We start from the raw sequence: 144179 nt of genomic DNA on the forward strand, positions 1-144179 counted from the left end.
TATATTCTTGGTAGACAACCACACAAAGTCATTCACATTCAGGTCCGGACCTGGCAAGCGTTTTCTGTCAGCCATACGTTTATACCTGTCACCCATTGTCTTCAAATTACACAGAACACCCTGCCACAGCGAGGACAGCGATAAAGCAAACCGTTCCTCTTCAGGAAATCCTAAAGCTCCTCCCCCAAACTGTGGATGATAACCGTATGCACCGAAAAACGGTGACCGGCCAGTGGATATTTGACGATTATTATTGATGGAAAATTCTGCCATCGGTAAGTAGGATGCCCAATCTTGCTGATTTTCGGAGACGAAACACCTGAGGTATCTCTGCAAGTTCTGATCGACCCCCTCGGTCTGACCGTTCGACTGAGAGTGGAAGGCAAAAGAAAAGGACAGCTGCACCCCCAGTCGAGAACAGAATGCCTTCCAGAACTTGGAAACAAACTGGGTCCCTCGATCAGACACCACATCGGAGGGAACCCCGTGAAGCTTCACAATCTCATTTATGAACACCTGAGCAAGTGTCTTAGCATTGGGAAGTGCAGGTAAAGCGACGAAGTGAACCATTTTACTGAACCTATCTACTACTACCAAAACCACCTTTTTGCCTGCAGAAACCGGTAGGTCAGTAATAAAATCCATGGACAAGTGTGTCCATGGCCTGCTAGGGATAGGTAGCGGAAGAAGAGTATCAGACAGACGGGTGTGTGAAACCTTAGAATGCGTGCAAATACTACAAGCAGCTATGTGTTCAATTACATCCCGATGCAACACCGGCCACCAAAAACGACGAGAGAGGAGGTCCGCGGTTGTCTTACCACCTGAATGCCCAGCAAGCACAGAGTTATGATGTTCCTTGATTACTTTACAGCACAGATCAGGTGGTACAAATAACTTTCCTGAAGGGCAGGAGGCAGGGGCGCCCCCCTGAGCCTCCAGCACCTCACCCTCCAGTTCAGGAAAAAGAGACAAAATAACTAACCCTTTCTGTAATATCGGGGCAGGGTTCTCATGGTCACCACCACCAGGGAAGCTCCGGGACAAAGCATCAGCCTTGACGTTTTTGACCCCTGGACGAAAAGTGCCAACAAAATTGAACTTAGTAAAAAACAGGGACCATCTGGCTTGCCTAGGGTTGAGACGTTTAGCTGACTGAAGTTATGACAGGTTCTTATGGTCAGTAATAACAGTAATAGGATGGACTGCTCCCTCCAACCAATGTCGCCATTCCTCGAACGCCAATTTGATCGCCAAAAGTTCCCTATTACCCACGTCATAATTTCTCTCAGCCGGAGACAATTTTTTAGAAAAGAAGGCGCATGGACGCCATTTACCAGGGGACGAACCCTGAGACAACACAGCCCCAACCCCGACATCCGAAGCATCGACCTCCACAATAAAGGGTTGAGAAACATCAGGTTGACTGAGAATGGGTGCAGTGGCAAAATGATTCTTTAAGGAAGAAAAAGCCTGGAGGTAAGCCTCCGACCAGTAGGAAAAATCAGACCCCTTCTTAGTCATGTCAGTAAGGGGTTTCACTACCACCGAGTAATTTTGGATGAATTTCCTGTAAAAATTAGTAAAGACTAGAAAACGTTGTAGGGTCTTCAGGTTCTCGGGACGTTCCCAGTCAAGGACTGCAGGGATCTTCTCCAGATCCATCCAAAAAACTGAAGATGACAACAAGTACCCCAAATACTGCACCTGTTGAACAGCAAAAACACATTTTTCTAGTTTGGCATAAAGTTTGTTATCCCTTAATATCTGGAGTACCTGCTTAACATGCCCCCGATGGGTCTCAAAATCAGGTGAATAAACCAAAATATCGTCCAGATAGACCATCACAAACCCCCCCACCAAATGATGAAAAATATAATTTATGAAATGCTGGAATACCGCAGGTGCATTGGTCAAATGAAAAGGCACAACCAGACTCTGGAAATGACCTTCCGGGGTATTGAACGCTGTCTTCCATTCGCCCCCCTCTCTGATTCTAACCAGATTATAGGCTCCCCTTAAATCCAACTTGGAGAATACCTTAGCTCCCACAACCTGGCTGAACAAATCATGAATCAGAAGAAGAGGGTATGGATCACGGATGGTAATTTGATTTAATTCCCGGAAATCTAAACAGGGACGTAGAACGCCATCTTTTTTCTTCACAAAGATGAACCCTGCCGCCACGGGCGAAGATGAGGGTGTGATATGTCCCTTCTCCAGACTTTCCGCAAATGAAAACCTTCATGGCTTGTCTCTCAGGGCCAGAAAGATTATATAGTCTGGACTTTGGTAGTTTAGTAGCTCCGGGGGTCAGGTTAATAGGACAGTCATAAGCACGATGAGGAGGCAAATCCTGACACCCCTTTTCAGAAAAAACGTTCTCAAAATCAGACAAAAAAACAGGCAGTATCCCCGTAGAGATAGTAGCAATAGAAACATTTAGACAGTTCTCATGGCAGTAATCTCCCCATTCAGTAATCTCCCCGGCTTTCCAATCCACCAACGGATTATGTTTAACAAGCCAGGGGATACCTAAAACAATCGGAGTAGAGAGATTTTCCAAAACATAGCAAGGGATGATTTCACAATGAACTGACCCCACCCTCAGTTTTACATTATGTACAATCTGAGTAAATGCTTTCTGTGCAAGTGGCGCCGAGTCAATGGCAAAGATGGGAATAGGTTCAGCTAAAGCACAGCAAGCAAGACCATGAGTTTTCACAAACTCAGCATCAACCATGCTGACCCCGGCTCCACTGTCAACAAACACAGAAATTTTTTCGGTTTTGCTCTCTAGCACCACCTCTGCTGTCAAGACAAAGTGGGAACGGTAGTTTGGCCACAAGTGCACCCCTTGTTTATCCAACTCCAGACTACCGAGAGTTAAACGAGTCTCCTTTTGTTTAGAAATTGAAGGACAGGTCCCAACAAAGTATCCTTTTTTCCCACAAAAAAAACATACGCCTCTTTTCTTGTGAATCTCCGGGGAGATGTATGATGTAGACACCCCTTAACTGCATAGGTTCCTCCACCTCTCCCAGTACTGGTTCACCCCCAGACCGCTCCCTTGGCAAAGGTACACAACCCCGACAAGAAGGTCCAGGAGAAGAAGGTTGTACCCGTCTATCCCGAAGGCACCTATCCAGACGTATGGCCAAAGACATGGCAGCCTCCAAGGACTGAGGGGTATCATATACAGCCAAGGCATCATTCAACCTTTCAGTAAGCCAGTCACAAAATTAACTTTTAAGGGCTGAGTCATTCCATTTGGAATCCGTTTCCCATCTACGGAATTCCGAACTGTACGTTTCTACTGACCGAATCCCCTGCTGAAGGTGACTCGGTCAGGGTCATCATAGATGAGGGCAAGAGCTCCAAAAAACCCCTCCACAGACTGAAGACAAACTGAGTCCTGCGGTAACGAAAACGCCCATGACTGAGGATCGCCCTGCAGTAGAGAGATCACAATACCAACCCATTGCTCCTCATTACCAGAGGAGTGGGGACGAAGTTTGAAGTACAATTAGCATGCCTCCTTAAACACAAAAAACGTGTCACTACCTCCTGAAAACCTGTCCGGGAGGGCAACCTTGGGTTCAGACTGGACAAGTCTACCAGCAGCGACCCCTACATTGGCGGCCTGTAACCAGTGATACTGCTGCTGAACCTCACAACGGAGGTCATTCACCTCCAGAGACACACAGCAGAACAGCTCTGCGAGCTCTGCAACTGATCCCATACTAAAGGGAGTAAGGAAAAAAAGGTGCATGCCCAAAAACACACAAAGAAAAAAAAAAAAAAGATGTCAATCTAGTGTCATTTTTTTTTCTCCTTTTTTCCAAAACGTGCTCGGCCGGTTATAATGTCACGCCAGGTGTGAGTGCAACACAGAGAGTCACGCCAGGTGTGAGTGCAACACAGAGGGGAAAGGGAGCCCAGACACTAGGGAAAGGGGAAAGAGGTGACCTCCTAATCTGGACTAGTGTCACCCTGTCTCCCCCTAACATCCCTATACAGCCTCCGCAGCTGTCGCCGATCAAGTGCCTCGCCTTACTATCCCTGGTTTAAGTCTATAGCTGGGGGTGGAAAGATATGAGCACTAGTCAACCTCCGCTAGCACTCTAAAGACAAAAAGGGGAAGACAACACAGGGGAACAACAACTCAGCTTTAGAAGAACTCCAACAGGGCACACGGCCACAAGACTCCAGAGAGGACGTGATGTTGCTTCAGCCAAGTTCCAAGTAGGAATGAATATAACCGGCGACGCCCACCTAGACACACCAGGTATATATACACCCAGACTAAAGGGAGGTAGTCGATGGGTCCTAAACACAGCCTCCTATTTAGGCAGCTGTCTGCATTGTCAAACGTGGAAATCGCCTGCAAACCATTGCAGGGCGACTGTCTGTCACCTCTGACTCACCCGTGACAGATGTTGCTTCAGTATTGCCACATAATCTTCTTTTCTCATGATGCCATTTATTTTGTGAAGTGCACCAGTCCTGGCTGCAGCAAAACAACCCCACAACATGATGCTGCCACCCCCGTGTTTCACAGTTGGGATGTTGTTTTTAGGCTTCCAAGATTCTCCCTTTTTCCTCCACATGTAGCAATGGTCGTTATGCCCAAAAAGTTCAATTTTAGTTTCATCAGACCACAGGACATGTCTCCAAAAATTAAGGTCTTTGTTCCTGTGTGCATTTGCAAACATTAATCTGGCTTTTTTATGTTTGTTTTGGAGTAATGGCTTCTTCCTGACAGAGTGGCCTTTCTGCCCATGTTGATATAGTACTTGTTTCACTGTGGTTATTGACACAATCTTACCAGCTTCCGCCATCATCTTCACAAGGTCTTTTACTTTTGTCCTTAGGTTGATAAGCACATGTTGGACCAAAGCACGTTCATCTCAGGAACACAGAAACCGTCTCCTTCCTGAGCGGTATGATGGCTGGACATTCCCATTTTGTTTGTGCTTGCATATAATTGTTTGTACAGATGAACAAGGCATCTTCAGGTATCTTGAAATTGTACCCAAGGATGAGCCATACTTGTGCAAGTCCACAATTTTCTTCCTGATATCTTGGCTGATTTCTTTACACTTTCCCATGATGCTACACAAAGAAGCAGTGTTTTTTATTTGTGCCTTAAAATACATCACAAGTGTGTCTCTAATTAACTCAGATGTTGCCAAAAGCTTCCAAACACATGACATCATCATATGGGCAGTCTGGATTTGTTTAAAGCCATAGTAATCTTAGTGTATTTAAACTTTTGATTTTGCAGTAAATAATAAAAATGCCTTAAAACATTCTCTCTCTCTCTCTCATTATTCTGGCATTTGGCAAATATTAAAAATGATGGCAATCCTAATTGACCTGAAACGGGAAAGGTTTATTCTGATTTCATGTCAGATATTGAGAAAAACATGCATATGTGTCTTTTTATATAGAGTATGTAAACTTCTGGTTTCAACTGTATTTCATGGCACAGGTGTAATCTTTTCTGTATAGTTTATCACAATCCTGTTTGAAGTTAGTTGGTTTTAAAAGAAATTGAAAACTCAGGATAAAGGGAAACTCTGTTGTTATTGTACAGAAATTCACACTTGGCCCTCACTGCACATTTAATGCTGTCGATAATAAAAGTAAAGTTTGGCCAGAAAGACTGGACCTGGTCTTGTAGGGACCATATGAGGACATTCAGCAGCACAGAAGGGAGAGAAGGTAGATTCATCCAATAAGATATCAGGGAACTAGGAAGCCAACAGCATCATTACCCTCCGCTTTCTCTTGCAGGCCCATCATAATATTTTACTGTGAGTGATTTTCTAACTTGTCAGCACATTCTACGTACGCTGTCATTTGGCTTTGTGGTTTACAGATCAGGGCAGGTAACGGTCAGCATCTCCTAATCCCAGGGGCTAGGTGGATCCTCCAGGTTGTAAGTTCTATAGAAAAGGGCTTTCATAATTTCTCAAAGTAATTTGAACATTTTCGGACGGAGGAGAATGTTGTCGTCTAGCGGCAAAATGGTGATCACACAATTGTGATACGGCCAGACTACACCACCGATAAAGCAGCCACAGCCGGTGACTGAGAAGAATCTGTGACTTCTCTGCATTTAGTGGTCACTACTCACCTGGGTAGTCATATGTAGGAATCTCCTCTTTACACCGCTCATCACCCCTCACATATGTCTCTGTAGTATTAATATGGGTCAGATCTTCACCCTGAAACAAATATTGTAAAAGTCACAAACAGATGAGAAGTCACATCTATGATCAGCTCTAATCCTGCCATCTCCACCGTTCTCATTACACAAGTATAAAACATATAATACTGGTGGATAAAACAAAACTGAACACAAGACCGTCACAGACATCTACACATCATAGGGGAGATCTCATGATACCTTCTCTCCATCTACCTGATGATCCTGAGGAACATTGGGGTCTTCTTGTTTACAGTCCTGTGGAAGAAGAGGACGGGGACATCTCTCTGGTGTTGTCCTCTTACTGGATAGATCTAGAGGAAACACATACAGGGACTGAATTCATTCTTTACATACAGATAATTATAGGCCGTGTGTCTAGTCCTGTCTATTACCTGGTGATGTGAGGGGCTGGGGAACCTCCATCATTATGTCTTTGTACATATCTTTGTGTCCTTTTAAATACTCCCACTCCTCCATGGAGAAATAGACAGCGACATCCTGACACCTTATAGGAACCTGACACATACAATGATACCATCACCACTCGATCCCTTCATAGCGTTACTGTATAATGTCCCAGCATTCCCAGCAGTGTCACCTCTCCAGTCAGCAGCTCAATCATCTTGTAGGTGAGTTCTAGTATCTTCTGGTCATTGATGTCCTCATGTATCAGGGGGCGAGATGGAGGCCCTGTGATTGGGCTCAGGAGTCTTTCCCATCCCTCAGACTCAGGGACCTGACAGCGCTCACTAGAGGTCTTCTTCACTACTGTGTAATCCTGGTTATGGAGAGACACATTAATAAATCTCACTCCAGACATTTCCAGAGTCCTCACCTCTCCAGTTCTGTCCATCTGTTATTCCCATAGATAAGAATGGTGTAATGTGACGTCATCAGAATCTCTCATCTCTCCAGTAAGTCGGAAGAGGATCTCTAGGGTGAGGTGTAATATCCTCTCTGCCATCTTGTCTCTGTCCATATCCATCTTTGATGGGTCAATAAGGAAAATTTTCTTAAATTGAAGATCTTCACTGAGAGGATCTGATTTTGTAGGCACTTGAATGAGAAGATGATGAGCTTATTTAGCATCATAAAAACATGTGTAAAAATACAATTGCTAGAGATAATAAGGAGAAATATATGAGGAGATTTATTATTTTACAGTAGTTTTCTGCTTTACATCTAATAATAAAACCTATATATTTTAGACCACAGACAACAAGCAGTTTCTTCCTTGGAGTCTGCAGCTGAACACGTTTCTCATAGACTCATCTTCCATAACGTTAATTCTCGTCTCATTTACTGACACTGGAATCAGCATTAGTAATACTGCAGGAGATATCCATTACATGTGACATGAGAAATAACTACTTCATGAATAGGACGACATCTTCATCTTCTACTACGGCTCTAGAAACATATTTGGCTAGAGTGCTTCACTGACTACATCACCACCGGCCGTCTATATGAAGGTTTCCCGTCTTTACCGAACTGTAATCTTCTATCACTTAAGATCTCATGTCTGATTCACATACAGGTTTTGACACATGGTAAGGTTTTTAATATTAGACAGAGTAGAAATATCCCGCATGGGTTCACCTTGTCATGGTGGAATAGCTTTCATGCTATTTTTGATCAAAAACAGTGTTGCTAAGAACCCTATTTTATTTAAATGCACTTTTGCTTTTTATTTATTCATTTACAGCTGTCACGCACAGAGTAGGAAAGACAAAGTGCGACAAGAAGGGATGAGGGGAAAGGAGCCCAGACACTAGGGAAATTGGGAAGTGGAGAAATCCTAGGCAGATCTGCAATCACCCTGTCTACCCCTATCGTCCCTATATTGGTTCCTCGCAAATCGCTGCGCAGGAACCTATCCCTGTATTTCCTTATCGCTTCACCCTAGATAGGGAAGGGGAATAAGCGCTAGTTAATCCCCACTGATAACTAAAGACAGCAAGTGGAAACAGACACGGGGGAAGTAGCTTAGCTTGAGTCGACTTCAGAGAGATGGCACACACGTCCTCTTAGCATCAGAGAGGAAGTAAAAACTGCACTTGCTCCAAGCCTTCACAAGGGGTCATGTGAATATCACCGCCACCTCCCTCTAGCAACAGCCAGTATTTAAACACCCAGCCTGGGTGTCAATTAGCAGGAGGGAGGTAGCCGCTGGGTCCTAGAATGAGACAGCTAAGATGGTGTCTGTAATGCCAGACGAAGAGATCTTCTGCAACCAACTGCAGGGCGACTGTCTATCACTTCTGACACACCTATGATAACAGCAGGGTTTATGATCAATTTTTCTTCTTGTAGATTTTTTCTGATTTATGGCCATTGTAAACATGCGTTTATGTGCTGCATGGATACCAACTTACACCAAACTCAAATACTATGTTTTTTACGGGCACCATAGTGGCCATGTGGGCTGCCACTATGGATGATACGCCGCTAACTATCCAACTATCGTGGTAAAAATCTCATAGATCCTAGATTCATTAGTGTATGCACCAAAAATGGGGCTAAGTGAGTGTTTATTAAAGGGAATCCACTCCACCGACTACCCCACAGCTGATTAACCCCTTTATCCCCGAGGGTGGTTTGCACGTTAATGACCAGGCCAATTTTTACAATTCTGACCACTGTCACTTTATGAGGTAATAACTCTGGAACACTTCAACGGATTCCCCAGATTCTGAGACTGTTTTTTCATGACATATTGTACTTCACTATAGTGGTAAAATTTATTTGATATCATTTATGTTCATTAGTAAAAAAATCAGAAATTTGGCAAAAATTTTGAAAATTTTGCAATTTTCAAAATTTGAATTTTCGTGCCCTTAAATCAGAGAGATATGTCACACAAAATAGTTAATAAATAACATTTCCCACATGTCTACTTTACATCAGCACAATTTTGGAACCAAATGTTTTTTTTAGTTATAAGGGCTAACCAGCGATTTCTCATTTTTCCAACAAAATTTACAAAATCCATTTTAGGGACCACATCACATTTGAAGTGACTTTGAGGGGCCTTTATGACAGAAAATCCCCAAAAGTGATAACATTTTAAAAACTGCACCCCTCAAGGTGCTCAAAACCACATTCAAGAAGTTTATTAACCCTTCAGGTACTTCACAGGAATTTTTGGAATGTGGAAGAAAAAAATGAACGTTTAACTTTTTGCACAAAAATGTTACTTTAGACCCCAATCTTTTTCTTTTCGCAAGGAAAAAATGGACCTCAATTTTTTTGTGCAATTCCTCCTGAACATGTCGATGCCCCATATGTGGGGGAAAACTACTGTTTGGGCACAAGGCAGGGTTCGGAAGGGAAAGAGTACCATTTGACTGTTTGAATTTAAAATTTGCTTTAGGCTTTGTGCCCACTATGCGTTTTTTAAGCGTTTCCGCAACGGCAATTCCGCAGCAGAAACGCTTAAAAAACGCTTGGTAGAAGGTCTGCCATGTTCCCCAATGATAATCCGCATGTGCTGCAGCACTACCAATTATTTTGCGGAAGCGCGGCGTTTTCGTCGCCATTGACTTGCATTGGAATGCATGAAATCCGCATCACTGCATCTGCAGATGCGGATTCCATGCATTTCAATGTGCGGATGGTACTCGGGTTTGGAGAAAAGGAGACTCTCCTCCGGACCCGGGTACCATAGTACCTGTAAAAAAAAGAATAAAATAAAAAATAAATATTATACTTACCTTCTGATGGCCCCCGGTGACCTTGTCTCAGCTTGCCGGCAGCTCGCGGTAGACTAAGGACCTGCGGTGACGTCATTTAGTCACGGGTCACGCGACCACTGACGTCGGCAGGTCCTTTAGTCTACCGCGAGCTGCCGGCAAGCCAAGACAAGGAAACCGGGAGCCATCAGAAGGTAAGTATAATATTTATTTTTTTACCATTCTTTCAGTCACAATATATAAATCCATGCCGGTTGCATGGATTTATATAGTGTGACGAAATTGTCATGTACTTTCCAAGTGATGCTAAAATCGCTTGGAAAGCGCTTGACAACCCCCATGCGGAAATGCATGTGAAGAACGCTTCACATCCGCTTGTCCCTGGCAGGAAAAACGCATGTACAATCCGCATGCGTTTTTTCTGCCAGGGAGATGCAGAAACGCTCAGGAAAAAATCCGGAGTATTTCTGCATCGTGGGAACATAGCCTAAATGCGTTTGGGGATCCTCTGATGTGCCTAAACAGAGGAAACCCCCCCACAAGTGAACCATTTTGGAAACTAGACCCCTCAGGGAACTTAGCAAAGAAAACACCCAAAGAAAATATTGAACTTATTACATGTACACATATATGGGTAGTACACTGCTCAAGAAACAAAGGGAACACTTAAACAACAGAATACAACTCCAAGTGAATCAAACTTCTGTGAAATCAAACTGTCCACTTAGGAAGCAACACTGATTGACAATCAATTTTACATGCTGTTGTGCAAATGGAATAGACAATAGATGGAAATTATTGGCAATTATCAAGACACCCTCAATAAAGGTGGGGACCCCAGACCACATCTCAGTACCAATGCTTTCTGGCTGATGTTTTGGTCACTTTTGAATGTTGGTTGTGCTTTCACACTCGTGGTAGCATGAGACGGACTCTACAACCCACAGAAGTTGCTCAGGTAGTGCAGCTCATCCATCATGGCACATCAATGCGAACTGTGGCAAAAGGTTTGCTGTGTCTGTCAGCGTAGTGTCCAAAGGCTGGAGGCTCTACCAGGAGACAGGCCAGTACACCAGGAGACGAGGAGGGGGCTGTAGGAGGGCAACAACCCAGCAGCAGGACCACTACCTCCGCCTTTGTGCAAGGAGGAACAGGAGGAGCACTGACAGAGCCCTACAAAATGACCTCCAGCAGGCCACAAATGTGCATGTGTCTGCACAAACGGTTAGAAACCGACTCCATGAGGGTGGTATGAGGGCCCGACGTCCACAGATGGGGGTTGTGCTCACAGTCCAACACCATGTAGGACGCTTGACATTTGCCACAGAACAACAGGATTGGCAAAGTCACCACTGGCGCCCTGTGCTCTTCACAGATGAAAGCAGGTTCACACTGAGCACATGTGACAGACGTGAAAGAGTCTGGAGACGCTGCCTGCAACATCCTTCAGCATGACCGGCTTGGCAGTGGGTCAGTAAAGGTGTGGGGTGGCATTTCTTTGGAGGGCCGCACAGCCCTCCATGTGCTCGCCAGAGGTAGTCTGACTGCCATTAGGTACCGAGATGAGATCCTCAGACCCCTTGTGAGACCATATGTTGGTGCGGTTGGCCCTGGGTTCCTCCTAATGCAGGACAATGCCAGACCTCATGTGGCTGGAGTGTATCAGCAGTTCCTGCAAGATGAAGGCATTGAAGGTATGGACTGGCTCTCCCGTTCCCCAGACCTGAATCCGATTGAGCACATCTGGGACATCATGTCTCGCTCCATATGTGTACTTTTATTGTTTTTGTTAGTTTTTTTCATAATATATCATAATATATATTTATTTATGGGTACAATATATTTTTATTTTTTTATTATTATTATTTTGTTTTTTTTGTTTATGAATTGTCATAGGATATAAAGAATGGAGTCTTTCTACAATAATGTACTGCGCCTGTGCTACTTCTCATGCGCTAGAGATCCAATAATGTCCATCCTCTAGTGTGCATGTTCAGATAAACTAATTGCCACCGCCCCACTGGTACCCGTGACTGCGCATTCCCATAGTTATGCATTCCACACTGGAACATTGTCTGCGATTGCGCATGCTCGAATGTCTGCGCTCCACGCCGGAGCGCATATGGTATTGGAGTGCATTCCATCATCAGAAAAATCCTCTCTCTGAGATCATCATCATGGGAGACTAAAAACAAGTAATGCACATCCTCCCATCATGCAATAGGCATGTAGATCTACTTTATCACTACATAAAATATGGGATGATGGCCCACAGTATATTCCTAAATGGCCAAATTTGACCCCTATTGCATAATTAGAGATACACAAGGATCACCACACTTCTTAGTACTAGATAGCATATTTGCTCATTGAGTCCCTAGGGGCTCGTGAATCCAGTCTGGAAATCTATTGTGATCACCTCCTCTCACATTAGGTTTAAATTCCTCAATGATACAAAAGGAGAGGTCTCCGGTTTCACTTCAATGTACACTGTTCATGTGCCTCGCTAATGGGGTGTCCCGACCATGGTGTATATCGCCCAAATGCCCCCCCCACCTTCATCCTAGACTGCCTCTTGGTCGTGCATACCTAATCTAGGGGACAGGTGCATGTGCCATATATACAAGTCCCGAGGTGTTACAGTTGGAATAATCCCTCTGGAAAAAGGTTTTACCTACAGAGGAACTCGAGGAAGATTTACATGGTTTCATCCAATTATGTGTACAACATTCTCCACATCTAAAGAAACCACAGATTCTTCTATCTAGCCATGTCCCCTTGAGTGCAGGTTTTTATAGAAACTATGCACTAAACGGTCCCTAATTGACCGACCCTTTCTGAAAGTTATTGTTGGCGTAGATCACAAAGCACCCTCAGGTCCGGGTCAGCCACAAGTACATCCTAGTGTTTTCTGAGGATATTAAAGATAAGGTCACTCTGATTGTCGTCAGTTCCTATTACTTGTGTTATCCCATCTTTTTCTTGGTCTCTTGGTTAGGTATGGAGGAGTGTCTGTCTCTCCCATTTTTCTGCAAACAATCATGCGGAATCCAAAATGTACTGTGGTACCTTTTTCCCTGAATCTGGTGTTCATGCCTATTGCCTATATATTAAAATCTGTGACATTAGAACAGTTCTTTCTCGACCTTAAAAATTGGCCCTTGGGTATTCCTTTGTTTAGGGGGATGGGATGGTGGCTATTCCACTTCAATAGTTTATTAGTGCTTGTAGGTTTATGGTAGATGAGTGTTCCTAGGGTCCCATCCAGTTCTTTCTTGCCCATCCAGTTCTTTCTTGATTAGTACATCCAGGAAAGGCAACTGGTTATAACCAAACTCCGATGAAAGTCGAAGGCCATCGCTACTGATATTGAGTTCTCTGACAAATTCAAGAAATTGTTCACTCGTCTCTGACCAGATGATAACAATGTTGTCAATATATCTATACCATACCCCAATATATGGATGCCACCACTTATGATCATCCCTGAATATTGTGGATTCCTCCCACCAGCCCAGGAATAGGTTAGAATATGAGGGGGCACAGGGGTTCCCCATCGCCGTACCCCTGAGCTGGTGGAAGTACTTCCTGTCAAAAGAAAGTAGTTATGAGTAAGAGTGAATTTTAGAAGATCCTCCATGAAGTCATTATGTCTGCTACACTCTATTGATCTTGATTTCAAGAAATGTCTTACTCCTCTGATACCATCCTCATGTGGTATATTACTGTACAAAGCCTCGATTTCTGGTAATGACTGCTCCCCTACATGCCTGTATACATGCTCGAGGGTTATACATGTAGAGGAGCAGGCAGAGGGATTATTCCAACTTCAGGAAGTCAGGCAGTACTGGGGGAACATTATACTGTGTGGAAACATCATATATGCTGCATAAGGGGCATAATGGGGGCATTACACTGTGTGGGGCATAATACATAGTACATAAGGGGCATAATGAGGGCATTACACTGTGTGGGGGCATCATACATACTGCATAAGGGGCATAATGGGGGCATTACACTGTGGGGGCATCATACATCCTGCATAATGGGCATAATGGGAGCATTACACTGTGTGGGGGCATCATACTGCATAAGGGGCATAATGGGGGCATTACACTGTGTGCGGGCATTACACTGTGTGGGGTATTATACATACTGCATAAGGGGCATAATGGGGGCATTACACTGTGTCGGGGCATCATACATCCTGCATAAGGGGCATAATGGGGGCATTACACTGTGGGGGCCATCATACATACTGCATAAGGGGCATAATGGGGGCATTACACTGTGGGGCCAGTAAAGGGGTCCTGTACTATGAGAACAATACGTTTCCTCCCTTCCTGTCTCCATAGTTGGGTTGTATGTATCTATTACAGGAAACAGAACAAAAACCTTATGATTCTTATAAAGGGGCAACACAAAGAGTCTCTGTGCTGAAGGGGTTAATGCCCCCTGCACCCAGTAATGGGGGGTCTCCACATACCTCCACCTGCAGAGCCGCCACCACATATATGGCTGCTCTGTGCGCACAGGAGCTGTGATGAGGTCACAGGAGGGGAGGAGTCAGGGGTCACATGATCAGGGGCCTCAGTGGATGCAGGACTCTGCTGCGCTGGTTGTCATGGTGCTGGATGAGCTGAAGTTTATGTGTGGGGTCAGGAGGGGTTTACAGTGTGGATGTAGCAGAGCCGCGCGTGTACGAGGTGTACGGAGCGGAGCCGCGTGTGTACGAGGTGTACGGAGCGGAGCCGCGTGTGTACGAGGTGTACGGAGCGGAGCCGCGTGTGTACGAGGTGTACGGAGCGGAGCCGCGTGTGTACGAGGTGTACGGAGCAGAGCCGCGTGTGTACGAGGTGTACAGAGCAGAGCCGCGTGTGTACGAGGTGTACGGAGCGGAGCCGCGTGTGTACGAGGTGTACGGAGCAGAGCCGCGTGTGTACGAGGTGTACGGAGCGGAGCCGCGTGTGTACGAGGTGTACGGAGCGGAGCCGCGTGTGTACGAGGTGTACGGAGCGGAGCCGCGTATGTACGAGGTGTACGGAGCGGAGCCGCGTGTGTACGAGGTGTACGGAGCGGAGCCGCGTGTGTACGAGGTGTACGGAGCGGAGCCGCGTGTGTACGAGGTGTACGGAGCGGAGCCGCGTGTGTACGAGGTGTACGGAGCGGAGCCGCGTGTGTACGGAGCGGAGCCGCGTGTGTACGAGGTGTACGGAGCCGTATGTGTACAAAGTGTACGGAGCGGAGACGCCGTTTCCCTCACCGCTACTGTCCCGGTCCGGCGTCCTCCAGCTCCCCTGCACCTGCTGTTGCGTGCACCGCGCGCAGCTTCCCATGCACTGTGCTTAGGCCGCTCGCGCCGTCCTAAAGAGTCCCTTGGCCGGAGGACCACTCCTATATAAAGCACCTCCTCCAAAATGGAGGTGCCTGTGCAAGGTTGTTGTTTGTGTGCTAACACTCTCCTCAGCCCTCAGGTTCCAGTGCCTGCCAGCCTGTCAGCCGTGCCCGCCAGCCTGTCTGTCAGCAGTGCCCGCCAGCCTGTCTACCCAGATCACCTGTCAGGCCAACTGCTGTGTCCGCCTGCTTGCCACCCCGGAACACCCATCTGGCTACCTGCCGTGCCAGCCTGCTTGCCAACCCGGATCATCCGTCAGGTTACCTGCCGTGCTCTCCCGCTGTACCTGTCAGCTTCAGCCTATGACCCATGGTAGTCGCCTGCTCTCACACAAGGTCGGTCCCAGTGTGGCACCTGGTCCACCTGCCCGGTCCCTCCTTGGTTCACGGAGTCGACTAAGCCGCCGTGCGACCAGGGTCGGTCCGAGTAGGCACTTAGTTACGCCCCTCTGGTCCCTCCTTGCATCCCAGCACAGAGGTTCCACCACCCGGATCCATAATAATGTCATGTGTTTGGAAGCTTCTCAGACACGCCTGTGGATGTATTTTAATGCACACCTGAAACACACTGCTTCTTTGTTCAGCATCATGGGAAAGTCTACAGAAATCAGCCAAGATACCAGAAAGAGAATTGTGGACTTGCACTTGTCTGGCTCATCCTTGGGTACAATTTCAAGATACCTGAAGGTGCCTCGTTCATCTGTACAAACAATTATACGCAAGTACAAACAAGATGGGAATGTCCAGCCATCATACCGCTCAGAAAGGAGATGGGTTCTGTGTCCCAGAGATGAACGTGCTTTGGTCCGACATGTACATATCAACCCAAGGACCAAAGCCAAAGACCTTGTGAAGATGATGGCGGAAGCTGGTAAGATTGTGTCAATATCCACAGTGAAACGAGTACTATATCAACATGGGCTGAAAGGCCACTCTGTCAGGAAGAGGCCATTGCTACAAAAGAAACATAAAAAAGCCAGATTAAGGTTTGCAAATGCACACAGGAACAAAGACCTTAATTTTTGGAGAATACCTGTGGTCTGATGAAACTAAAATTCATCTTTTTGGGCATAATGACTATTGTTACGTTGGGAGGAAAAAGGGAGAAGCTTAGAAGCCTAAGAACACCATCCCAACTGTGAAACATAGGGGGGCAGCATCATGTTGTGGGGTTGTTTTGCTGCAGGAGGGACTGGTGCATTTCACAAAATAGATGGCTTCATTAGCAAACAAGATTATGTGGCAATACTGAAGCAACATCTCAAAACATCAGCCAAGAAGTTAAAGCTTGGGTGGAAATGGGTCTTCCAAATAGACAATGACCCGAAGCATACTGCCAAAATGGTAACAAAGTGGCTTAAGGATAACAAAGTCGATGTTTTGGAGTGGTCATCAATCCTATTGAAAATTTATGGGCAAAGCTGAAAAGGCAGGTGCGAGCAAGGCGACATACAAACCTGGATCAGTTACATCAGTTTTGTCCGGAGGAATGGGCCCAAATTCCAACCAACTATTGTGAGAAGCTTGTGGAAGGATATCCCAAACCTTTGACCCAAGTCATTCAGTTTAAGGTCTGTGGTACCAAATACTAATGAAATGTATGTAAACTTTTGACTTTGCAGTAAGTTATAAAAATGCCTTAAACATTCTCTCTCTCTCATTATTCTGGCATTTGGCAAATATAAAAAATAATCCTAATTGACCTAAAACGGGAAAGGTTTATTCTGATTTCATGTCAGATATTGAGAAAAACATGCATATGTGTCTTTTTATATAGTGTATGTAAACTTCTGATTTCAACTGTATATATTGTATCATGTGCCCCCAAAAATCTGCACTTTTATTCCTCATTGGTTTTGAGTTAGTTACTCAAATCTATACCCCTGATGTCAATACAATGCAGTTTTTTATTCTAAGGCCCCGGTCCCACTATCAGTATTCAGGCAGTATTTTTTATCAGGAATGGGGGATAAATGCAGAATTGGTGCACTTGTTTCTATTATACCTTTTCTCTGATTGTTCCTCACCTGGTTTTGGCTCCCACTCCTGAGAAAAAATACTGACCGAATACTGACCAAATACTGATAGTGTGACCGTGGCCTAAGATCGCTAGTGTTGCTTTATTATTTAACTTTCATTGCAGGGACATTGGCTTCAGCTGGAATGGGCATTATGGTAAGTAGGGTTTAATTTAGAACAATAAAAGGTCTCTGTGTTTATTTCAAATAAAATATTTTATTCATGGTGTTGTTGTAGTTATTTCACATTTCACTTTCACTATGGGGTTAGTAATGGGGGCGTCTTATAGACGCCTCTCCATTGCTAACCTGGGCTTGATGTCAGCTGGCCTTATAAGCTGACATCAACCCCAACCCTATTACCCCACTGCCACCGCTACAGGGCAGTGGGCAGAGCGGAGGCTTAGTGCCAGAATTGGTGCATCCTATGGATGTGCCACTTCTGGGGCGGCTGAGGGCTGCTGTTTCTAGCCTCGGAGGGGGCCATTATTTATGGCCCTTTTCTAGGCTATTAATATCAGTCCCCAACTGTCTACATAGCCTTTGCTAGCTGTTAAAAGAGGAGGACCGAACGTCATTATTTGGGGGGTGCCCCATTTTAATAGCCTGTAAAGGCTAAGTATTCAGCTGGGGGGCTGATATTAGTAGCCTGGGAAGCTCTGTGGGTATTACCCCCTTCCCAGGCTTCAAACATCTGCCCCAGCTGTCTGCTTAACCTCTGCTAGACTATAAAATTACGGGGGACCCCACACCAATTTTTAAGAAATCATTTAATTTAACAATAAATGATAACTACAGTAACCAACAGTCACTGTACTAATTATATACATGACTGACACCTTTCTATCTATCTATTCTATGTGTATAGCTATTCTTTCTATTCTAAATTGTTGGGCACCGATGTATTGTAACTGTATGCGGCTGATGAATTGCTGGCTTTTAAAGAGACGGGTGAGTGAAAATCGGACGCCACTCGCATGGTCCAAGTGATGTGCGTGCGATTTTTTTCACCTACCCGTTGACTTGCACTGGCGAGTCTCGTCCGAGATACGTGGCAAATCGCAGCATGCTGTGAATTTTTTCTCAGCCCGATTTCAGCTGAGAAAAAAAAAAAATCGCAAATGAGATGTCACTCATTCATTAACATTGGTCCGAGTGAAATTCAGTTTTTTATTGCTCTTCCTCAACTAAAGCAGAGAGGGAAAGCGCGTGGTGGATGCTGGGCTGTGATGTGTGATGAAACCCCGACCACAGCCCATCAATCAAGCGGGAGGGCGTCACTTGCTCGCGTCCGACTGCAGCCGGAACTTGACGTGACATCAGTGGATGTCGGAGTCGGCTGCAGCCGGGGTCACGTGATGCCTGGTGAGCGGCCAGCAATAGCGCCGCTCACAGGCAATAAAGAACAAGCAAGGTATTTACAAAAATACTTGTTGGCACAATTTAAATCCATGGGGGCATTGTTAATAGTAGTGGACAACCTCTTTAAGGCCTGGAGGGAGGTCGAAATGTATCTTTTGGTAGATAATGACTGGGCGAAAAGAGTTGCTAACCGCAGACTTAGGAAGGCTCCTGTCTTTAGGGTGGGGGATTTTGTGTGGTTGTCCTAAAAAAATCTGTGCTTAAAGATCACATCTAGAAAGTTTGCACCTAAATTTGTAGGTCCTTATAAAATTATTAAAATTTTAAATCCTGTGACAGTTTAGTTGCAACTTCCTATTGCCTGGAAAATCAATAATCATTTCCATTCTTCTCTTTTAAAAAAATTTGAGGGGACCTCAAGACATAATTAAGGTGGATTTGGAAGGGTATCGGGTGTATGAAGTAAGGCGAATTCTTGGTTCCAGGTGGGTCAGGTACTGTTTGCATTATCTCATCAAGTGGAAAGATTATGGTCCTTAAGATAATTCCTAATATAGTTTAGGGTGTTATGGATAAATATATAGAATCATAGAATCATAGAATGGTAGAGTTGGAAGGGACCTCCTGGGTCATCTGGTCCAACCCCCTGCTCAAAGCAGGATTCACTAGATCATCTCAGACAGATGTCTGTCCAGCCTCTGTTTGAAGACGTCCATTGAAGGGGAACTCACCACCTCTCGTGGCAGCCTGTTCCACTCATTAATCACCCTAACTGTCAAAAAGTTTTTTCTAATATCTAATCTGTGTCTCCTCCCATTTAGTTTCATCCCATTGCTTCTAGTCTTTCCTTGTGCAAATGAGAATAAAGATGATCCTTCTACAATGTGACAGCCCTTGACATATTTGTAGACAGCTATTAAGTCTCCTCTCAGTCTTCTTTTTTGCAAGCTAAACATTCCCAAATCCTGCAACCGTTCCTCATAGGACATGGTTTGCAGACCAGTCACCATTCTGGTCGCTCTTCTCTGAACTTGCTCCAGTTTGTCTATGTCTTTTTTAAAATGTGGTGCCCAAAACTGTACACAGTATTCCAGATGAGGTCTGACCAAAGAGGAGTAAAGACCGATAATGACTTCACGTGATCTAGACTGTATGCTTCTGTTAATACATCCCAGAATTGTATTTGCCTTTTTTGCTGCTGCATCACACTGTTGACTCATGTTCAGTCTATGATCTATTAGTATACCTAAGTCTTTTTCACATGTACTGTTGCTTAGCTCTATTCCTCCCATTCTGTATATGCTTTTTTCATTTTTATTGCCCAGATGTAGTACTTTGCATTTTTCCCTGTTAAAAACCATTCTGTTGGTTGCTGCCCACTGCTCCAGTTTATTTAGGTCTTTTTGAATCCTCTCTCTCTCTTCTCTAGTATTAGCTATCCCTCCTAGCTTTGTGTCATCAGCAAATTTAATCAGTTTACCCTCAATTCCTTCATCTAAATCATTGATAAAGATGTTGAACAATACAGGTCCCAGGACGGAGCCCTGTGGTACCCCACTTGAGACATTCATCCAGCTGGATGTGAAGCCATTTACAACCACCCTTTGAGTCCGATCACTAAGCCAGTTATGAATCCACCTAACAGTTGCCTGGTCCATTGCATACTTGGTCATTTTTTCAATAAGGATGGTGTGAGATACTTTGTCAAATGCTTTGCTGAAGTCAAGATATACTATATCTACAGCATTTCCCTGATCCACCCAGTCAGTGATTCTGTCATAGAAGGAAATTAAGTTAGTCTGACATGACTTGTTAGTTACAAACCCATGCTGACTCTGGTTAATCACTTCATTCTTATCCATGTACTTACATACATGTTTAATAATTTGTTCAAAGATCTTTCCTGGTATAGAAGTCAGACTCACCGGCCTATAGTTCCCTGGGTCCACCTTCTTCCCCTTTTTGAAGATAGGAACAACATTTGCTCTTCTCCAGTCTTCTGGGACTTCTCCTGTTCTCCAAGAATTTTCAAAGATTATGGAGAGTGGTTCTAAAATTTCTTCTACGATCTCCTTCAGTACTCTGGGGTGTAATTCATCTGGACCTGGAGACTTGAACTCATTTATGTTAGCTAAATATTCCCTCACAATCTTTCTGTTTACAGATAACCTGGATTCCTCTATTCCTTTAAAAGGACAGTGAAGATCAGTTGATGTTACATTTTCTTTCTGAGAGAAAACAGATGCAAAATAGGAATTAAAAAGTTCGGCCTTCTCAACATCCTCTCTTACCATTTCTCCATTTTCATCCTGTAAAAATCCTATAGCATCTTTGACTTTTCTTTTACTTTTGACATACCCCCAAAATCCTTTTTTATTGCTTTTGACATCTCTTGCAAGCCTTAATTCATTGTCAGCTTTAGCTAACCTGATACGTGCCCTGCAGGATCTGCAGACTGCATTATAATCTTCTTTAGATATGCCTCCCTCTTTCCATTTAATAAACATTTCTTTCTTTCTTTTTAGCACGTGTTTAAGTTCTGTGTTCATCCATCCTGGTTTCCTTAAATGCTTCCCATTCTTCCTACTTTTCGGGATTGTTAACGATTGTGCTTTGAGAATCTCATTTTTAAAAATTTCCCATCCTTCCTGGACATTTTTGTCCTTAAGGACATCCAGCCATTGGATCCCTCCTATTCTCTTTCTGAGTCTCTTAAAATCTGCCTTTCTAAAATCTAACCTTGAAGTCTGAGTCTTCACATGTCTTCCTCCTCTAGTTATCCAAAATTCTATAATAGCATGATCGCTGCCTCCTAGGGTCCCAGCCACCTTTACCTCCTCAACCATTTCCTCCCTGTTTATAAGGATTAGATCCAAAGTAGCAGATCCCCTTGTTTTCTCCCCTACCTTTTGGAAGATAAAGTTGTCAGCAAGAGAGGATAAGAATTTGCTTGACCTGTCAGTTTTACTTGAGAGAGATTCCCAACAAATGTCTGGATAGTTGAAATCTCCCATGACCACTACGTCATATTTTTTGGAGAACTTGGTCATTTGATACATAAAGAGTTCATCCATATCTTCAGCTTGCCCAGGTGGCCTGTAGTAAATGCCTACAATGGTGTCCTTTCCGTTGTTCTCTCCTTGTATTCTTACCCAAACAGTTTCCACAGAACTCCCAGTCTCTGAAGCTTCAATCACTGTGCAGATATACGCTTTTCTAACATACAATGCAACACCTCCTCCTCGTTTATCAAGTCTGTTTCTTGCAAATAAGTTGTATCCTTTTAGCCTTTTATTCCAATCATGTGTATCGTCCCACCAAGTTTCGGTGATTCCAATGACATCATATTCCTTTTCCTGCATTAGTAGTTCCAATTCTCCTTGTTTGTTGCCCATGCTTTGTGCATTTGTATAAAAACATTTTAGTTTGTGATTGGTTTCTCTTCCTCCCATATTTTTATTATTTAAATTGTTTGTCTTTGTTCTTCCTTTCCACTTCCAGTAGCAGAGATCTCAATAGTATTTGTCAGCTGTATGGCTTTTTCTGGCCTTTTGCTTCCCTTCCCACATTGTTCTAATTTAAAGCTCTTCTGATGAGTGTAGCAAGGCGACTTCCAAATACATGTTTTCCAGTCTTCGTAAGGTGCACCCCATCTCTAGCAAGTAGTCTATCGTATAGGTAATTCATTCCGTGATCCAGAAATCCAAATCCTTGTTGACGGCACCATCGACGTAGCCAGTTGTTCACCTGTAGAATCTTATTCCACCTCATTGTTCCATGGCCATCCACTGGGAGGATGGATGAGAAGACCACCTGCGCTCCCAATTCTTTCACTTTCTTGCCTAAGTCTTCAAAGTCACTGCAGATGGTTTCCAGGTCCTTTCTTGCGGTGTCATTTGTCCCCACATGTATTAGCAGGAATGGGTAGTGATCTGTAGGTCTGAAGAGTCTTGATATCCTGTCAGACACATCTTTAATTTTTGCTCCTGGAAGACAGCACATTTCTCTTGAGGTTATGTCTGGTCTGCAGATAGCGGCCTCTGTTCCTCTTAACAGGGAATCCCCCATGACCACCACTCTCCGTTTTTTCTTCACAACATTCTTCTTTCTCCATCCAGGAGGATTCTGAGGGCTTACAAGGTTATTCATTGCTGGCAAAGTCTTATTTTGCTGTATTTCTTCATGGTTCTCCTGCGTGAGAGCCTGGTACTGGTTCCTGAGCAGTATGGGTGCTGACTGCCTCTCGATCTTCCTGCTTCTGTGGGTCACATGCTTCCATTCCTCTGCTTCGTCAGGTGCAGTTCGAATTTCTTCTCTTTCTGAATCATGAAGAGATAATTCTGCTCTGTCTAAGAACTCTTCACCTTCCTTAATGATTTTCAAGGTAGTTAACCTCTCTTCTAGATTTCGCAACTTTTCCTCCAACAGGGACACAAGCTTGCATTTCTGGCATGTGAAGTTTGGCTTTTCCACTGGCAAGTCTGTGAACATGTAGCAGGATATGCAGCTCACCAAATGGCTCCTGGACTCTTCCATGTTCTTATTGTTAATGTTCTGAAAACAGTGAAAAAAGCTTAAGAAAAAAGCTTCAAAATGCGCGCGCCGGTAGGCGCGCGGTTTACCGATGTCCTCTTTTCAGCTCCAACAGCCAAAATCCAGTGTTCTTTGAGCTCGCGGAGACTCTTCACTTACCCCAAAATGCAGTGGGAATATGCAAATTATCTCCTCAGGACTCCTACATATGTATGATTATGGAAGTTATATGAAAATAGTATGTATTAAGAATTGTAGACAATACAAAATTCCCTCCTCCTGCCCGAACCACATTGTACCAATAACCTCATATTGATCAAAGATCCACATACTACGTGGAACATAGTATGACAGAATTACTGACTGGGTGGATCAGGGAAATGCTGTAGATATAGTATATCTTGACTTCAGCAAAGCATTTGACAAAGTATCTCACACCATCCTTATTGAAAAAATGACCAAGTATGGAATGGACAAGGCAACTGTTAGGTGGGTTCATAACTGGCTTAGTGATCAGACTCAAAGAGTGGTCGTAAATGGCTTCACATCCAGCTGGATGAATGTCTCAAGTGGGGTACCACAGGGCTCTGTCCTGGGACCTGTATTGTCTAACATCTTTATCAATGATTTAGATGAAGGAATTGAGGGTAAACTGATTAAATTTGCTGATGACACAAAGCTAGGAGGGATAGCTAATACTAGAGAAGAGAGAGAGGATTCAAAAAGACCTAAATAAACTGGAGCAGTGGGCAGCAACTAACAGAATGGTTTTTAACAGGGAAAAATGCAAAGTACTACATCTGGGCAATAAAAATGAAAAAAGCATATATAAAATGGGAGGAATAGAGCTAAGCAACAGTACATGTGAAAAAGACTTAGGTATACTAATAGATCATAGACTAGTCAACAGTGTGATGCAGCAGCAAAAAAGGCAAATACAATTCTGGGATGTATTAACAGAAGCATACAGTCTAGATCACGTGAAGTCATTATCGCACTTTACTCCTCTTTGGTCAGACCTCATTTGGAATACTGTGTCCAGTTTTGGGCACCACATTTTAAAAAAGACATCGACAAACTGGAGCAAGTTCAGAGAAGAGCGACCGGAATGGTGATCGGTCTGCAAACCATGTCCTATGAGGAACGGTTACAGGATTTGGGAATGTTTAGCTTGCAAAAAAGAAGACTGAGAGGAGACTTAATAGCTCTCTACAAATACCTCAAGGGCTGTCACATTGTAGAAGGATCATCTTTATTCTCATTTGCACAAGGAAAGACTAGAAGCAATGGGATGAAACTGAATGGGAGGAGACACAAATTAGATATTAGAAAAAACTTTTTGACAGTTAGGGTGATCAATGAGTGGAACAGGCTGCCACGAGAGGTGGTGAGTTCCCCTTCAATGGACGTCTTCAAACAGAGGCTGGACAGATGTCTGTCTGAGATGATTTAGTGAATCCTGCTTTGAGCAGGGGATTGGACCATATGACCCAGGAGGTCCCTTCCAACTCTACCATTCTATGAATCTATAACATGGAATTATGGAAATTCCCTAATGATTATTGACTAACATATTAATCTGATAATAAGAGCTTGCTAATGATCTCTATTACTTTTAGGGAAATTACAGAATAATAAAAGATAAGTGATTATACTGATTGGCCTTTGAACCTTACGTGCAAGACGGACTTAACTGAGAGTCAGCTTGACTTAATTGTTTACATATTAAAATAATGACTCATTAGCGACAGATGTCAGCCATAATTCTGAGATAAGGCAATGAGGTAATGTGTGGAAAGGTTCCTGATTTTTCCTACAAAAAGCCTATTTGAGACACTACTCAGTGTTAATTTGTGATTTCTCTGACCGTATAGATCCTATATACAATTTGGTGGCAGACAACTAAGACAAGAACACACACATTTTGTGTGCCCCTAACAGGGGGATCTTCATGCGATCAGATAGACAGATTATTGGGTGCGGCTGGGGAAAACCCAGCAGTCATGGTACACGTTGGTACCAATGACAAAGTTAGAGAGAGGTGAAAGGTCTTTAAAAATGATTACAGGGAATTAGGAGAGAAGCTGAAGTACAGGTGGTGTCTTCAGAAATACTGCTGATTCCACTACGTCACTAGAAAGTCAGCAGTAACTTAAGGAGATAATTGTCAGGAAGAAAGGGTTTAGGTTCATGGAGAACTGCGCTGACTTCTCTGTCGGCTACAGGCTTTACGATAGGGACAGGCTGCACCTCAATGGGGAGAATGCAGATGTGCTGGGGGAAAAAATGGTCAGATGGATGGAGGAGCTTTCAAACTAGGATCTGGGGAGAGGGAGGGTAGAGTAGACAGAGAGAGTGAGACATTCAAGGAAAGTAAGGAGGCGAGTAGCCGTAATAAATGTGCTAATAGTATTAAATGTCTGCAGGCAAATGCAAGAAGTCTTGAAAACAAAATGAATGAATCAGAGACTCTTAAGTCAGCCACAGATTATGATGTGGTGGGCATTACAGAAACCTGGATGGATGAAAGCCATGACTGGGTGACAAACACAGAGGGTTACACTACATTGAAACGGATAGGAAAGAAAAATAGGTAAAGGGGTGGGAAGTTTCGTAAAAAACAATTTAAGACCTCAAGCTCAATGACGACATGGGGGCAGGTTCGACAATGTACTGCACACATGTCCAACTTTTGATTATATTTGACCCACGACACCAGAACCACCACACTTATGTGAGGCCATTATTCTGCATGGAGGACTTTGTGGGGCCCATTATACTGGATGGAAAGCTATGTGGGGCCCATTATACTGGATGGAAAGCTATGTGGGGCCCATTATACTGGATGGAAAGTTATGCGGGGCCAATCATACTGTATGGAGGACTATGTGGGGCCCATTATACTGTATGGAGGACTATGTGGGGCCCATTATACTGTATACTGGTTGGTCCATGACTTTGTCCAGGTTTTTCATTTTGGCCCTTTGCATGTTTTGAGCTTTACATCCCTGATGTACAATCTGTATGGGTAATGTACATGGAAATGGCAATAATGGAAAGCTGCTAATTGGACTTTGCTACAAGCCTCCTAATATAGCTGAACATGAAGAGGATGATATGCTGCAACAAATTAAAAAGGCAACAAAAACAAGTCATGGTCAAAAGTGTTGGCTCCCTTGAAATTGTTCCAGAAAATTAAGTAATTCTCCCAGAAAATTATTGCCATTACACGTTTTGTTATACACGTTTATTTCCTTTGCATGCATTGGAACAACACAAGAAAACAGAGAAAAAAAGGCAAATTGAACATAATTTCACACAAAATAGGTCGGACAAAATAGTTGACACCATGCCAAAATTGTGAGTAAACAACTTTGTTTCAAGCAAGTGAAGCTTGTTCAAATGCAATTGTGGCAAGTAACAGGTGTGGGCAATATGAAAATCACAACTAAAACCAGATAAAGGGAGAAGTTGATTCAATCTTTGCATGAGTCTGAGGACTTGAAAACCAAAATTGTTGAAAAATATCAATAATTTCAAGGCTATAAGTCCATCTTTAGAGATCCGGATGTTCTTCTGTCCAAGGTGCGCAACATAATCAATAAATTTACAACACACACAGTCAAATATGGTGGAACTTCAAAAATGTTTTGGGGTTGTTTTGCTGCCTCTGGTCAGGTACCTTAACTGTGTGCAAGGCATCATGAAATCTGAAGATTAGCAAAGGATTTTGGAGCACAATAGAGTGCCTAGTGTCAGAAAGCTGGGTTTGCTTGCTAGGTCATGGATCTTCCAGCATGACAATGACCCCAAACATATTTCAAGAAGCACCCAGAAAATGGATGGAAACAAAGTCCTGGACAGTTCTGACCAGCAATGAATCCGGACCTAAATCCCATTGAACACCTGTGGAGAGATCTTAAAATTGCTGTTTGGAGAAAAATATAAAAATCTGAAAGTCCTCAGTGGTTGATACAATCTTTTCAGTTAGCCATTAGTCAGCAAGCTTTCGAGACTACTCAGGTCTCTTTATCAGACATAGTATAACACAAAACAAAAAAACAAGCAATGTGAACATTACTTGTTTTTTTGTCTTGTTTGCATTCTGTGCAAATTAGGGGTGTGGCATCCGCCTTGTTGAGCTGGTCAGTATATATGTAGCTTACCACGGGCTTAGGTGGTCTGATATTGGGACCCGGTTCTATTTGTCTACCCTTTAATATGCATCACTTCAACTTTGATATACAGTAAGGTTTTTAATATAGACAGTGTAGGACCGTCCCAATTAGGGTCATCTTGTCGCTGGTGGGACGGCTTGTATACTTTTTTTGATCAAAAATAGTTCACTAAGTACACTATATTTCATATGCAACTTTGCATTACATTTATGTATAATGATGGTAGGGTATGTGATATATTTTTTGTCTTTTGTAGGTTTTGTATAGTATAACACAAAATCTGAATAGTCACATATTAATACACAACAGGGCACAGGAATAATGCAATAGATAAGACAAGTGACGTGAAGCAGAACTATCATCATGGGAGAGGGAGAAGCAGTTGTGGCCGTAAAAAGGTTTGGCCACAAGTAGATCTATTCTTTATTTTTTTATTGTGTGGTGATGAGAATTCATCCTTGTTCTAAGTTTTTGCCCTGTCTCCCCTACATACATGTCCCAGTTGGACATTTGGTACATATAATTAAGTACACTACATTAGTTGTGATTCAGCTGAAAGTACCTGGGATCTTGTGGTCCTGATGTGAGTTGGGAAACTTTATCTTGTCCGTGGTCATTATAAATGGACGGGTTTTCAATTTACAGTTGGTGAGAATGAATTTTATAAGTTTCACCACAAAGATGAAACTATCCTCCCGGTCATGTAGATTGGGAGGAAGAAGGCGCTATGGTGGCTGCGAATTTGTAGACAGGGAACCGATGCCTGTCCGTATGGATGTATGTATTGTAGATTTAGAGTTTTTTTAAAATTGCGCCAGCGATAGTGGAATGGATTAGGGAGACGGGGTAATTAGTTAAAATTCCTTTATTGGGTTACAATTATTAAAATTGGAATAGAATAGGATATAAGATAGTCCGTAAGAAGTACACTAGGTCCGGGTGTGTACAGTAAATTTTCAATAAATAAAATAAAATAAAATAGAGTTCATAGATTTCAATACATGAATATCAGTTGAATAGGCCAGTAGGTAGTTCAATGGAAATGGGTCAGTACTGGCATATGATCCCGGTTTTCCTTGATGGAGGTATTGGTGCGAAGACCTGGTCAGACGTGGTGATCGTACCTCAGCGTAGTGGGGTTTTTTGCTTCTTTTTGGATTTAGCTAGGGAGGGGGGGGGGGGGTGAGAGAAAATATAATGGGAGTAAGATGATTCTTTTAGTATAGAGTTGTGCATACAGTTTGGTGATCAGGGGCGTGATCACGTACCTTCTGCCGGATGTGATTGGCCCACTTTTTTTTCGTTGATCCTGTCTGTGGGGCCTGTAGACTTCACAGTGTATTAGTCATATTCAACCGCTGTGTCAGATTCGAACATGGCCAATGTCCTGAGAAGGAAGAAGCAGGGTGAGCTGGGTCCTGCCTGGGGACCCTGTTTAAGTGGGGTCCGACCTTGGCCCCCTTGACCTTGTATCCTCCCGGTCAGTTTGCTTTCCCTCCCAGTACCTTTTTATTCCAACAATGTTAGGTTTCTGGGAGATTATACTTGTTCCCTTTATTTTTGGTTCTCCTTAGCTTGCCTTCTTTGCCCTATATGAATGTGTTTTTGTTTCTCACTCAGAGTTTTCGTATTTTCCTTCATACTTTCCTTTCCCCTGGTTGACAGTGTGTTGCCGCCTCCCCTCTGGTTCCTCAGGAGGTATGAGAAACTCCTCAACGGCTTATTAGTTAGTTGGGTGTGTGGTGGAGTTTTTAGTTGTGCAGCTAGGGCTGTTCTAGTCTGTACAGAGACTAGTTGGGTGTAGTTGCGGCATTCTCCCCTGTGTGGATTCTCCGGTGGTTATCAAGATGCGCTTTCTGGTTAAAACATTTCCCACATTCTGGACATGAAAAAGGCTTCTCCCCTGTGTGAGTTCTCTGATGTTTATAAAGATATGATTTGTTTCCAAAACATTTTCCACAATCTGAGCATGAAAAAGGCTTCTCCCCTGTGTGAGTTCTCTGATGTTTATAAAGATATGATTTGTGTCCAAAACATTTTCCACAATCTGAGCATGAAAAAGGCTTCTCCCCTGTGTGAGTTCTCTGATGTTTGATAACATTTGATTTCTTTGCAAAAGATTTCCCACATTCTGAACATGAAAATGGCTTCTCCCCTGTGTGAGTTCTATGATGTCTGATAAGATTTGATTTCTCTGTAAAACATTTCCCACATTCTGAACAGGAAAATGGCTTCTCCCCTGTGTGAGTTCTCTGATGTTTGCTAAGAGTTGATTTCACTGTAAAACATTTCCCACATTCTGAACAGGAAAAAGGCTTCTCTCCTGTGTGAGTTCTCTCATGTGCGATAAGATATGATTTCTCTGTAAAACGTTTCCCACATTCTGAACAGGAAAATGGCTTCTCTCCTGTGTGAGTTCTCTGGTGCCTAACAAGATCTGATTTCTGATTAAAACACCTCCCACACTTTGAACAAGAAAATCTATTCTTCGCTGTGTGAATTTTTTGAGGTTTAAGAAAAGACTGTTTGGGAGGAAAACTATTTCTATATTCTGAATGTGAAAATAGCTTCTTAGCATGAGGAGCAGTTCGTTTTTTAATGCTTGTTTTGTGACTTTGATTTTCCTTAGTAGTCGGTAATGAATCAGAAGACAGGACCTGTTTCAAAGGATCAGATGACAGATCATTGCAGTGAAGGGATGATGGTAAATCTGGAGAAATGTCATTCATTTCAATTGTATCCTGTTGGATCAGAAAATTATCTGATTTGAAAATTGAAGATGTCAGCTGTCCCTCTGATCTCCTGGTACAGACATCTACCCAGAATAAAACCGAATATTATTTTTTAATAAAAAAATCCTTGAATTTTATATTTTTGAACATTTCTACTTAAACTGTCCATAAAAAAGGCAAGTTATATAAAAAAAAAATCACTTATTCACCAGGACAATGACTGTCTGATAGAAAACCTCATAGAAAGGAGCAGTAGAGCGTGGTGTTCAATTGTTTGTTCATTCTGCCTCCCAAATATGGAATAAAAAGACACCAAATGATGTTATGTAGGTGAAATAATACCAATAAAAACTTCTACTTATCTCACAAAAAACAAGCCCCCACTCAGGTCCATCATCTGTCAATGGAATAACAGAGGTTTCCACATTATTAGTGGCTCAAAGGCTCTTGAAAAGCAACATGGCTTCCATAAACCAATCCAGCAATATCCGCTCTCCCAAAGTCAGATCTCCCCCTCACTTCTGAGCCTTGCAGTGCGCCCAAACCACATTCAGCATCCATGTATTTGGCATTACTATAGTGAGAAGAACCCACTTAATTTACGGTGTGTGTCTCCTGGAGCACAATCTGGGCACTATGTGTTGGGTAATAAAATAGCATATTTGCAATTTTCACTCTCCAACATCCACTGCGTGCTAATTTCTGGAAAGTGACTGTGGAGTCAAAATAGTCACTACTCCTATAGATTAATTCACTGAGGGTTATAATTTCCAAAATGGAGTCACTTTATGGGGATTTCTACTGATCTGGTCTTCTACCATTTTGTTATATTAGGGCTTCTGCAAAAGGTGTGTCCCATCTCGTCTGGGACGTCTACTTCTCCTCCTGCTTCGACTTGTGTGACGTCTGCTTCTGTCACCAGGAGAAGCCTTATTCATTCTGCAGGTGGCGCTGGTGATGGAAGAGACGTCAGAACCAGAAGCTCTGGGCGGCGCAGGCTCTGTCCAGCCACTAAGATTAGGGTTGCTGGTACCTGTAGTACCATCCAGTCTGGCAGTATGGGTGTGTGTGCTGTCCAGCTGGAGTAATCTGCTCCCGGCTTCAGCCAACTGGAGAGCACCGCACCCTACTAAAGCTGGAAGCATATCGCCGGAAGCTGCCAGATACAGCCTTGTTCTCCTCTGGTTCAGTCCTCTGTGCTCAGCTCCCGGCTTGTGTATTTGTTTCTGTTGTGACCTCGGCCCGTTTACTGACTACTCTTGTGTCTCCTGATTTTGTATTTTCTCTGCCCTCCTGGTTCTGACCCGGCTACCTGACTATTCTTCTTCCCATCTCACTCCACAGAACAGCAGGTAACACCGTGGCCCAAGCCTAGGGGTCTCTGTGTAAGTCCAGATCCATGTAGAAGGGATAAATGGTGATGGGCAAAGTAATTTGTGAAATCTGTAAATGGGGTAGATAGTGCCAAGCCTAATCGTGGTAGCCATCTTTTGAGCTTCCAAATGACCATAAACAGTGCCCCCAATACATTGTCTCTGGGAACTATTCCAGCAAAATCTGCATTCCTAATAGCTAAATGGCGCTCCTTCCCTTCTTAACCTGCCATGTGCCCAGACAGTAGTGTACAACCGTATACAGGGTATTGTCAGATTCAAAAGAAGTTGGAAAATAATTTGTAAGGTCCATTTGTTTTCTTATCCTTTGTGAAGAATTCCAAAGTTATCACCACATAAAGTGACACACGTCAGATTTGAAAAATGGCCCTGATTAGGAACAGAAAACTGACTGCAGGAAGGGGTTAAAGCAGAGGATTACTGAAGTCAAAAACTGTGACTATAGACAATAAAACATCAACTGAAATGATCAAACTCAACAGTCTCCATCAGAGAAAAATGAGTAACTAGTGGTGAAACCTCTCTGGGGTAATTGGAGTATGGGGCACGGTGGCTCTTGGCAATCTAAACTATCGTAAGGAACAATATTTTCTGTCAGATGAGTGTCAAGAAGAAATATTAGACATTTAAAGTGAACTTTTTTACAATACTGCAGAGCTGAGGTGTCTTAAATTTAGATCTCGGGCATTTGGAAGAGGAAATGGAGATCTTTCTGAAAGACGACCAGGGAGTTACAGACTCACATAAGTGAGGCCGGCCGATCCCACCACAATGAAACTACGAGGGTCAGTCAATAAGTAATGCCTCCTATTTTTTTTCTCCTTAAATAAGGTAGTTATGTTAAATATTTGAATTTGGCACAATTCCTCAAACCTTCTTCTCCAATCCACAGCAATTGCAACTTCCTGCACCAACAGGTGGCAGGACTGTATCCGTTTGCAAAATGGCTGACATCGATGTTCGTATTAGACAACGTTCTGTGATTGAATTCTTGCATGCAGAAGGTGAAACGCCCATTTGAATTCATGAGAGACTGAAAAATGTGTACGGTGATGCAACAGTGGATGTCAGTACTGGTAGACGATGGGTTCGTCGCTGTAACACAGCTGAAGGGCCATCACCGTTGGCTGACAAAATGCGGAGTGGCAGGCCAGTAACCGCAGTGAATCCAAGCAGCATTCAGCGAGTCGATGACATCATTCGTGGTGACCGCCGGGTGACTGCAGATGAATTGTGTGCCATTATCTGCCTCAGTAAAGGCAGTGTGATGAAAATTATTGGACAACTGGGATACAGAAAAGTTTGTGCACGGTGGGTCCCAAGAATGCTTTTTACCATGCTGGAATACATGCCCTTGTTAAACGGTGGACCAAGACTGTGGAAATGGATGGAGATTATATTGAAAAATGACAAATTAATTGTTAATGTTGTGGTTTTCAACCTATGTAATTGCATTTGAATTTCTTGCCAATTAAAAGGAGAAAAAAAATAGGAGGCATTACTTATTGACTGACCCTCGTATCATACAGAATGAACTTGTAAAAAAAAAAAGAAAGAATATGAAAACATGTAACATCCCCAACAACAATGTACGTATGAAGGGAGAAATCCAACACTAACCTGGAGTTACACTCATTTATGGTGGACTATTGAAGCTACTATGAGTCCTGACCAGAAGAGTAGAGAAAGTATTAGCACCCCCATTTCAGGAGAGATTGTGCAGTAATCTGAATTCCTTAGGATGAAAACATAATGTAATTTATGACGTGGAGTGAATCCATGAAACCAGGGCTGGAGCCAACACATCTCCTGCAGGCGTGAATAAATGTATATTACAGCCATCAGCCACGCACAGCTTAGAGATATATCATGGCACAGGTGTAATGTTTTTTGTGTAGTTTATCACAATCCTGTTTGAAGTTAGTCGGTTTTAAAAGAAATTGAAGTCAGGATAAAGGGAAACTCTGCTGTTATTGTACAGAAATTCACACTTGTCCCTCACTGCACATTTAATGTCGATCATAAAAGTGAAGCTTGGCCAGAAAGACTGGACCTGGTCTTGTAGGGACCATATGAGCACATTCAGCCGCACAGAAGGGAGAGAAGGTAGATTCATCCAATAAGATATCAGGGATCTAGGAAGCCAACACCATCATTACCCTCCACTTTCTCTTACAGGCCCATCATAATATTTTTCTTCAAGTAATTTTCTGGCTTTGTGGTTTACAGATCTGGGCAGGTAACGTCTCCTAAATCACAGGGTGTAGGTGGATCCTCCAGGTTGTAAGTTCTATAGAAAAGGGCTTTCACAATTTCCCAAAGTAATTTGAACATTTTCGGACGGAAGAGAATGTTTTGGTCTAGTGGCAAAATGGTGATCACACGATTGTGATACGGCCGGACTACATCACCGATAAAGCAGCCACAGTCGGTGACTGAGAAGAATCTGTGACTTCTCTGTATTTAGTGGTTACTACTCACCTGGGTAGTCATATGTAGGAATCTCCTCTTTACACCGCTCATCATCCCTCACATATGTCTCTGTAGTATTAATATGGGTCAGATCTTCACCCTGAAACAAATATTGTAAAAGTCACAGACAGATGGAGAAGTCACATCTATGATCAGCTCTAATCCTGCCATCTCCACCGTTCTCATTACACAAATATAAAACATATAATACTGGTGGATAAAACAGAACTGAGCACAAGACCTTCACAGCAGTCTACACATCATAGGGGAGATCTCATGACACCTTCTCTCCATCTACCTGATGATCCTGAGGAACATTGGGATCTTCTTGTTTACAGTTCTGTGGAAGAAGAGGACGGGGACATCTGTCTGGTGTTGTCCTCTTACTGAATAGATCTGGAGGAAACACATACAGGGACTGAATTCATTCTTTCCATACAGATAATTATAGGCCGTGTGTATTTAGTCCTCTCTATTACCTGGTGATGTGAGGGGCTGGGTAAGCTCCATCATGATGTCCTTGTACAGATCTTTGTGTCCTTCTAAATACTCCCACTCCTCCATGGAGAAATAGACGACGAAATCCTGACACCTTATAGGAACCTGACAAATACAATGATACCGTCATCCCCCCGATCCCTTCATAGCGTTACTGTATAATGTCCCAGCATTCCCAGCAGTGTCACCTCTCCAGTCAGCAACTCAATCATCTTGTAGGTGAGTTCTAGGATCTTCTGGTCATTGATGTCCTCATGTATCAGGGGGTGAGGTGGAGGCCCCGTGATTAATCTCTGGTTATGGAGAGACACATTAATAAATCTCCCTCCAGACATTTCCAGGGTCCTCACCTCTCCAGTTCTGTCCATCTGTTATTCCCATAGATAAGAATGATGTAATGTGACGTCATCAGAATCTCTCACCTCTCCAGTAAGCCGGAAAAGGATCTCCAGGGTGAGGTGTAATATCCTCTCCGCCATCTTGTCTCTGTCCATATCCATCTTTGATGGATAAATCAGGAAAATTTTCTTATGTAGAAGATCTTCACTGAGAGGATCTAATATTGTAGGGACCTGAATGAGAAGAAGATGAGCCGATGTAACATCATAAAAATCCTGTGTAATAATACAGCTATTGGAGATAATGAGGGGAAACATATAAGGAGATTTATTATTTTACAGTATTTAGTTTTTTCTTTACATCTATTAATAAAACCTATATATTTTAGGCCACAGACAACAAGCAGTTTCTTCCCCGGAGTCTGCAGCTGAATACGTTTCTCATAGACTCATCTTCTATAAAGCTAATTCTCGTCTAATTTTCTGACACTGGAATTGACATTGAGAATAACCTCGGCACTCAATGGTTCTTATAGAAAAATTTTTTTTTAATGCAGTCCAAAAACAAAAGTAAACGTTTCGGTCGATCTGACCTTAATCAAGAACTATTGGAAATTGCACAAAGAACAAAACAATAAATAAAAGAATAATAATAAGTAATAAAATAAAAAAGCATATGCAAATGGATCATAGCGCAATAACATGATAATATCTCTTGTTTAACCTGAACAATAAACATGCTGTCAAATAGTGCATAATATTTCATCAAACCCCATTAATGCAGATACATCATAGTATAGAGCAAGTATATATACAAATTGATGAGAGGCGACACCTACTAGATTGCTGGATGGTGTTCAAATGTAGGGATTCAAAAGTGTGGAGATATGGTGACACTGGCTGCTTGGGTCTGCAGAAAAGAGCAGAGAGTGGCAGACTCAGAGTTATCAGCTGAGAGGGACTGTGGAGGCAGAGATAGACCGATTAGAGCTGGACGTAGCATACCTGTGACCCAGAGTTCCTGGTTATAAGGTGGTGCTGCACGTAGTGGCTTAGAGGATCGCGGTGTCCACCGCTAGTTCCTGGTGCTGTGCGCGTTGTCCTGCAAAAAGCAAACATGGCATCTAAGAAGGTGTGACAGAGTTCGGCTGAATGCCCTTCCTCCCCAAGTACTCGATTGTATGGGGCTGCCTAGTTCCTACAATACTGAAATGCCTAATAATGGTGTCTGGGCCTGCAATGTACGAAAGTCTATTAGGCCGGGCCAGAGGCAGCGTCCAATAAGTTACCTTTTAACGCCCCATAAACATTAGACTAAAGTTGCATGGAAGCACTGATTTTAGGGGTTTTGGTTGACTATATAATGTATTTGGGGGCCTCCCGACAGTACCAGTCAGTCATACAAACCACAGGAAAGCTGGAATATTTGTGTGTATGGAGGAGTCTGGAGAGATAGCCGTCTACCAAATGACCGATCAGTCAACACTTATCTCATGTGTATGGGGCCGTTACTATTGCACTGACAGGCAGTGATAATACACGACACTACAGTAGTACAGTGCATCACTGAGCAATCAGAGGCTTGTATGTTGTGTGATCGCACTAATGAGAGTGGTTTAAAAAAGTTTATAAAAAAAGGTTTAAAAAAAGTTTTAAAGTGAAAATATCACAGTTTTAGCAAAAATAAATATCCATCACTATAGGGAAAACATGGATATAATGGGAAAATGGAGAGGGAGGTCAGCTCACTGTTTATTCAATGCACCTTGTCTGAAGATCACCGCATGGAGCCGCCCTGGTCAGGGACATTTCAAGGTTCAAGTAGAGCAAGGAGGAGAGATGGATTCTCCAGCATTGTCTATATTGTTAAAACCTCACATTTATTGTGAGTTCATAAAAACTGTTGTGATGGCATACCACCAAGTGCCGACCAAACCAATGCTTATTCCTGATTTACAACATGCGAGTCTCTGTGATACTTTTATATCCTTCCCTTTCCTGGGTGTCCATTAATTACTGAGTACTTCTCAGACAATTTAACCCTGTATTGTATGGAAGTAAAAGAGAATACACAAATACAACTCATGCATGAGACATTCAATAAAATCACTGGAAATCAAAGACAAATACAATTAATTGCACTGTAATATTAATCCGGTCTGATGTTCATTCCCTGTGGGGCTCAAGTTTGTAATTTTAATATCCAATATGACTTTCTATTTAAGATTTTTCTTTTCATATCTCCACCTCTTAATGGTTTATAAGCCTTTTCTATTCCTAATATCTGAAGGATCTGATATCCCCTTTATGTTTTTGTGAAAAGCGTCTTGAAACCACAGACAGGTTTAATGCTGTGGGATTGATTGCGTCAGATAAATGTCTTCTAATACATGTTTTTAGTGGACCTGACGTCCATCCCACGTATTGTAGTTTACTCTCTATACACTCTATTAAATAGATGACCCCTATAGTGTTACAACTGATGAAATTGTGTATTGCAAATTGTTGTCCCGTTAGGTTTTCTTCAAATGTGTAGGTTTTATTAACATAGTTGCACGCTTTACAGGGTGTATGTCCACATGTAAAAAAAAAGCCCTTATAGGATAACCAAGTCACCAAATACCGGCCCATTAAGACATACTTTGTCACTCTTGTATTCCCTACTGATTGAATCCCTGGACTAGCCTAAAACACACTTCCAATCTCAATGGGAGAGAGATCTGGGTTGCACCTTAACGAGAGATCAGTGGAAGTGAATCTTCACCTTGACACACATCATCAATCAGCTCGCGATTTCAGGAGGCCAGCTATAAACTGCTTTCTCGGTGGTACAGGGTCCCAACTCGCCTACACTCTATATTCCCAGATGCTAGTCCCATGTGTTGGAGATGTGAGGAGGAGGAGGAGGGTGACCTACTACATATTTTCTGGACCTGTAAACTCCTTTTGTTAGAACTCTCCTGTTAGGTTTTTTCTATTATGCTGGTCACATGACCGTTTTTGCCTATTTAATCCTGCTCCGCCCTTCTGGCCTTGCTGGACTTCATTGTGATTTCTACTCTTAAGCTAGCCAGGTGCTTTGTTACCTTTCTCAGTCAGTTTAGCTAGGTCTTTTGACCTCTATGTTCTATGTTGTTTGTTTGTCTTTTTACTGCTACAATTTCTGCTAGGAGGTGTCCATCTTTCTCCCAGTCCCTAGTTCTTGTAGGGATCCCTCCCTCACATCTATAGGTCTTCGTTCAGACTAGCTGAGGACTTTAGCGGGTCTGATCGCAGGATCAGGTTCCCCGTTACATTGTAGGGATCTAGCGTAGTTCTATTGTAGGGACAGATCTCCTGTCTTTCCTTAGTGCTTGTAGCAGATCATAACACCTTTCTCCTTTCTGGGGAAAAGTTCTACTAGTGATTAGTAAATTCACTGATCTTATTTCAGACCTTGACCCAGCTTTCGTCCTTCTCCATCACAGCAACATCCCTTTAAAAACATATAAAAACTCGATACTGAGACACTTGATCACGTCTGCTAGAGCAGGGTTCCCCAACTCCAGTCCTCAAGGCCCACCAACAGGTCATGTTTTCAGGATTTCCTTAGTATTGCACAGGTGATGGAATTATTGCCTGTGCAGGTGATGGAATTATTGCCTGTGCAGGTGATGCAATTATCACCTGTGTAATACTAAGGAAATCCTGAAAACATGACCTGTTGGTGGGCCTTGAGGACTGGAGTTGGGGAACCCTGTGCTAGAGCATGTATTCCCTTGCTATGGAAAAGTAACACTATGGTTCTCCAAAATAAATGAGATTATGCTAACGGACGAACTCCCCTCCATGATCAATAACTCCCATAATAAATTTTATAAAACATGGTTCTACTAGAGTTTAAATCTTCCGCTGATTACCTTGACCTAATAGGGGAAAGCTAAGTCTATACTTCAGGAGCCTATTTGACGTTACCCTAACCCTCTTACCCATACATCCATTCCCCCACTTCCCTTTGTCTTTGTGTGTATTTGTGTTTTTAGTTTTAACTACTCTTTCTTTCTTTTAGAACCCTTATTTGTTAATCCAAATGAATATGTAATGACTTAATGTTTAAGTCTGAGTCACCACGCTGATATATCCTAAAACACATTGAACCAATGTTCTACCAGCGACTCTACTTTGGATTGTGTTTACTTATTTCATTTTCAAATGTTTTGGAAATACTGGTTATTGTTATGGTTATGTGGTCATGTTTGACCTACTACTTGTTACACAACTAGTACCCGGTGTTTGCATTTGTATTTCCTTTTCAAAACTTAATAAAGATAAATTTGTAAAAGGATAATCAAGTCACATTGCGTTTGATATTTTTTTATTGAAAAAAAACTAGGTGAAAGTTTTCCGCCAAGTGTAGAAGTCTTTTTGGATACAAAACTCAAACAAAATATGCAAAAGAATTTACAAAGTCTGGAGGATGGATCTCAGACATCAAAAAACTAAGTTTGAAAGAGATATCAAAGACTACGAGTCAAATTCAATTTACACATGGAAATGAAACAAACCAAGAGCTACTGTTCTGAAATACAGGTCACACAATAAATTCTAAGCAAATAGAGGAGAGCGGAGGTCAGCTTCACAAATCCTAATGTGTCCATGGGTTCCTCTAATTATAATTCTCCGAGGACTAATCTGATGTATCAGTGGGATCAACTAAAGACAGATGAAGCAAAAATAAATTCTCAAGTATTCCCCACAATTCAGCACAAAACAACGGGCGGGCAGAAAGCTCAAACGTGCCCGGACATGTGCGTTCCATGCCGGAGTGCATCACGGTCTCCTATCTGTGAATGCGCATGTCCGGAAGCATGCGTTCCACGCATATGATATTGGATTGCATACCACCAACATAGAAAAATCCTATCTCTGAGATCAGCGTCATGGGAGACTAAAAACAAGTATTGCACATCCTCCCATCACACAATAGGCGTGTAGATCTACTTTATCACTACATAAAATATGGGATGATGGCCCACAGTATATTCCTAAATGGTCAAATTTGACCCTTATTGCATAGAGATACACAAGGATCACCACACTTGTTAGTTACTAAATAGTAGATGTGGGATATAACTGATAAGAAATAATTCTGATATAGAAGCTCAGATCTCTTGATGAAGTACAACAATATGTGAACCTCATTCACAGGGAACTGAGTAGCAATGGGTAGAGTATAAAATCCAAAAATGTAATCCAGAATGGGGCTGCATTCATACAAAACAGGCATAGGAAATTTGCTCATTCAGTCCCTTAGGGGCTTGTGGATCCAATCTGGAAATCCACTCACTCTCCTTTTTGAGGAAACATCTATTGCGATCACCTCCTCTCACATTGGGTTTAACCACCTCAATGATACAAAAGATGTCTCTGGTTTCACCTCGATGTACGAGTGTTCATGTGTCTCACTAATGGGGTGTCCCGACCATGACATATATCACCCAAATGCTCCCCCTCCCTCCTCACAAACTCCCTCTTGGTCTTGCCTACAAAAACTAGGGGGCAGATGCATGTGGCCATATATACAAGTTCTGAGGTTTTACAGTTGGAATAATCCCTCGGAAAAAAGTTTTCACTCATGGAGGAACTTGAGAAAGATTTACATGGTCTCATCCAATTACATGTACAACTTTCTCCAGATCTAAAGAAACCACAGACTCTTCTATCTAGCCAAGTCCCCTTGGGTGCAGGTTTTTTGTAGAAACTATGCACTAAATGGTCCCTAATTGACCGAACCTTTCTGAAAGTTATTGTGGGAGTAGATCACACAGCACCCTCAGGTCCGCGTCAGCCACAAGTATATCCCAGTGTTTTCTGAGGATATTAAAGATACGGTCACTCTGATTGTCGTAAGTTTTTCTTACTTGTGTTATCCCATCTTTTTTCTTGGTCTCTTGGTTAGGTATGGAGGAGTGTCTGTCTCTCCCATTTTTCTGCAAACAATGATGCGGAATCCAAAATGTACCAGGAGTACCCTTTTTGCCTGAATCTGGTGTTCAGGTCTATTGCCTGTATATTAAAATCTGTGACATTATGGCAGTACCTTTTCAACCATAAAAATTAGCTCTTGGGTATTCCTCTTTTTATGGGGATGAGGTGTTGGCTATCCCACTTCAATAGTTTATTAGTGCTTGAAGGTTTATGGTAGATGAGTGTCCCTAGGATCCCAGCCTGATCTTTCTTGATTAGTACATCCAGGAAAGGCAACTGGTGATAATTAAACTCAGATGTAAATCTCAGGCCCACTCTATTGATGAGTTCCCTGACAAATTCAAAAGATTGTTCATTCGTTCCTGACCAGATGATTAAAATGTAGTCAATATATCTATACCACACCTCAATATATGGATGCCACCACTTATGATCATCCCTGAATATTGTGGTTTCCTCCCACCAGCCCAGGAATAGGTTAGCATATGAGAGAGCCCAGGGGCTCCCCATCGTAGTACCCCTGAGCTGGTGGAAGTACTTCCTGTCAAAAAGAAAGAAGTTATGAAAAAGACAAGAGTGAATTGTAGAAGATCCTCCATGAAGTCATTATGTCTGCTACACTCTATTGGCCTCAATTTAAAAAAATGTCTTACTCCTCTGATACCATCCTCATGCGGTATATTACTGTACAAAGCCTCAATATCTAGTAAGGCCTGCTCCCCTACATGCATGTATACATGCTCGAGGGTCTACATGTAGGGGAGCAGCCAAAGGGAAAACCAACTCCAGAGGGATTATTCCAACTACAGGACCTCAGGCGCTACTGGGGGAACATTATATTGTGGGGGTCATCATACATCCTGCATAAGGGGCATAATGTGGGCATTACACTGAGGGGGGGGCATCATACATGCTGCATAAGGGGCATAATGGGGGCATTACACTGTGTGGGGCATCATACATCCTGCATAAGGGGCATAATGGGGGCATTACACTGTGTGGGGGCATCATACATACTGCATAAGGGGTATAATGGGGGCATTACACTGTGTGGGGGGCATCATACATCCTGCATAAGGGGCATAATGGGGGCATTATACTGTGTGGGGGCATCATACATCCTGCATTAGGGGTATAATGGGGGCATTACACTGTGTGGGGGCATCATATATCCTGCATAAGGGGCATTACACTGTGTGGGGGCATCATACATCCTGCATAAGGGGCATAATGGGGGCATTACACTGTGTGGGGGCATCATACATACTGCATAAGGGGCATAATGGGGGCATTACACTGTGTGGGGCATCATACATCCTGCATAAGGGGCATAATGGGGGCATTACACTGTGTGGGGGCATCATACATCCTGCATAAGGGGCATAATGGGGGCATTACACTGTGGGGGGGCATCATACATCCTGCATAAGGGGCATAATGGGGGCATTACACTGTGTGGGGGGATCATACATCCTGCATAAGGGGCATAATGGGGGCATTACACTGTGTGGGGGGATCATACATCCTGCATAAGGGGCATAATGGGGGCATTACACTGTGGGGCCAGTAAAGGGGTCCTGTACTATGAGAACAATACGTTTCCTCCCTTCCTGTCTCCATAGTTGGGTCGTATGTATCTATTACAGGAAACAGAACAAAAACCTTATGATTCTTATAAAGGGGCAACACAAGACCCCAAAAGAGTCTCCGTGCTGAAGGGGTTAATGCCCCCTGTGCCCAGTAATGGGGCTCCACATACCTCCACCTGCAGAGCCGCCACCACATATATGGCTGCTCTGTGCGCACAGGAGCTGTGATGAGGTCACAGGAGGGGAGGAGTCAGGGGTCACATGATCAGGGGCCTCAGTGGATGCAGGACTCTGCTGTGCTGGTTGTCATGGTGCTGGATGAGCTGAAGTTTATGTGTGGGGTCAGGAGGGGTTTACAGTGTGGATGTAGCAGAGCCGTGTGTGTACGAGGTGTACGGAGCAGAGCCGTGTGTGTACGAGGTGTACGGAGCAGAGCCGCGTGTGTACGAGGCGTACGGAGCAGAGCCGTGTGTGTACGAGGTGTACGGAGCAGAGCCGCGTGTGTACGAGGTGTACGGAGCAGAGCCGTGTGTGTACGAGGTGTACGGAGCAGAGCCGCGTGTGTACGAGGTGTACGGAGCAGAGCCGTGTGTGTACGAGGTGTACGGAGCAGAGCCGCGTGTGTACGAGGTGTACGGAGCAGAGCCGTGTGTGTACGAGGTGTACGGAGCAGAGCCGCGTGTGTACGAGGTGTACGGAGCAGAGCCCGCGTGTGTACGAGGTGTACGGAGCAGAGCTGCGTGTGTACGAGGCGTACGGAGCAGAGCATTGTGTGTACGAGGTGTACGGAGCAGAGCCGCGCGTGTACGAGGCGTACGGAGCAGAGCATTGTGTGTACGAGGTGTACGGAGCAGAGCCGCGTGTGTACGAGGTGTACGGAGCAGAGCCGTGTGTGTACGAGGTGTACGGAGCAGAGCCGTGTGTGTACGAGGTGTACGGAGGGGAGCCGCGCGTGTACGAGGCGTACGGAGCAGAGCATTGTGTGTACGAGGTGTACGGAGCGGAGCCGCGTGCGTACGAGGCGTACGGAGCAGAGCCGCGCGTGTACGAGGCGTACGAAGCGGAGCAGCGCGTGTGCGAGGCGTACGGAGCGGAGCCGCGCGTGTACGAGGTGTACGGAGCGGAGCCGCGCGTGTACGAGGTGTACGGAGCGGAGCCACGTGTGTAGGAGGTGTATGGATCGGAGCCGCGCGTGTACGAGGTGTACGGAGCAGAGCCGTGCGTGTATGATGTGTACGGAGCAGAGTCGTGTGTACGAGTTGTACGGAGCGGCGCCGCGTGTGTACGGAGCAGAGCCGTGCGTGTATGATGTGTACGGAGCAGAGTCGTGTGTACGAAGTATACGGAGCGGAGCCGCGCATGTACGAGGTGTACGGAGCGGAGCCTCGTGTGTAGGAGGTGTATGGAGCGGAGCCGCGCGTGTACGAGGTGTACGGAGCAGAGCCGTGCGTGTATGATGTGTACGGAGCAGAGTCGTGTGTACGAGGTGTATGGAGCGGAGCCGCGTGTGTACGAGGTGTTCGGAGCGGAGCCGTGTGTACGAGGCGTACGGAGCGGAGCCGCGTGTGTACGAGGTGTACGGAGCGGAGCCGCGCTTGTACGAGGTGTACGTTGCGGAGCCGTGCGTGTACGAGGTGTACGGAGCGGAGCAGCGCGTGTACGAGGTGTACGGAGCGGAGCCGCGCGTGTACGAGGTGTACAGAGCGGAGCCGAGCGTGTACGAGGTGTACGGAGCGGAGCCGCGCGTGTACGAGGTGTATGGAGCGGAGCCGCGCGTGTACGAGGTGTACGGAGCAGAGCCGTGCGTGTATGAGTTGTACGGAGCAGAGTCGCGTGCATACGAGGCGTACGGAGTGGAGCCGCGTGCCTACGAGGCGTACGGAGCGGAGCCGCGTGCGTACGAGGCGTACGGAGCGGAGCCGCGTGCGTACGGAGTGGAGCCGCGTGCGTACGAGGCGTACGGAGCGGAGCCGCGTGCGTACGAGGCGTACGGAGCGGAGCCGCGTGCGTACGAGGCATACGGAGTGGAGCCGCGCGCGTGCGAGGCGTACGGAGCGGAGCCGCGCGCGTTCGAGGCGTACGGAGCGGAGCCGCGCGCGTACGAGGCGTACGGAGCGGAGCCGCGCGCGTGCGAGGCGTACGGAGCGGAGCCGCGCGCGTGCGAGGCGTACGGAGCGGAGCCGCGCGCGTGCGAGGCGTACGGAGCGGAGCCGCGCGCGTGCGAGGCGTACGGAGCGGATCCGCGTGTGTACGAGGTGTACGGAGCGGAGCCGCGCTTGTACGAGGTGTACGTTGCGGAGCCGTGCGTGTACGAGGTGTGCGGAGCAGCGCGTGTACGAGGTGTATGGAGCAGAGCCGAGCGTGTACGAGGTGTACGGAGCGGAGCCGTGTGTGTACGAGGTGTATGGAGCGGAGCCGCGCGTGTACGAGGTGTACGGAGCAGAGCCGTGCGTGTATGAGGTGTACGGAGCAGAGTCGTGTGTGCGAGGTGTACGGAGCGGAGCCGCGTGTGTACGAGGTGTACGGAGCGGAGCCGAGTGTGTACGAGGTGTACGGAGCGGAGCCGCGCGTGTACGAGGTGTACGGAGCGGAGCCGCGTGTGTACGGAGCGGAGCTGCGTGTGTACGAGGTGTACGGAGCAGAGCCGCGTGTGTACGTGGTGTACGGAGCAGAGCCGCGTGTGTACGAGGTGTACGGAGCAGAGCCACGTGTGTACGAGATGTACGGAGCGGAGCCGCGTGTGTACGAGGTGTACAGAGCAGAGCTGCGTGTGCACGAGGTGTACAGAGCAGAGCCGCGTGTGTACGAGGTGTACGGAGCAGAGCCGCGTGTGTACAAAGTGTACGGAGCGGAGCCACGTGTGTACGAGAAGTACGGAGCAGAGCCGCATGTGTACGAGGCGTACGGAGTGGAGCCGTGTGTACGAGGTGTACAGAGCGGAGCCGCGTGTGTACGAGGTGTACGCAACGGAGCCGCGCGTGTACGAGGTGTACGGAGCGGAGCCGCGCGTGTACGAGGTGTACGGAGCGGAGACGCGCGTGTACGAGGTGTACGGAGCGGAGCCGCGCGTGTACGAGGTGTACGGAGTGGAGCAGCGCGTGTACGAGGTGTACGGAGCGGAGCCGCGCGTGTACGAGGTGTACGGAGCGGAGCCGCGCATGTACGAGGTGTACGGAGCGGAGCCGCGCATGTACGAGGTGTACGGAGCGGAGCCGCGCGTGTACGAGGTGTACGGAGCGGAGCCGCGTGTGCACGAGGTGTATGGAGCGGAGCCGCGCGTGTACGAGGTGTACGGAGCAGAGCCGTGCATGTACGAGGTGTACGGAGCAGTCGTGTGCACGGAGCAGAGTCGTGTGTACGAGGTGTACGGAGCGGAGCCACGCGTGTACGAGTTGCACGGAGCAGAGCCGCGTGTGTACGAAGTGTACGGAGCGGAGCCGCGTGTGTACGAGGTGTACGGAGCGGAGCCACGCGTGTACGAGTTGCACGGAGCAGAGCCGCGTGTGTACGAAGTGTACGGAGCGGAGCCGCGTGTGTACGAGGCGTACGGAGCAGAGCCGCATGTGTACGAGGTGTACAGAGCGGAGCCGCGTGTTTACGAGGTGTACGGAGCGGAGCCGTGTGTGTACGAGGCGTAAGGAGCGGAGCCACGCGCGTACGGAGCGGAGCCGCGCGCGTACGGAGCGGAGCCGCGCGTCTGCGAGGTGTACGGAGCGGAGCCGCGCATGTGCGAGGTGTACGGAGCGGAGCCGCGTGTGTGCGAGGTGTACGGAGCGGAGCCACGCGCGTACGAGGCATACGGAGCGGAGTCGTGTGTGTACGAGGCGTATGGAGCGGAGCTGTGTGTGTACGAGGTGTACGGAGCGGAGCCGCGTGTGTACAAGTTGTATAATACCTTATTGCCTATTCTCCGATGCTCATGTCACCTGTAAAGGAGAAAAAATTATAAACCACCATAATACTCGCCTGTCGGGCGTAATCCACCATTCACTGATGTGACTGCTCTACACAACAGCCGGCTTCACACTACCTGTCATTTATTTATTTACACACTGAGACTGCGTGTGTCTGTGTAGCCGGCTGTCATGTACGCCCGACAGGTGATTATTATATTTTTTTTATTTGTTCTTGTTTACAGGGGACAAGGGCATGATTAGGTGTTATACTTGCCTAACTCTGTTTTTTATTTTTAAATAAATGTGTAAAATGGTGTGGACTTTTATTTCAAATAAAGGAATGTATTCAGGCTGTGTGTTTATTTCCAAACTTTTTCTATTGGGTTACTAATGAAGGCTTCTAATTGAAATGGAAATAGAAGTGCCCTGAGAAAGTTCACCGGAGTTGATCAGCTGATGAACCCCGGTGATCTCAGTTATGACACCGCCACTGCGGTGTAACCAGCTGTCTTGTAGAGCAGTCACCGATGTGACTGCTGATGTGGATTACGCCAGACATGTGAGTATTATGGCAGTTTGTCATTTTTTCTCTTTTACAGGGGACAGTGCATCGAAGATTAGGCGTTAAAGGTGAATATTATAATGCTTTTTTTTTTAGAATACTAGTAATAATAATCATTTTTATTTATATAGCACCAACATATTCCGCAGCACTTTACAATTAAGCGGGGACATGTACAGACAATAAATTCAATCCAAGCTAAGACAGTTTAAACAGTTACATCAGGAGTGAGGTCCCTGCTCGCAAGCTTACATTCTACAAGGGAATAGGAGGGACACAATAGGTGGAAAGTGCTTGTTATTTCAGGTCTGGCAATTATAATAAATAGGGATTTTCGTATAAAACTGCATGATCCGGTCATCAGCCTGTATGTTTAAGTGCAATAATCAAGTATCGAGTGCAGTTATCGTGTGCATGGAGGGTGTGGAAACAGATGAATGGTAGGGAGGAGACAGATGAATGGTCTTTTTTTTCTCTTTTCCAGGGGACAAGGACATCGGGGATTAAGTATTAGGTGAGTATAAGGCTGAGTTCACACGATGCGTATTTAATGTGTTTCCGCGGCGTTTTTGCAGTTGCGTAAATGCCGCGGAAACGCATGAAAAACGCATGGTAGAAGGGAAGCAATGTTCCCCAATTGAAATCCGCATGTGCTGTGCCCATGATGCGGATTTTTCCGCAGCGTAAACGCTGCGCTCAAAAATCCGCAGCATGTCAATTAATTTTGCGTAAACGCGGCGTTTTCGCCACCATTGACTTGCATTAGAACGCGCCAATTCCGCAAGACGGCATCTGTACTTGCATTATTGGCGCGTTCTAATGTGCGGATGGTACCCGGGTGTAGAGGAGAGGAGAGTCTCATCCACACCCAGGTACCATTAAAAAAGCTGTAAAAAAAGAATAAAATAATATATATATATATATACTTACCATCTGTCGGCCCGCGCAGCGCTCCTGCTTGGTTCCCGGCACTTGCAGTGAGTTGAAGGACCTGCGCTGACGTCAGAGTCATGTGACGGGTCACGTGACGCTGACGTCGGCAGGTCTTTCAATTCAAAGTTGCCGGCAGCCGGGAGAACGGTTTGAGCAGGACAGCGCGGGCCATCAGAGGGTAAAGTATACATGTATTTTTTATTTTTACCATTCTCTCGGGTCACACTATATAAATCCATGCTGTTTGCATGGATTTATATAGTGTGACCTAGTTGTCAAGCACTTTCCAGGTGATGCTAAAATCACCTGGAAAGCGCTTGTCAATCCACATGCGGAAACGCATGTGAATCCGCATGTATTCCGCAGGAAAAACGCATGCACAATCTGCATGCGTTTTTTCTGCCAGGGAGATGCAGAAATGATGCAGAAATTTTCTGCTTCATTTCTGCATCGTGTGCACATACCCTAACTGTGTTTTTTCTTTCAATATTTATTTAAATTTTTTCTTTCTGTACTTGGAGCACAGGTGCCGGCTGAAGTCTATTCCCATCAGCGGCCCCTGCTCTCGCTGTAGCGAGACACCTTGCCTACAACAGGCATAGGCTGATGGGAGTAGTAAACTCTAATCAGCCGACGCCTGTGACCAGCGGTGAGCTTTTTATCGACGGTCACAGCTGTGGGCCTAAGCTATCAGAGCCCGCAGTTCTCTGACCCGTGGTAATGATTTTACCTCCGATCAGAGCCCATGTTTCCCACACAGTCAGGCAGATGACAGCGTGGGAAACCACAGATGTTCGGGCCTCCCCATTTATATGAATGAGGTTCAGGTTCAGATACCGTTCAGGTACCCAAACCACCAAACCAAAGGTTTTTTTAGATGTTCAGCAGGACCCGCCGAACCCGAACATCCACGGTATCGCTCATCACTACTCATCAGTTAAAGGTGCACAAATCTCTCCTGTAATGTGTTCAACCTCAAGAATTTATTTTTCCTTTCAGTTACAGTAAGCAGAGGAACACGTGCGGGCTGGATCTTATGGGTATATAAGGCCAGACAGGAGATAGGTAAAGATAAATCATTCCATTACTCTCATCAGTGTAAGCAATCAGCAATCATTCCATTACTCTCATCAGTGTCTCAGGGGCCTCAAATAGGCTATGTGCGCATGATGCGGATTTGAAGCAGAAATTTCCTGAGCGTTTTTGCCTCTCCCTGGCAGAAAAAACGCATGCAGATTTTACATGCGTTTTTGATGCGTTTTTACATGCGTTTTTTGAAGCGTTTTTGTACATCAATGAATGCTTTTTGGAGCTAAATAAAGTTATTTGGTGGGACATTGCTTAAACCCTTGGATTACCATAAGAACTGGGGTGAGTATATTGGTTCATTTAAATTATTAAAGAATGGGTCTGTTGTATTTCAAATAAAGTTTTATACTGTGTCTGTGTGTTTTTTTAACTCTTTACTTTAATTTAATTAAGTTTGGTCATGAAAAGGTCTGATTGACACCTTGACACGACCAAACTAAAGAGCTAGGTGTCAGCTAGTCCCATTCACCCAATCTTCATTAGCATTTCTATTCATGTAATTTATGAGGTTGCTGTGAGCTGCTAATTTTAGCCTGGGAAGGTGCCATTAGGCAGACATGGTCCTTGGCCATAATTAACATCTCACAGCTGGTTCGTTAGCCGCTATGTCCCTCCGATCAGCACTCAGCAGTGCTTTGGATGCAACATGTTGTTGTTGCGTCCAAAATGCGGTGTTCTAATGCCGCACTTTTGTTGTCGGTGCATGTGAATCCACCGCATATAATGACACTTCAATCGGTTAAAATCTGCAGCGGAGACTGGCGTGTCCAACTACAGAAATTGGCATGCTGCGCTGAGTTTGGGTATGTGGCTACTGTCAGGAGCCGCTGCAGGTTTGGCGCTGCGTGTTTATATAGCATCAAACCCACAGCGTCCAGATGTTACAGTATAGTGGATGGGATCTCTAGAAATCCCATGTCCACTACCAGAATGATAATATTTGTGGACTACGTTGCGGCAGATGGGCTTTGGTGACTAATTTATAAAATGGGTGCAATTGCTTTATTCGGCCACATTTGCAAAAATAAGAGCGAATGACTCTATGTCTAATCAATTTTTCTTGCACAGAGGTAGAAGACAAGGGTTCCCCCTGTCTACCTTATTATTTGCAATAGCAATTGAACCTTTTGCGGCAGTAATTAATAAAACGTCTGAGATAAATGGATTTAAATATGGGACCAAGGAAGAGAAAGTGGCATTGTATACAGATAATTTATTTTTATTCCTAGGGGATGCTCGGGAGTCTATGGAGAGCACAAAGGCAAATATTTCTAGTTGATTTATTCCTTCTAAAGACCATACTAAGCACTAGGGGGCACTCAATAAAGGTGGAAGAATGGCCATTCCAGCAAACAGGAAAGGGTTCTTTAGTCAGTCAGACTGTGGATTGCCCTACCACAAACGGTAGTAATGGCAGACACTATAACAACTTTTAAAAAAGGACTGGATGATTTCCTCAGTACACATAACATTGTGTGTTATAGATAATTTAGTGACAACAAATGTAGAATTGAAGGAGAAAGGTTGAACCTGATGGACCTAGGTCTATTTTCATCCTATGTAAGTTTGAAACATCCCCATGTTTCTGTATGGCGACCTCCACACCAGGATATTTAGGACCTATGTGAGAAAATTCACCAAAATGAGGATGAAAACCATAATTTAAAAAAAAAAACGGCAAGAGTCCAGTGGACTGATTGATCCGAATGTTAAAGGTGAACTCAGCAGGAAGTAAGAATGAAGACCAGTCCTCCTTCTGAGCCGCAAAAAGACACCTTAAAATGTGTTCTAAAGATTGACTGGCTTTTACTTTCTGACCTTTGGTTTCAGGGTGGTAGGCACAGGAAAATGTCAAGTTAATCCCCAGTTTTTTACAAAAAGCTCTCCAGAATTTGGAGACAAATTTTACTCCCTTAGCAGACAAAATGTTAAGAGGAATTCCATGCAATCTCAATGACAAATAAACAATGTGTCTCAGCATTAGGTAACCCTGACAAAGGAACAAAATGAGCCTGCTTACTAAATTGTCAACAACCACCCAAATAATAGTCTTACTACCAGACAGAGGCAAATCCGTGATGAAATCCATGGACAGATGAGTCCACTAATTTTCTGCAATTGGCAATGGAGCAAATACTCCGGCTGGGAGATTATCACAGGCTTTATCTCGTGCACAAACTTCACAAGAGGATACAAAATCTTTAGTATCGTTATTCATAGGCGGCCGCTAAAAAAGCCTAGTAATTAGTTTCCACAAATCTTTGACCCCAGGATGACCACTCAAGGTGGAATCATGAAACTCCTGCAACAAACGCAATCTTAGGTACACAACTACTAATAATTTGAACCTAGGAGTGGCGGAAAGAGCCAACAATATACCTTTTTACGGATCTCAGCTTTCAACTCTGAGGATACCAAAGAAACCACAATGGCCTTAGGGAGAATGGAGGTTCTGGAACAGAAACTGAAGTTAAACTCTGTAATAGCGCGTCAGCCTTCATATTCTTGAACCCCGGCCTGAACGTGATAGAGAAATTAAATCTAGAGAAAAATAAGGACCCTCAGGCCTATCTAGGAGTTAGCCATTTAGGTGGTTCAATACACACTAAATTCTTATGGTAAGTGACTTGATGAACTGCCCCCTCCAGAAAATGTCTACATTCCTTAACCCCATTCTGACATTGTCAGTAATGGTACGTCCCTGTGCCCTATGGACCAGGTACGTACTATTACGACTGTGTGATCGTGTCCACACAGAGGCTGCCGCTGACACCCGCCACGCAGTGTCAGGAGTGTTGACCGCACCGCTCCCCGCACTTTAACCCCCTAAATGCTGCAATTGCTGCAGCATTTAGCAAGTGAGCAGGGGGACAGATGCCCCGCTATTCTTGTATCACAGATCCTGTGCTGTCAGTGCAGGGTCCCGATCATTGCCATGGTGACCCGATGTTGTCATGACTAGCATTGAGCGAATTTGTTCGACATTTCAAATTCGGGTTCGGAGTTCGCGCCAAAAAATCGTCTCCTCCCACGAACATCCTTGATTTGCAACGCTGTCACGCAGAAACATCTGTGTGACAGCATTGCAAATCAGGGATGTTCGTGGGCGGAGCCGATTTTTTTTTGCGCAATCAAGCCAGAACCCCAAACACGAACCCGAATTTGAAATGCCGAACAAATTCGCTCAACACTAGTCATGACGACATCTGGGTCACCAGGCCCCAGCAAGTTACTTTGATCATGCGCAGTACATGTTCAAAATAACTTGTGTCTGTTGTATAGCAGTGATCCTGCACTGCTATTGTTACAATTTATGTTGTTTTACTATCTGCCATCTTGTTTTGGTTTGCTGGCTTCTAGTCTTTTCCTCTGGTGCTGGGTTTCTTGGTCACGTGATCTCTGCACTCTTTATTACCCAGCACCTGGCACCCATTCCCTGCTGGACATCAGTGTTGTAACGCTCGTGCTCTGGCTAAGTAGCCTGGTTTAGTTCTTCTTGCTTTGGACTATTGTTATCCTGGGACTTCTTGTTCCACCAGTTTTGTTTCCTTTAATTTTTGTTTCTGCAACTAACTTTTCTGTTAGGAGGTCTCCTGCTTTTGCTCCCAGTCCTTAGATCTTTTAGGGACCCCTTTCCCTTTCCTACAGGTCTTCGTTTAAGTTCAGTGCAGGAGTTTCGGTGGGGCTATTCATAAGGAATAGGGCACCCACTCCAGTGTAAGGTAAAGCTGAGTCTCAGTGCAGGGAATGCTATTCCCTCCTATTCCTTAGTTCTAAGTTGCAGTACATAACAGCTATACATTATAACTGTGATCAGACTGCAGAAAGTGGAAGTCCCATCCATAGTGGGACTAAGTAAAAAAAAAAGGTTATAAAAATATTACAAAATATATAATTATCTATATTAAATATATATATATATATATATATATATATATATGTATATCATACACACAGTTTGTTGAAACCAGAAGTTTACATACACTATATAAAAAGACACATATGCATGTTTTTCTCAATATCTGACATGAAATCAGAATAAACCTTTCCCGTTTTAGGTCAATTAGGATTACCATAATTTTTAATATTTGCCAAATGCCAGAATAATGAGAGAGAGAGAATGTTTTAAGGCATTTTTATTACTTACTGCAGTCAAAAGTTTACATACAGTACATTTCATTAGTATTTGGTACCATTGCCCTTAAATTGAATGACTTGGGTCAAACATTTGGGATATCCTTCCACAAGCTTCTCACAATAGTTGGTCGGAATTCTGGCCCATTCCTCCTGACAAAACTTATGTAACTGATCCAGGTTTGTAGGTCACCTTGCTCGCACCGGCCTTTTCAGCTTTGCCCATAAATTTTCAATAGGATTGAGATCAGGGCTTTGTGATGGCCACTCCAAAACATTGACTTTGTTATCTTTAAGCCACTTTGTTACCATTTTGGCAGTATGCTTCGAGTCATTGTCAATTTGGAAGACCCATTTCTGCCCAAGCTTTAACTCCCTGGCTGATGTCTTGAGATGTTGCTTCAGTATTGCCACATAATCTTCTTTTCTCATGATGCCATTTATTTTGTGAAGTGCACCAGTCCCTCCTGCAGGAAAACAACCGCACAACACGATGCTGCCCCCCCTATTCCGTGAGGGATCTAGTTTCCAAAATGGCATCACTTGTGAGGGGTTTCCACTGTTTAGGCACATCAGGAGTTCCCAAACGAGACATGACGTCCGCTAATTATTCAAGCAAATTTTACATTCAAAAAGTCAAATGGCGCTCCTTCCCTTCTGAACCCTGCCGTACGCCCAAACAGTGGTTTCCTCCACATATGGGGTATCGGCATGCTCAGGAGAAATTGCACAACAATTTTGTGTTCAATTTTTTTCCTGTTACCCTTGCGATGTGGTTTTCACCACCATGAGAGGTGCAGTTTTTAGAATGGTGTCACTTTTGGGTATTTTCTGTCATAAAGGCCCCTCAAAGTCACTTCAAATGTGATGTGGTCCATAAAAAAATAGTTTTGTAAATTTTGTTGGAAAAATTAGAAATCACTAGTTAACTTTTAACCCTTATAACTTCCTAATAAATAAAAATTTTGGTTCCAAATTTGTGCTGATGTAAAGTAGACATGTGGGAAATGTTATTTATTAAACACCAGCCATATCAAATAAAGTTTACCACTATCATGGAGTACAATATATCACGAAAAAAACAATCTTAGAATCAGTGGGATAAGTTGAAGCGTTCCAGAGGTATTACCTCATAAAGTGACAGTGGTCAGAATTGTAAAAATTGGCCTGATCATTAATGTGCAAACTATCTTCAGTGGTAAAGGGGTTAAAGGCTGATTTAACAACGAGTTACTCATAATTCTTAACAGCATAATTTATTTCAGCAGACGAAAATTTTCTTGAGAGTAATGTACATGGCTGCAAATTGGTCAGAGCTTTGGAACCCTGAGAGAAAATGGCCTCTACCCCGACCCATGAAACATCCACCTCCACAATGAATGGTTCTTGGAGATGGGGTTGGATTAGAACAGGATCAGACATAAAACACTCCTTCAATTTTTCAAAAGCCCTCAAAGCATCCGGTGGCCAAACCTTGAGATCCGCCCCCTTACATGTGAGGTCAGTAAGAGGTCCAGCAATCTGAGAAAAACCCCTAATGAATTTCCTATAATAGTTGGTGAATCCTATAAAACCTTACAATGCGTTCAGGTCACTAGGTTGGAACCAATCTATTATGGCTTTCACCTTCCCAGGATCCATCACAAACCCATCAGCCGATAAAATGACCCGGGAATGAAACTTCCTGAACAGAAAAAAAACATTTCTCAATTTCATCAAACAAAGAAAGAATTCTCCCTCAATCTTTGAAATATTACACGGATATGTTCCTGGTGAGAATCCAAATCAGGAGAGAAAATTCTATATCATCAAGATAAATCACAAGAAATCTCCCAAAGTAATCAGAGAAATATCATTCAGAGAGTTGTGAAATCCTGTTGGTGCATTGGAGAATCCAAATGGGAGGACGAGATTATGGAATAAAACCTCAGACGTTAAAGACGCCGATTCCCACTATCACCTGTCATGGTGCAAATCAAATTGTAATAAGCCCCTCATCTCCGCTCCGTACACCTCGTACACACGCGGCTCCGCTCCGTACGCCTCATACACACACGGCTCCGCTCCGTACACCTCGTACACGCGCGGCTCCGTTCCGTACACCTCGTACACACACGGCTCCGCTCCGTACACCTCGTACACACACGGCTCCGCTCCGTACACACGGCTCCGCTCCGTACACCTTGTACACACGCGGCTCTGCTCCGTACACCTCGTACATACGCGGCTCCGCTCCGTACACCTCGTACACACACGGCTCTGCTCCGTACACCTCGTACACACGCGGCTCTGCTCCGTACACCTCGTACACACGCGGCTCCGCTCCGTACACCTCGTACACGCGCGGCTCTGCTCCGTACACCTCGTACACACGCGGCTCTGCTCCGTACACCTCGTACACACGCGGCTCTGCTCCGTACACCTCGTACACACACGGCTCTGCTCCGTACGCCTCGTACACACGCGGCTCTGCTCCGTACACCTCGTACACACGCGGCTCTGCTACATCCACACTGTAAACCCCTCCTGACCCCACACATAAACTTCAGCTCATCCAGCACCATGACAACCAGCACAGCAGAGTCCTGCATCCACTGAGGCCCCTGATCATGTGACCCCTGACTCCTCCCCTCCTGTGACCTCATCACAGCTCCTGTGCGCACAGAGCAGCCATATATGTGGTGGCGGCTCTGCAGGTGGAGGTATGTGGAGACCCCATTACTGGGCGCAGGGGGCATTAACCCCTTCAGCACGGAGACTCTTTTGGGGTCTTGTGTTGCCCCTTTATAAGAATCATAAGGTTTTTGTTCTGTTTCCTGTAATAGATACATACGACCCAACTATGGAGACAGGAAGGGAGGAAACGTATTGTTCTCATAGTACAGGACCCCTTTACTGGCCCCACAGTGTAATGCCCCCATTATGCCCCTTATGCAGGATGTATGATGCCCCCCACAGCGTAATGCCCCCATTATGCCCCTTATGCAGGATGTATGATGCCCCCCACACAGTGTAATGCCCCCATTATGCCCCTTATGCAGGATGTATGATGCCCCACACAGTGTAATGCCCCCATTATGCCCCTTATGCAGGATGTATGATGCCCCCACACAGTGTAATGCCCCCATTATGCCCCTTATGCAGGATGTATGATGCCCCCACACAGTGTAATGACCCCATTATGCCCCTTATGCAGGATGTATGATGCCCCCCACAGTGTAATGCCCCATTATGCCCCTTATGCAGTATGTATGATGCCCCCACACAGTGTAATGCTCCCATTATGCCCCTTATGCAGGATGTATGATGCCCACCACACAGTGTAATGCCCCCATTATGCCCCTTATGCAGGATGTATGATGCCCCCACACAGTGTAATGCCCCAATTATGCTCCTTATGCAGGATGTATGATGCCCCCACACAGTGTAATGCCCCCATTATGCCCCTTATGCAGGATGTATGATGCCCCCACACAGTGTAATGCCCCCATTATGCTCCTTATGCAGTATGTATGAAGCCCCAACACAGTATAATGTTCCCCCAGTAGCGCCTGAGGTCCTGTAGTTGGAATAATCCCTCTGGAGTTGGTTTTCCCTTTGCCTGCTCCCCTACATGTAGACCCTCGAGCATGTATACATGCATTTAGGGGAGCAGGCCTTACTAGATATCGAGGCTTTGTACAGTAATATACCGCATGAGGATGGTATCAGAGGAGTAAGACATTTCTTGAAATCGAGATCAATAGAGTGTAGCAGACATAATGACTTCATGGAGGATCTTCTAAAATTCGCTATTACTCATAACTTCTTTCTTTTTGACAGGAAGTACTTCCACCATCTCAGGGGTACTGCGATGGGGAGCCACTGTGCACCCTCACATGCTAAAGTATTCCTGAGCTGGTAGGAGGAAACTACAATATTCAGGGATGATCATAAGTGGTGGCATCCATATATTGGGGTATGATATAGATATATTGACTACATTTTTATCATCTGGTCAGAGACGAGTGAGCAATCTTTTGAATTTGTCAGAGAGCTCAATATCCATAGAGTGGGCCTTAGATTTATATCAGAGTTTAATTATTACCAGCTGCCTTTCCTGGATGTACTAATCAAGAAGGATTGCAATGGGACCCTAGGAACACTCATCTATCATAAACCTTCAAGCACTAATAAACTATTGAAGTGGGATAGCCACCACCCCATCCTCATAAAAAGAAGAATACCCAAGGGCCAGTTTTTACGGTTGGGTACTGCTCTAATGTCACAGATTTTAATATACAGGCTATAGACCTGAACATCAGATTCAGGGAAAAAGGGTACTCATGGTACATTTTGGATTCCACATCATCGTTTGCAGAAAAATGGGAGAGACAGACACTCCTCCATCCCTAACCTAGAGACCAAGAAAAAGATTGGACAACACGAGTAAGAAAAACTTACGACAATCAGAGTGACTGTATCTTTCATATCCTCAGAAAACACTGGGATATACTTGTGGCTGATCCGGACCTGAGGGTCCTGTGGGATCTACTCCCACAATAACTTTCAGAAACGGTCAGACAATTAGGGACCATTTAGTGCATAGTTACTGTCAGGGAAATATTGAGAAAGTATTAACAATTTCTCTCTGTCCCTGAAACCCCTCTTCATCCCTCCCTTATCCACCATTTGTCACCAGAGGAGAGCTGAAACTACAGCTGTTGGTATGCAAAAAACAGTACAAGAAGTTCAGTAGCCTATTCTACTTAACATACAAATGCATCTCCTCTTAGCACAGACCTGGGATAGATTGACACCTTCCAGCATAGGGGCAGAGATGGAAGGAAAGAGGAAATGACTCGTTTAGGCTCAAAAGGGGTTTAACAAAGACTGCAGAATCTTCGAAATAACTAAAGTTTCATAATTCTCAAAATGAAGGGACCCATATTTTTAGTGACAGGGTCAGCTTGGGAATGATATGGATATTTTCCTGTCTCTGTAGGTCCCTCTGGGGGGCTGTGGCGCAAAAGTCCCAAATTAACAGATTGCAGCTATACCGTGTGAGGTCTCTTGAGAATGGTAAAATCATAACGGAAAAAAATGTATCACTTTCGGGCCTCTACGATCAACCCACAATAAGTTATCTCAAAAAACAGATATCTAATAAAGATATGAAGGCTGGAGACCAGCCCCCGTAATGTCATCCCAGGGGGTGTGTGGGCCGGTCTTTCACTTCAGCATAAAAGAATCTGCTGAGGTTGGAGTAGTATTCATTGCGGGAGTATATATTTATTATAGCAACGGATCTTGCTCGATAACAGTCAAATCAAGCTTAGTGTCTCCCCTTCACCTATATTGAATTGTCTCAGCGATCATTATAGTAAGTCTTCTTTAATCCTGTTTATTTTGTGTAACTACTTATGTATTGTATTGTCCACTTTTGTAAAATCTTGTATATTTTTCATAATACTGCCTCCCTTTTGGATTAAATATAAAATGTAATAATTCTTTTTCTTTTTTGCTGTAATTGTTCCCTCCCCCGAAGCCATACGCTATCAGAACGCAGGCGTCCGCCCAGGCCTGTATTATATTTCAAATCTGGACGGCGGTGGCAACAATTTATATTAACCCCTTGAAAGCCTGAGGCGTATTAGAACGCCCCAGGCCATCACCCCCGGTCCAGTTAGGGCTCCGGCTGTGAGCCTGCATTCAACCGAGCACATGTCAGCTGATTCTTAAAGCCCATCGGTGACCCCAGTGGTTGTCATGTAATTATCACTATGAGAGCCACCTAGTGGTCGGCGCTCATAGCACAGGAGCATTTCTGCTACATAGAGGTGATCTGCTCATCACCTCTATGTAGCAAAGGCGATCGGACAGTTGCTGCTTCTAGTCTCCTATGGAGACTATAGACGCAAGCAAAAAGTGTAAAAAAAAAGTTTTTAAAAATATTAAAAAAACATAAAAGTTTAAATCACCTCCCTTTCGCCCCAATCAAAATAAAATAATAAAAAAAAACAACCCACATACACATATTTGGTATTGCCGTGTTCAGAATCGCCCGATCTATCAATATAAAAAAAGAATTGATCCGAACGGTAAACGGCGTAACGAGAAAAAAATTCTAAACGCCAGAATTACTTTTTTTGGTCGCCGCAACATTGCAATAAAATGCAATAACGGGCGATGAAAACATCAGAGCTACTCCAAAATGGTACTAATAAAAACGTCAGCTCGGTGCGCAAAAAATAAACCCTCACCCGGCACCAGATCCCGAAAAATGGAGACACTACAAGTCTTGGAAAATGGTGCCTTTTTTTTTTTTTTAGCAAACTTTGGATTTTTTTTCACCACTTAAAAAAAAAAGAACCTATACATGTTTGGTGTCTACGAACTTGTAATGACCTGGAGAATAAGAAGGGCAGGTCAGTTTTAGCATTCAGTGAACGTGGTAAAAAAAAAAAAAAAACATCTGTGGTATTGCACTTTTTTTGCAATTTCATTGCATTTGGATTTTTTTCCTGTTTTCCCGTACACGATATGGTAAAACCAGTAATGTCGTTCAAAAGTACAACTCATCCCGCAAAAAATAAGCCCTCACATGACCATATTAAAAATAAAAACGCTATGGCTCTGGGAACAAGGGAAGCTAAAAGCGAAAATGCAAAAACGGAAAATCCCAGGGTTAATTGGGCTATCGTGAAGCTGACAGTGATCGTACGGGGGCGTAGACACACATTCCATGCGTTGGAATCTGGAGGTGTGATGCTATACGCTCACTGGTCGCTTGCCAATACCTACGTAGTGGGTAGTCGGGATCGTGTGCTCGCCACTCCCTGACGAAATCCAGACAGAGTAACGGCAGCGGTGAGATATTGTGTGATCTCCCCGGTGTCGTCACTGTGGAACCCTGACAATTTCTATAAAAAACCTGCACCCAAGGGGACTTGGCTAGATAGAGGAATCTACGATTTCTTTAGATTTGCAGAACATTGTCCATTTAATTGGATGAGACCATGTAAATCTTTCTTGAGTTCCTCCATGCTTAAAATCTTTTTCTAGTGGGATTATTCCAACTGTAAATCCTCAGGACTAGTATATATGATCACACCTGCCCCTAGATTATGTAGGCAAGATCAAGAGGGAGTCTGGGAGGATTGTGGGGGGGCATTTGGGCAGTATACGCCATGGTTGGGACACCCCATTAGCGAGACATATGAACAGTGTACATTGAGATCAAACTGGAGACATCTCCTTTTGTATCATTGAGATGGTTAAACCCAATGTGAGAGGTGGTGATCACAATAGATGTATCCTCAAAAAAGAAAGTAAGTGGGTTGTTAGACTGGATTCACAAGCCCCTAAGGGACTCAATGAGCAAATTTCTTATGCCTGTTTTGTGTGAATACAGACCCATCCTGGATTATATTTTTAGATTGTATACTCTACCCATTGCTACTCAGTTCCCTGTGAATGGGATTCACATATTATTGTACTTCATCGAGATATCTGAGCTTCTATATCAGAATTATTACTTAGCAATTATTCCACATATACTATTTATTAATTAACAAGTGTGGTGATCCTTGTGTATCTCTAATTGTGCAATAGAGGTCAAATTTGACCATTTAGGAATATACTGTGGGCCATCATCCCATATCTTATGAAGTGATAAAGTAGATCTACTTGCCTATTGCATGATGGGAGGATGTGCAATACTTGTTTTTAGTCTCCCATGACGCTGATCTCAGAGATAGAAAAATCTTATGTTGGTGTAATGCAATCCAAAACCATTATGCGCTCCGGTGTGGAACGCATGCTTCTGGACATGCACAATCGCAGATAGGAGACCGTGATGCACTCCGGCGTGGAACGCACATGTCCCGGCACGTTTGTGCTTTCTGCCCGCCTGTCTCCGTTGTTTTGTGCTGGATTTTGGGGAATACTTGAGAATTTATTTTTGTTCCATCTGTCTTTAATTAATCCATCAGATAAGTCCTCAGAGAATTATAATTAGAGGAACCCATGGACACATTTGGATTTGTGAAGCTGACCTCCGCTCTCCTCTATTTCCTTTGAATTTATTGTGTGACCTTTATTTCAGAACAGTAGCTCTTGGTTTGTTTCACTTCCATGTGTAAATTGAATTTGACTCGTAGTCTTTGATATCTCTTTCAAACTTAGTTTTTTTGATGTCTGAGATCCATCCTCCAGACTTTGTAAATTCTTTTGCATATTTTGTTTGATTTTTGTATCCAAAAAGGCTTCTACACTTGGCGGAAAACTTTCAACTAGTTATTTTCAAGAAACAAATATCAAACGCTATGTGACTTGGTTATCCTTGGTTAGGTTTTTTTTTTTATTTAGATTGTGAGCCCCAATGGGGACAGCGATGATAATGTATGTAAAGCTCTGCGGAATATGTTGGCGCTATATAAAAATAAAGAATATATATATATATATATATATATATATATATATATATATAATATAATGTGGACATACACCCTGTAAAGCATGCAACTATGTTAACCACTTCCCGACAGCCCACTGTACATAAACGTCCGCGCTGCCTGGGCTCTGTGCAGCGCGGACGTTTAAAAACGGTGGGTGGTCTCGCAGCGCTCAGGACCCCCAGGGTCCTGCAAGCGCTGCGAGAGCGGTGCAGAGCGTTAGCTCTGACAGGGAACATCATCGGGACCTGATTGGATCAGGTCCCAGTGATGTTAACCCTTTGCTGCCTTCTATATGCCGCGATCTATCGTGATCGCGGCATATAGAAGACAGCAGGAGGAGAGGGGGTGGTATACTTACCTCTCCGAAGACCCCTGATACCTTTCAGGACCTTGGGTTGCTATGGCAGCTGGAGGTCACATGACAGCCTCCAGCTCTACCATATATGGTGTCCTGCCAGTGTCAGCCTGCAGCTGAAGCCTGGCAGGACACACTGACTGTGTGAAGATCTCATGTAATGTAATATATGTCTATTACATTACATGAGATCAGCGATCAGAAAAATAAAAATTAATGTCCCATACAGGGACTAAGTAAAACTGTAAAAAAAAGTTTAAAAAAAATGTTTTGAAACTGTTAAAAAAAAATACAAAATAAATTAAAATAAATAAAATATTAAACCGATAAATCCGTATATTTATGCAAAAATAAAAAAAGTATACATATTTGGTATCGCCGCGTCCGAAACAACCCGAGCTATAAAACTGTCACACTAATTAACTCCTTCTGTGCACACCGTAATAAAAATAAATAAAAAATGGAGGAAAAAACTATGCTTTTTCCTCATATCGCCAAACAAAAAGTGGAAAAAAATGCGATCAAAAAGCAAAATGGAAATAAAAATGGTACCGTTGAAAACGTCATCTTGTTCCGCAAAAAAAAGAGCGGTATGGCGGCTTATCAGCTTATCTATAAAATTGTTTTATTGTGTAAAAGCGCCAAAACATAAAAAAAATATACAGTAAATGTAATATCGCTGTAAACGTACCGACCCGAAGAATAACGCTGCCTGATCACTTTCACCACATGCAGAACGGCATACAAAAAAACCCTCAAAAAACAATTCCTGAATTGTTGGTTTTTGTTAATTTTACCTCCCAAAAAACGGAATAGAAAGCGATCAAAAAATGTCACGTACCCAAAAATGGTACCAATAAAAATGTCAACTCGTCCCGCAAAAAACAAGTCGTCACATGACTCTGTCGGCCGAAATATGGAAAAATTATAGCTCTCAAAATATGGTGATGCAAAAACTAGATTTTGCAAAAAAAAAAGCGTCTCTTAGTGTGTGACAGCTGTCAGTCATAAAAACCCGATATAAATCTGGTATCTCTGTAATCGCACCGACCCGAAGAATAAAGTAATCTAATCAGTTATATCACACGAGGAACGGCGTAAAAAAAAAAATAAAACCAATTCTTCACCTGCTACTGATTTGTTTATTATGTCTCCCAAAGATCGCAGTAAGGCTCTGCTCACATTTATCCTGCGCTCTGCGCTGAGCACTTACGCCAGAGTTTCCGTGTAAATCTCTGAAATACGTGATTCAGACGGAACCCATGACGGAAGATTCCCTGTAATGAGGCAGATATAGGCCACTGTGAATGCCGTCTGGCCTGTGATCCCACGGTGTCATTTGTTTTAGGCGTGCATAAAAGTGCGGTTGGCCACAGTTTTGTGCACTTCTGAAAAAAAGGACACCGCTAAACAGAGGCCAGACGGAGTCCAGAGCAACTCTGCTGCCTCATTACAGTGAATGGATCCTGCAGGGGTTTCATCTGAATTACATCACTTGGAAATTTAGATGGAAACCCCGATGTAAGTGCTCAGCCTAGAGCGCCGGATGTTACGTAAAATGTTCCCAATAAAAGCTTCAACTCAGTCCTCAAAAAAAGCTAGTCCCCACTCAGGTCCGTCATCTGTTAAAAATATAAGGGACTTCCAAGTTACTGGTAGCAGAAAGGCTCTGGAAAAGCGAAATGGCCCTTGCCCCCCCAAAAGAAATTCAGAAAATTTTGTGCTCCCAAATCCAAATGCCTATTCTACAATAATTTGTTCTCCAAATGTCAAATAGCACTCCGTCCCCCCCAGATCTCGCCGTATGCTTGAGCGGTACGATACAGCCACATATGGGGTATTGCCACTTTTAGAAGAAATTGTGTGACTCATTTCGGCACCATTTTTACCCATTGCCCTGTGTGAAAATGTAAAATCTGAGGGTAAAACATTTTTTTGTGGTAAAAATATAATTATGCTTTTTTCACTGCCCAATGGTATAAATTTAAAAATTAAAAAATACTCACTACTTCCCTAGATGAATTCCTTGAGAGGTGTAGTTTACAAAATGGGGTCACTTGTGGGGGTTCCTGCAGTTTCAGCATGTCAGCGACTCTCCAAATGTGACATGGTGTCTGCAACCTATCCCAGCCAACATAGCGCTCCTTTCTCTTCCGAACCCTGCCGTACACCAAAGCAGTGGTTTTCCCCCACATATGGGGTATCTGCGTACTCAGGAGAAATTGCACAACAAATTTCATTGTGCAATTTATCCTGTTACCCTTATGATAATACAAAATTAGGGAATGAAAAACATTTTTTGTGGGAAAAATGTGAAAATTTTATTTTTATGGCTCAATATTATAAACTTCTGTGAAGCACCTGGGGGTGCAAGGTGCTCACCACACATCTAGATAAGTTCCCTAAGGGGTCTAGTTTCCAAAATGATGTCACTTGTGGGGGGTTTCCACTGTTTAGGCACATTAGGGGCCCCCCAAATGCAACATGGCGTCCGCTAATTATTCAAACAAATTTTACATTCAAAAAGTCAAATGGCGCTCCTTCCCTTTCGAACCCTGCCGTGCGCCCAAACAGTGGTTTGCCTCCACATATGGGGTATCAGCGTGTTCAGGAGAAATTGCACAACAAACTTCATGGTGCAATTTATACTATTACCCTTATGATAATGCAAAATTAACGGATGAAAAACGTTTTTGTGGGAAAAATGTGAAAATTTTATTTTTACAGCTCAATATTATAAACTTCTGTGAAGCACCTTGGGGTTCAAGGTGCTCACCACACATCTAGATAAGTTCCCTAAGGGGTCTAGTTTCCAAAATGGTGTCACTTGTGGGGGGTTTCCACTGTTTAGGAACATCAGGGGCTCCCCAAATGCAACATGGCGTCCTCTAATTATTCAAACAAATTTTACATTCAAATGGCGCTCCTTCCCTTCCGAACCCTGCCGTGCGCCCAAACAGTGGTTTTCCCTCACATATGGGGTATCATCCCGCTCAAGAGAAATTGCACAAAAAATTTTGGGGTCCATTTTTTCCTGTTACCCCTGTGAAAATAAAAAAAATTGGGTCTAAAGTAACATTTTTGTGAAAAAAGTTAAATGTTAATTTTTTTCTTCCACATTCCAAAAATTCCTGTGAAGCACCTGAAGGGTTTAATAAAGTTATTGAATGTGGTTTTGAGCACCTTGAGGGGTGCAGTTTTTAGAATGATGTCACTTTTGGGTATTTTCAGTCATAAAGACCCCTCAAAGTGACTTCAAATATGATGTGGTCCCTAAAAAAATGTTTTTGTAAATTTTGTTGGAAAAATGAGAAATCGCTGGTCAACTTTTAACCCTTATAGCTCCGTAACAAAAAAAATTTTGGTTCCAAAATTGTGCTGATGTAAAGTAAACATGTGGGAAATGTTATTTATTAACTATTTTGTGTGACATATCTCTCTGATTTAAGGGCATGAAAATTCAAAGTTTGAAAATTGCAAAATGTTCAAAATTTTCACCAAATTTCTGATTTTTTCACAAATAAACGCAAGTGATATCGAAGAAATTTTACCACTATGCTGAAGTACAATATGTCACGAAAAAACAATCTCAGAATCAGGGGGATCCGTTGAAGCGTTCCAGAGTAATTACTTCATAAATTGACAGTGGTCAGAATTGAAAAAATTGGCCTGGTCACGAAGGCAAAAACAGGCTCTGGTGCGAAGTGGTTAATAAAACCAACACATTTGAAGAAAACCTAACAGGACTACAATTTGCAATACACAATTTCATCAGTTGTAACACTATAGGGGTCATCTACTAAATAGAGTGTATAGAGAGTTAACTACAATATGTGGGATGGACGTCAGATCCGCTATAAACATGTATTAGAAGACATTTATCTGACGCAATCAATCCCACAACATTAAACCTGTCTGTGGTTTCAAGACACTTTTCACAAAAACATAAAGGGGATATCAGATCCTTCAGATATTAGGAATAGAAAAGGTTTATAAACCATTAAGAGGTGGAGATATGAAAAGAAAAATCTTAAATAGAAAGTCATATTGGATATTTAGATTACAAACTAGAGCCCCACAGGGAATGGACATCAGACAGGATTAATATTACAGTACAATTAATTGTATTTGTTTTTGATTTCCAGTGATTTTATTGAATGTCTCATGCGTGAGTTGTATTTGTGTATTCTCTTTTACTTCCATACAATACAGGGTTAAATTGTCTGAGAAGTGCTCAGTAATCAATGGACACCCAGGAAAGGGAAGGATATAAAAGTATCACAGAGACTCGCATGTTACAAATCAGGAATAAGCATTGGTTTCCTATGCGGGCACTTGGTGGTATGCCATCACAACAGTTTTATGAACTCACAATAAGGCTATGTGCCCACGTAGCAGATTTGATCCAGAGCGTTTTTGCCTCTCTCTGGCAGAAAAAAACGCATGCAGATTTACATGCTTTTTTTCTGCCAGAGAGAAGCATTTTTTCAGCGTTTTCGCATGCGTTTTTTCAAGCAGTTTTCCAAGCGATTTTGAGCATCTCTTGGAAAGTGCTTGACAAGTTGGTCACACTATATAAATCCCTGCAACCGGCATGGATTTATATATTGTGACCAAGTAATAGTTAAAAAAAAAGAATAAGAATGGTAAAAAATAAAAAAAAAAGATTATACTCACCTTCCGATGTCTTCCTGGTGTCATCTCTGCTGCGTCCGGTCTCTTGCAATGCTTGCGCTGTTGTGAAGGACCTGCGGTGACATCATTGAGTCATGTGATGGGTCACATGACTCAGTGACGTCATGGCAGGTCCTTCACAACAGCGCAAGCATTGCAAGAGACCGGACGGCGTGGACAAAACACCGGGATGACATCGGAAGGTGAGTATAATCTTTATTTTTTGTATTAAATTCTTTTATTTACAGATTCTATGGTACCTGAGTCTGGAGGAGAGTCTTCTATCCTCCAGGCCTGGGTACCATCCGCACATTAGAACGCGTCAATTACGCAAGTACAGATGCAGTCTTGCGGTATTGGCGCGTTCTAATGCAAGTCAATGGCGGCGATTACGCTGCGTGTCCGCAAAATTAATGGACATGCTGCGTATTTTTGAGCGCAGCATAAACGCTGCGGAAAAATACGCAGCATGGGCATTGAAAGTGCGGATTTGCATTGGAGACCATGGGGGAAGGTTTACCAAGTGTTTCCCAAGCGTTTACGCTGCGGAAATTCCGCAGCATAAACGCTTGAAAAACGCATCGTGGGCACACAGCCTTAATGTGAGGTTTTAACAATATAGACAATGCTGGAGAATCCATCTCTCCTCCTTGCTCTACTTGAACCTTGAAATGTCCCTGACCAGGGCGGCTCCATGCGGTGATCTTCAGACAAAGTGCATTGAATAAACAGTGAGCTGACCTCCCTCTCCATTTTACCATTATATGCATGTTTTCCCTATAGTGATGAATATTTATTTTTGCTAAAACTGTGATATTTTCACTTTAAAACTTTTTTTAAACCTTTTTTATAAACTTTTTTTAAACAGCTCTCCTTAGTGCGATCATATAACACAGAAGCCTCTGATCGCTCCGGTGATGCACTGTACTACTGTAGTGCCGTGTATTATCACTACCTGTGCAATAGTAACGTCCCCATACACATGAGATAAGTGTTGGCTGATCGGTCATTTGGCAGACGGTTATCTCTCCCGACTCCCCCATACACACAAATATTCCAGCTTTTCTGTGGTCTGTATGAGAGAGTCGCCTCCAGACTCCTCTAGCGGAGGATTATCTACAGGAAGAACAAACATTTTAGCCTCTGAAATTCAGGATCACAGATCCTTCTCTGCCCTGACATTATCTGTTGGGAGGCCCCCAAATACATTATATAGTCAACCAAACCCCCCGAAATCAGTGCTTTCATGCAGCTTTAGTCTAATGTGTCTGGGGGCGTTAAAAGGTAACTTATTGAATGCTGCCTCTGGCCCGGCCTAATAGACTTTCGTACATTGCAGGCCCAAACACCATTATTAGGCATTTAAGTATCATAGTAACTAGGCAGCCCCATACTATTGAGTACTTGGGGGAGGAAGGTCATTCAGCCGAACTCTGTCAAACCTTCTTAGATGCCATGTTTGCTTTTTGCAGGAGCAAGTGGTTAAACTGCCAGGGATTTTATTGCAGCCGCACCCATGCCATCCCTGTGGTGTACATCTATGTTCTGGTGCTCAAAAGAATTCATATAAGAACAAACACAAATGTTTAACATGTTAAAAAATGACAATGTGTCTTCTGCTTTTTGCATGTTTTTTTTTCTACAAGAATTGTTGGTGACAGTTTTCTTTTGAAACTTTTTAATATCTGCTTTTTTCTGTTTTTTTTTTCTTGTAATATAGGAAAGCCTAAGGCCAGAAGTAAACCCCATAATACACTGTACATGTAGACTTTAGTATCAAATCATTTCTGTCCACGGTGTTTGTGCAAACAAAACAGCTTTTATAAAAGCCTCACACTTCTGTGTGTGAATCAGACATGAGATCTAACTTGATAGAAGATTACAGTCCGGGGAAGACGGGAAACATTCATATAGATGGCCAGTGGTGCAGTAGTCAGTGACGGACTCTGGCCAAATATGGTTTTAGATCCGTAGTAGAAGATGTTGCCTCATCATGACGTAGTTATTTCTCATGTCACTTGTAATGAATATCTCCTGCAGTATTGCTAATTCCAATTCCATTGTCGGAAAATGGGACGAGAATTAGCGTTATGGAAGGTGTCATGAACTCACAAAGAGATGACACCGGGGAGATTACATAATCTCTCACCGTTGTCGTCACTCTGTGGGGATATGTGTATATGCCCCCGTACGGTCACTGTCAGCTTCACGATAACCCAATTATTATTGTTCGCTGCCACCACCGTCCAGATTTGAAATATAATACAGGCCTGGTAGGGTATATGGCTTCGGGGGAGGGAACGATTACAGAGCAAAAGAAACAGGACTATTACATTTTATATTTAATCCAAAAGGAAGGCAGTGTTATGAAAAATATACAAGGATTTTACAAAGGGGACAATACAGTACAGAATATACAGTTACACAATATAAACAGGATTAAAGAAGACTTACGTAATAGATCGCAGAGACAATTCCGTTTAGCTGGAGGGGGGCGCCCCACTTATTGATTTGACTGTTATCGAACAAGATCCGTTTATTATAGTCTCTATACCCCCCTGGCAATGAATACTCATCCATCCTCCTTGGATTCTTTTATGTCTAAGGGGAGACCTGCCCACACAGCACCTGGGATGACATTAAGGGGGCTGGCTCTACCATTTTTTCCGTTATGAATTTACCTTCCTTTAGAGACCACACATGACATAGTTGTCTGTTATTTTGTTACTTTTGCACCCCAGCTACCTGGAGGGACTCACAGCTACGATAAAATAAGCATATTGTTCCTTGGCTGACCCTGCCACTAAAAACATGGGTCCCATTATTAGCGGAGTTATAGAACTTACAGTATTTCATATTTCGTATCAGCTCCGGACATCCTGAAGTTTGTGTTAAACCCCTTTGAAGCCTAAATTAGTTTTCCTTCAATCTCTGCCCCTGCTGGAAGGTGTCAACCTATCCCAGGTCTGTGCTATGGGGAGATGCATTCCTATGTTAAGTGGGTCAGTAGCACCTTTTGTGCTGCATTTGTCTACAAGTGACTTCTGCTGTGTGTGTTAAATTGCATGGAAACAGTTGGTTTGGTCCAAATGGTGGATAAGGAAGAGGTGAGAGAGAAGAGGGGTTTGGGAGAAATTGTTAATATTTTCTCAATATTTCCCTGACGGTGAGTCTATGAGAAACGTATTCAGCTGCAGACTCCGAGGAAGAAACTGCTTGTTGTCTGTGGCCTTAAATATATAGGTTTTATTACTAGATGTAAAGAAAAAACGAAATACTGTCAAATAATAAATCTCCTTATATGTTTCCCCTCGTTATCTCCAATAGCACAGGATTTTTATGATGTTCCATCGGCTTATCTTCTCATTCAGGTCTCTACAATACCGGATCCTCTCAGTTCAGATCTTCTATATAACAAAATTTTCCTGATTTACCTGATATGGACAGGGAAAAGATGGCGGAGAGGATATTCCACCTCACCCTAGAGATCCTCTTCCGGATTACTGGAGAGGTGAGAGATTCTGATGACGTCACATTACATCAATCTTATCTATAGGAATAACAGACGGACAGAACTGGAGAGGTGAGGACTCTGGAAATGTCTGTAGTGAGATTTATTAATGTTTCTCTCCATAACCAGCGATTAATCACGGGGCCTCCACCTTACCTCCTGATACATGAGGACATCAATGACCAGAAGATCCTAGAACTTGCCTACAAGATGATTGAGCTTCTGACTGGAGAGGTGACACTGCTGGGAATTCTGGGACATTATACAGTAACGCTATGGAGGGATCGGGGGGATGACGGTATCATTGTATGTGTCAGGTTCCTATAAGATGTCAGGATGTTGCCGTCTATTTCTCCATGGAGGAGTGGGAGTATTTAGAAGGACACAAAGATCTGTACAGGGACTTCATGATGGAGGTTCCCAAGCCCCTCACATCACCAGGTAATAGACAGGACTAAATACACACAACCTATAATTATCTGTATGTAAAGAATGAATTCAGCCCCTGTATGTGTTTCCTCCAGATATATCCAGTAAGAGGACAACACCAGAGAGATGTCCCCATCCTCTTCTTCCACAGGACTGTAAACAAGAAGATCCCAATGTTCCTCAGGATCATCAGGTAGATGGAGAGAAGGTGTCATGAGATCTCCCCTATGATGTGTAGACGGCTGTGAAGGTCTTGTGCTCAGTCTTGTTTTATCCACCAGTATTATATGTTTTATACTTGTGTAATGAGAACGGTGGAGATGGCAGGATTAGAGCTGATCATAGATGGGACTTCTCCATCTGTCTGTGACTTTTACAAAATTTGTTTCAGGGTGAAGATCTGACCCATATTAATACTACAGAGACATATGTGAGGGGTGATGAGTGGTGTAAGGAGGAGATTCCTACATATGACTACCCAGGTGAGTAGTAACCACTAAATGCAGAGAAGTCACAGATTCTTCTCTGTCACCGGCTGTGGCTGCTTTATCGGTGGTGTAGTCTGGCCGTATAGCAATCGTGCGATCACCATTTTGCCACTAGACCACAACATTCTCCTCCGTCCGAAAATGTTCAATTTACTTTGGGAAATTGTGAAAGCCCTTTTCTATAGAACTTACAACCTGGAGGATCCACCTACCCCCTGGGATTAGGAGACGCTGACCGTTACCTGCCCAGGTCTGTAAACTACAAAGCCAAATGACAGTGTACGTAGAATGTGCTGACAAGTGAGAAAATCACTTGAAGAAAAATATTTTGATTGGCCTGTAAGAGAAAGCGGAGGGTAATGATGGTGTTGGCTTCCTAGATCCCTGATATCTTATTGGATGAATCTACCTTCTCTCCCTTCTGTGCTGCTGAATGTTCTCATATGGTCCCTACAAGACCAGGTCCAGTCTTTCCAGACTTTTTTGATCGACAACATTAAATGTGCAGTGAGGCCAAGTGTGAATTTCTGTACAATAACAACAGAGTTTCCCTTTATCCTGATTTTTCAATATCTTTTAAAACCAACTAACTTCAAACAGGATTGTGATAAACTACATAAAAAACATTACACCTGTGCCATGATATATCTCTAAGCTGTGGGTGGCTGATGGCTGTAATATACATTTATTCACGCCTGCAGGAGATGTGTTGGCTCCAGCCCTGGTTTCATGGAGTCACTCCACGTCATAAATTCCATTATGTTTTCGATCCTAAGAAATTCAGATTACTGCACAATCTCTCCTGAAATGGGGGCGATAATACTTTCTCTACTCTTCTGCTCAGGACTCATAGTAGCTCCAAAGGTCCAACATAAATGAGTGTGACTCCAGTTTAGTGTTGGATTTCTCCCTTCATGCATATGTAGTAGTTGGGGATGTTACATGTTTTTATATTCTTTCTTTTTTTACAAGTTCATTCTGTATGACAGTTTCATTGTGGTTGGATCGGCCTTCCTCACTTATGTGACGCTGTAACTCCCTGGTAGTCTTTCAAAAAGAAGGTCTCCATTGCCTCTTCCAAATGCTCGAGATCTAAATTTAAGACACCTCAGCTCTGCAGTATTATAAAAAGTTCTCTTTGAACGTCTAATATTTCTTCTTGACACTCATCTGACAGAAAATATTGTCCCTTACGATAGTTTAGATTGCCAAGAGCCACAGAGCCCCATACTCTAATTACCCCAGAGAGGTTTCACCACTAGTTACTCATTTATTACTGATGAAGACTGTTGAGTTTGATCATTTCAGTCGATGTTTTATTGTGTATAGTCACAGTTTTTGACTTCAGTAATCCTCTGATTTAACCTCTTCAGGCACCCAGTTTTCTGTTCCTAATCAGGGCCATTTTTCAAATCTGACGTTTGTCACTTTACGTGGTGATAACTTTGAAATTCTTCACAAAGGATAATAGGAAACAAATGGACCTTACAAATTATTTTTCAACTTCTTTTGAATGTGACAATACCCTATATATGGTTGTACACTACTGTCTGGGCACATGGCAGGTTAAGAAGGGAAGGAGCGACATTTAGCTATTAGGAATGCAGATTTTGCTGGAATAGTTCCCAGACACAATGTATTGGGGGCACTGTTTATGGTCACCTGGAAGCTCGAAAGATGGCCACCACGAACAGGCTTGCCTTATCTAACCCATTTATAGATTTCAAAAATTACTTTGCTCATCACCCTTTAACCCCTCTACATGGATCTGGACTAACACAGAGATCCCTAGGCTTGGGCCACGGTGTTACCTGCTGTTCTGTGGAGAGAGATAGGAAGAAGAATAGTCAGATAGCCGGGTCAGAACCAGGAGGACAGAGAAAATACTAAATCAGAAGACACAAGAGTAGTCAGTAAACGGGCCGAGGTCACAACAGGAAACAAATACACAAGCCGGGAGCTGTGCACAGAGGACTGAACCAGAGGAGAACAAGGCTGTATCTGGCAGCTCCCGGCAATATGCTCCGAGCTTTAGTAGGGTGCGGTGCTTTCCAAATGGCTGAAGCAGGGAGCAGATTACTTCAGCTGGACAGCACACACACCCATACTGCCAGACTGGATGGTACTACTGGTCCCAGGCTCCCTAATCTTAGTGGCAGTGCAGAGCCTGCACCACCCAGAGCTTCTGGTTCTAACGTCTCTTCCATCACAAGTGCCGCCTGCGGAATGAATAAGGCTTCTCCTGGTGACAGAAGGAGACGTCACACAAGTCGAAGCAGGAGGAGAAGTAGATGTCCCAGAGGAGATGGTACACACCTTTTGCAGAAGCCCTAATATAACAAAATGGCAGAAAACCAGAGCAGTAGAAATCCCCATAAAGTGACTCCATTTTGGAAATTATAACCCTCAGTGAATTAATCTATAGGAGAAGTGACTATTATGACTTCACAGTCACTTTCCAAAAATTAGCACACGGTGGAGGATGGAGAGTGAAAATTGCAAATATGCCATTTTATTACCCAACACATAGTGTCCAGATTGTGCTCCAGGAGACACACACCATCAATTAAGTGGGTTCTTCTCACTATAGTAATGCCAAATACATGGATGCTAAATGTGGTTTGGGCGCACTGCAAGGCTCAGAAGCGAGGGGGAGATCTGACTTTGGGAGAGCGGATATTGCTGGATTGGTTTATGGAAGCCATGTTGATTCTCAAGAGCCTTTGAGCCACTAATAATGTGGAAACCTCTGTTTATCCATTGACAGATGATGGACTTGAGTGGGGACTTGTTTTTTGTGAGATGAGTAGAAGTTTTTATTGGTGTCATTTTTGCCTACATAACATTTTTTGATGGCCTCTTATTCCATATTTTGGAGGCAGAATGAACAAACAGTTGGACACCACGCTCTACTGGTTCATCCTATGAGGTTTTCTATTAGACTGTGAACTGTCATTCTGTCAATAACTTGCCATTCCTACAGGCATTTTAAGTACAATTATCACAAGAATCCCATAGAAAAATAAATAAAGATTGCATACCACTTCTAAATCAATCTAAACAAACACATCTCTGGGCTACATGCTATTCCAGGAAAATGAAGATATATATGCTCAAGTTTAAAAATCAATTTTATTAGACACAAATCGAAAAAATAGAGGAATATTGAAAATATTTTAAATATTCCTCTATTTTTTAGATTTGTGTCTAATAAAATAGATTTTTAAACTTGAGCATATATCTCTTCATTTCCCTGGATTAGCATGTAGCCCAGGGATGTGTTTGTTTAGACATTTTAAGTAGAAATCTTCAAAAATATAAATTTCAGGGACATTTTATTCAAAATTAATAATTGTGTTTTTTTTCTTGGTAGATGACTGTACCAGGAGATCAGATGAACAGGAGATTTTTAAATCTGACGATCTTGAGATCCCACAAGATACAATTGAAGTGAATGCCATTACTCCAGATATACCATCATCCCTTCACAGCAAACATCAATCATCTGATCCTATGAAACAGGTCCTATCTTCTGATTCATTACCGACTACTAAGGAAAATCAAAATAAAATAAGCATTAATAAACGAACTGCTCCTAAAGCAAAGAAATCTTTTTCACGTTCAGAAAATGGAAATAGTTTTACCCTTGAAAAGTCTATTCTTAAACATCAAAAAATACACACAGCGGACAATAGATTGTTTTGTTCCAAATGTGGAAAATGTTTTAACCAGAAATCAGTTTTTGTTGATCACCAGAGAACCCACACAGGAGGGAAGCCTTTTTCATGTTCAGAATGTGGGAAATGTTTTAAACGGAAAGCGCATCTTGATAACCACCAGAGAATTCACACAGGGGAAAAGCCCTTTTCCTGTTCAGAATGTGGGAAATGTTTTAACCAGAAATCAGCTTTGGTTAACCACCAGAGAACCCACATAGGGAAGAAGCCTTTTTCATGTTCAGAATGTGAGAAATGTTTTAACCAGAAAGCGCATCTTGATAGCCACCAGAGAACCCACACAGGGGAGAAGCCCTTTTCCTGTTCAGAATGTGGGAAATGTTTTTACCAGAAATCAGCTTTAGTTAAGCACCACAGAACCCACACAGGGAAGAAGCCTTTTTCATGTTCAGAATGTGAGAAATGTTTTAACCAGAAAGCGTATCTTAAAAACCACCAGAGAACCCACATAGGGGAGAAGCCTTTTTCATGTTCAGAATGTGGGAAATGTTTTAACCGGAAAGCGCATCTTGATAGCCACCAGAGAACCCACACAGGGGAAAAGCCCTTTTCCTGTTCAGAATGTGGGAAATGTTTTAATCGTAAAATGATTCTTGATAGACACAAGAGAACTCACACAGGGGAGAGGCCTTTTTCTTGTTCAGAATGTGGGAAATGTTTTAATCATAGAATGATTCTTGAAAGTCACAAGAGAACCCACACAGGGGAGAAGCCCTTTTCCTGTTCAAAATGTGGGAAATGTTTTACAAGGAAATCAGGTTTGATTAAGCACCAGAGAACCCACACAGGGGAGAAGCCCTTTTCCTGTTCAGAATGTGGGAAATGTTTTAATCGTAAAATGATTCTTGATAGTCACAAGAGAACCCACACAGGGGAGAAGCCCTTTTCCTGTTCAGAATGTGGGAAATGTTTTAACCAAAAATCAGTTTTGGTTGCGCACCAGAGAACCCACACAGGGGAGAAGCCTTTTTTATGTTCAGAATGTGGGAAATGTTTTAATCATAAATCACATCTTAATAAACACCAGAGAACCCACACAGGGGAGAAGCCTTTTTCATGTTCAGAATGTAGAAAGTGTTTTACAGACAAATCATCTCTTGTTACACATCAGAGAACTCACACAGGGGAGAAGCCTTTTTCATGTTCAGAATGTGGGAAATGTTTTAACCATAAATCACATCTTACTAAACACCAGAGAACCCACACAGGGGAGAAGCCTTTTTCATGTTCAGAATGTAGAAAGTATTTTACAGACAAATCATCTCTTGTTACACATCAAAGAACTCACACAGGGGAGAAGCCTTTTTCATGTTCAGAATGTGGGAAATGTTTTAACCAGAAATCAGCTTTGATTAAGCACCAGAGAACTCACACAGGGGAGAAGCCTTTTTCCTATTCTTCTTTTTTTTAATGCAAGAAATTTTTATTGAGATTTTTTCATTAGTTTTTTTTTTTTTACAAAACAAGAAATCAGTACATAGAAATAATAAAATAACATACCATAGGGATCACATACATGCATCTCTCCTATATATCCTTTCAGCTTGCCCATTACCGTCTGATAACTTTCAGTTACTATTTCTTACAATTAACATTCCACATTCTTGATATCTTTTATATAACCTTAATATTGTAATAAACATTATAATCCTATACACATATAGGTGTGCTATATTACCCATACCACATGTATATTGGAATTCCTTAACATTACAATGAAACATTAGACCTCACCAATACCCCCCTTCTCCCATAAGTCAATGTCTCTCCAACAATAACCCCCTTGATGGCATTCCAGGTGTATCCAACCATAAGCCCCATATTTTCTCTAATTTATTCATTCAGTTTTGTTTTTTATATACCCCTTTTTGTAATCTGATAATATTATTTACCTTATTTTTGCATTCACTAATTTCTGGAGGTGAGGGGTTAATCCATTTGGATGCAATATGTTTCCTAGTTTTAAATAAAATACGTGAAATCCCTATTGAAATTGGGTCAAATTCCATATCATCCTCTAATATACCTAATAGGCATTTTTTGGGTCTGGTTGAATATCTATTTTATATACCCTCTTTATAATAGACAGAACTCCTTTCCAGTATTTACCTATCTCCCGGCATTCCCATAGCGTATGTAATAGGCCCGCAGCATCCATGTTACATCTTGGACATTCAGCATCAGTCCGGTATCCTATGTTACATAGGAATCTAGGCGTCTTATATTTCCTGTGTATTAATATGATCTGGGAAAATCTCTGCCCCTCATGTAAAGATAATTGGGGTACCAGTTCTAATACCGCTCTCCATTGATCCTCAGAAATTGGACCTATATCTTCCATCCATTTTTGTCTAGCTGGAGAAGGAAATATTTTTAAATAATTATCAAGAAGGACTCAGTAAATATCAGAAATACGACCCTTAGTATTTCCCTTCTCTAATACCAGCTTAACAAAAGTATTATTTTCTACCCAAAAGGGAGTCCATCTTGATTGTGCATTAAATGAATGCCGAAACTGTAGATATTTATACAATTGTTTATTTGTCAACCCAAACTCCCCCTTTAATTGATCAAAGGACTTAAGTATCCCTTCAGACAATGTTTTATATCGTATATACAGTACAGACCAAAAGTTTGGACACACCTTCTCATTAAAAGATTTTTCTGTTTTTTCATAACTATGACAATTGTACATTCACACTGAAGGCATCAAAACTATGAATTACCACATGTGGAATTAGATACTTAACAAAAGAGTGTGAAACAACTGAAAATATGTCTTATATTCTAGGTTCTTCAAAGTAGCCACCTTTTGCTTTGGTGACAGCTTTGCACACTCTTGGCATTCTCTTGATGAGCTTCAAGAGGTAGTCACCGGAAATGGTCTTCCAACAATCTTGAAGGAGTTCCCAGAGATGCTTAGCACTTGTTGGCCCTTTTGCCTTCACTCTGCGGTCCAGCTCACCCCAAACCATCTTGATTTGGTTCAGGTCTGGTGACTGTGGAGACCAGGTCATCTGGCGTAGCCCCCCATCACTCTCCTTCTTGGTCAAATAGCCCTTACACAGCCTGGAGGTGTGTTTGGGGTCATTGTCCTGTTGAAAAATTAATGATGGTCCAACTAAACGCAAAACGGATGGAATAGCATGCCGCTGTAAGATGCTGTGGTAGCCATGCTGGTTCAGTATGCCTTCAATTTTGAATAAATCCCCAACAGTGTCACCAGCAAAGCACCATCACACCTCCTCCTCCATGCTTCACGGTGGGAACCAGGCATGTAGATTCCATCCGTTCACCTTTTCTGCATCGCACAAAGACACCGTGGTTGGAACCAAAGATCTCAAATTTGGACTCATCAGACCAAAGCACAGTTTTCCACTGGTCTGATGTCCATTCCTTGTGTTCTTTAGCCCAAACAAGTCTCTTCTGCTTGTTGCCTGTCCTTAGCAGTGGTTTCCTAGCAGCTATTTTACCATGAATGCCTGCTGCACAAAGTCTCCTCTTAACAGTTGTTGTAGAGATGTGTCTGCTGCTAGAACTCTGTGTGGCATTGACCTGATCTCTAATCTGAGCTGCTGTTAACCTGTGATTTCTGAGGCTGGTGATTTAGATAAACTTATCCTCAGAAGCAGAGGTGAGTCTTGGTCTTCCTTTCCTGGGACGGTCCTCATGTGAGCCAGTTTCTTTGTAGCGCTTGATGGTTTTTGCAGCTGCACTTGGGGACACTTTCAAAGTTTGCCCAATTTTTCCGACTGACTGACCTTCATTTCTTAAAGTAATGATGGCCACTCGTTTTTCTTTACTTAGCTGCTTTTTTCTTGCCATAATACAAATTCTAACAGTCTATTCGGTAGGACTATCAGCTGTGTATCCACCAGACTTCTGCACAAAACAACTGATGGTCCCAACCCCATTTATAAGGCAAGAAATCCCACTTATTAAACCTGTCAGGGCACACCTGTGAAGTGAAAACCATTTCCGGTGACTACCTCTTGAAGCTCATCAAGAGAATGCCAAGAGTGTGCAAAGCAGTCATCAAAGCAAAAGGTGGCTACTTTGAAGAACCTAGAATATAAGACATATTTTCAGTTGTTTCACACTTTTTTGTTAAGTATATAATTCCACATGTGTTAATTCATAGTTTTGATGCCTTCAGTGTGAATGTATAATTTTCATAGTCCTGAAAATACAGAAAAATCTTTAAATGAGAAGGTGTGTCCAAACTTTTGGTCTGTACTGTATGTTATATATGTTTTATATTGTATAAATTTCTTTATCCACCCAACTTCGGAATCCCTCTAATTTATAGAACTCTTCATATTTATAATTAAAGCATATAGATGTAGATTCATTGCTGTCTCCTATTTCCATTATATCTTTACCCCTATCCCAGACCTCGTAGAGTAGAGCAAGTGTAGGGTATATTGATTTCTTGTGTGCGAGGTCATTCAGTTCCACTATATGAATAGGAATATTCCAAGATGTTCCTGAAGTAATTAACCGCTTAATACTATTTGGGTTTGCAGCGCTATGACACCCACCCAAATGTTACAATTGCGCTGCCATATAATACAGTGGGGCAAGAAAGTATTTAGTCAGCCACCAATTGTGCAAGTTCTCCCACTTAAAAAGATGAGAGAGGCCTGTAATTGACATCATAGGTCGACCTCAACTATAAGAGACAAAATGAGAAAACAAATCCTGAAAATCACATTGTCTGATTTGGAAAGAATTTTTTTTCAAATTTTGGTGGAAAATAAGTATTTGGTCAATTACAAAAGTTCATCTCAATACTTTGTTATATATCCTTTGTTGGCGATGACAGAGGTCAAACGTTTTCTGTAAGTCTTCACAAGGTTGGCACACACTGTTGCTTGTATGTTGGCCCATTCCCCCATGCAGATCTCTAGAGCAGTGATGTTTTGGGGCTGTCGCTGGGCAACACAGACTTTCAACTCCCTCCAAAGGTTTTCTAAAGGGTTTTGATCTGGAGACTGGCTAGGCCACTCCAGGACCTTGAAATGCTTCTTACGAAGCCACTCCTTTGTTGCCCTGGCAGTGTGCTTGGGATCATTGTCATGCTGAAAGACCCAGCCACGTTTCACCTTCAATGCCCTTGCTGATGTAAGGAAGTTTGCTCTCAAAATCTCACGATACATGAGCCCATTCATTCTTTCATGTACACGGATCAGTCGTCCTGGTCCCTTGGCAGAGAAACAGCCCCAAAGCATGATGTTGCCACCCCCATGCTTCACAGTAGGTATGGTGTTCTTTGGATGCAACTCAGCATTCTTTCTCCTCCAAACACGACGAGTTGTGTTTCTACCAAACAGTTCTACTTTGGTTTCATCTGACCATATGACATTCTCCCAATACTCTTCTGGATCATCCAAATGCTCTTTGGCAAACTTCAGACAGGCCCAGACATGTAATGGCTTAAGCAGGGGGACACGTCTGGCACTGCAGCATCTGAGTCCCTGGCGGCTTAGTGTGTTACTGATGGTAGCCTGTGTAACGTTGGTCCCAGCTCTCTGCAGGTCATTCACTAGGTCCCCCTGTGTTGTTCTGGGATTTTTACTCACTGTTCTTGAGATCATTTTGACCCCACGGGGTGAGATCTCGTGTGGAGCCCCAGATTGAGGGAGATTATCAGTGGTTTTGTATGTCTTCCATTTTCTAATTATTGCTCGCACAGTTGATTTTTTTCACACCAAGCTGCTTGCCTAGTGCATATTCTGTCTTCCCAGCCTGGTGCAGGGCTACAATTTTGTTTCTGGTGTCCTTCGACAGCTCTTTGGTCTTCACCATAGTGGAGTTTGGAATGTGACTGTTTGAGGTTGCGGACAGGTGTCTTTTATACTGATAGCAAGTTCAAACATGTGCCAGTACTACAGGTAATGAGTGGAGGACAGAGGAGCCTCTTACATAAGAAGTTACAGGTATGTGAGAGCCAGAAATCTTGCTTGTTTGTAATTGACCAAATACTTATTTTCCACCAAAATTAAAAAAAAAAATTCTTTCCAAATCAGACAATGTGATTTTCAGGATTTGTTTTCTCATTTTGTCTCATAGTTGAGGTCTACCTATGATGTCAATTACAGGCCTCTCTCATCTTTTTAAGTGGGAGAACTTGCACAATTGATGGCTGACTAAATACTTTTTTTCCCCACTGTATATTAGTGCATTAGGAATCGCCAAAACACCAGATTCCTTGTCACTTTGTAGATATTCACATTTTATCCTAGACGATTTCTTTTTCATATAAGAGAACGAAACTTGCTATGAATTTTCTGAAAATGGGAATTATGGATCCAAATAGGGGCATTATGCAGAATGTATAAGAGTTGGGGCATCAATATAATTTTTAATAAGTTCCCTCTTCCTACAGCTGATAATGGTAATCTCCACCACGCATCGATTTTCTTTTTAATCTTTTCCAGAAGAAGATATAGATTCAGTGCAATGTAATCCGGAGATCTTTTTGTTATACTTATACTCGGTATTAGAATTTCTCCACCATTTGTATTCGTGTATGTTCTAATATGCTGGAATTAGGGATATCATCAAATGGTAGAATAACCGACTTATCCCAATTAATGGACAGGCCTGACCATTCACCAAACTCTCCAATAATATTCAGAATAGGATCAATAGTCTTCTGGATATCACCTACTGTACATGTATAACTGTTTGTGTATTATACAATCACTGTATTTTACGTAGTGTGGGCCCCCGCTTCTGCAGTGCCACCATGTAACCAATTGCTGCTGAAATAAAGGTTTTTGACTGACCTCATGATTGGTGTTTCTGCTTTGGGTTTCTGATTATTCCCAAATGATCTGCCATTCATATCCTAGTATAGATATGTCACCATCTTATTGGTACTAGACAATTGTCTGATACGTAGATACTTTCCTTTGGTTTGATATATATTATTTGCTTCGTTCAATTTTTGTTTTTAATGTGTTAACCCCTTTACCCCCGAACGTGGTTTGCTCGTTAATGACCAGGCCAATTTTTACAATTCTGACCACTGTCACTTTATGATGTAATAACTTTGGAACGCTTCAATGGATCCCCCTGATTCTGAGATTATTTTTTGTGACATATTGTACTTCATGATAGTGGTAAAATTTCGATGTGACTTGCATTACTTTGTGAAAAAATCAGAAATTTGGCGAAATTTGAATTTTCAGGCCCTTAAATCAGAGATTTATGTCACACAAAATAGTTAATAAATAACAATTCCCACATAAAACACACGTCACCCACTATAGGCAATACTAAGGGGTGTAATGGAGTCTAGACACAATGAAATTTAAAAAATTACAGTTTTTATTAAGTCATATATTAAAAGAAAAAAGTTTTTTTTCCATAGAACAAAACAATGATTAAAAAGTTAAGAAGGAAAATTTTCAGCTGTCCAGGATTATGTATATGGGACTCAATCCAAAGGCTCTTGTAGGATCGAGGGTAGGGTTAAGATATTTATTCCCTCAATGAATATATAGATATCAGCAATCCAGCTTTTAATGCTTACTGGCCAGAGGGTATAAAGTACAAATGCCCTATAAAGTGTCAGTGCCAGCAGCATGGGCATGTTACCCTAATAGATATACAGATATCAACAATCCAGTTTTTTGATACATGATGACCAGAGTGTATAAAGTGCAAATGTCCTATAAAGTGTCAGTGCAGCAGCATGGGCTTATTGCCTCAATATAGCTATATCAAAGGGACATTCAGATAATAATATTGTGGTGAGACCCAACCACTATATCCCCAGTTGTCATAATGTCAATTACTTACAGCCAGAGGAGAGAGAAAGTGACCCAGTGATCCTGGTGCTGCACCCCGACGACGCTGTTTCGCCATGCTTCTTCCAGGGGGGGTTAACCACTATAGCTTAACTGGCTCCTTAAATAGTACCCGTGCCCTATCAAATCGCACTGATATGTACATGTGATGCTCGGTGTATTGGGCGCATGAACGCCGTCTGGCATCTCGTAACTACAGAAGAGACTTGGAACGCAAGCGTGGAATGCTTCGCCCTCCTAGGTGCGCCTGACCGGAAGTCCACGAGCGCCGCCGGCTGCGCATGGGCACCCACCGAGCGTGAACCAGGAGATGGGGAATGAGCGATGCGCCCAGTAGCGGAGTACAAAAGAGGCGGGGCTAGTAAGGTCAGAAAACGAAACAGTCTTCATCCTATTCCCAATGAAAGGGAAGAGATTGGTCTCTACCCTATTTTCTCTTCTGTTTTCAGTCCATATGTTTATGTATATAAATATATATATGTATATGTGTATATATGTCTTTTAGCTACAGCAATGTAACCTATGATTAAGAACCCCTGTTTGGTTGGAAACGCGTAAGGTCTGCCTTACATATGGCGCTTTTTTAATGGAACTAATAAAATGGACGTTTTAACTTCACATCTCTTGTGATGGATACGGAGAAGGTGCTGGAGTTTACTTCTAGTATGTGATACTGTGCGGGCGCCATATTGCTGCAGGCAATTTTGTTTTTCCTCCAACAATATGGCACCGCCGGCCACGCTTGCGCAATGGCATCTATCGGCAAATGAGAGACGCTATTGCGCATGCGCGGGCGTAGGCGCCATTTTCATGCATATAAATGTCAGACTTAGATATACCCAATTGCATATGCATTATTTAAAATAGGGGGCAGGTCACTGAACGCACAGTGACCTATCAGAAAGCAGACAAATGAATACACAAGCAGATCACCAAGATAAAGCCCCTCCCCAAATGCCCGCCCCAGAGCACGAGCATATCATTATCTCAGAAATGACTATAAAGATTACACAAGAACCACTGGATGGATTTCATCAACAAAGGTATCATGTCAATCAGTGTAATGTCGCCCACCTGACAGTGTATGTACTTTAGTTTGCACAATCCTGCGCTTTAAGTGAGGCAGCCACACATAGAACTAATCATATATAAATACAGACGTATAAACCTGCTGCCAATCTATTGTGAGTATATGTGATCTCATATTAGCTATGGAGCGATGATAAACCCTTAAGTACAATATGTGACTCCATATTATTGTACATTAGCTTAAATAATTTCAATTTCAGCTAAATAAAATGCCAAATTTGGTATTGATTTATTATTTTTAATGCATGCTACATCAATTTGATTGAAATACTCAGTGACTGTGTGTAGAAGCATAAGGAGGAGCACAATTACGATAATATAGTACATTTTTATATATTTTCAGGTTTTTTTGTGTTTTATAAGAATTCTTAGTGACGACATTTACTCACTATATGGCATCAAAATACACAAGACCGGTAATCTAACAATAGACCGCAATGCATACAGAACAGAGGTTTAGACAATGATTCAAAATCAGCGAGATAAGAAAAACCTATTAGAAGAACATGTGTGGAAGCCGCACGCTAACAATCGCTGGGTATCTAAGGTGGAGACAAGCTGGCGTGTCAGCCATATGCTGCGGAAGGAGAACAGATCATTCGGGGGGAGACAGACTTGTCACAGCGGGGATTTACAGGCCGTCTTTTCAGTAAACTTGCATACAGCCCCCATAAAGAACTTTTCCATAGGTGAAGACCCGAGGCCGCAGTGTCTCAAGGCAGGTGGAGAGACTAATGGAGGCTCTAATCCTGGTGATCAAGAGATGGAGAAACAGCAAATGCTGATAAGAAGTGTGAGAGGAAGAGGAGGGTGCAGATGGAGATGTAATAGAAAAGCATGGTGTCCCTTCTCAGATTTACACCATGCGGTACCCCAGTGTTTCGCTGACAGACCACCATCCTCTCTGGTTCTCAGTATCTTCTCCGTATCACCACCTCTAAGGGGTTTATGTGTTTTATCAATTGCATAAATGATTAATGTGCCGAGATGACTTTGATGTTCCTGTATAAAATGTTTGGAGATTTGTGATATGTTTCTCTTTGCACCTTAGTTCTCGATATCATTAATATGTTCTCTGATTCCAGCCTGTAACCGGCGTTTTGTGCTGCCGACATATTGTAGATTGCCGGCCGTGCGTCCATCTTGTATATTACACTGCTCATGTTGCAATTAAGAAACGTTTTGATCTAATCGGTGTTTTTGTTACTTGAGTCAGTAACATTCTGACATTTGTGGGAGTATTTGCATGTTTTGCCGGATGTTGTTCCACACTTGAAAAAACCCTTTAAGTGTAGAAAACTAGAGGAAGCAGCTTGTGTAGTTGTCAAAAAAACTAAGAGGCTCGATCCAAACATGGTGCTTTTCTGGATACTACTCTGCACCCACCTTTGATTATTTTAGCTATATCTGGGTCCTCCTTCAAAATGGATAAATTATTATAATTGATTCTTTTAATTGTGAAAACTGACTGCTGTACACTGTGTGCAGAATTATTAGGCAAATTAGTATTTTGATCACTTCGATACTTTTTATACATGTTGTCCTACTCCAAGCTGCATAGGCTTGAGAGCCAACTAACAATTAAGTAAATCTGGTGATGTGCATCTCTGTAATGAGGAGGGGTGTTGACTAATGACATCAACACCCTATATAAGGTGTGCTTAATTATTAGGCAACTTCTTTTCCTTTGGCAAAATGGGTCAGAAGAGAGATTTGACGGGCTCTGAAAAGTCCAAAATTGTGTGATGTCTTGCAGAGGGATGCAGCAGTCTTGAAATTTCCAAATTTTTGAAGCGTGATCACTGAACAATCAAGCGTTTCATGGCAAATATCCCACAGGGTCGCAAGAAGTGTGTTGGCCAAAAAAGGCGCAAAATAACTGCCCATGAATTGAGGAAGCTGCCAAGATGCCATTCGCCCCCAGTTTTGCCATATTTCAGAGCTGCAATGTTACTGGAGTATCAAAAAGCACAAGGTGTGCGATACTCAGGGACATGGACAAGGTAAGGAAGGCTGAAAAACGACCACCTTTGAACAAGAAACATAAGATAAAACGTCAAGAATGGGCCAAGAAATATTTTAAGACTGATTTTTCAAAGGTTTTATGGACTGATGAAATGAGAGTGACTCTTGATGGGCCAGATGTATGGGCCAGAGGCTGGATCAGTAAAGGGCAGAGAGCTCCACTCCGACTCAGACGCCAGCAAGGTGGAGGTGGGGTACTGGTATGGGCTGGTATCATCAAAGATGAACTTGTGGGACCTTTTCGGGTTGAGGATGGAGGGAAGCTCAACTCCCAGACCTACTGCCAGTTTCTGGAAGACAACTTCTTCAAGCAATGGTACAGGAAGAAGTTGGTATCGTTCAAGAAAAACATGATTTTCATGCAGGACAATGCTCCATCACATGCATCCAACTACTCCACAGTGTGGCTGGCCAGTAAAGGTCTAAAAGAAGAAAAAATAATGACATGGGCCCCCTTGTTCACCTGATCTGAACCCCATAGAGAACCTGTGGTCCATCATAAAATGTGAGATCTACAGGGAGGGAAAACAGTACACATCTGGGAACAGTGTCTGGGAGGCTGTGGTGGCTGCTGTACGCAATGTTGATCGAAAACAGATCAAGCAACTGACAATCTATGGATGGAGGCTGCTGAGTGTCATCATAAAGAAAGGTGGCTATACTGATCACTATTTTTTTGGGTTTTTGTTTTTGCATGTCAGAAATGTTTATTTCTAAATTTTGTGCACTGATATTGGTTTACCTGGTGAAAATAAAGAAGTGAGATGGGATTATATTTGGTTTTTATTAAGTTGCCTAATAATTCTGCACAGTAATAGTTACCTGCACAAACAGATATCCTCCTAAGGTAGCCAAATCTTAAAAAAAAACACTCCAACTTCCAAAAATATTAAGCTTTGATATTTATGAGTCTTTTGGGTTGATTGAGAACATAGTTGTTGATCAATAATAAAAATAATCCTCTAAAATACAACTTGCCTAATAATTCTGCACACAGTGTATTGCAGGACAAGTGTAGCGGGGACGTCCTTTTGATCGAATTGATTAGATTTGTGTTTGAACCGGGTTTTGTCCTCAACTATTTTTTCGGCTCTATTTAGCCTCCAATTGCTATAACCTCTCGGATTGTATATTTCTGATATTTCTTCTCTTATATAGCCACTTTCCATGCTACAATTACGTTTTGCCCGGATCATCTCCCCTACAGGTACACCTCTAGTTGTATGTTTTGGTTGATGACTCTTTGCATGCAGGATTGTATTACCTGCTATACTTTTTCTGAAAGTTGAGGTGATCATAGTTTTAGAGGGAATGCCAACCAGATTTACTTTCCAATCATTTTTATTGAATTTTATCATAATACGAACACGAACGCAAACAAGGTTCGGAAAGGGGAAAGGGAATGAGGAAAGGGGGAAGGGAATGGGAATGAGGAAGGAGGGTGAACAAGTGATTTAGCACAATTTATCCAAAACAAAACAAATTAAAGGAAAGATACAACTTACAATGGAGGAATGCAAGTCAATTTGTGTTTTCTATAACAATAACAAAGCATAAACTCTGAAAAAGACAGAAGAAACCTCTGCAGGAAGCTTTTAAGTATGAAGAAATATAGGATTTCTGTGAACTTCTCTTAGTCAGGGAATTTTTTAGACCATAAGGACCGTTTTTTTGAATTCCTTGTTGAACCATTAATGCTTGATGCGTATCTTATCTCGTATGATTTGTGAAGTGAAATCCTGCCTAATATTTCAAAGAAACGGGGGAGTTCTGTTTTTTTTCCTATTAAATGCAATGGAGTTTTTAATTACCAAACAAATATGAATGATGAGAAATCTGGTTTGTGAAGTCAAAGATTCCAATTCTAGAGATAGAAGGGCTTTTTAGGGTGTAGACTGTTAATTAATTTTGACGTTTGTGCCCAGATTTTCCTGATTTTTGGGCATTCCCAGAAAATATGAAGCAGATCTCCATGCTGTCCACAGTTCCTCCAGCATAGAGGAGCGTTGTTAGGGTCAATATGTGAGAGTCTTGAGGGAGTATAATACCAATGTGATAAGATTTTATTAAAATCCCTCATGCAGCCCCATGCAAATATTTGAGGCCTATGATGAGCATAGGGCATTTTCCCACATTTCTAGTGTAAAAGATACGCTGAGGTCCGCTTCCCACCTTTTCATAAATGTAGTTTTAGTTGACAGGTCATCCTTGTTGAAGCAACTATAAATGTACTTCAAACTCCAAAAAATGTTGTGGTTTATGTTGCAGAGTAGATTCGTTGAAGCTTCTGATAATGATCTTTTATTAGAGAGAAATAGCATAATCAGATCTTTTGTCATTGAGTAATAAAGGAAATCACTTGATGCCAATTTAAATTTAGATTTAAGTTCTATGAAGGGGATAAAGTTAGTACCGTCATAAATGTCTTTAATTTTGTTTATACCGATGGATGACCAATGTGGGGGGAACGGGTGTTTATATATTGCTGCGATAAGCGAAAGAGGGAAGTTCGTAGAGTTGTTAGAATTATTTTTATTTCTTTTAAGATTAGAAAGCTTTTCCCAGGCGAACAAAGCTGCTTGGAAAATAGGGTGAGATGAAACGATTGAGATTTCTTAATGCCAACCAGATTTAAATCTAAAAAATCTGTGTGTGTCCATTCTTGATGGAAAGTAAACCTTAAGTTAAATGGTTGCAATTGAAATAATCAAATTTTGTACAGCAGATACATCAGAATTCCATATGATGATCACATCATCGATGTATCTGCCGCACCACCATATATAGTCTCTATATGGATTGTCCACGCTGTACACATACGCCTCCTCCCACCAGCTCATAACTAAGTTTGCTAAATAGGGGGAGTATTTTGCCCCCATTGAAACTCCATTGATTTACATGAAATATGTTTCATTAAACAAAAAATATTTTTTTTTATGAGCAAATGTACAACATCCAAAACAAATAATTGTAAATCTGCTGAGAAATTACTGTGTTTTTTCATGTGAAAAGTGAAAATTTAGAGCATGAAGAGCTATTTTGTGGGGGATCGATGTATACAGTGAGACCACATCTGAGACTATCCAAGAAAAATTTGTTTGCCGTGTGATTCCACTCATGGCCTGCAACATGTCATTACTATCCTGAAGGAAACCAGGTGCCCTCTGGACGAGGGGCTGGAAGAGCCGGTCAACCCACTTCCCCAGAGAGCCAATGCCAGACACGATTGGTCTCATGGGGGAAGGATTTATTTCTTTGTGGGTTTTGGGCAGAGCATACAATATTGGCATGACAGGATTTTCTATTTTGAGATACTCCATTTCTTTCTTTGAAAAAAACCCTAAACTGAAACCTTGTTCCAACAAAGTAAAAAGTTTAGTTTTAACAGACTGAGTTGGATTACCTGATAAACGCCTGTACACATTATTGTCAAACAGCATATCTTCAACCCAGTTCACATAATCCTTTTATCCGTGACAACCACTGATCCTCCTCTCTGAGGTTTTGATAAGTTGTTCTTGGTTCTGAGTTGTTGTAAGGCGCACTGTAAACTGGGTTGGATATTGCTGGTATAAATTCATCCATCTTGGAATTTTTCAGAAAGCGTCTTCAGCTCTGATTCTTTTGTTTTGTAATTGATCCATAGCTGGTTTTGCGTTTTTGTACTGGATATAAATTTGGATTTGGTACACTGATGACATCTTGATGAGATCATCAGCAGTTCTGTTATGAGTATTTTCTTTTTCCAAATCCTGCAAGCAGAACAGTGAAAGTTGCTCCGTTAAGCGTAGTGACCTGAAGGCGTTTTCTGGATTCAATTCACCACAATGTGCATTAATTCGATCATTGTCAGAATGCTTTCTAAGAGGGATATTCCTGATGAATTTGTTGACATCACAATTGTGTACAAAAAAGATTGAAATTGTAAGTGGGTACAAAGTTCTCACCATATGACGAGTCTGTGTCGGTCGTCAGTTGAGGCTGTAGTAGATAAGTTACAGGGAATCTGTCACCCCTGGCACTTATCTGACCTCTAATATGGGCATACAGGTGATATAAGTGTAAATCTACACCTACCTGTATATCCCATATAGAGGTCTTGTTGCTATGAAATGTATTTTTTTTATTCCTACAAGTTTGATGCGTTCCTGTCCCCAGGCCCGCAAGAAATCCCGCCTCCTGCGTGAATTACAATGTTTCCCCCCTCCCCTGCACGTCAGTGCCTTGTGACGTGCTGTTGCCGCGGCCAAATCCCGCGCCTGCGCACTTCTCCTTTTACCCAAGGCGCACTTCTTCCTGCCGTCTATGTTCATTGGACTGGAAGAATCTTGTGCGCAGGCGCCAGGAAGTCAGAGCGATACCAAATATGTGTCGTTTATTTTATTTTTTTTTCATAATATTAATTTATAAGTACAATATATATTTTTATTTTTTAAAAAAATATTTTTTCAACTTTTTTTTTAACTTCTTTACTTTGTCCCACTGTAGGACTTTCACTTTCTACAGTCTGATCGCAGTTACCTATAATATAACCGGGGATGCATGTCTCTGTCTGAAGCCTCGATAGACTGCGCATGCGTGACGCGCAGTCTGGCTCCAGACAGAAGCATGCATGGAGTCGTTACAGGTAAGAGTATATGGCGCCGGAGATCGCGGTATGCGTAGAAACTGAATGCGTACCGCGATCTCAGACGCTATACTTACATACTTACCTGACCGTGAGGAGCGTTGCCGTGGCGCCTCTCTTTGCCGTAGACCGGGGCAGGAGTGAGGCGTCGGATAAGCGCATGCGCATAGCGTTATCCGGCGCCATTTTACTGAAGACACATTTGCAGTGTGTCTTCATAAAAATGACGCCAGACAGTGCGGTGCTCCGGCGCCGCACTCCTCCCCCGGCCTCCAGCAGAACAGGACGCAGCAGCGCTGAAGCACAGAGAAGAAAGGTGAGTAGAACTGTTTATTTTTTTTGTATGTGTGTACAGTGTGAAAGGGATGAGGTGGCCACACATACCAGGATTGTGGGGTGAGGGGTACCACACATACCAGGATTGGGGATGAGGGGTGCCACGCATACCAGGATTGGGGATGAGGGGTGCCACGCATACCAGGATTGGGGATGAGGGGTGCCAAGCATATCAGGATTGGGGATGAGGGGTGCCAAGCATATCAGGATTGGGGATGAGGGGTTCCATGCATACCAGGATTGGGGATGAGGGGTGCCAAGCATACCGGGATTGGGCATGAGGGGTGCCATGCATACCGGGATTGGGCATGAGGGGTGCCATGCATACTGGGATTGGGCATGAGGGGTGCCATGCATACTGGGATTGGGCATGAGGGGTGCCATGCATACCGGGATTGGGGATGAGGGGTGCCATGCATACCGGGATTGGGGATGAGAGGGGCCATGCATACCAGGATAGGGATGAGGAGTGCCATGCATACCAGGATTTGGATGAGGGGCCATGCATACCAGGTTTGGGATGAGGGGTGCCATGCATACCAGGATGTGGGTGAGGGGTGCCATGCATACCAGGATAGGGATGAGGGATGGGGTACCATGCATACCAGGATAGGGATGAGAAGTACCACACATACCAGGATTGGGGATGAGAGGTGCCACGCATACCAGGATTGGGGATGAAGGGTGCCACGTATACCAGGATTGGGGGTGAGGGATGCCATGCATACCAGGATTGGGGGTGAGGGATGCCATGCATACCAGGATTGGGGGTGAGAGGTGCCATGTATACCAGGATTGGGGGTGAGGGGTGCCATGCATACCAGGATTGGGGGTGAGGGGTGCCATGCATCCCAGGATTGGGGGTGAGGGGTGCCATGCATCCCAGGATGGGGATGAGGGGTGCCATTCATACCAGGATTGGGGGTGAGGGGTGCCATGCATCCCAGGATGGGGATGAGGGGTGCCATGCATACCAGGATAGGATGGTGGGGACAGGATGGGGGCAGCACAAATACCAGGAGGGGAGCAGCACATACCAGCATGGGAGACCATATACCAATAAAAATGCTCGCCACCTGGGCGTAGAATGGGTTCAATAGCTAGTAAGATATAGCAGTGGAGGATCACTGTTATACCTTGTAACCTGTCAGCCCTGCAGACACAAGCTAGTTTGACCATGCACTATGCATGATCAAACTAGCTTACAAGTATCTGATCACCCGGATGTTGTCATGACGAAATCGGGTCACCATGGCAACGATCGAGACCCCGCGATGACATCACGGTGTCTCCAATCCAAGGTAAGAAGGGCTGTTTTTCCTCTCCCTTCTCCCGAAGTGCTACGATCTACTTCAGTCACAGCATTTCGTGGTTTAATGTGCTGGGAACAGTGCGGGACCACTCTTGGCACTGAGTACCAGGTGTCAGCTGTCAGAATCAGTTGACACCCGACGGCAATGATGTCCGCACAGCCTCTGTGCGGGTGCAATCGCCTGTACAGAATAGTATGTATCTGGTCCATAAGGCCCAGGGCACAGGGACGTATTATTACTGACCACGTCATAAAGGGTTTGATGACATCACAGTGTCCTATTGAAGCTTCCTGAGATGGTATTTCTGTGCCTTTTTGTTTCGGTTGGTGTTTCCTTTCCTCCTGTGCTGTTTTTTCTTGTTTGTTTCTCTTGTAATAGGAGTTTTTTGGCTCCTGAATAGACTCCAGGTCGGAGTCCTCTGTTGCTCCAGCTGAGGTATCTGGCTCAGAGGAACTAAAGGTGACCTCGTTAGTTGTACGATGCATATTGGGACCATATTTATGGTTTCTGAGGATGGATCTAGGGGATTTGCCGGTTTTGTCCCACATTCCCCACTCATAAACTTGATCTGTGGATTAATTATGGGAATCATGTTATAGTTTTCGTTGTATAATTTCCATGATTTTCTCTTCTGCTTTGCTAATTTTAGCATTGCTTTTATTAATGAAATCTTCAAAGTGGTATTTTATCCCAAAGTCTTTCTTCCAGTGATAATCCCAATAAATTCTTTCAGCAATCCTGGCTTGATCTGACCGGCTGTTATAAATGTGGAGCGCACCGCTGCAAGGCTTGTGACTACGCCCAGAAATCTAAATCATTTATCCTCTTAGCGCCCGAGACAATTTTCACCTTAATGACCAGGCAGAGTTTTTGAAATCTGAACAGTGTCACTTTACGTGGTAATAACTCTGGAACCTCTCAGCGGATCCCAGTGAATCTGAGTTTTTCGTGACACATTTTACTTTATGTTAATGGTAAATTTAAGTCCATATTTTTTGCATTTATTTGTGAAAATATCCGAATTTGAGACAATTTTGAAAATGTTCCAACTTTCAATTTTTATATCCTTAAACCACTTAGTCCTGCTGTACTAAATAATTAATAGACAACATTTCCCATATGTCTACTTTACATCTGCATCATTTTTCAAATGTCATTTTATTTTGTTGGGATATTAGAAGGGTTAAAGGTTTAGCAGCAATTTCTAATATTTTCAAGAAATTTCCAAAACCTGTATCTTTAAGGATTTATTTAGATATAAATGGACTTTGAGGGGCTTATTTATCTGAAACTCCCCGAAAGTGATACCATTTTAAAAACCACACCCCTCAAATGCTTCAAAATTGCTGTCAGGAAACTTTTTTAACCCTTCAGGTGCTACACAGGATTTAATGCAAAGTGGAATTAAAAACTATAAATTTAAATCTTGCTTCTAAAATGTTGCTTTAGCCCCACTTTTTCACTTTACAGGGGATAGCATGATAAAATGGACCCCAAAGTTTGTTATTCAGTTTCTTCTAAACGCACTGATACCCCCATATGTGGTCAGAAACCTCTGTTTGGAAGGGAAGGAGCCCTATTTGAATTTTGGAACACAAATTTGGGTGAAATAAATTGTGGGCATCATGTCGAATTTGCAGGGCGCCCAAAGAGCAGAAACCCCCCACAAGCACAAGTTACCCCATTTTGGAGACTACACACCTCAAGGATTTTATCCAGGGGTATAGTGAGAATTTTGAACCCACAGGTACTACACAGAATTTGATAACATTAGGCCGTCATATTGAAAATTTTCATTTCTTTCACAAAAATGTTATTTTAGCCCCAAATTTATAATTTTCACAATGGATATTAGGAGAAAACGGACCCCATAATTTGTAACTCGATTTCTACTGAACACGATGATACCCTATATGGGGTAAAAAACGTCTGTTTGGGCACATGGCTGGGCTAGAACAGGAAAGCAAACTATTTGTCTGGAATAAATTGAGAATGCCATGTCGCATTTGTAGAGCCCCCGACATGTGAGAACAACAGAAACCCCCCCACAAGAGACCCCTCAATGAATTCATCTACGAGTGCACTGACCATTTTTAACCTGCAAGTGATTTATGAAACTTTACAACATTTAGATGTGAGAACAAAAAACAAAAATGTTTCCACTAAAATACTGTTTTAGCACCAAATTTATAACTTACATGAGGCGTAATGGGGGAAACTGGACCCTACAATTTCTCCCGAATGTGGCAGTACCCCATATGTGGTTGTACACTTCTGTTTGAGCACACAGCAGGGATCGGATGGGAAGGAGTGCTACTTGGCTTTTAACCCCTTTCTGACATTGTCAGTAGTGTTGATCAAACATGTATTGTTAACCCTTTTGGCGAGCAGGCTCGGGTACTCGCCAAGTATTTGCGGTGTGTTCTGCATCTTTGTAAGTGGCGCCGCAGCTGCATGTGTCTCGGTTGTTAAACAGCTGTGACACATGCAGAGATTTCCTGTTTGTTCGGCAATCCCTGCATGTGTCACAGCTGTTTATCAGCCGAGACACATGCAGCTGCGTGTGCAATAATACGTCCGTGTGCCTTAAGCCTTATGGACCAGGTACGTATTATTACGACATGGCGATCAGGCCCGCACATAGGCTGTGAGGGAGCGATCGCAGCCAGGTGTCAGCTGATTCTGCCCGCACTGCTCCTGGCACTTTAACCCCCTAAATGCTGTGATCGGTGCCCGTCTGCTCTTGGATCGGAGATCCCGCACCATCAGCGCAGGGTCCCGATAGTTGCCATGGTGACCCGATGTCATGATGACATCCGGGTCACCAGACACCAGCAAGTTAGTTTGATCATGCGCAGTGCATGATCAAAGTAACGTGCCTGCAGAGCTGACAGGTTATAATATATAACAGTGATCCTGCACTGCTATACATTATAGCTGCGATCAGACAGCAGAAAGTGAAAGTCCCATAGTGGGACTAAGTAAAAAAGTGAAAAAAAAGGTAAAAAAAAGAAAAAAAAAAGTTGTAAAAATTATAAAAAAAAAAAATATTTTTATATATGTATATGTGTGATACATACACACTGTACCTATGAAAAACAAAAACAAAGATAAAACAATAAAAGTAAGCATATTTGGTATCGCCACGTCCAGAACGACCTGACCTATAAAACTGTCTCACTAGTTAATCCTTTTAGTAAACACGGTAAAAATAAAAAACAAAGCAAAAAACGATGCTTTATAATCATACCGCCGACCAAAAAGTGAAATAAAAAGCAAAGAAAAAGACAAATGTAAATAAAAATGGTACTGCTGAAAACTTCATTTTGTCCCACCAAAATCAAGCCACCAAACAGCTCCATCAGCTGAAAAATAAAAAAGTTATAGCTCTCAGAATATAGCGATGCAAAAAAATAATTTTTTTTATAAAATAGTTTTTATTGTGTAAAAGAGCCAAAACATTAAAAAAACTATATAAATGTGGTACCGCTGTAAATTTACTGACCCGAAGAATAAAGCTGCCTTATCAATTTTACCACACGCGGAAAGGCATTAAGAAAAACTAAAAAAAAATTCCTGAATTGTTGGTTTTTGTTTATTCTGCCTCCAAAAAATCGGAATAGAAAGCGATCAAAAAATGTCACGTGCCCGAAAATGATACCAATAAAGACGTCAACTCGTCCTGCAAAAAAAAAGTCCTTACATGACTGTCGGCCAAAATATAGAAAAATTATAGCTATCAAAATATGGCGATTCAAAAACTAATCTTTAAGCGTATTTTAGTGAGTGACAGCTGTCAATCATAAAAACCCGATATGAATCTGGTATAGCTGAAATCGCACCGACCCGAAGAATAAAGTCGTCTAATCACTTATACCGCATGAGGAACAGCGTAAAAAAATAAAATCAATTCTTCACCTGCTGCTGATTTGTTCATTCTGCCTCCCAAAGAATGCAGTAAGGCTCGTCTCACATTTATCCTGCTCTCTGCGCTGAGCGCTTACACCAGGGTTTCTGTGTAAATCTCTGAAATACGTGATTCAGACAGAACCCCCTGCGGAAGACTCCCTGTAATGAGGCAGATGGAGGCAGCATGGACGCCTTCCGGCCTGTGATCCCACGGTGTCACTCTTTTAATTAGATGTGCATAAAAGTGGCTGTAGCCACAGTTTTGTGAACCTCTGAAAAAAAGGATACCGCTAAACAGAGGTCAGAGTAACTCTGCTGCCTCATTTTAGTGAATGGATCCCTCGGAGTAGGGTTAGGGTTGTGTTAGGGTTAGGATTATGGTTAGGATTAGGTTTGTGTTAGGTTTGGAATTTTTTCAAAAGTAAAGAAAAAAAATGACGACGATATGGTGATTAGTGTTGAGCACAAGTGCTCGCTACTTGAGTTTGGATCGGGTGCTCGGGCATGCTCTGAGTATCGCGAGTGCTTGGGTGACATGCTCAAGTCTCCGCCCTGCATGTTTCGCGGCTGCTATACAGCCAAAAATAACACGTGGGGATTGCTTGCCATACACATTCCCTTCCGAACCCTGCTGTGCGCCCAAACAGTGGTTTCCCCCCACATATGGGGTATCGGTGTGCTCAGAAGAAAGTGCACAAAGTTTGTGGTCCATTTTTTCCTGTTACCCTTGCGAAAATAAAAAAAATTGGGTCTAAAGTATTTTCTGTCATAAAGGTTCCTCAAAGTCACGTCAAATGTGATGTGGTCCCTAAGAAAAAAGGTTTTGCAAATTATGTTGGAAAAATGGGAAATCGCTGGTCAACTTTTAACCCTTATAACTTTTTAAGAAAAAAAAATTTGGGTTCAAAAATTGTGCTGCTGTAAAGTAGACATGTGGGAAATGTTATTTATTAACTATTTTGTGTGACATATCTCTCTGATTTAAGGGCATGAAAATTAAAATTTCTGATTTTTTCACAAAGTAATTCAAGTCATATTGAAGAAATTGTAACACTATCATGAAATACAATATGTCATGAAAAAATAATCTCAGAATCAGTGGGATCCGTTGAAGCGTTCCAGAGGTATTACATAATAAAGTGACAGCGGTCAGAAATGTAAAAATTGGCCTGGTCATTAACGTGCAAACCACGTTCGGGGGTAAAGGGGTTAACATAACAAAAATTGAACGGAGCAAATAATATATATCAAACCAAAGGAAAGTATCTACGTATCTGACAATTGTCTAGTACCAATAATATGGTGACATATCTATGCTAGGATATGAATGGCAGATCATTTGGGAATAATCAGAAACCCAAAGCAGAAACACCAAACATGAGTTTGGTCAAAAACCTTTATTTCACAAGCAATTGGTTACATGGTGGCACTGCAGAAGCGGGTGCCCACACTACATAAAATACAGTGATTGTATAATACACAAACAGTTATATATGTACAGTAGGTGATATCCAGAAGTCTATTGATCCTATCCTGAACATTATTATTGGAGAGTTTGGTGAATGGTCAGGACTGTCCATTAATTGGGATAAGTCGGTTATTCTACCATTTGATGATATCCCTAATTCCAGCATATTAGAACATACACGAATACAAACGGTTGAGAAATTCTAATACCGAGTATAAGTATAACAAAAAGATCTCCGGATTACATTGCACTGAATCTATATCTTCTTCTGGAAAAGTTTAACCCCTTTCCAAACTTCTGTTTAATAGTACGCACAAGGTAGTGACCCCCGGTTCAGCACGGGCTCCGGGACATGTCAGCTGATTTATACAGCTGACGTGCCCACAACAGCCGCGGGTAGAATCACGTTCTATTCGCAGCTGTCAACTAGTTAAATGTCGCTGTCAATCTCTGACACCGGCATTTAACTCGCACTTCCGGGAAGCGCGTTATTAGCGCTGCCCATCGGTGGCCCCGTCTCATGATTGCGGGTCACCGATGGGTTGGCATGAAAACCCGGGGTCTTCAGGAGACCCCTGTGGTTGTCATTTCTAGATTGCTATGAGCACCGCCCAGTGGTCGGTGCTCATAGCAAGAGAGCATTTCTGCTGCATACAAGGGATCTGCTCGTCCTCTGTATGCAGCAGAGCCGATCAGGCAAGTGCTGCTTCTAGAAAACACTTTGGCCAGCATTTTGAAAACAACGGATAGGTGGTGTGGAGGGGATACCACTCACACCCCATAACCACAAAACAGCGCCTACTCAAAAAATCTATGAAAAAACGAAGAGGGCAAATGAGCATAAATAAGCTTTATTATTAAAAATTATTTTAAACAGTATCAAAAATATAAAGACAATGTGTAGACTTGCGGATCATAAATCCCACCATATCCTTAGACCCATGGAAAAGTAAAGGACTAGGTACCTAAACAGTACATCACAGATTGAGATGAAAAAATATAGGCACAAAAGTAAATAACTATAAATAGGCATGGGTCCCCTAAGGAATGGAGTCCTAGGGGGAACCATGAAGATACGCTAACATCACAGGATGGGCTCAGGTCAGTGACTGAGGTATGACACTTCACCTAGAGATACCATCCAGAAAAATTTAGATAGAGAGTAGGTAAAAGGAAGGAGATGGGAAAAAGGAGAAGGCGGGAAAGGTGGTACAAGCAAACATTGAAAGTACTAAACAGTAAAATGGGGGTCAGGTCAATTAGGTAAGAAATGTATCTTTGAATTCATCATATAATATATCACCAACATGACCAAAATGACTCACCCAAGAAGGTACAGAATGGTGCTTGTAAGGGGGACAGAGGAGGGCTGGTTGCTCCCGTCAGAACAGGCCTCGACGCGCGTTTCGCGACTGCTTTCTCAAGAGGCATGTGCTGCTTCTAGTCTCCCATGGAGACTATTGAAGTAAGCAAAAAGTGTAAAAAAATGTTTTTAAAAATATTAAAAAAAATAAAAAAATATATAAAAGTTTAAATCACCCCCCTTTCGCCCCATTCAAAATAAAATAAAAAAAACCCCACATACACATATTTGGTATCGCCACGTTCAGAATCGCCTGATCTATCAATATAAAAAAAGAATTAATCCAATCGGTAAACGGCGTAACGAGAAAAAAATTCTAAACGCCAGAATTAAGTTTTTTTGGTTGCCGCAACATTGCAATAAAATGCAATTAACGGACGATCAAAACATCGGATCTACCCCAAAATAGTATCAATAAAAACATCAGCTCAGTGTGCAAAAAATCAGCCCTTACCCGGCCTCATATCCCAAAAAATGGAGACGCTAAGGGTCTCGGAAAATAGCGCCTTTTTTTAATTATTATTTATTTATTTATTTTTAGCAAACTTTGGATTTTTTTCACCACTTAAATAAAAAAGAACCTATTCATGTTTGGTGTCTACAAACTCGTAATGAGAATAATAATGGCAGCTCAGTTTTAGCATTCAGCGAACGTGGTAAAAAAAACAAACAAAAATAAAAACAACTGTGGAATTGCACTTTTTTTGCAATTTCACGACACTTGGAATTTTTTTTCCCGTTTACCAGTACACGATATGGTAAAACCAATGGCGTTATTCAAAAGTACAACTTGTCCCCCCCAAAAAAGCCCTCACATGGCCATATTGCCCGAAACATAAAAAAGTTATGGCTCTGGGAACAAGGTGGGCAAAAAACAAAAATGCAAAAACAGAAAATCCCAAGGTCATTAAGGGGTTAAAGAGAAAATCAATGCGTAGTGGAGATTACCATTATTGGCTGTAGGAAGAGGGAACTTATCAATAATGATATTGATGCCCCAACTCTCATACATTCTGCATAATGCCCCTATTTGGATCCATAATTCCCATTTTCAGAAAATTCATAGCAAGTTTTGTTCTCTTATATCAAAAAGAAATCGGCTAGGATAAAATGTGAATAACTACAAAGTGACAAGGAATCTGGTGGATTGGCGATTCCTAATGCACTAATACATTATATTGCAACATTAGGGAGGGTGGCAAAGCGCTGCAAACCCAAATAGGATTAAGGGGTTAAGTACCTCAGGACACCGTGGAATATTCCTATTCATATAGTGGAACTGAATGACCTCGCACACAAGAAATCACTGTACCCTACACTTGCTCTACTCTACAAGGTCTGGGATAGGGGTAAAGATATAATGGAAATAGGAGACTGCAATGAATCTACACCTATATGGTTTAATAATAAATATACAGAGGTCTATAAATTAGAGGGATTCCGGAGTTGGGTGGATAAAGGAATATATACGATATAAAACATATATAACATATATATGATATAAAACACATTGTCTGAGGGGATACTTAAGTGCTTTGATCAATTAAGGGGGAATTTGGGTTGACAAATAAACAATTCTATGAATATCTACAGTTTCGGCATTAATTTAATGCACAATCAAGATGGACGCCCTTTTGGGTAGAAAATAATACTTTTGTTAAGTTGGTATTAGAGAAGGGAAATACTAAGGGTCGTATTTCTGATATTTACTGAATCCTTCTTGATAATTATTTAAAAATATTTCCTTCTCCAGCTAGACAAAAATGGATGGAGATATAGGTCCAATTTCTGAGGATCAATGGGGAGCGGTATTAGACCTGGTTCCCCAATTATCTTTACATGAGGCTCAGAGATTTCCCCAGATCATATTAATACACAGGAAATATAAGACGCCTAGATTCCTATGTAACATAGGATACTGGACTGCTGCTGAATGTCCAAGATGTAACATGGATGCTGCGGGCCTATTACATCCGCTATGGGAATGCCGGGAGTTAGGTAAATACTGGAAAGGAGTTCTGTCTATTATAAAGAGGGTATATAAAATAGATATTCAACCAGACCCAAAAAATGCCTATTAGGTATATTAGAGGATGATATGGAATTTAACCCAATTTCAATAGGGATTTCACATATTTTATTTCAAGCTAGGAAACATATTGCATCCAAATGGATTAACCCCTCACGTCCAGAAATTAGTGAATGCAAAAATAGGATAAATAATATTATCAGATTAGAAAAAAGGGTATATAAAAAACAAAACTCAATGAATAAATTAGAGAAAATATGGGGCTTATGGTTGGATACACCTAGAATGCCATCAAGGGGGTTATTGTTGGAGAGACAATGACTTATGGGGGAGGGGGCTAATGGCGAGGTCTAATGTTTCATTGTAATGTGTATTGGAATTCCCTAACATGTGGTATGGGTAATATAGCACACCTATATGTGTATAGGATTATAATGTTTATTACAATATTATGGTTATATAAGATTTCAAGAATGTGGAATGTTAATTGTAAGATATAGTAACTGCAAGTTATCAGATGGTAATGGGGAAGCTGAAAGGATATATAGGAGAGATGCATGTATGTCATCCCTATGGTATGTTATTTTTTTATTGTATGTACTGGTTTCTTGTTTTGAAAAAAAAAAAAAAAAAAAAAAAAACCTAATGAAAAAAATCTCAATAAAAATTTATTGGATTGAAAAAAAAAAAAGATTAGAAAAAAGGCTTCTCCCCTGTGTGAGTTCTCTGGTGATTAACCAAAGCTGATTTATGGTTAAAACATTTCCCACATTCTGAACATGAAAAAGGCTTCTCCCCTGTGTGGATTCTCTGGTGATTAACCAAAGCTGATTTATGGTTAAAACATTTCCCACATTCTGAACATGAAAATGGCTTCTCCCCTGTGTGAGTTCTCTGGTGTCTATTAAGATGTGATTTATGGTTAAAACATTTCCCACATTCTGAACATGAAAAAGGCTTCTCCCCTGTGTGGATTCTCTGGTGATTAACCAAAGCTGATTTATGGTTAAAACATTTCCCACATTCTGAACATGAAAATGGCTTCTCCCCTGTCTGGGTTCTCTGGTGCTTATTAAGATGTGATTTATGGTTAAAACATTTCCCACATTCTGAACATGAAAAAGGCTTCTCCCCTGTGTGGGTTCTCTGGTGCTTATTAAGATGTGATTTATGGTTAAAACATTTCCCACATTCTAAACATGAAAAAGGCTTCTCCCCTGTGTGAGTTCTTTGGTGATTAACAAGATTTGATTTCTGGGTAAAACATTTCCCACATTCTGAACAGGAAAAAGGCTTCTCCCCTGTGTGAGTTCTCTGATGCTTAATCAAAACTGATTTTTGGTTAAAACATTTCCCACATTCTGAACAAGAAAAAGGCTTCTCCCCTGTGTGGGTTCTCTGGTGACTAACAAGACCTGATTTAAGTTTAAAACATTTCCCACATTCTGAACATGAAAAAGGCTTCTCCCCTGTGTGGGTTCTCTGGTGACGAACAAGATCTGATTTAATGTTACAACATTTCCCACATTCTGAACATGAAAAAGGCTTCTCCCCTGTGTGGGTTCTCTGGTGATTAACAAAAACTGATTTCTGGTTAAAACATTTTCCACGTTTGGAATAAAAAAATCTATTATCCATTGTGTGTATGTTTTGATGTTTAAGAATATGCTTTTTGAGGGTAAAACTGTTTCCATTTTCTGAATGTGAAAATGATTTCTTTCCTTTAGGAGAAGTTTGTTTTGTAATGCTTATTTTATTTTGATTTTCCTTAGTAGTCGGTAATGAATCAGAAGATAGGACCTGTTTCATAGAAGAAGTAATGATATTCACTTCAATTGTATCCTGTGGGATCTCAAGATCATCCAATTTAAAAATCTTCTGTCCCTCTGATCTCCCGGTACAGTCATCTGCCAAGAAAAAAAACAATTATTAATTTTGAATAAAATATCCTTGAAATTTATATTTTTTAACATTTCTACTTAAAATGTCTAAACAAACACATCCCTGGGCTACATGCTAATCCAGGGAAATGAAGAGATATATGCTCACGTTTAAATATCAATTTTATTAGACACAAATCTAAAAAATAGAGGAATATTTAAACTTGAGCATATATCTCTTCATTTCCCTGGACTAGCATGTAGCCCAGAGATGTGTTTGTTAGATTGATTTAGAAGTGGTATGCAATCTTTATTTATTTGTCTATGGGATTCTTGTGTTAATTGTACTTAAAATGTCTGTAGAAATGGCAAGTTATTGACAGAATGACAGTTCACAGTCTAATAGAAAACCTCATAGGATGAACCAGTAGAGCGTGGTGTCCAACTGTTTGTTCATTCTGCCTCCAAAATATGGAATAAGAAGCCATCAAAAAATGTTATGTAGGGAAAAATGATACCAATAAAAACTTCTACTCATCTCACAAAAAACAAGTCCCCACTCAGGTCAAACAGAGGTTTCCACATTATTAGTGGCTCAAAGGCTCTTTAGAATCAACATGGCTTCCATAAACCAATCCAGCAAAATCCGCTCTCCCGAAGTCAAATCCACCCTCGCTTCTGAGCCTTGCAGTGTGCCCAAACAACATTTAGCATCCATGTATTCGTCATTACTATAGTGAGAAGAAGCCACTTAATTTACGGTGTGTGTCTCCTGGAGCACAATCTGGGCACTATGTGTTTGGTAAAAAATGGCCAATGTGCAATTTTTTCTCTCCAACATCCACTGCGTGCTAATTTTCAGAAAGTGCGTGTGAAGACAAAATAATCGAAACTCCTATAGATTAATTCACTGTGAGTTATAATTTCCAAAATGAAGTCACTTTATGGGGATTTCTACTGCTTTTGTTTTCTGACATTTTGTCATATTAGGGCTTCTGCAAATGGTGGGTCCCATCTCCTCTGGTATCTGCTCCTGTGACGTCTGCTTCTGTCACCATGAGCCGCCTTATTCATCCTGCAAGAGGCGCTGGTGATGAAGGAGACGTCAGAACCAGAAGCTCTGGGTGGCGCAGGCTCTGTCCAGCCATTAGGATTCGGGTGCCTGTGACCTGTTGAATCATAGAATCATAGAATGGTAGAGTTGGAAGGGACCTCCTGGGTCATCTGGTCCAACCCCCTGCTCAAAGCAGGATTCACTAAATCATCTCAGACAGATGTCTGTCCAGCCTCTGTTTGAAGACGTCCATTGAAGGGGAACTCACCACCTCTCGTGGCAGCCTGTTCCACTCATTGATCACCCTAACTGTCAAAAAGTTTTTTCTAATATCTAATCTGAGTCTCCTCCCATTTAGTTTCATCCCATTGCTTCTAGTCTTTCCTTGTGCAAATGAGAATAAAGATGATCCTTCTACAATGTGACAGCCCTTGACATATTTGTATACAGCTATTAAGTCTCCTCTCAGTCTTCTTTTTTGCAAGCTAAACATTCCCAAATCCTGCAACCGTTCCTCATAGGACATGGTTTGCAGACCAGTCACCATTCTGGTCGCTCTTCTCTGAACTTGCTCCAGTTTGTCTATGTCTTTTTTAAAATGTGGTGCCCAAAACTGTACACAGTATTCCAGATGAGGTCTGACCAAAGAGGAGTAAAGACCGATAATGACTTCACGTGATCTAGACTGTATGCTTCTGTTAATACATCCCAAAATTGTATTTGCCTTTTTTGCTGCTGCATCACACTGTTGACTCATGTTCAGTCTATGATCTATTAGTATACCTAAGTCTTTTTCACATGTACTGTTGCTTAGCTCTATTCCTCCCATTCTGTATATGCTTTTTTCATTTTTATTGCCCAGATGTAGTACTTTGCATTTTTCCCTGTTAAAAACCATTCTGTTGGTTGCTGCCCACTGCTCCAGTTTATTTAGGTCTTTTTGAATCCTCTCTCTCTCTTCTCTAGTATTAGCTATCCCTCCTAGCTTTGTGTCATCAGCAAATTTAATCAGTTTACCCTCAATTCCTTCATCTAAATCATTGATAAAGATGTTGAACAATACAGGTCCCAGGACGGAGCCCTGTGGTACCCCACTTGAGACATTCATCCAGCTGGATGTGAAGCCATTTACAACCACCCTTTGAGTCCGATCACTAAGCCAGTTATGAATCCACCTAACAGTTGCCTGGTCCATTGCATACTTGGTCATTTTTTCAATAAGGATGGCGTGAGATACTTTGTCAAATGCTTTGCTGAAGTCAAGATATACTATATCTACAGCATTTCCCTGATCCACCCAGTCAGTGATTCTGTCATAGAAGGAAATTAAATTAGTCTGACATGACTTGTTAGTTACAAACCCATGCTGACTCTGGTTAATCACTTCATTCTTATCCAGGTACTTACATACATGTTGTTTAATAATTTGTTCAAAGATCTTTCCTGGTATAGAAGTCAGACTCACCGGCCTATAGTTCCCTGGGTCCACCTTCTTCCCCTTTTTGAAGATAGGAACAACATTTGCTCTTCTCCAGTCTTCTGGGACTTCTCCTGTTCTCCAAGAATTTTCAAAGATTATGGAGAGTGGTTCTAAAATTTCTTCTACGATCTCCTTCAGTACTCTGGGGTGTAATTCATCTGGACCTGGAGACTTGAACTCATTTATGTTAGCTAAATATTCCCTCAAAATCTTTCTGTTTACAGATAACTTGGATTCCTCTATTCCTTTAAAATGACAGTAAAGATCAGTTGATGTTACATTTTCTTTCTGAGAGAAAACAGATGCAAAATAGGAATTAAAAAGTTCGGCCTTCTCAACATCCTCTCTTACCATTTCTCCATTTTCATCCTGTAAAAATCCTATAGCATCTTTGACTTTTCTTTTACTTTTGACATACCCCCAAAATCCTTTTTTATTGCTTTTGACATCTCTTGCCAGCCTTAATTCATTGTCAGCTTTAGCTAACCTGATACGTGCCCTGCAGGATCTGCAGACTGCATTATAATCTTCTTTAGATATGCCTTCCTCTTTCCACTTAATAAACATTTCTTTCTTTCTTTTTAGCATGTGTTTAAGTTCTGTGTTCATCCATCCTGGTTTCCTTAAATGCTTCCCATTCTTCCTACTTTTCGGGATTGTTAACGATTGTGCTTTGAGAATCTCATTTTTAAAAATTTCCCATCCTTCCTGGACATTTTTGTCCTTAAGGACATCCAGCCATTGGATCCCTCCTATTCTCTTTCTGAGTCTCTTAAAATCTGCCTTTCTAAAATCTAACCTTGAAGTTGGAGTCTTCACATGTCTTCCTCCTCTAGTTATCCAAAATTCTATAATAGCATGATCGCTGCCTCCTAGGGTCCCAGCCACCTTTACCTCCTCAACCATTTCCTCCCTGTTTATAAGGATTAGATCCAAAGTAGCAGATCCCCTTGTTTTCTCCCCTACCTTTTGGAAGATAAAGTTGTCAGCAAGAGAGTATAAGAATTTGCTTGACCTGTTAGTTTTACTTGAGAGAGATTCCCAACAAATGTCTGGATAGTTGAAATCTCCCATGACCACTACGTCATATTTTTTGGAGAACTTGGTCATTTGATACATAAAGAGTTCATCCATATCTTCAGCTTGCCCAGGTGGCCTGTAGTAAATGCCTACAATGGTGTCCTTTCCGTTGTTCTCTCCTTGTATTCTTACCCAAACAGTTTCCACAGAACTCCCAGTCTCTGAAGCTTCAATCTCTGTGCAGATATACGCTTTTCTAACATACAATGCGACACCTCCTCCTCGTTTATCAAGTCGGTTTCTTGCAAATAAGTTGTATCCTTTTAGCCTTTTATTCCAATCATGTGTATCGTCCCACCAAGTTTCAGTGATTCCAATGACATCATATTTCTTTTCCTGCATTAGTAGTTCCAATTCTCCTTGTTTGTTGCCCATGCTTTGTGCATTTGTATAAAAACATTTTAGTTTGTGATTGGTTTCTCTTCCTCCCATATTTTTATTATTTAAATTGTTTTGTCTTTGTTCTTCCTTTCCACTTCCAGTAGCAGAGATCTCAATAGTATTTGTCAGCTGTATGGCTTTTTCTGGCCTTTTGCTTCCCTTCCCACATTGTTCTAGTTTAAAGCTCTCCTGATGAGTGTAGCAAGGCGACTTCCAAATACATGTTTTCCAGTCTTCGTAAGGTGCACCCCATCTCTAGCAAGTAGTCCATAGTATAGGTAATTCATTCCATGATCCAGAAATCCAAATCCTTGTTGACGGCACCATCGACATAGCAAGTTGTTCACCTGTAGAATCTTATTCCACCTCATTGTTCCATGGCCATCCACTGGGAGGATGGATGAGAAGACCACCTGCGCTCCCAATTCTTTCACTTTCTTGCCTAATTCTTCAAAGTCACTGCAGATGGTTTCCAGGTCCTTTCTTGCGGTGTCATTTGTCCCCACATGTATTAGCAGGAATGGGTAGTGATCTGTAGGTCTGAAGAGTCTTGATATCCTGTCAGACACATCTGTAATTTTTGCTCCTGGAAGACAGCACATTTCTCTTGAGGTTATGTCTGGTCTGCAGATAGCGTCCTCTGTTCCTCTTAACAGGGAATCCCCCATGACCACCACTCTCCGTTTTTTCTTCACAACATTTTTCTTTCTCCATCCAGGAGGATTCTGAGGGCTTACAAGGTTATTCATTGCTGGCAAAGTCTTATTTTGCTGTATTTGTTCATGGTTCTCCTGCATGAGAGCCTGGTACTGGTTCCTGAGCAGTATGGGTGCTGACTGCCTCTCGATCCTCCTGCTTCTGTGGGTCACATGCTTCCATTCCTCTGTTTCGTCAGGTGCAGTTCGAATTTCTTCTATTTCTGAATCATGAAGAGATAATTCTGCTCTGTCTAAGAACTCTTCACCTTCCTTAATGATTTTCAAGGTAGTTAACCTCTCTTCTAGATTTCGCAACTTTTCCTCCAACAGGGACACAAGCTTGCATTTCTGGCATGTGAAGTTTGGCTTTTCCACTGGCAAGTCTGTGAACATGTAGCAGGATATGCAGCTCACCAAATGGCTCCTGGACTCTTCCATGTTCTTACTGTTAATGTTCTGAAAACAGTGAAAAAAGCTTAAAAAAAAAGGCCTCAAAATGCCTGCCGGCGCGCGGTTTACCAATGTCCTCTTTTCAGCTCCAACAGCCAAAATCCAGTGTTCTTTGAGCTCGCGGAGACTCTTCACTTACCCCAAAATGCAGTGGGAATATGCAAATTATCTCGTCAGGACTCCTCCCCTGGAATCATCCTGTCTGGCAATATGGGTGTGTGAGCGGTCCAGCTGAAGTAATCTACTTCAGCCAATTGGAAAGCACCGCACCCTACTAAAGCTGGAAGCATATTGCTGGAAGCGGCCAGATACAGCCTTGTTCTCCTCTGGGTCAGTCCTCTGTCCTCAGCTCCCGGCTTGTGTATTTGTTTCCTGTTGTGACCCCAGCCTGCTTATTGATTACTCTTGTATCTTCTGATTTTGTATTTTCTCTGACCTCCATGTTCTGACCCGGCTACCTGACTATTCTTCTTCCCATCTCACACCACAGAACAGCAGGTAACACTGTGGCCCAAGCTTAGGGGTCTCTGTGTAAGTCCAGATCCATGTAGAGGGGTTAAATGGTGATGAGCAAGACAATCCCTGGTATCTAGAAAATGGAGTAGATAGCGCCAAGCCTGTTCGTGGTAGCCATCTTTTTAGATGCCAGGTGACCATGAACAGTGCCCCCAATACATTGTGTCTGCAAACTATTCCAGCAAGATCTGCATTCAAATAGCTAAATGGCGCTCCTTCCCTTCTTAACCAGCCATGTGCCCAGACAGAAGTGTACAGCTGTATATAGGGGATTGTCAGATTCAAGAGAAGCTGGAAAATAATTTGTAAGGTCCATTTGTTTCCTATTATCATTTGTGAAGAATCTCAAAGTTATCACCACATAAAGTGACAAGTTAGATTAGAAAAATGGGACCTGATTAACAACACAAAACTGGCTGCAGGAAGGGGTTAAATCAGAATATTTTGGGCACCAACTACTGTAGTCAAAAACTGTGAGTATAGACAATAACACATCTATTGAAATGATCAATCTCAACAGTCTTCATCAGTAATAAATGAGTAACTAATGGTGAAACCTCTCTGGGGTAATTGGAGTATGGGGCTCGGGGGCTCTTGGCAATCTAAACTATCGTAAGGGACAATATTTTCTATCAGATGAGTTTCAAGAAGAAAAAATAGACATTCAAAGAGAACTTTTTATAATAGTGCAGAGCTGAGGTGTCTTAAATTTAGATCTCGGACATTTTGAAAAAGCAATGGAGAACTTTTTTCAAAGACTACCAGGGTATTAGAGTCTCACATAAGTGAGGCCGGCCGATCCCACCACAACCTGTAAAAAAAAAAAATGTATTCTATGTTGGATCCCTAACAACAAAGTATGTTTGAAGGGAGACCTCCAACACTAAACTGGAGTTTAGAGAAAGTATTAGCGCCCCCATTTCAGGAGAGACTGTGCAGTAATCTGAATTCCTTAGGATCGAAAACATAATGGAATTTATGACGTTGAGTGAATCCATGAAACCAGGGCTCGAGCCATGCCAACACATCTCCTGCAGGCGTGAGTAAATGTATATTACAGCCATCAGCCACGCACAGCTTAGAGATATATCATGGCACAGGTGTAATGTTTTCTGTATAGTTTATCACAATCCTGTTTGAAGTTAGATTTTAAATAAATTTTAAAGTTTAGATAAAAGGAAACTCTGTTGTGATTGCATCATTACCCTCCGCTTTCTCTTACAGGCCCATCATAATATTTTACTTCAAGTGATTTTCTCACTTGTCAGCACATTCTACGTGCGCTGTCATTTGGCTTTATAGTTTACAGATCTGGGCAGGTAACGGTCAGCGTCTCCTAATCCCACGGGGTAGGTGGAGCCTTCAGGTTGTAAGTTCTACAGAACAGGGCTTTCATAATTCACAAAGTCATTTGAACATTTTCAGATGGAGGCGAATGTTATGCTCCAGCGGCAAAATGGTGATCACACGATTGTGATACAGCCGGACTACCGAACTGATAAAGCAGCCACAGCCGGTGACTGAGAAGAATCTGTGACTTCTCTGCATTTAGTGGTTACTACTCACCTGGGTAGTCATATGTAGGAATCTCTTCTTTACACCGCTCATCACCCCTCACATATGTCTCTGTAGTATTAATATGGGTCAGATCTTCACGCTGAAACAAATATTGTAAAAGTCACAGACAGGTGGAGAAGTCCCATCTATGATCAGCTCTAATCCTGCCATCTCCACCATTCTCATTACACAAGTATAAAACATATAATACTGGTGGATAAAACAAGACTGAGCACAAGACCTTCACAGCCGTCTACACATCATAGGGGAGATCTCATGACACCTTCTCTCCATCTACCTGATGATCCTGAGGAACATTGGGATCTTCTTGTTTACAGTCCTGTGGAAGATGAGGATGGGGACATCTCTCTGGTGTTGTCCTCTTACTGGATTCATCTGGAGGAAACACATACAGAGACTGAATTCATTCTTTACATACGAGTCATTCCATGTCAAGTGGACCAGTGGTCCCCACTCGACCTTCTCCGATTTTGCTGAAAATTTATAAGGGTGTACATGTATGTTTGAAAAGAGGTTCTGTACATTTTTAGGGCCAGTTCTCAAATACATTGGGCACTGTTGACCTTTCACTGGAGGTTCCACCAAGCCTGCGGCTTCAGCTAAGTGGATTTTGCAAACTTTGGCACATAGCCATTAGAGTTCTATACTGGCTATGATGCTGAAATTTGCCATACTAGCTCAACTTTTGCTGCTAAATACGATAAAATTATTACCGGCTATGATAAAACAATATTTCGGCCGCAATTTTGTGTCAAAGTAGCTTGTAAAACGCGTCGCATAAAATTTATGCCAAACTTTGCCCATATATAACTCAAGACCATAAACCAATAGTAACTGGTGCTTTGCCCTGTACACAAAACATCTACATGACTTTGCATTGCTGCAATATCACGGTCAAATCATATGTATTTGTGGAAATATTCACACCCACATATGATGAAAAACTTAAAAAAAAACGAATTTTACCTATTTTTAGGTCAAATTTCTCAAAAAGGGTACCCCTAAAATGTATTAATTCTGATATCATTAGAAAGAGCACATTTTTATCTACAAGGATCATTGTTTTTTTTTTGGAGTCTCTCAGTTTAAGAAAAGAAAAATGCCACTGAACATGGTGTTATTTATTAATAAGCAATGAATGGTAACTGCACTATTCAAACCCTTGCGTTGGTCCATGGTGGTTATACCACAACCAATTCCCTAAGAATTGGTATTATAATCCTATTAAGAATTGTAATAATGCTGTCTTGAAATCAGCATTGTGGTGGCACAAGTTGAGAAAATTTTTGAAATTTTTGTACTGGGCTGCAGATCCATTGCTGAAGTAGTGGATATGACGAATCCCATAGATGAGAGTCTTGAGATACTCCACAATTACTGTTAAGAAAGTGTGGACTGCAACTGTGTCATGTCGTGAGCAATCACTGATTATGCACAAGCTGATGTTCTGCGCAGCTTCACCATTTAACTCCTTGAAGTAAATTACAAATGGGTGTACTGTAGCTTGACTATTTTCCCAGTGGAAACCTTGAATGGCATCTTGAACAATAAATGAGTAATTTTCAGCAAAGTCCATAAGGATCACAAGCTCTCCAGGTCTCAGATTTTCCTTCAACGATTTTAAATAGCTACTTTGATGCTTGGCGATGTAGTGATGGCTACAAAGTTTAAAAATTTTCAAAACCAATTCTTCAATGAAATCTTCTATAGTCAGTTGTTTGGTATCAAGCGTGTCTTGATCAGTGTGAATCCATTGTTTGAACTCAATAATATCTTCAGGGTCACTGTTGACAAACACATTGACTAGCATACAGCATTTATCACAACGGCCAAGCATACAGTCCTTGGATTCAATTCCACAGACCATTTTGCATATGAGCTCTTTGTAGTCATCATTGATTGGGCATGCTGCAAGCATTAGTTTGACAGTTTGGTGAATGGTACACACACAAATGGAATGTGTTCCAGCAGATCCAAAGGTTATGCACCACTTTGGCCGAAGCTCATAAAACTTGGAAAATCCAATTTCAGGGCCATTCCGATCCCGATAGGCAACAAACATTTCCCTCATATTGCTCAGTAATAGTCGCTTTTGCATCTGCTTTTTTTCTCCTGCTATTCGCACTGATACATAGTCTTTTTTACCAGGGCACATTCGACTGAATTCATCATCCTCAAAAAAATGCCTGCACCTTTTTCTTCACTTCCTCAGAAACTTTCCTGCCACACTTGATTCTAGGTAAGGCTAAGATCCCATGTTCACATTTAAGCTTTCGAGCTTGTTTGACCATTCGTTCAGAGACACCGAATTCATCTGATATAGCCTTAATGGACCAACTTTTAGGTGCCAATGTCAAGATTTGGACCTTTTCTGCCCGACTGGACACCTGCAGCTTTTGCTTCAAATCTGCCAAAAGGTGATTGTAATCCAGACACATTTTGCACTGTGCTGTTTTTGTTTGCTCAATGTCTTTCGGCTCAAGCCCTCCAATTGAAGCAATCTTGCTAGAAAATGCATTTTGTACCTGGCTTATCTTTCTCCTTGCATATCCAAGTGAATCCCGCTGGCTTACCCGTGGATATTTCAGAGGAGAGATGCCAATGGATGTTAAGCTTGAATTTAGACTTTCAGGAGAACATTCCATTCCATCTGGATCTGATTCAGAGGAAACTGGATCAGCTGATTTTTTCCTGTTAGCAAATTCTTTTCGACATGATGCACACATCTTCTGGCCAGGCTTCACATCATTCTTTGTAAATTCGTTCAACTGGTCAGCTGCTAACAAATTGATAGCTCGCAAATTCTTTTTGGTGTTATGACCTTTCTTCCCAAAAGGATTGCAACACGATTTTTGCAAATGCTCATATTTGGTCAAGAATGAAGCTTCATGGTGTAAACAGATTTGTGAATGTTCGTCAAAATTTAGTCCCACTCGTCGACCCAGCAATTTCTGTTCATCCAATCCAAAGCTTGTAAACAATTTCAACTCATCCTTGCTATGGGTGAATGTCTTAAGGTGGCACTTCGAATTGTTCGCAAGGCCGATAGAGCACTGGGCCGATTCTTCATCAATTTCATTCTCCATCGCTAAAAAAGAAATAATATATGCATTAAAATGTAACAATAGTCAATAACTTTTCATAAACAAAAAGGTTTATAGGTTTTTGATTATAATAGACATTACTAGCAACAATACAACTCTGTAACATGTGATAAGAATCTGAAAATCAAACACAAAATCAATGCATTACGCGCATAAATAACACCATGTTCAGTGGCATTTTTCTTTCCTTAAACTGAGAGACTCCAAAAAAAAACCAATGATCCTTGTAGAGAAAAATGTGCTCTTTCTAATGATATCAGAATTAATACATTTTAGGGGTACCCTTTTTGAGAAATTTGACCTAAAAATAGGTAAAATTCGTTTTTTTTAAGTTTTTCATCATATGTGGGTGTGAATATTTCCACAAATACATATGGTTTGACCATGATATTGCAGCAATGCAAAGTCATGTAGATGTTTGGTGTACAGGGCAAAGCACCAGTTACTATTGGTTTTTGGTCTTGAGTTATATATGGGCAAAGTTTGGCATAAATTTTATGCAACGCGTTTTACAAGCTACTTTGACACAAAATTGCGGCCGAAATATTGTTTTGTCATAGCCGGTAATAATTTTATCGTGTTTAGCAGCAAAAGTTTAGCTAGTATGCCAAATTTCAGCATCATAGCCAGTATACAGTAGAACTCTAATGGCTATGTGCCAAAGTTTGCAAAATCCTCTTAGCTGAAGCCGCAGGCTTGGTGGAACCTCCAGTGAAAGGTCAACAGTGCCCAATGTATTTGAGATCTGGCCCTAAAAATTTACAGAACCTCTTTTCAAACATACATGTACATCCGATCGGAGAAGGTCGAGTGGGGACGATTTTTAAAACTGGTCCACTTGATGTGGAATGACCCATACAGATAATTATAGGCCGTGTGTATTTAGTCCTGTCTATTACCTGGTGATGTGAGGGGCTGGGGAACCTCCATCATGACGACCTTGTACAGATCTTTGTGTCCTTCTAAATACTCCCACTCCTCCATGGAGAAATAGACAGCGACATCCTGACACCTTATAGGAACCTGACACATACAATGATACAGTCATCCCCCAATCCTTAATAATGTTACTGTATAATGTCCCAGCATTCCCAGCAGTGTCACCTCTCCAGTCAGCAGCTCAATCATCTTGTAGGTGAGTTCTAGGATCTTCTGGTCATTGATGTCCTCATGTATCAGGGGGTGAGGTGGAGGACCTGTGATTGGGCTCAGGGGTCTTCTCCATCCCTCAGACACAGGGTCCTGACAGCGCTCTCTAGAGGTCTTCACTACTGTGTAATCCTGGTTATGGAGACACATTAATAAATCTCACTACAGACATTTCCAGAGTCCTCACCTCTCCAGTTCTGTCCATCTGTTATTCCCATAGATAGGAATGATGTAATGTGACGTCATCAGAATCTCTCACCTCTCCAGTAAGCCGGAAGAGGATCTCTAGGGTGAGGTGTAATATCCTTTCCGCCATCTTGTCTCTGTCCATATTCATCCTTGATGGGTAAATCAGGAAAATTCTCTTATCTAGAAGATCTTCACTGAGAGGATCTCATATTATAGAGACCTTAACGAGAAGATGATGAGCCGATGTAACATCATAAATATCCGGTGTAATAATACAATTACTGGAGATAATAAGGGGAAACATATGAGAGTTATTATTTTACAGTATTTAGTTTTCTTCTTTACATCTAGTAATAAAACCTATATATTTTAGGCCACAGACAACAAGCAGTTTCTTCCACGGAGTCTGCAGCTGAACACGTTTCTCAAAGACTCATCTTCCATAAAGCTAATTCTCGTCCCATTTACCGACACTGGAATCGGCATTAGCAATACTGCAGGAGATATTCATTACACGTAACATGAGAAATAACTACTTCATGATGAGGACGACATTAGGCTTTCCTATATTGCAAGAAAAACACCAGAAATAAAGCAGATATTAAAATGTTTCAAAAGAAAATTGGTATCAACAATTCTTGTAAAAAGAAAAAAACATGAAAAAAGAAATTTTCTTATTTTTAATACGTTAAACATTTAAGAAAAACAAAAAACCTCTTTTGGGCATCAGAACATAGATGTACACCGCAGGGATGGCACAGGTGTGGCTGCAACAAAAACCCTGGCAGTTTAACCACTTGCTGCTGACAGAAACAAACATGGCATCTAAGAAGGTTTGGTAGAGTTTTGCTGAATGTCCCTCCTCCCCCACGTTCTTGATAGTATGGGGCCTCCTAGTTACTACGATATATAAATGCCTAATAATGGTGCCTGGGCCTTTAATGTACAAAAGTCTATTAGGGCCGGGCCCGAGGTGGCATTCAATAAGTTACTTTTTAAAGTGCCCATACACATTAGACTAAAGCTGCATGAAAGTTGGTTGACTATATAATATATTTGGGGGCCTGAATTTCAGAGGCTAATCTGTTTGTTCTTCCTGTAGATAATCCTCCACTAGAGGAGTCTGGAGGTGACTCTCATACAGACCACAGGAAAGCTGGAATATTTGTGTGATTGGGGGAGTCGGGAGAGATGGCTGAACGGTCATTTGGCAGACAGCTAACACTTATCTCATGTGTATGGGGCCATTAGTATTACAGTGACAGTCAGTGATGATACACAGCACTACAGTAGTACAGTGCATTATCTGAGCAATCAGAGGCTTGTATGTTGTATGATCGCACTAAGGAGAGTTGTTTAACCCCTTAACAACATCTGACGTACTAATACGCGTCTGTGCCCTGGGACTTAAGAGCCAGACCCGTATTAGTACGTCATGGCGATCGCGCGCGCACACAGGCTGTGCGGGCGCGATCGCCGCCGGGTGTCAGCTGATTGTCACAGCTGACACCCGGTACTATGTGCAGGGAGCGGTCCTGCACCGCTCCCAGCACATTAACCCCCGCGATGCTGCGATCGAAGTCGATCGCGGCATTGCGGGGGCAAGGGGAGGTGATCGACGATACTCACCTCCTCTTCCGGCTTCCAGCGCAGTCTGCAAAGGCTTCCCGGGTGTTGCCATGACGACTCGATGTCGTCATGACAACATCCGGGTCACCAGAGAGCAGGAAGATTGCTTGGACATGCGCAGTGCATCTCCAAGCAATCTTCACACTGTGCACTTCTGACAGCCTGCATGGCATAGGGATGGTGCTGCATTCCTGTGCCATGCAGGCGATCAGAGAAAAAACAGTGAAAGTCCCAGAGTGGGACAAAGTAATAAAGTGTATAAACTGTGTGAAAGTGGAAAAAAAAAAAAAAAAAAATGTGCAAAAATATAAAAAAAAAAAAAAAAAAAAATACACCAAAAATAAAAATATAATGTACCCATCAATAAATATTATTATAAAAAAAACAAAAACAATAAAAGTACACATATTTGGTATCGTCGCGTCCGGAACAACCTGACCTATAAAACTGTCCCACTAGTTAACCCCTTCAGTGAATACGGTAAAAAAAAAAGAAGCAAAAAACAATGCTTTATCACCATACCGCCAAACAAAAAGTGGAATAACACGTGATCAAAAAGACGCATATAAATAAAAATGGTATCGCTGAAAACGTCATCTCGTCCCGCAAAAAACAAGCCGCCATACAGCTCCATCAGCCGAAAAATAAAAAAGTTCTAGCTCTCAGAATAAAGCGATGCTAAAAAATATTTTTTTCTATAAAATAGCTTTTATTGTGTATAAGCGCCAAAACATAGAAAAATGATACAAATGTGGTACCGCTGTAAACGTACTGACCCGAAGAATAAAGCTACCTCATCAATTTTACCACACGCGGAACAGAATAAAAAAAAAAAGAAAAAAAACAATTCCTGAATTGTTGGTTTTTGTTTATTCTGCCTCCGAAAAATCGGAATAGAAAGCGATCAAAAAATGTCACGTGCCTGAAAATGGCACCAATAACAACGTCAATTCATCCCGCGAAAAACGAGCCGTCACATGACTGTCTGCCAAAATGTGGAAAAATTATAGCTCTCAAAATATGGCGATACAAGAACTAGATTTTACAAAAAATGCGTCTTTTAGTGTGTGACAGCTGTCAGTCATAAAAACACCATATGATTCTGGCATTGCTGTAATCACACCGACCCGAAGAATAAAGTCGTCTAATCACTTATACCGCACAAGGAACGGCACCAAAAATAAACTCTTGGGTTAGGATTGGGCTAGGGTTAGGGCTGGGTTTGGGGCTAGGGTTGTGCTGGGGTTAGGGCAGGGTTTGGGGCTAGGGTTGTGCTGGGGCTAGGGTTGTGCTAGGGCAAGGGTTGTGCTAGGGCTAGGGTTGTGCTAGGGTTAGGGCTGGGGTTGGGATTTTTTTCAAAAGTAAGAAAAAAAGATGACGATATGGCGACTAGTGTTGAGAGCAAGTGCTCGCTACTTGAGTTTGCATCGGGTGCTCTGGTATGCATTGAGTATCGTGGGTATTTGAGTGACATGCTCGAGTCTCTGCCCCATATGCTTCGCGGCCAAAAAACTTTACGGGGATTGCCTGCCATGCACGAGCGATCCCCGCATGTTTTTTTTTGGGTGTCTAATAACCGTGAAACATGCGGAGCAGGGACTCGAGCATGTCACTCGAGCACACGCTGTACATGGTGCATACCTGAGTACCCGATGCCTACCAGTATGGAGATAGAGGGTGCCATGCCTACCAGGATGGGGATGGGGATGCCATGCATTGCATACCAGAATGGGGATTGGGGTGCTGTGCTTACCAGGATGGGGATTGGGGTGCCGTGCATACCAGGATGGGGGATTGGGGTGCCATGCATACCAGGATGGGGGATTGAGGTGCCATGCATACCAGGATGAGACATGCATATCAGGATGAGGGATTAGAGGGGCCATGCATACCAGGATGAGGGATGAGACGGGCCATGCATACCAGGAATAGGGATGAGGGGTGCCATGCATATCAGGATGAGGGGTGCCATGCATACCAGGAAAAGGGATGAGGGGTGCCATGCATATCAGGATGAGGGGTGCCATGCATACCACTAAAAGGGATGAGGGGTGCCATGCCTACCAGCATGAGGGGTGCGATGCATACCAGGATGAGGGGTGCCATGCATACCAGGATGGGGATTAGGGTGCCATGCCTACAAGGATGGGGATGGGAGTGCCATGCATTGCATACCAGAATGGGGATTGAGGTGCTGTGCATACCAGGATGGGGATTGGGGTGGCATGCATGCCAGGATGGGGGATTGGGGTGGCATGCATACCAGGATGGGGGATTGGGGTGCCATGCATACCAGGATGAGGTGAGACATGCATATCAGGATGAGGGATTAGAGGGGCCATGCATACCAGGATGAGGGATAAGAGGGGCCATGCAGACTAGGAAGAGGGATGAGGAGTGCCATGCATATCAGGATGAGGGGTGCCATGCATACCAGGATTGGGATGAGGGGTGCCATGCATACCAGGATGGGGATGATGGGTGCCATGCATACCAGGATGGGGATGAGGGGTGCCATGCATACCAGGATGGGGATGAGGGGTGCCATGCATACCAGGATGGGGATTAGGGGTGCCATGCATACCAGGATGAGGATGAGGGGTGCCATGCATACCAGGATGGGGATGAGGGGTGCCATGCATTCCAGGATGGGGATGAGGGGTGCCATGCATCTCAGGATGGGGATGAGGGGTGCCATGCATACTAGGATGGGGATGAGGGGTGCCATGCATACCAGGATGGGGATTGTTGGGGTTCCATGCAGGATGGGGGATTGGGATGCAATGCATACCAGGATGGAGGGATGCCATGCACAGCAGGAGGGGGATGAGGGCCACGTATAACAGGAAGGAGGGGGCCATATATACCAGGATGGGGGTTATTAACAGAATTGGGGGACATTACCCCTATAACAGTGTCAGCAGCAGACCCCATTTTTTGCTTACATTTTTTTTTCTATAGGTGCGTCTTATGGTCCGGTGCGTCTTATAGTGCGAAAAATATGGTACGTCACTGGCTGAGATGTATCTGTACGACTCCTCACTGGTACTCTCAAAGTACATTCAATGAGGGCTACACGCTCCTTGCTGCGGCATTTCATCTTCAGTTCTTCATAGGAGAACTCATGTCCCAGTTTGGCGACACTGTAGCTTCCTCTCCAGACAATTGCTTGCTTAAATCCTGTTAGTTTAAGATAAGGAATCGTCCTTATCATTTCCCTTCCACTGACATCCCCACTATCATCATGGGTGACTTCAACATCCCCATTGACACTTCCCTCTTAGCTGCCTCTAAGCTTCTATCTCTCACTTCCTCTTTCGGCCTCGCTCAATGGTCCTCCACAGACACGCACAAAGATGTACACACTCTGGACCTCATCTTCACCCGCCTCTGTTCCCTATCTAACCTCTCTTACTCACCTCTTCTTCTTTCTGACCACAACCTACTTACATTTTCTTCCCTCTCCTCTCCATTTGCACAATCCCCACTCCACAAACCTGCACACCCTCGCAGAAATCTTAAACACCTTGATCTACATTTACTTTCCGAGTCTCTTCTCCCTCTTGCAAACATAAGTTCCTTACACAATGCAGATGCTGCCGCTTTATGTAACACCACTATATCTGCATCTCTCAAATCGGCTTCCCCTCTCAGACATACCAAAGCTCACAAAATTAACAGGCAACCCTGGTACACTAGCCTGACTAAAGAACTGAGGCGGGCTTCCAGAGTTGCTTAGCGGAGATGGAAAAGATCCCATTCCAAAGAGCACTTCATCGCAATCAAACAGTCCCTCACTAATTTCAAGTCCACACTCACTGCAGCAAAACAAACATACTTCTCATCTGTCATAGCTTGCCAGTCTCACAACCCTAAACAGCTATTCAACACTTCCAATTCTCTCCTCCATCCCCCAGCACATCCTCCCTCTCCCATCATCTCAGCTGAAGATTTTGCCTCATTCTTCAAGCAGAAGATTGATAACATCAGAGAAAGCTTTGGCCGACAACCCCCCCAGCACCTGCTCATATCTACTCAGCCCTTCTCCTCCAAAACCAGCTTCTCCATCATCACAGAAGATCAACTTTCCGCTCTACTCTCAAGATCACATCTCACCATAATGACTGCTCATTCTCCCTAGTCCCGCAAGCTAGCTTCCCCGGGGTAACCTTGGACTCTGATCTCTCCTTCAAACCACATATCCAAGCCCTTTCCACTTCCTGCCGAATCCAACTCAAAAATATTTCCCGGATCCGTACATTCCTTACTTAATAATCTGCAAAAACCATAGTCCATGCCCTCATCATATCCTGCCTCGACTCCTGCTCTGTGTGGCCTCCGTTCTAACACTCTCGCACCTCTCCAATTTATACTAAACTCTGCTGCCTGACTAATCCACCTGGTCCCTGGCTATTCCCCAGCGTCTCCCCTCTGGCAATCCCTTCACTGGTTACCCATTACCCAGAGACTCCAGTATAAAGCCCTACCCATGACATACAAAGCCATCCACAACCTGTCTCCTCCATACATCTGTGACCTAGTCTCCCGGTACTTGCCTACACACAACCTCCGATCCTGACAAGATCTCATTCTCTACTCCACTCTCTGCTCTTTGTCTCTGCTATGCTCTCGCCTTGGAATCTGAATTCCCACTGCTATTATATCTTTGTTTTCCTTCAGAACGTACCATCTGATGTCTACCTTTGGTCACACAACACCATATCAATTCAAGCCACCAGGTAGACCAAAAATTTGTATTTCTCACTTAATTATCCCTATCTGACTCATCACCAGGAAATTGTGCTCCTGTATGCCCATGTTGCTCAGAATTAGGCTTCAACACAGTATAATGGCACCCACAAAGTATGATGGCCCCCACAGCCCCTCATAGAGTATTATGGCCACAATAGCCTACTAAACAAAATGAGGACACGCACTCAATATGGAGGCCATTAAAGTCCATCAAAGCACCCAACACAGTTTAATGGCCCCCACCCGCCGCCCACTCTGTATGAGAGCCCCAAAGGCCCTTCACTTAATATGATGCCCCCATAATTCTTGATATTAAGAAAAAAAACACACACACACACACTCTACTCAACCAACCCCGTTCCGGTCTGTGCAGTGTGAGTACTGAGGCTCCATACTACAGGTGTGATGTAGTGACATCCTTGTGCCTGCAGTGCACAGAGACTCAGATTCACAGGCGAATGCTGAATGATGGATCAGTGAGCTTTCGATTTCCTGATTCATTAACCTATTCAATGTATTACCGTCACGGGAATGTGTATATAGCTGAAATTTTGATGATTGGGAAGGAGAGGGTGCCCGTTGCTGACCCACACCGAGCCCTCTCAATTCACCGGCATTATAGTGGCTACATGGGCTGCCACTATGGATGATATGCCTTTGCCTATCCAACTATTGTGTGGTAAATATCTCATAGATTCTGGGTTCATTAGTATCTGCACCAAGAAAGGTGCTGAGTTTTTATTAATTGTCGTGGGGTAGTCTGTGAGATGGGTGGTACAAAATTGTGTGTCTAATGAGCAGTACTGTGGGAAACCTCCGCCCCCCAAATTAAAATATATGCACTAAAAACTGGACTAACAACATATATATACTTAAAACTAGCAAAACTACAAGCTGAATGGCTTACCCTATCCTGTACCTAAACAAAGCTGTTACAGCCTAAGTGCAGAGTTTGGCACCCTACGAGATGACAATAGCATCCCCACTCACCGGTGGCTGTCCCTCAGAAGCCCTAGATAACCTTGATATACACAAAAAAATAAAGGGAACACTCAAATAACACATCCTAGATCTGAATGAATGAAATATTCTCATTGAATACTTTGTTCTGTACAAAGTTGAATGTGCTGACAACAAAATCACACAAAAATCATCAATGGAAATCTGATTTATTAACCAATGGAGGCCTGGATTTGGAGTCACCCCCAAAATTAAAGTGGAAAAACACACTACAGGCTGATCCAACTTTGACATAATGTCCTTAAAACAAGTCAAAATGAGGCTCAGTATTGTGTGTGGCCTCCACGTCCCTATGTGACCTCCCTACAACGCCTGAGCAAGCTCCTGATGAGGTTGCGGATGGTCTCCTGTGGGATCTCCTCCCAGACCTGGACTAAACTCCTGGACAGTCTGTGGTGCAACGTGACGTTGGTGGATGGAGCGAGACATGATGTCCCAGATGTGCTCAATCGGATTCAGGTCTGGGGAACGGACGGGCCAGTCCATAGCTTCAATGCCTTCATCTTGCAGGAACTACTGACACACTCCAGCCACATGAGGTCTGGCATTGTCCTGCATTAGGAGGAACCCAGGGCCAACCGCACCAGCATATGGTCTCACAAGGGGTCTGAGGATCTCATCTCGGTACCTAAAGGCAGTCAGGCTACCTTTTGCGAGCACATGGAGGGCTGTGTGGCCCTCCAAAGAAATGCCACCCCACACCATTACTGACCCACTGTCAAACCGGTCATGCTGAAGGATGTTGCAGGCAGCAGATTGCTCTCCACGGCGTCTCCAGACTCTTTCACATCTGTCACATGTGCTCAGTGTGAACCTGCTTTCATCTGTGAAGAGCACAGGGCGCCAGTGGTGACTTTGCCAATCCTGGTGTTCTGTGGCAAATGCCAAGTGTCCTGCTGCACGGTGTTGGGTTGTGAGCACAACCCCCATCTGTGGAAGTCGGGCCCTCGTACCACCCTCATGGAGTCGGTTTCTAACCGTTTGTGCAGACACATGCATATTTGTGGCCTGCTGGAGGTCATTTTCCAGGGCTCTGGCAGTGCTCCTCCTGTTCCTCCTTGCACAAAGGTGGAGGTAGCGGTCCTGCTGCTGGGTTGTTGCCCTCCTACGGCCCCCTCCACGTCTCCTGGTGTACTGGCCTGTCTCCTGGTAGCGCCTCCAGCCTCTGGACACTACGCTGACAGACACAGCAAACCTTCTTGCCACAGCTCGCATTGATGTGCCATCCTGGATGAGCTGCACTACCTGAGCAACTTCTGTGGGTTGTAGAGTCCGTCTGATGCTACCACGACTGTGAAAGCACAACCAACATTCAAAAGTGACCAAAACATCAGCCAGAAAGCATTGGTACTGAGGTGTGGTCTGTGGTCCCACCTGCAGAACCACTCCTTTATTGAGGGTGTCTTGATAATTGCCAATAATTTATATCTATTGTCTATTCCATTTGCACAACAGCATGTGAAATTGATTGTCAATCAGTGTTGCTTCCTAAGTGGACAGTTTGATTTCACAGAAGTTTTATTTACTTGGAGTTATATTCTGTTGTTTAAGTGTTCCCTTTATTTTTTTGAGCAGTGTATATATAAAAAAAACACTGATACATTAAATAGGACCACGTATGTCTCAAGGTATATGTAAAGGAAAGGGTATGGTACTCTTCAGAGAACGTTTCAACAATCCACCTCAATGGGTTTCCCCAACAGGTTCATCAGGAGACTTGATTCAGGGATGTTAATTCATGATGTTTAGCATAGTGTGTCTAATAGCCAGGTGTCCATGTTTAAAAATCCCACTTCATCCAAAACCCCTCCACAGACTAGGAGACCCATTCCCTTTCCTAGAAGTGAATTGTCATAGGATATACAGAATGGAGTCTTGTCTACAATAATGTACTGCGCTTGAGCTTCTTCTCATGCGCGAGAGGTCCGATAATGTCCATCTCCTAGTGTGCACGTCCGGAAGTGACGTGCTATAAAGTTTAATGGCAGATAAACTGATTGCTGCTACGTACCCTTCACTGCGCATGACCCAAGTTATGCATTCCATGCCAGAGAGCATCTAGGGTCATTGTCTGCGATTGTGCATGTCCAGATGTATCCGGACGCATACTGAATCTGGATTGCATTCCTCCCATATAGAAAAGTCCTGTCTCTGAGATCAGCATCATGGGAGACTAAAAACAAGTATTGCACATCCTCTCATCATGCAATAGGCATGTAGATCTACTTTATCACTACATAAAATATGGGATGGTGGCCCACAGTATATTCCTAAATGGCCAAATCTGACCCTTATTACATAATTGGAGATATACAATGATCACCACACTTGTTAGTTACTAAATAGTATAATTGGGATATAACTGATAAGAAATAATTCTGATATAGAAGCTCAGATATCTTGATGAAGTAAAACAATATGTGAACCCGATTCACAGGGAACTGAGTAGAAATGGGTAGAGTATAAAATCAAAAAGTGTAATTCAGAATATGGATGTATTCACACAAAACAGGCATAGGAAATTTGCTCGTCAATCCAGTCTGGAAATCCACTCACTTTCCTTTTTGAGGATACATCTATTGTGATCACCTCCTCTGACACTGTGTTTAACCATCGCAATGATAGAAAAGGAGATGTTTCTGGTTTCACCTCGATGTGCACTAATTGGGGTGTCCTGACCATGGCATATATTACCCAAATGCCCCCTCCCCCTAGACTGCCTCTTGGTCATGCATACATAATCTAGGAGACAGGTGCATGTGGCCATATATAAAAGTCCTGAGGTTTTACAGCTGGAATAATCCCTCTGGAGAAAGGTTTCACCTGTAGAGGAACTCGAAGAAGATTTCATGGTCTCATCCAATTACATGTACAACTTTATCCACATCTAAAGAAACCGCAGACTCTTCTATCTAGCCATGTCTCCTTGGTTGCAGGTTTTTATAGAAACTATGCACTAAACGGTCTCTAATTGACCGACCCTTTCTGAAAGTTATTGTGGGAGTAAATCACGCAGCACCCTCAGGTCCAGGTTGGTCAGGGTTTTCTGAGAATATTAAAGATATTGTCACTCTGATTCTCGTAAGTTCCTATTACTTGTGTTATCCCATATTTTTCTTGCTCTCTTGGTTAGGTATGGAGGAGTGTCTGTCTCTCCCGATTTTCTGCAAACAATCGTGTGGAATCCAAAATGTACTGTGGATACCTTTTTCCATGAATCTGGTGTTCATGTCTATTGCCTGTATATTAAAATCTGTGACATTAGAGCAGTTTCTTCTCAACTATAAAAATTGGCCCTTGGGTATTCCTCTTTTTATGGGGATGGGGTGGTGGTTATCCCACTTCAATAGTTTATTAGTGCTTGTAGGTTTATGGTAGATGAGTGTCCCTAGGGTCCCATCCCTTTCAATCTTGATTAGTATATGCAAGAAAGGCAACTGGTAATATTTAAACTCTGATATAAATCTCAGGCCCACTCTATGGATATTGAGTTCCTTGACAAATTCAAGAAACTTTTCACTCGTTCCTGACCAGATGATAAAAATGTCGTCAATATATCTATGTCATACCCCAATATATGAATGCCATCACTTATGATCATCTATGAATATTGTGTTTTCCTCCCACCAGTCCAGGAATAAGTTAGCATATGAGGGGGGCACAGAGGCTCCCCATCGCAGTACCCCTGAGCTGGTGGAAGTACTTCCTGTCAAAAAGAAAGAAGTTATGAGTAAGAGTGAATTTTAGAAGATCCTCCATGAAGTCATTATGTCTGCTACACTCTATTAATCTCGATTTCAAGAAATGTCTTACTCCTCTGATACCATCCTCATGCGGTATATTACTGTACAAAGCCTCAATATCTAGTAAGGCCTGCTCCCCTACATGCATGTGTACATGCTCGAGGGTCTATATGTAGGGGAGCAGGCAGAGGGAAACCCATTTTCCAGAGGGATTATTCCAACTACAGGACTTCAGGCGATACTGCGGGAACATTATACTGTGTGGGGGCATCATACATACTGCATAAGTGGCATAATGGGGGCATTACACTGTGTGTGGGCATCATACATCCTGCATAAGGTACATAATGGGTGCATTACACTATGTGGGGACATCCTATATACTGTATAAGGGGCATAATGGGGGCATTACACTGTGTGGGGGCATCATACATACTGCATAAGGGGCATAATGGGGGCATTACACTGCAGGGCCAGTAAAGGGGTCCTGTACTATGAGAACAATACGTTTCCTCCCTTCCTGTCTCCATAGTTGGGTCGTATGTATCTATTACAGGAAACAGAACAAAAACCTTATGATTCTTATAAAGGGGCAACACAAGACCCCAAAAGAGTCTCCGTGTTGAAGGGGTTAATGCCCCCTGCGCCCTGTAATGGGGGATCTCCACATACCTCCACCTGCAGAGCCGCCACCACATATATGGCTGCTCTGTGTGCACAGGAGCTGTGATGAGGTCACAGGAGGGGAGGAGTCAGGGGTCACATGATCAGGGGCCTCAGTGGATGCAGGACTCTGCTGTGCTGGTTGTCATGGTGCTGGATGAGCTGAAGTTTATGTGTGGGGTCAGGAGGGGTTTACAGTGTGGATGTAGCAGAGCCGCGTGTGTACGAGGCGTACGGAGCGGAGCCATGTGTGTACGAGGTGTACGGAGCAGAGCCGTGTGTGTACAAGGTGTACGGAGCGGAGCCGCGTGTGTACGAGGTGTACGGAGCGGAGCCGCGTGTGTACGAGGTGTACGGAGCGGAGCCGCGTGTGTACGAGGCATACGGAGCGGAGCCGCGCGTGTACGAAGCGTACGGAGCGGAGCCGCGCGTGTACGGAGCGGAGCCGCGCGTGAACGAGGCGTACGGAGCGGAGCCGCGTGTGTACGAGGCGTTCAGAGCGGAGCCGCGCGTGTACGAGGCGTACGGAGCGGAACCACGCGTGAACGAGGCGTATGGACCGGAGCCGTGCGTGTACGAGGCGTACGGAGCGGAGTCGTGCGTGTACGAGGCGTACGGAGCGGAGTCGCGCGTGTACGGAGCGGAGCCTCGCGTGTACGAGGTGTACGGAGCGGAGCCATGTGTACGAAGTGTACGGAGCGGAGCCGTGTGTACGAGGCGTACGGAGCGGAGCCGCGCGTGTACGAGGTGTACGGAGTGCAGCCGGGTGTGTACGAGGTTTACGGAGCGGAGCCGTGTGTACGGAGCGGAGCTGCGTGTGTACGAGGTGTACGGAGTGCAGCCGGGTGTGTACGAGGTTTACGGAGCGGAGCCGTGTGTACGGAGCGGAGCTGCGTGTGTACGAGGTTTACGGAGCGGAACCGTGTGTACGAGGTGTACGGAGCGGAGCCTCGTGTGTATGAGGTGTACAGAGCGGAGCCGCGTGTGTACGAGGTGTACGGAGCGGAGCCGCGCGTGTACGAGGTGTACGGATCGGAGCCGCATGTGTATGAGGCGTATGGAGCGGAGCCGTGTGTACGAAGCGTTCGGAGCGGAGCCGTGTGTACGAGGCGTACGGAGCGGAGCCGCGCGTGTACGAGGAGTACGGAGCGCAGCCGGGTGTGTACGAGGTTTACGGAGTGGAGCCGTGTGTACGAGGCGTACGGAGCAGAGCCGCACGTGTACGAGGTGTACGGAGTGCAGCCGGGTGTGTACGAGGTTTACGGAGCGGAGCCGTGTGTACGGAGCGGAGCTGTGTGTGTACGAGGTTTACGGAGCGGAGCCGTGTGTACGAGGTGTACGGAGTGGAGCCTCGTGTGTACGAGGTGTACGGAGCTGAGCCGTGTGTGTACAAGGTGTACGGAGCGGAGCCGCGCGTTTACGAGGTGTACGGAGCAGAGCCGCGCGTGTACGAGGTGTACGGAGCGGAGCCGTGTGTACGAGGTGTACGAAGCCGCGTGTGTACGGAGCGGAGCCGCGCGTGTACGAGGTGTACGGAGCGGAGCCGCACGTGTCTGAGGCGTGCGGAGCCGTGCGTGTACGAGGCGTACGGAGCGGAGCCGCGTGTGTACGAGGCGTATGGTCGGAGCCGCACGTGTACGAGGCGTACGGGGTGGAGCCGCGCGTGTACGAGGCGTACGGGGCAGAGCCGAGCGTGTACAAGGTGTAAGGGGCGGAGCTGCGCGTGTACAAGGTGTACGGAGCGGAGCCTTGTGTGTACGAGGTGTACGGAGCGGAGGCGCGTGTGTACGGAGAGGAGCCGTATGTGTACGAGGTGTATGGAGCGGAGCCGTGTGTGTACGAGGTGCACGGAGTGGAGCCGCGTGTGTACGAGGTGTATGGAGCGGAGCCGTGTGTGTACAGAGTCATGTGTGTACGAGGTGTACGGAGCAGAGCCGTGTGTGTACAGAGCCGTGTGTGTATGAGGTGTACGGAGCAGAGCCGAGTATGTACGAGGTATACGGAGCGGGGGCGTGTGTGTATGCAGCTGAGCCATGTGTGTATGGAGCGGAGCCGTGTGTATGCTGTATACAGCTGTATACTCCCCAGGTTCGGTCGGAGACACCGCGGCTCTTTATCAGACTGTAGAAGAACTGACTCTGGACACTCGGTAAAACTGCGCTCGGACGTCTCTTGTTTCTCGCACAGATATTGATAACATAAGATGGAGTCAGACGAACCCTCCTACAAAACCTGATAACAAAGTCATTACTACAGGACTGGATGAGAAAGGGATTTATTCTACAAGAAACGCTGGGGCCACAAATGAGAGAATCCGGGCCCCGTGGCTGGATACTCCGGGCCCCCAGCGTGTTAGGACCAGACGGGGTCTTTGTCCCTGGAGCTTCTCTGCTCAGTATAATGAGACTCTGATCTTGTTCTTATAAAGAGGGTTGGAGTAAAATAGAAGCTGCTGAATATGAGGACTTTGTCTGAGCTCTATGTCCTTGTGTACAGAGCTATGGAGATAGCGCTATTCTCTGTATAATAGATGTGATGTCGCTGGAGCCCTAATATTCCTGTACAGGGGTCTCTGTAGTACAGTGTCCATTTTAGGATATCAAAATCAAATATCATTCTGATGTCAGTTTGAGGCTAAATACCATGACTGACAAGTGACTTTTACAACTCTAATAATAATGAAATAATAATATTCCTAATAGGATTTGAGCCATTATACTGTAGCTTCAGAGGCTGATGCCTTACCATTGAGCTATCCTGTCTTGTCTTATGAGATCAACCATGAAAATACTCAGGATGACTAAAAGTCATTGTGATTCTGAAGTTTGAAGTAAGTCACACATCAGACTTACACATCAGAATCACACATCATTTGAAATTGTCTTGCTTGCAGCCTGTGCATAAGTCCCAATGAGTTTCAATCAGGTTTGCACTGAAGATCATATAACCAAATATAACTGTTAGGTTTCTTCAACTGAGGTAATATCTCAGTGGTTAGTGCACTGGTTTCTGGACACAGAATTTTGGGCTCAAGTCCCATCAGCGAACAGTGACTTTTTTTTATTATTATTATTACAGTTGTTAAAGCCACTTAAAGTCACTAGTCAGAATCACTTGACAGACAGGGTATTTCATTCTGATGTTTGATTTTGATATCTGATCATGTCCTAAACTGGACACTGTACATGTGTGTGATGTCACTCCTCTCCTCCCTTTCTGGGTGTTTGTAAAAGGATAAGAGAGGATGAAATTTAGGATCACAGTGTGGAGCCATTTTGTTGGTGACTGCCAGTGACACTGACAGTGTCACCGAGGACTGCCGGCAGCACCAATTCTGTTAGTGCTGCTCTCTGTATCATACGCTGGGGTTAGACACTGTCGTGGTAGCCCTTCCAAGAATTTAGATTGAGATAATTATCTCCAAATCTGCCATTTTTGGTTCAAATTAAATAAATAAATAAGATGCATCGGAGAAATAAAATAACACACATCCAGTGTCTGAGTGTATAATTCTAGTCTGCCCTCAGACCCCAAGCAACACAGGGGCGGAACTACCGCCCGTGCAGCCGGTTCATTGAACGGGGGCCCCGAGGGAGAGGGGGCCCCTCCAGCCTCCAGCAGGGCCGCCATCAGGGCATGACTGCCCTGACTCCAGTATGGGGCCCGGCCGGTAGGGGCCCCCTCGGAGCCCCCCTCTTGTGCGTCTCTCTCCTCATGGGGCCCCCGGCCCCATGCTAAGCGCCGGGTCCAGGACATCTTAGCGCTGCGCTGCTGCGGCAGCGCCTTCATGATTCCTCTGACTTCCGGTCATGTGACGGCGCCGTCACATGACAGGAAGGCAGGAGAACCTGGTGTCAGCGATTTGGACGAGCGCCAGGATTCTGCAGGGATCGCATGGGGGTAAGTATAACAAGTTTTTTGTTTTTTTTAAATACAAGTAACTAGGAGTGGGGGGAATGGGAGATGCACATGGGGGGGGGAGAGATGAGAGATGCACATGGGGGAGGGGAGAGATGAGAGATGCACATGGGGGGGAGGGGAGAGATGAGAGATGCACATGGGGGGGGATGAGAGATGCACGGGGGGATGAGAGATGCACGGGGGATGAGAGATGCACGGGGGGGTGAGAGATGCAGGGGGGGTGAGAGATGCACGGGGGGGTGAGAGATGCACGAGGGGGGGTGAGAGATGCACGGGGGGGTGAGAGATGCACGGGGGGGTGAGAGATGCACGGGGGGTGAGAGATGCACGAGGGGGGGTGAGAGATGCATGGGGGGGTGAGAGATGCACGGGGGGTGAGAGATGCACGGGGGGATGAGAGATGCACGGGGGGTGAGAGATGCACGGGGGGGTGAGAGATGCACGGGGGGGTGAGAAATGCACGGGGGGGTGAGAGATGCACGGGGGGGGTGAGAGATGCACGGGGGGGGTGAGAGATGCACGGGGGAGGGGTGAGAGATGCACGGGGGGGTGAGAGATGCACGGGGGGTGAGAGATGCACGGGGGAGGGGTGAGAGATGCACGGGGGAGGGGTGAGAGATGCACGGGGGAGGGGTGAGAGATGCACGGGGGAGGGGTGAGAGATGCACGGGGGGGTGAGAGTGAACGGAGGGGGATGAGAGATGCACGGGGGGTGAGCTGCACATGGGGGGGATGAGAGCTGCACATGGGGGGGTGAGAGATGCACATGGGGGGGTTATGTTTACATAACTTTGTTGCCTTATGAAGGGCAGGGGGGGCCCCCAAAAATTTCTTGCACAGGGGCCCACTACAGTCTGTGACGGCCCCTGAAGCAACAAGTACTTTATTACACCCCCAGAAGAAATGGGTGGCTAACATTGCCTAAGAAAGTATTTTAATTGGAAATAACAGTCCTTGAAAGCAGCTCTGTCCAATTTACTATACTTTTAAAAACAAAGAAGGAAAGCTTAACACGAAGACAGCTCTATATTTCATACATTGCCGTGTTATCGCTTTTATGAGCGATAAGCAGAACCAGGTCAAGGCAAAAATAGCTGTAGTTCATGAGGAAAAAGATAAACAACTGACATCAGAGCAAACTCAACCAAATCCTAAACCCATATTAACATCTAGGAACAGAGATTGCACTGAACATAGAGGTAAAAGGATCACACAAAGGAACAATATTGTTATTTTTGTGGTATACCTGGACACTTGAAGCAGCAGTGCAGGAAATTTTGAAGAGCAGAATCAGAGGCAGGTACACCAGGAACAGTTAAGCTTGGAAGGAAAAACAGACTCATACCAAAATCATCCATCAAACCTTCCGCCCCTCCATTCCATTTTCCCACATCCCCTCACACTGACAATACACAAACACAGTCACCATAAGCTCCATTATTCGGACAGACCAGAGAGATGACAGTGAAGAATGTGGGGACCCCCAACCAAAACCAGATGCTCAGCCCCCCTAATGCCACCCCTTCCTTAACAATACAATAATGTAACTCTTACAACTGGATGGGTGAGGATCGGTCACAGCTTTATTAACTCTTTATACTCATTCCATTAGAAAGGCATTTTATTTCCAAAAATAATTCCGCTTGTTGCTGCATGCCCTGTGTCTCCACACCGGAAAGTTGGCCAACAAGAATAACTTTCCAACATGTCCTTTCCATTTCAGGCCGCTGTGACTTGAAAAGTTTATGATTGTCCTTCTTGCAGTCTTCACATCAGGGAGGGTGGGTGGGACGTTCGACTCCGGGACCAACAAAGAAAGGAAGTAACGTGGGATGTCCCGGTGTTTATGTATCCATGGGATGGCTTGTAGCAGCCGTCCCTTTCGCTTCATTGGACCCTTCTGGGGGCTTCAGGATCACTGGTCAGTAAGGGGCAGCGAAAGGGGGTCACCAATCGCCACGGCCCGGGGAGGGGCCACCACAGTCAGTGACTCCCTCCTTATTTAATATGGAGTCTACCAGACTGTGGGGACCCCCAACCAAACCCAGACGCTCAGCCCCCCTACCGCCACCCCTTCCTTAACAATACAATAATGTAACTCTTACAACTGGATGGGTGAGGATCGTTCACAGATTTATTAACTCTTTATACTCATTCCATTAGAAAGGCATTTTATTTCCAAAAATAATTACGCTTGTTGCAGCACGCCCTGTGTCTTCACACCGGCAAGTTGGCCAACAAGAGTAACTTTCCAACATGTCCTTTCTATTTCAGGCCACGGAGGATCCTGCATACTCGTAGGCAGGACTCCGACCCCCTCCCATCATCATCATTAACGCTTGTTCCACTCCGTCCTGGAGTCCTAAACGGAATATGTCCAGTCCAATATCCGTTAAATGAACACCATCGGGCCGTATGAGGCCTGTTTTGTCTCCTTCCAGTTCTCGGTGTCTTATCACTACACCACCTCTTTCATTTACAAATTTTGCCATCCGAATATTTATTAGCCGCCTTGTCCGTTCGATGGCCGTGATGTCTCGCGCTCCTCGCCATACCGCTCTCGGCACCATCTCTGACCATACTATAGTTAGTTTACTAAAAAATGCTCTGAAGCGCTCAGTGTCTAGCTTCATTATTGCCATTAGTTCTGCGCTCTTGTAATGACCGAGGTCATTTCCCCCTGCGTGTATCACTAATATGACCGGACCTGTTGCTTCTCTCCCTATGTCGATTACCTCCATTAGTACCTGTGGCCATCGCAGGCCTCTAATACCTCTCCAGTTGAAATATGTGTTATGAAACTCCATATTCCTCCCGCTCGGGCGGACTGTCGCCCTTTTTTCTGCCCAGTATATGTACGAGTGGCCTATCACCCACACTGTTGGCTTATCGTCACCTGTAAAAGAAACAAACCACGTTAGGATAACAAGTCCGGTCTTATGTATCTCGCCAAACATGTGGATCGCCATCTCCCTATCCTCTGAACTTCAGTTTCTGACAGTCCTGCTCTTGCTGCTTCCGTGGCCGTGCCTATGCGGAATGAGTGTGTCCCGTAATCTTTGGGGTGGTTCCCTGCTGATGTTAGGCATTTATTAAATATAGATTGGAACTGGTATCTTGATAATGGAGTTCCGTCAATGTGTGATAGGAAGAAATTACTTTGTGGCCTGATGGCTGTATATGTCTTTACTATTGTTACCAGACACAGTGTACTGTTTGTGGGTTTTAGAAGCACCCAAGTGCCCTTGCCCGCTGGGTCTGATTTAGATTTGCGTATGTGTATTGCATTATTGGCTATGACTACGTCCTGGTGTAATAAGCCTCCATTGGTGATGATTTTGGATTGAGGGACTAATTCGCTTATGTGTAGCGCCCCGAAGGATGCGATAGCAAATGCAGTAGACAGTAGTGTTGCTTCACATTGTGAGTGGCATGTTACTGGTGTTAGGGATATGATTTGTGTAAGCAGTTTTAGTGACACGGGACGTCTGCACTCCTGACTTGGCTGAGCCCTTTTCCATTCTTTTAAGGCTTGTGTAATAATGAATCTCTTTGTCACATCTCCCCAATTCAGTAGTTGGAAGTGAAATGCCACTCTGGTCAGCCACCGCTGCGCTGACGCCGCTGATATGCCCCTCATCATTAGCTGGTGGAGAAATTCTATGGTGACTTGTATCATGGCTTGTTCACATTGGTCAACTCGTCTGCCTCTCATTAGTCGTGTCCACTGTTCCCATGCCTTACCGTAAGCTTGCCACGTCGACGGGGCGACTGACGCACTGATTAATGGCATCAGCTGTTCGCCACTATATCCTAGAGGGAGGCTGGGCAACTGTTGCCCGATGGGTGGGCGTTGGGGAGGAGCTCTGTGAAAATCTGCCAATTGAATTGTGATAAAGCGTTAGCAGCAGCGTTAGACCCCTCAGCATTGTGGCTCGCACGGACCCATATATTGTGTTTTAGGCACAGGAATGCCAGCCGGCGTAGTAGGCTTAGCACTGGGAGAGACGATGATGCCATCTTATTAATGCAGTACGCTAGGCTGGTGTTTCTTGTTATGAAGCGTATATTTTTGTTCACCAGGTGCGTGCCCCATATTTCTATTGCTACCACTATTGAGAAGAGTTCTAGTAGTGTGTGGTTATTTGTCAACCCTTGTTCAGACCAATACGAAGGCCATAAGCCTGTGCACCACTGGTTATCTAGTATCGCTGCATATCCGCCTGATTCTGCCGCCGCAGTGAATAATCTTAGTTCATTGTTGGACTGTTCCTCTAACATAAATAACATGTGACCGTTGAATGATTGTAAGAAGGTTTTCCACACCTCTAAGTCCGCCCGAAGCTGCCTGGTGATTCTGATTTTATGACTTGGTTTTAATGCACGTTTTGTTTCGAGGGAAAAGTGACGCGAAAACACCCTTCCGACTGGCATCACCCGGCTAGCAAACATGAGGAGCCCTAGTAACACTTGGATCTGCTGTAATGTTACTTTTCGTGCCGCGCAAAATCCCTCAATGAGGTATAGTGTTTTTTGATTTTTTTTGTTGGGAGGTGGAACAACCTTGCTGTAGTGTCGATTTCGATGCCTAAGAATGACAGCTTTGTTGTGGGGCCTATGGTTTTTGTTGGGCATAGTGGGACTCCAAACCGTCGCGAGATGTTTGTGAATTCGTTGAGTAATGATTGCCATTGCTTTGAGTCTTTGGGTCCGACGAATAGGAAGTCATCTAGGTATTGTGCGACAGACCTATTGCCAGTTTCGTACCTCAGCACCCTTTCTAGGAAAGAACTAAATAGCTCAAAGTAGTAACAGGATATAGAACAACCCATTGGGAGGCAAGCGTCATAAAAGTATTCATTGTCCACTTGGCATCCCAACAGGTGGTAACAATCTGGGTGTACCGGAAATAGGCAAAAGGCGGATTCTATGTCGGATTTAGCGAGCAGCGCCCAGGGCCACGCATCGCGAACTAACATTACTGCTCTGTCGAACGACGCGTAGGAGACCGAGGTGTCTTCAGACGAAAAACCGTCATTTAAAGACTTTCCTTTTGGGTAAGATAAATGATGGATAAGCCGGAATGAGCCTGGCTCTTTTTTGGGGATTATTCCCAGAGAGGAAACACCATTACTGAATGGTGGTGTTGGGAAAGGGCCCGCTACTCTGCCTAGAGCTACTTCTTTTTGTATTTTTTTTTAAGTATTTTGGGGTGCTCTCTTGCAGATTTAAGGTTATTTGCAAAGGTGGACGATTTATTGAGTTTGAAAGGGATGAAAAACCCGTATGTGAAACCAAAATGTAACTGCCCCGCTGCGTCTTTCTTAGGATATTGGTCTAGCCAAGGGCCCATTGCGTTTACGCTCACTGGGGTCCTTGGATTCTGGCTGTGGGAGTTTAATTGATAATTTGCTTACGGGGTGAGAACATCCTGCTGCAGGGTGGGCTCCTCCGCAGGCTAAGCATTCATGCTTGTATCTGCATAAGGCGTAAAAACGACAATGTCCCTCGTTATATTGCCAGCAGGCCCCTGGTCTATTTACGACCACTGAATTTTGGCCTGCTGTTGCCGATTGTCCAATAGCTGTTGTTGGAAAGGGATGGTGTTTCTGTGACAGCATTAGTCGTAACCAGACGTCTGTAGCTTTTACCCCCCAGCCCAGCTGTGGTGGCAGGGCCAACTGCCTCCGAAACTCTTCGTCGTAGCGCCATCATGCTGAACCGCCGTGGGCTTTGTACGAGGTATACACTGTATCCCGGTATATGAATAGTTCCGAGCAGCGTTCCGGATGCTTTTGGCCCATTATACAACCTAGCACAGAAAATGCCTGTAACCAATTACTCATTGTCTTTGCGACCTTTTGTCTGTTTCTGTCGAATAGTCTGTCGACTATCCTTCTCTCTTTGTCTATAGTATGTTGGTCCGTGGATGCTAGTGACCAAATGTCGATGTAGTCATTATTCCAAATTTTAATTCTTGTTTCCTCATCTATGTGTGAACCTAGTGGGCTAATTCCACAAAAGAAAGCGTCCTTGTGTATTCTTGCTAATGGTGGAGTTATTTTTGTACAATTTTGTATTGCGCCTGGTGGCGCGGATAGTTGTTCGTCCAGGGCCTTAAGGGCCACTATTAAGTTGGTGTTACTATTTCCCATTTCAGTTATACTTATATTGCACTCACCCATTCCTGCGACTGGAGGAGGGTCTCCGATGTGTGGAGGAACTCCGACACCAGTCTCGCTCGGGGTGAGCGGCGTGCCTCTGCTCCTAGACCTGCGTGAAATCTCTGCATCGTGCAGGCTGTGAGCTCTGGAGGGTGCCATTAAACTATTTCTGTCCCGCGGAGGACGGGATCGGTGCAGGTGGCTATTGGGGCTCAACGATGCGCTTGACATCTCTGAAGCGGAGTATGGTGAGCGCCACCTTGAGGACCTTGACCTGTGACCCCTCCTGTGGGATGCCGTTCTCCGCTTTGTTTGATACGACCGCTTCCTTCGCCGGTGACTTGTGTGGGATGGCGTAGATCTGTCGGAGGAGGAACTACAGCGAGTTTGCCTGGAACCAGTACGCCTGGAGTCTCTCTGTTCCTGAGGGTGTATAGGGGGTTCTGCACCATTTACAAGCGTTCCGCCGGGACATGTCGGTGCTATTTGTGGCAAGCTGGAGGGCGTCAGGGGAGCATTAACTGTTAAATGATCAAATGAGCGCTACGATGATATAGCGGTGTCAAGCGCGTGCGGCACTGCACTATTATAGGGGTACATGGAGGAGGCGAGGATGGGCGCTGAAGCGTTTAAGCTGCGCGTAGTGTCCATCAGGGGGGTATTGATAGTGGGAATGGGCGATAGATGGGCTGCGGTGATTACAGGGGCCGCAATGCTCCCTGGCTGTGTAGTGTATTGTGTTCTATTTTGGGAACTTTTCTGTTATTTTTATTATAGGGGCTTCTGCGGGGGGGTGTTTGGGGAGGGAGGCAGAGCACAGCCCCCGGCAGAGAATTCCTGTCCGGAGCTCTGCTCTGCCACAGCCCCCGATATGTGTTGTGGGGGCGGGGAATGATTAATGTTTGGACGCCCGCTTTTTCTGTGAGGCTGCGGGGTGCTATGCCGAAAGCGCTCTGGAGGGCGGGAGTGCCGGCTGGACCTCCGCTCTCCAGGGCGCTGATCTGCGGAATGTGGTACAGGAGTGATTTTGGGGGTGGGGAACAATGGGCTCTGTTCTGTCCCCAGAGCCGGCGGCGGGCAGGAGCCCTGAATTTGCTCTGCGCCCGCCGCCGACCCTGCAGACAGCACACGTTCAGTTCATAGTGCAGCGGAGCCCTGCGCCCGCTGTGAGTGAGGCGCAGGGCTCGCCGCTGCATGAGGAGCAGCCTCCTCTTCTGCCCCGCAGCATCCAGGACCGAGGGCGTGGCCTGTCGGGTCACGTGATGCGCTGCTGACTCTGTAGCCACGCCTCCCCCAGCAAGTATACCCGGGATAGAGGAGTCGCACGCCCGCTCCCCAGCTCCTGCGCGGCGCGCGACCGCTGCGCAAAACTCCCCTGCATATCGCCGGCCAGCGTCTGTCGCACCGCCGCAGCTGAGCAACCCCCCGCCGACACGCTCCCGCCGGTCCAACTCGGCCGCCCGCTCCCCGGTGAGAGCGCGAGCATGATGCCTCCAAACCTCCCCCTGCTCCTCAGTGCCGGGTCGCCACCCGAGACCTCTGCCGCTGTGTGGCTACAGTGACCGGGGGAGAACGAGGGACAGGGCCGGGCCGCGGCAGCAATGAAGCCCCAAGTCCCAGGTGTGGGAATTTCCAGACCCTGGGTAATTCCTCCTGCTGGAGTGGGTGAGTGGGCCCAAGGGGTGAGGGACATGGGTCTGGGGAGCAAGATATTCCCATGAAAGGTTGAGGGCCTGGGGCAGGGTGATCCGGGGATATAGAGCTGGGGCCAGGGGGGTGAGCACTGAGCCCAGACATTAGGGCCTGTAACCAGCGCTCGCCCCCCCTGTGCAAACCCAGCCCGGAGGGCCTCAGCAATCTGACTTGATCCTGGATTCGCCTTAGCGACGTTCGACTCCGGGACCAACAAAGAAAGGAAGTAACGTGGGATGTCCCGGTGTTTATGTATCCATGGGACAGCTTGTAGCAGCCGTCCCTTTCGCTTCATTGGACCCTTCCGGGTGCTTCAGGATCACTGGTCAGTAAGGGGCAGCGAAGGGGGGTCACCAATCGCCACGGCCCGGGGAGGGGCCACCACAGTCAGTGACTCCCTCCTTATCTAGCATGGAGTCTACCAGGAGTCAGATTCCAGGGGCAGTGCTTTTAAAAAGGACACTGGTCTGCTCCCATCTCCTCCATCTCTCTGACTAGCAAAGAACGCTCCCACACCCCATCCATTGGAATTTGTGACTCGAGTTATATTGGATGACTGTGGAAGACCATTTCTCAATGTGATTTTGGCAGAACAAAGTGCTGTGTTTCTTATTGATAAATGGGCACAATTAAGTCTTGCTAACCTTGATTTGATGGTAAAACCAGAATCTCCAAGTTGTAATATTATCAGATTCAGTGGAAAAGGAAAAACAAAAGCAAAGCTCGTTCCCAATGTTGTGTTGGAAATACCAGGTTCTTTCAAAACAGGAATTGATATTTGGTATTGTGATTCTGAGAATATACTTGGCATAGATTTTATGCAGAGATTCGGATGGGTAATTGATCTAGGGAATCCAGTGATCTGGAAAGATTCTAATGGACGTAAACCTGTAGTCATTGACCCTAGTGAATTTAGCCATGTTGGAAGTATTTGCTTGAATGATGTTGTGTCATCAGATCATTTATTGCCTGAAACTGGTGTTGATAAGGTAGTGACTGAAATTGTACAATGCTTTCCTTCTCTTTGGGCTCAGTTCAGGAATGAGGTGGGTACAATGAAGGATGTAACTGTGAATGTAGAAGGACGTGATCCTCCTCCACAGCGTCAGTATAAATTGCCTCCAGATTCAATTGGTTCTATGTCTAAGATCATACAGGAATTGTTAGCTCAAGGTGTCATACCTAAGGCTAACTCTGTAAGTAACAATCCTTTATGGTGTGTATTGAAATCTGATGGTACATATCGAATGATATTGGATTTGCGGATGTTTAATAAACATACTCCCAACGTTGCTCCTATTGTTGCTGATACTCATGACATGATGGCAAAGGTAAAATATTTCTCTGTACTAGACATCAGTAATGTTTTTTTTTCAGTATACCTCTTGAAAAGAGCTGTCAGTACAAGTTTGCATTTACTTTCTTGGATGAGCAATATCTGTTTTGCAGGTTACCGCAAGGAGCGCATTTGTCATCTAGTGTTTGTCATCAGATGTTGGTAAAGGTATTATCCAGATTTTCTAGGCCTAATTGCATACTGCTATATGTGGATGATATTCTGTTGTCTACTGAGGATAAGGAGTCACATGTTTCTCTTTTGACAGAAATGTTTGAACTGTTGTATGATGCAGGGTTGAAATTTAACACTAAAAAGGTCAAATTGATGCAGACCGAGGTCAGGTTTCTGGGAGTATTGTTAAGTTCAGGAAAAAGACCGCCATTGCAGGAAAGAATAGAGGCAATCGCTTCTTTCCCAATCCCAACCACACACAAGGCATTGTGACATTTTTTGGGTCTTGTAAACTATTCTAGGGATTTCATTGAGGATTTTGCTGATAAGGCCAGTGTAGCGTCGGCGTCCCTGCCTCCTGCTAGGCAGGGACGCCGTTCCCCTCACCTCTCCGCTCCGTGCCTGGCGGCTTCCTCCCGCTCTGCTGGCAGCGCGCGCTGCTTCCCGGTCCCTGTGGTTAGAGCGCGCGCGCGCTCCCCCTCTCTTAAAGGGGCCACGCGCGCCGTCCTAAGGAGTCCCCGCCCAATGGCCGGAGGACCTCACCATATATAAGGCACCTCCTCCAAAATGGAGGTGCCCGAGCAATGTTGTTGCAAAGCCTCTCAACTCTGCTTCAGCCCTCAGGTCCCGTTACCAGATACCTGCCAGATTCCTGCCTGATACCTGACTATCTGTGTGCATTCCTGCGGTCTGACAGTCTGCCTACCAGCACCTGCCAGTCTGTCTATGGATCAGTCTGCCCACTCACCTGGGAGCGCTCACCTGCTACCTGCCTGCTAGTCTACCTGGAGGCTCTGCCGTCACGTGCCGTGACCACCTGCCTGTCCAGAGACTCTTGTCCGCTCACCTGGGAGCGCTCACCTGCTACCTGCCTGCTAGCCTACCTGGAGGCTCTGCCGTCACGTGCCGTGACCACCTGCCTGTCCAGAGACTCTTGCCCGCTCACCTGGGAGCGCACACCTGCTACCTGCCTGCTAGCCTACCTGGAGGCTCTGCCGTCACGTGCCGTGACCACCTGCCTGTTCAGAGACTCTTGCCCGCTCACCTGGGATCGCTCACCTGCTACCTGCCTGATAGCCTACCTGGAGGCTCTACCGTCACGTGCCGTGACCACCTGCCTGTCCAGAGACTCTTGCCCGCTCACCTGGGAGCGCTCACCTGCTACCTGCCTGCTAGCCTACCTGGAGGCTCGGCCGTCACTTGCCGTGACCACCTGCCTGTCTAGAGACTCTTTCCCTGCTGTCACTTGCCGTGACCACCTGCCCGTCTAGAGACTCTTATCCTGCCCTTCTACCCAGAGACTGCCCCTGTTACTTGCCGTGACCTCCTGCCCTTCTACCCAGAGACTGCCCCTGTCACTTGCCGTGACTACCCGCCCGCCTTCCCTGGGAGCCACCCGCTTCCTTACAAGGACTGCCCCTTTGTATAGTTGCTCAGAGGTTCCACCTCCCAGACCCGTTACAGTTTGCTCGGGCCATGGAACCCGGTGGCACCCAATCTCCCTCGCTCTCGGACCTGTGTCATGAACTTTCCCGTCAGAGGTCCCAACAGGACTCCATCCTGAGTCACCTGCGTAGTGTTAACTCCCGCTTGGACACATTGACTGCCTCATCGGGAGCGGCCTCCACTCGCACACTTACTACCCCGGCACCGCCGCTGCCCATCAATACCATGGCATCTCTTCCTGGTCCCCGCCTCTCCGCCCCGCCTCGTTTTGGCGGAGATCCCATCCAGGCCCGGGGCTTCATTAACCAGTGCACTCTGCATTTCGAACTATTGGCACACCAGTTTTCCACCGACCGAGCCAAGGTAGCCTTCATCATGTCCCATCTCATGGGGGAGGCGCTGGCTTGGTTAAATCCTCTATGGGAGAGAGGAGACCCCCTGGTGTCCAACCTGCCAGCCTTTCTCACGGCTTTCCGGAAGGTCTTCAACGAACCAGGACGGAAGACCTCATCCGCCTCATCTCTGCTACGCCTCCGCCAAGGAAGTCTCACCGTGGGCCAATATGCCTTACGGTTCCGTACCCTTGCTTCGGAGCTGGCCTGGGATAACGACACCCTGGTGTCTGTCTTCTGGGAGGGTCTGTCCGGCCGTATTAAAGATGAACTCGCCGGTCGGGACATTCCTACCACTCTCGACGACTTAATAACACTTGCCACCCGGATTGACATCCGGTTCCAGGAGCGCGCCAAAGAGGTCACCCGCGAGAGGAGGTTTCCACCTCTAGCCCCTACCTTCCAGAAACCCGTCACTCCCTCCGTTACTCCCCAGGCACACTCACCTGAGCCTATGCAGGTCGACCAGACCAAGATGGTCAAAACCCGTCAAGCGTTACGCCGTGCCAAGGGGAGCTGCTTCTACTGTCCGTTCCTGCCCAGAGAGGTCGGGAAACGCCTGTGTCTAGGATCGCTCAGAGAGGTTGCCCTAGACAAAAGTAAACCCTCTCCATCTCTGATGCTGTCGGTCTCTATCATCTGCGGAGAGAACCGCTATTTTGAACTGGCTCAACTTGACTCAGGAGCTGCTGGAAATCTCATCTCTCAATCCCTGGTAGAAAAATACCGCATTCCCACCAAACCTCTGGCCGTACCCTTATCTGTTGCCGCCGTGGATGGGGGCCTCTTACCACATCCCATCCAACTCATCACCGAATCTCTAACTCTACAGGTGGGAATGCTGCACTCTGAGAGCATCTCCTTCCATGTTCTGCCTGGACTCTCCCACGCACTCTTGCTAGGCCTACCTTGGCTCCAGAAACATGCACCCGTGCTTGATTGGCAGACCGGAGAAGTCCTTCGCTGGGGACAGGACTGCCATAAGACTTGTCTGGTTCCCGTTCATCCTGCTCGTCCTTCTCCTACCCCAGCCAATCTACCCGGTCTACCGGTTCCCTATTGGTCTTATGCGGATGTCTTTAATAAAAAAGAAGCAGAGACATTACCCCCTCATAGACCATACGACTGCCCAATCGACCTGATACCCGGCGCTACTCCTCCCCGTGGGCGTATCTACCCTTTGTCCGCTGCAGAGACCCGGTCCATGTCAGAATATATTGAGGAGAATCTGGCCCGGGGATTTATCCGGAAATCTACCTCCCCGGCGGGAGCAGGCTTCTTCTTCGTCAAAAAGAAGGACGGCTCACTCCGTCCATGTATAGACTATAGAGGCCTTAACCAGATCACAGTGAAGAATAAATACCCCCTTCCGCTCATTCCTGAATTATTTGACCGTCTGAGGGGGGCTAGAATCTTCACCAAACTGGATCTCCGTGGGGCTTATAATCTGGTCCGTATCCGTCAGGGGGATGAGTGGAAGACGGCATTCAACACCCGGGACGGCCACTATGAGTACCTTGTAATGCCCTCCGGTCTCTGTAACGCTCCCGCCGTCTTTCAAGAGTTGGTCAATGACATCTTCCGTGACCTTCTCTACTCCTGCGTGGTGGTGTACCTGGACGACATCTTGGTCTTCTCTCTGGATCTTCCCACTCACCGGAGGGACGTTCGTCAGGTCCTGCTCAGGCTCAGGCAGAACCACCTCTACGCTAAATATGAGAAGTGCCGCTTTGAGCAAACCTCACTTCCGTTTCTGGGCTACATAATCTCTCAGACCGGCCTACGAATGGATGCTGAGAAACTGTCTGCCATCCAGAAGTGGCCCCGACCAGAGGGGTTGAAGGCTATTCAGCTGTTCCTGGGCTTCGCCAACTACTACCGCCTCTTCATACCGCACTTCTCTTCCCGGACTGCCCCTATCTCTGCGCTCACCCGTAAGGGCGCTAATCCCAGAGAATGGCTGCCCGAAGCAGAGGAAGCCTTTCTTTCCTTAAAACAGGCTTTCTCCTCCGCCCCGGTGCTGCATCGTCCGGACGGCAACAAACAATTCTTCCTAGAAGTTGACGCTTCCTCCTCCAGGGCCGGAGCGGTACTTACCCAAAAGTCATCTTCCGGAAGAATGGTAACCTGCGGCTTCTTCTCCAAACTCTTCTCCTCTTCTGAGCGCAATTATTCTATAGGAGACCGAGAATTATTGGCCATTAAGCTGGCACTGGAGGAGTGGCATTACCTGCTCGAGGGGGCTCTTCACCCGGTAATAATTTACACGGACCACAAGAACTTGGCTTACCTCCAGAGCGCCCAGAGACTTAACCCGCGCCAAGCCCGGTGGTCCTTGTTTTTTGCACGCTTTGATTTCATTCTTCATTTTCGCCCGGCAGACAAAAACATCAAAGCTGATGCCTTGTCCCGATCCTTTCTGGTCTCTGACCTAGAGGAGGAGCCTAAGCACATCATCGACCCCACCAGAATAATGCAGGTGGCCCCCGTGAATCTAAATCGTCTTCCTCCCGGTAAGACGTTCGTAACAGTACCTGATCGAGAGAAGGTCCTACACTGGGGCACTCGTCTAAGCTAGCTGGCCACGCTGGTCAGAAAAAGACGCTCCAGCTTATTACCCGGCATTACTGGTGGCCTACCCTGCACAAGGATGTAATAGACTTTGTTTCAGCCTGTGTGTCCTGCGCCCGCAACAAGGTTCCGAGACACCTGCCAGCCGGTCGCCTTCTTCCTCTTCCTGTACCTGCTGCCCAGGGGCAGCATATAGCTATGGACTTTAGAACGGATCTCCCTGTCTCTGCCGGTTGTACGGTCATTTGGGTGGTCGCTGACCGCTTCTCCAAGATGGCTCACTTCATTCCCCTGCCGGGTCTCCCGTCTGCATCAGAGTTAGCTAAAGACTTTATCCATCATATTTTCCTTCTGCATGGTCTTCCTCTCCACATTGTATCCGACCAAGGGGTCCAATTCACCTCTCGCTTTTGGCGAGCCATGTGTAAATTGCTGGGGGTCACCTTGGACTTTTCTTCTGCCTATCACCCACAGTCCAATGGCCAATTAGAGCGGATCAACCAAATTTTAA

At 43.9% G+C, this 144179-nt stretch overlaps 2 protein-coding genes across 3 annotated transcripts; one reads left to right on the forward strand and one right to left on the reverse strand.

The window, feature by feature from the left end:
* Nucleotides 1–55638: 55638 nt before the first annotated feature.
* LOC141198722 (uncharacterized) lies at nt 55639–76129 on the forward strand. Of its 2 annotated transcripts, none has more exons than XM_073663139.1 (7): nt 55639–55700; nt 69837–69976; nt 70106–70210; nt 70294–70417; nt 70501–70598; nt 70797–70887; nt 74267–76129. In XM_073663139.1, exons 2-7 carry the CDS (start codon nt 69905–69907, stop codon nt 76039–76041), a joined length of 2265 nt encoding a protein of 754 aa, XP_073519240.1. In that variant the 5' UTR covers nt 55639–55700; nt 69837–69904; the 3' UTR covers nt 76042–76129. The 2 variants fall into 2 exon arrangements, with proteins under 2 accessions (XP_073519240.1, XP_073519242.1); XM_073663141.1 differs by lacking the exon at nt 55639–55700 and adding an exon at nt 56733–56956.
* A 25085-nt stretch (nt 76130–101214) lies between these two features.
* On the reverse strand, nt 101215–114442 carry LOC141198723 (uncharacterized). The gene is made up of 6 exons (XM_073663142.1): nt 114236–114442; nt 113932–114108; nt 113727–113850; nt 110001–110098; nt 109712–109802; nt 101215–102513 (listed from the first exon to the last, which is right to left on the reverse strand). Exons 1-6 carry the CDS (start codon nt 114311–114313, stop codon nt 101300–101302), a joined length of 1782 nt encoding a protein of 593 aa, XP_073519243.1. The 5' UTR covers nt 114314–114442; the 3' UTR covers nt 101215–101299.
* Nucleotides 114443–144179: the final 29737 nt, after the last annotated feature.

Source organism: Phyllobates terribilis, unplaced genomic scaffold (genome assembly GCF_046119375.1).
Source record: "Phyllobates terribilis strain yellow unplaced genomic scaffold, ASM4611937v1 Scaffold_99__1_contigs__length_5935540, whole genome shotgun sequence".
NCBI classification, from domain to species: Eukaryota; Metazoa; Chordata; class Amphibia; order Anura; family Dendrobatidae; genus Phyllobates; species Phyllobates terribilis.

Excerpts from the sequence above, each read along its gene's own strand:
- LOC141198722 (XM_073663139.1), top strand. The coding sequence starts at position 69,905 with ATGGACAGGGAAAAGATGGCGGAGAGGATATTCCACCTCACCCTAGAG. Across the intron at positions 69,977-70,105 it reads TCTTCCGGATTACTGGAGAG|CGATTAATCACGGGGCCTCC; the intron begins GTGAGAGATTCT and ends CTCCATAACCAG. Across the intron at positions 70,418-70,500 it reads CAAGCCCCTCACATCACCAG|ATATATCCAGTAAGAGGACA; the intron begins GTAATAGACAGG and ends TGTTTCCTCCAG.
- LOC141198723 (XM_073663142.1), bottom strand. The coding sequence starts at position 114,313 with ATGAATATGGACAGAGACAAGATGGCGGAAAGGATATTACACCTCACC. Across the intron at positions 109,803-110,000 it reads ATGTTCCTCAGGATCATCAG|CGTGAAGATCTGACCCATAT; the intron begins GTAGATGGAGAG and ends TATTTGTTTCAG. Across the intron at positions 102,514-109,711 it reads TCCTACATATGACTACCCAG|ATGACTGTACCGGGAGATCA; the intron begins GTGAGTAGTAAC and ends TTTTCTTGGCAG.